Raw genomic sequence first — 123,769 nt, 5'->3', positions numbered from 1 at the left:
ACAACTTTCCATGAATGAAAATGTTCATATTTTTATAGGCGAACAGAAATATAAAATGAACATATTTTTTTAGGACGGGTGAAGTATTGAAAAGCATTCATTGTCACATAGTAAAGTTAAAAAATATCCAATTAAATTAAGAAAAATTAAAAATCTAAATTTTGTGTAGAGGCATGTTCACGTGCGCACAAGGGTAAAAACACTAACGGTCATAAACCACAACAAATTAATTCGCACATTTGTTATTCATGGTTTCATCTCTTACTTCGTGACTAGAAGTGTGTCGACTTTGAAAATATCGAAATCGAGATAGTGAATGTTGAGGTGGGTTGTCGCTAGTCGTTGTTGGGCATATACAGCTTATTATCGTTGAAATTAGTAGTCTCTTCTTAATTATCATTGAATTTTTTTATTAAGTTATATTTTAATTAACTACAACTGAATGATGTAACTACAAGAGCATTAGCAATAGGGCCCTAGCCACCACCTAGCGGGACGGTGGTTGGCTAGGGCCCTATTGCAACAGCTGAGCCGTGGCGGAAGGGGAGGGGCGCCTGAGAGCACATGGTAGACCAAGCCGTAATTTTTTTTTTCTATTCTATATATACAACTCATTGCACTTCATTTTTTTAATACTTAACAAAAACTAACAATTAAAATAAATTAAATTGGAGGGCTTTCGGGAAGGCTGTTGGAAGGCTATGGGAAGGGCATAGAGAATGACCGGACTCTGAGAAGGAATTTGTGGCTGGACTATGGGAAGAGCATTGCTATTGCTAATGCTCTAATACTATATCCATGACAAGTATAGGTCTCCAAACCGAACCGGCCTGGAACCGTCACCGGCGGTTCCGAACCGGAACCGCCGGTTCGGCGGTTCCCGACACCTCCCGACACCTTTTCAGGCCTACTTCCTAGCCTTTTCAGAAACCGCTCCCCCGGCCCCCGGTTTGGTCAGAAACCGTTGACAGAAACCGTCGGTTTCGGCCAAAAAACCGCCGGTTCCGGTGGAAAACCGGCGGTTCCAACGGTAATTTCAAAATTTTGAATTTTTAAAATCGACGAAAACCGCCGGTTCCGGCGGAAAACCGGCGGTTCGGCCGTTTTTTCAATTTTTTTTTAATCACAATTTTCCCCTATAAATACCCCCCTCCTCTTCATTTCTACTCACCCCATTCTTGTGTCAATAAGAATTTCTCTCTCAATCTCAATTTTTCTATTCTCCATCCTCATTCTCTCAAGTTGTTTACGTTATTTGCGCTCATACTTTACTCTCACGTTGTTCACGTTATCATCTTCACGACTTTAAATTTCCATAAATATTTATATTATGTCTTCATCTCGTCGTGGTGGTGATCGGGGCAAGGGAATTGCCCAGGATCAAAGTCAAAGTGATACTCGTCGTCGACGTGCCCCTTCTAGAGCACAAGTTGCGGAGGAGGTGGGAAGGCTAGCCGCTCTTCGAGCTCAAGTAAGTTATAAGATGTTTTAATTTTTTGTTAATTCATTTTTATTAAATTCATAATTTCATTTTTTATGTGTTTTATTTTTGTGTTAGTATTTTTACTTAGTTGTATAACATGGAAGCCACCATGTTACTTGATGATTGGTGCTCCGCCGAAATTAGAGACCAAGAACCGGATTGGGACAATCAAGTAGTACAACCTGACCAAGACTACTTCCCCGACGAAGAAGAGTAGGCGCCAATTCTTCCGATCAAGCCAAATAGGTAAGCAAGGTAAGAGAACTACGTGGACTTTGATTCCAAAATGCAATTGAGCATTGAGGATACGTAGGCATCTCAACTTAAATTTTAAATTTAAGTTGAGCTCAAGTCCTTTTCCTTTATTTCTTTTTTCTCCCCTTTGTTTCGAATATGTAATTTTGTAAATTGTAATCAAAACTTTAAGTCTTTTGTAATTTATAATTTTGAAGTTGTAATTTCTAATTTTTACGTTGTAATTTGTAAATTTTAAGTTGTAATTTGTAATTTTAAAGTTGTAATTTGTAATTTTGAAGTTGTAATTTGTATCAATAAAATTGCATTTGTACATCGCTTTATTCTAATTTTATTTATGCAAATATATTTACATTTTTTACTTGAATTACAAATTAAAAAAAAAATTAAACGAACCGCCGAACCGGCCGAATCGGCCCGGAACCGGATTTGCACCGACGGTTCCGCGGTTCACGCGAACCGGCGGTTCACGGTTCACGAACCGGAACCGCCGAACCTTGGCCGGGCCAGTTCAGGTTCCATCATTTCTCGAACCGGAACCGGCGGTTCCGAACCGTGGTGACGTCTAATGACAAGCGAAATATTTTATTACCAGGGATAACTATCTAAGAGCATCTCCAATGGCGGATGTCCGGTCGGACTTCCGCGACGGGCGATCGGGACGTCTGCCATTGTAACACATACAGTCGGATACGGACGTCCCGTATGGACGTCGGATGTCCTCGGATATCCGCGTGACGGGCGGGTGGACGTCCGTCGCGGACGTCTGAGTTATAATTTTTTTTTATAAAAAAACTCTATATATACGCGGAGGGGTTGACGTTGATGCGGTTAAATTTTTTTTTTCAAATCATGTATGTTTTTTAATGAAGTTGTTAATTTTTTCCGTTCGTACTCGTGTTGAAATTTTATTTCCGTAAACATAAATTGCTTTATTTGTGAATTTGTGATTTTTTTTATTGCGGGAAGTCCTAGTGGGAAGGGCGATGTGAAGGACGGATTGTGCAGGGGAAGTCCTAGTGACGTGTCAGTGGGATGGGAAGTCCTAGTGAAGTGGGAAGAGGTGTTTTTGGGAAGTCCTAGTAGGACATCCGTGCACTGGAGATACTCTAAACTTAATTTTGTAATTTCAATTGTTTATACTCTTTAAACTAATGAATTATGAGGGTGATTATTATGTAATAGAACTAAGACCAAATACTAAAGCAATAAATACATAGGAATATAACACTTAAATAAAAGAATAGTAGGCGTTTGTTCCTTCAATTCTTTAGCACGTTCAATCATCAATTTAATACGTCTAGAAATATCGAATATTTATTGTGAAAATACTATAATATTAAATCTAAAGTTTTCTAATATTGGATAAACGAATGAATAGTATTGGAAAAAACCACATTGATGACATAATGAAATTGGAATTGTATTACGAGTAAAATTTGATAGATTTTGTTTCACAGATAGATATGCTGCCAAACTGATTTTGGGATTTACCCTTTTCCCTGGATTTACTGGCGCACCAAAGGTCAGATTTTTACCGAGGCAAAATCGCGGTCGATGCCACGTTGGCATTTTCACCAGCACTCTCGTGTATTTAAATGCGTCCCAGAGAGGAAAATGGGTGAAAGCGCCCTGTTTATTTCCCTCTCCGGTGAATGATTCCGGCGGCCTAAGAAGGCGGAGCTCGTAGCTGCGTCTGTGTTACTCAAATCAAGAATCACATTTGCGGGAGAAAGAGTTTTTGCTTGCGATGTTTTGGAAGTGCAGCTGCAGATTTTAGGTGACGCCTTCTTAATTCAAATGTGCCATCTAATGTTTCCCCTTTTAGTTTGCTCAATTCATATATAGATTGATTCTTGCAGCATTCTTGTTATTCTCTGTTTTCTTTCAAGAAAAAGGGGGAACTATGTGATTTGTTTATTGCTTTGCAACGATGATTTGCTGTTTCATTATCTGAAATGTGAAGTTGTGGATTTCCATAGCACAAGCAAGAACAAATTCATGAAATCCCTCTTACTTGGATTCACATTTACCTGAGATTTGCATGTCTTCTTGTATTGTATTGCTTCTTCCCCAATTGAGGGATAAAATCTTGGCTAACATTTAGTTCTTTCAGGGGGAGTGAAGCAACAGAAATGGCATCTGAAGGACACACCGTAAGTCGGATATATTCTCTGATAGAATCTGGTTCATTGTTATGCTATCTTCATAAGTTTGTTGCATAATAAGTGTTAAAGAAATAGGAGGATTAGGCAACTCTAGAGTCCAGATCAGTGTAGGAATTTTCCATTTAGAAGTGTGAAATGCTCCAAGAAACTGGCCCATCTGTGTTACCATGAAGATAAAAAAATCCATCTGATGCTTAGATGCCCTGTACTTGAAAAGGGAGTTACGCAATATTCATGATTCGGACTTGAGATAGATATAGTGATTTTGCATTTTTTATCTTTATCATAATTTATTGGTTTTCTCTATATGAAGCAATGCAGATTAGTACCCAAGCTTGAAGCACTACATGTTAATAAACAAGCTTTGCATAATATGTCAACCTAAATATATATGACGATGCAGTGCAATATTATGAATCTATGATAGATTAGAAATTCAGTCACTGAGTAGCGATTTGACCTAATTAAACAGTAATGCAATAGTTGATCTAGTTATTCTGCTCTCTTGCATGATACAGCAGGGCTGATTACCTTCTGTTTAAAGGAATGCTTCTATGTATCTCTACTGGATCAATTCACCTTGAGGCTCCAGCTTTTTCGGAAATTTCAATAAGTTTGAAATTCATGAATTATTTATTTATGTTTTCTGGACTCTTTTTCTCCTTTTAGGATCCCGGTTTGGATAGTGCCGACTTAGCTCATACCACTCAAATTGCAAAGAAGGCTAAAAATGTTGATGCTGCTGATGTGACGCGAGTGGATATTGGGTATGGTTCACTGGCATCATCTTCAGAAGACCCCATCAAAGAGCTTGTGATCCAGGCTTCGGCAACAGAAGAAGAAAGGGTTGGAGAGTATGGCAGCAATGTGAGTAACAGAATTAATTTGCTCACTTCTCATCAAGTTTCAATGATCCATCTTACGTTATAGCTAGAAGCCTCTTTCAATGCATCACTGAACCTAAAGTTTTACTGAATATTGTTAACACTGCATGTGGCATATGTGTTATAAATTTATTTATGAGTAATCACTATAGTCTGTAGGCGATCAATAAGCCTATGCATAAACACAAACTATCTAGAATCTCGAATATCCATCATTAATAGTTCACTTTCAGTTATGCTATCTCAGTTAATGATCATAGGATACTATCTTGAATATTCTCCTGCTGGCTATAAGAATTGCATTTTAATTTAAATTACGACTCTTCAAAGCTTGACCATTGTTTTTCATGTTGATAGACACTTTATTTGAATTCACACATGGCAGATTAATAATGACTATGATATCAATTCAGAAAGAGCAAGTGATGATGCAAAGGCGAGCTTACTGGTGGATGACTATGATATCAATCCACAGGCTAGAAGGCAAAATCTGATACTAAAAAAGCTTCTTGTAAGTAGCTGGGATATCTAGAATGCATTTGTGAAGGCATGATAGCTTATAAAACCTGAGTAACTCAAATGACTTTATTGATCCAGCGAGCTCCCAGGTATTTCGACTGCCCAGAATCTACTAGGCTAGCTAACGAACTCAGTGAAGATGATGACAATGGCACAGCGAACAAAGGGCACAAATCATGCTATATTTGTGGTGACATCGACCATTCAGGAAATAACTGCAAAAAGGTCATTTTTCTCTAAAACATGCTCTAGGAGTTCTTACTTTACAGTGATTGGTTTTACCTTTGTAGACCTGTTTCCATTACCGAATTCTTAAATGTTTCAGCAAAAATTACTTGTTCAAATATGTCAAGAAATATATTGCTTTACTTCTACATCCTTAGCTAGCTTGAGATCGATTTTATTATTTGAAAAACCATCTCTAGGCACTGAAAATATCAATAACTATACATGATTTACAGCCGTGCGCCTCAACACTCAACATACATGCTCGTCTAGATGTCCATAACAATGCTAAAAGTTGTTTGCTGGAAGACAGTTCCATGATTCATTTTCCGCCTTCTTGGATTGGCAGGCCAATGTGTGCATCGTTTGCTCTGGAAAGGGCCATCTGATGAAAGATTGCCCAAATAAAAACAGTGAACTGGATAGCACCCCAACTCCATGTTTAAGATGTGGAAATACAGGCCACGACATGTTTTCGTGTACCCAAAACTATGACCCTGAAGATCTCAAGGTAGGTAACACTGTATTTTCTTATACTTATACAGTGTTATTATTACTAAAATTATATAACCACAGATGTTCCCTCATTCTCTGTTTCTGTTAGGAATTCTTGTTAAAGTAACAAAATAATATAGCTTCTGCCTGTTATTTTCTGAATATTCAGTCAACTTTTGCCTTCATTCTTTTAAGAGCGGATGTTGAAAAAAAATGCATTTCTTGCAAGGTCGCAACTGTGTGATTATCCTAATGCTAGCAAGCTTCAAATTACTTTTTAAGGTTTAATTGTAATAGTTAATCTTCAACAGGCTATCGAGTGTTATATTTGCAAGCAGCCTGGTCATCTCTACTGTGTTGATAACAAAGAGGAGTGGCCAAATAAAGCTTCATGCTACCGTTGTGGGCAGCCTGGCCATTTTGGTCCGGTATGCCTTATCAACTTGTAAACATATCAATCCTTGCTAATTACTTCTGACTGCCCAACTATATGCTTTTGTTTTTGCAGGAATGCACGAAATCGAATATACTTCCCTTTGATTTCCAGCTATTTTGCCACAAATGCAAAGAGAGGGGTCATTCCTCAACGCAGTGCCCCCCAAAACAGCGCCTCGGGAGAAAGGTTTGTTATAAAAGCATTGAGAAGTTATTCTCCCTCTCTCTTCTTAATATGTGTCTGTATATGTATATATGTGTGTTTGTGGGCATTTGAGAATACTGTGTAATTTTTGTTGGTGTGCTATTAAGCCTCTGACATTGCTTCATGACACACTAAATGTGAGTAATCAGCTAACACAGCATGGACTCTTTTCCACAGGCAAGGTCCGCAAAGAAAATTGAAAGGACGAGGTTATTTTTTGCTCGCAAAAACAAAAGAAAAAAATCCGAGCAAGCACCAGCTCCATTGCCGGCAGGTGCAGCCCCGTATTCTGGCAGTACAGCACATGTCCAGCCATAACAATGCCGCAATCCAAATCACCGGGCTGAACCTGTTAGATTCCCAGCAGGTACGAGCTCATGTTGCCCATACTCTAGATTTCACAACTCTTGGAAGCCAAACTTCAGAAACTCTTGTATCAACCTCAGCATCCAACTTTCGACTTGGACCACATACTAATAGTCAGATTCGAAATTCCCCTTCCTTAGGTAGAATGTCCGAGCTCATCGGTGTTGTTGGCCTTGTCTCATTTCAAACATCTGCCAATGCGACCGACCACTGGAGAACTGAATTTGTTGTTCAAATATTTTCCCTTCTTTCCCTAGATTTCGAGTTCTTTTTGTACGGAAAATAGAAAATTCAAACACATCTCCTAACAGAGAGAGAAAGACTACATGTACCATTTTTCAGTAAAGAAACTATCATTGTAAGCTTTTCACATTGGTGTATAACAGAATACAGAGTTTTATAAGCTTGCCACTAATATAAATGTATTTTACAGTTTATGGTAAGAGATCTGAATTGACATCGACTCGAAGTCAGCCTAAATATAATCATTATCCACACACTCACGGTCCCAAATAACTTATCCAAAGAAACCTGCAAAATTTTGGACTGAAGAAAAGATATCAAGAAAAATTCTCTCCTAATAATAAATTAAAACTTTAGTCTTACAACAACAGTATCAACTACGACATCACAAGCGAGGAGAGGCACAAAGGTCCTATATATCGTGTTGCCATCCACCGAGCCTTACTCCGGGATCATAGCTGGTGAAAAGCCTAAACTCATTACCAAGTTTGCTGGAGTGCTCAGGTTGAAAACCACATGGACGCAATCCTAAGAGCTCGGCAGCCAACATTGTTTGCACCTCACCTATACAAAAGAGTTTAGTAACATCAAACTCTATCCTCCCACAGTCCCACTTTCATAATTTTAAGATGGCCATTCAATGGCAGAAAATAAAATTTTCCATTCATATGTAAAGAACATCACAGATGGGATTCAACATTGTTTACAAGGACAAGACAAAATCGAAAATCCAAAAGCTTAGGACTTGAATTGCGTTTGTGAGGAATGTAATAATGGAGTGCTCATTTCAGTTGGAAGAAGAAGAGAAGAAGAAGGAAGCTCGGCTTTGAGCTCGGCTTTGAGTTCGGCTTTGAGCCGAGAAGACAGTTGGTCTTGAGCCGAGAAGCAAAGGAGTTCGGTTTGTGTACCGAGAAAGGAGTTCGGTTTGTGAACCGAGAAGGGAGCTCGGTTGTGAGCCGAAGAGAGTGCTCGGTTGTGAGCCGAAAAGAAAGTTCGGTCTTGAGTCAAGAATAGAGTTCGTCTTGAGCCGAGAAAGAAGAAGCAACAGTTCGGTCTTGAACCGAGAAGGAAGTTCGGCCTAGAGAAACTAGCCGTTGGAGCAGCAGTTAGTTAGCCGAGATGTAGCAGTTATTCTTCTTGCTTTCTTGATTCTTCTTGTAGTTAGTTAGTAGCAGTTGCTACTTGATTGTAGAGCTTTAAATAGCTCAAAACCATGTACGTAGTGAGAAGTGAAAATCAATAAAGAGTTTTCAAGTTTTCTCTCCAAGATTACCATCTTCGATACTCTAAGTGTGAGTGTGTGTTCTTCTGCATTGTGAGTTATCATACAACTGTGAGTGTGTGTGTGATTCACCTGAGTGTGTGAAAGTCTTGTGCGTATTGAATCCCAACAAGGAACATATCCAACTTCCACATCTGAAAATTTTCAACGAAATAAAATGAGAGTCGAAAGATTACCTGTAAGTAATAGTAGGTAACTTTCTCCTGGTTTAGATAGAAACTTAACAGTTTCCGCAATTTTCTCCAAGCACTCCTTGCTCTGTTAATAGAATCATTAGTTCTTGAATTACATCAAAAATTAAGTTTGCTCCAAACGTCATGGCCAAACTAGTTAGAAGCCAAATTCAAGTTTGATACTACTAACTGAATAAGAAAGTTAAACAATGAAAACACATCTCAACAATAGGAAATAAGAAAGTTAAACACTCAAACTGAGAACAAAACTGCAGAAGACAAGTTTTATCCATCTCCATAATGATTAATAAAGAATCGGTAAAGAGACAAAACATAACATCAGCTAGAGAAAAATATCATTCACATTACGGCTGGTTTGAAAGATTTGATTCAAAATCGAACATCCATATGGAATGCTTCATTTCAAACCTATTGTTAAAGTGACTAGATGGTTTTGGAAATAACTCCAATTTGATTAGTTTTAAAATCCTTTCAAACTATATCCCACATTCCAAACTGACAGATTCCTCAAACCAAACACATTTCAACAATTAGACCCAAGAAAGTTGTTTACCCTGGTTAGTTATTACTACAACTCCATATAGTCTTATTTCAGATGACGCTTCACATGAATCCTACCAAAAGTGAGGATAGCGTCTACAACACAATTAATCATACAAAAACATGTCCAAAGATCTTCCAATTCGTAAGTGACATTCTCCTAATAATTCAGCCTCAATGCATAAAAGAATTCACGAGGAAAATGACATATACCAGGTAAGGAGGATCTGCTACTACAATTGGAAACGAGTGCTTCAACGACGACGGAAGATCCTCCGGTTGGTTATAGTCATAGAAAGTGAAGTCATCCCCGTATTGCTCGAACCTTTTGTCGAACTCAAGAAGCTGCGCTGGTATTCCCGGAACAATTTTCTGAAAATCCCGAATGTCGTCCGGTTAAATTGCAGGTAATTGAAAACTGAATAGAAACTCTTGAAATATCTATAATAACGCACACTAATCGAACTTTCTCAATACTTTCAAATCATGATATATCATTTACGATAGCTACACGAGAAAGGCGTGAACCTAACTACCAAGTGAGACCATCAACAGGAAAGCATATGCAAAACGAGCTCTTATTTTGCTCTGTTCTTAGGAATTAGTACATCATAAACCCTAGCCATTCCTTCCTTGTGAGAATTCAGAATAGTCATTCCATTCTATAATGATCTCTATTACTTTCAAATGAAGAAGGTGAAAGTATGCACAAAACAAAAAACATTTCGATTCCAAGTGAGACAATCAACATGGAAGCATTTCCGACGAGCTCGTATTGTACGCTGTGCTATGGAATTAGTAAATCATAAACCCTATCCATTCCTTCCTTGTGTTAATAGTCATTCCATTCGATAAGGATCTCTATTGATTTCAAATGAAGAAGGTGAATATATGCACAGAACAAAAAACATTTCGATTCTAACACACACGGATCAAGCGATGACGGAGACGCTACCTTGAGATAGGCGTAAAGAGTAGGACAAGCAATGCAGACGACGCGAGGGGAAATGAGCGTTTCAGAGAGAGCGGCGACCTCGGCGGCGATGGTTTCGGCAGTTTGGCGGTTGTACCAGAACTGACTGAGATTCCAATTCTCCGTTACCAGCGACACCTCCTCCCCGTCTGCGTCTACAGCTTCTTCGGCGGCGGCGGCAGCCTGGTTCTGTTCTGCAAGGAACTCCTTGAGCGCTTCCAGAGTGAGAGAGCTCAACATCGGAATATCGTCTTCTTCATCTGCGCTAACGCTATTAACAACTACGGTGTCGTTTAAGGAAGCTTTGGGTTCTTTAACGAGGTTTCCGTCGGTAGACGTCATTTTCCGGGGAAGAGAGACGGTGAGAAGAGTGGAGGCTTTATTGGGACTGCGATCTGTAGGTTTTTCAATTTATTTTTAGCATTCTATATACGAGCCTCCACAATCGCAAGGACTTTCCCACGGACTAGCACTAAAACTTCCCAAAAACACCTCATACCACGTCATAAGGACTTCTCATCTCACTGCCACGTCATAAAGACTTCTCACTTCACAATAGTGGACTAGCACTAGGACAAGTACTAGGACATCCCAACAACACAATTTCATATTTTATATACGAAATTTAAATACAGAATTAAAATTTCGACACGAATACGGAGAAAATGCAAACATTTTATATAATTAAAAAAAATACATAGTGAAATAAAAAATACATAGTTCAAAGAGAAAATAAAAAAAACCATCCCCAAGCTTTGACACACGCGGCCCCCCTCTCACTCCTCCTCATCCCCTAGGCCAGTCGCAGCGGCGTCAGAGTGCCCAGATGCTCCCCCACCACTGATGGGTGAGCCCAGCATCACGCCTCATCAAGTCGATGACTCCCTGCAGCATCTCCTTGTGTATGAGGTCATCGGTCGCTCTCCACTCCTTGATGGTTTCTATCATGTTCGTATGATGTTGGATATGGGCAATACGGGAGAACTCGGGGGTCGGCTGGAATGCTGCAGGGGCTGCGATTGGACCTCCTGGACCCACGGCTGGCGGCTCCCCTAGACGCCCGCATCGCCGTCTTTTGCCCAATCGGGTGGCGACGGCGGCGGCGGCGGTTAAACGAGGGATGACTCGGGATATCTTCGGTGGAGCCGGCGCTACTGCTGTAGTCGCCCCTGGAGTTGATCTTCTGCCGCTTCGGCCAACCAGGGGTGACACCCCCCGAAACTTTGTCGACTCCATCAACACCACATAGGAGTCCCAGTGGTTAAACGTGTCGTGCTTGCCACGCTCGGGGAACTCCGTCATCGCCATCTGCTGGTAAGCATGCGCCCGTTGTTCTCGTATATGCAGGCAAATCGGGAGACAACGGTCTTCAGTCGGTCCCATGTCTTCCGGCACTCTTCAGCCGTGTGATACCTTCCATCCGCCGGTTTAAACGAACAATAGGCTTGGGAGATGCGTTTCTACATGTTGTCGATGCTTTTGACAAAGCCACACACTCCTCCTCACTCCACACGGTCCGCCTTGTCTCCTCGTAGTCGTCATCCACCTCAGCCCTCGACTGCGAGGACTCACCCGCCACCCACTTGCCCTTGCCGCGGCCCCTGCCTCTACCCTTGCCCTTCTTCGAACCACCCCGATGGCCTGCAGCCGGTGGACTCTCAGTGGGAGGCACCCTTACCGGAGATAGACCTAACTCTTCCAGTGAGAAAGTCTCAGCAGAAGTATACTGAGACTCCAGTCGAGTACAGGTCTGGGACGCCCGTGTAAAGAAATTAGTAGTGGGGCGATAGACATTGTCCTCGGGCGACCCACCAGTGGCCGGCTGCCCCTGCATCATCCCGCTCATCTGGGTCATCATCCCCCGGCATCATCCCGCTCATCTGGTCGTGCCGGCACTCATGCCCGCCATTTGGGGCATCATCCCTGGCATCTGGGGCCAAGCGTATATGTTATAGTATTGTGGCATCATCCCCAACATCTGGGGCATCATCCCCGGCATCTGGACGCCCGTTCCACTTCCAACCGGGAACGAGGGTGTTTGTGTTTCGCTAGTGGCTGGGGAGTCGCTGTCTTGGTGCTCCATTTATCTTGAATAGAAATGAGAGTAGAGAGATAGAAACTCGTTAATACAAGTGGTGCAAATGAAAATGAACCGAAACGAGCCGTATATATAGAGTTTTTTTTAAATAAAAAATTGCTCTCGACCGTGAGGTCGTCCGTCGGGCGCCCACAATAGCGGACGAGACGACGGACACCGCGACGGACGAGCGCAAAAACCGACGGATGAGGGGTCGTCCGTCTAGCTCGTCCGTGAGTGGGACGCCGGTCTCAATAGTGGACGAGCGCGACAGACGAGCGGCTCGCCGGTCGCTTGTCCGCCGGCTCGTCCACTATTGTGGATGCTCTAAATTTAATATTCAAGGGCGTAATTAAATTTAGTTATTAACAAATAAAACTAGTAGTTAGATACTTTAATGTAAAGTTAAATTAATAACAATTTTTAACCATTTTAGAAGTTATTTTGTTATAGTTATTTGAGGAGTGACATATAATACCGGTGTGATCCGTTGCTAACTTTTCTTAAATTATTAACTAATTTTTTCTTAAATTGTTAATTTGCTAACTCATCAATGCTATGTTTTAAAAATGTCAACACGGTAATACTGAAATGTCAACATAAACTTAAGTTGATATTTTAATATATTATGTTGACATTTATATTTAAATGTCAACACAAATATGTGTTGACATTGTAATGTAATTGTGGTGACATTTTTAATAAACTACATTGATGAGTCAACAATTTAAGAAAAATTAGCATTTTAACGCAGCCATACTACCATATAGCTAATGTGAACATCTTGTTTACACGTTTAGTATCGTTTATTTTGCTTTTTACATTAAATTAGATTTGAATACATTAAAATTATGATTGACATTCATAGATTTACAATTTTTTATAAAAATCAAAGTTCTATTTATTGATTTTCTCTATAATTTCAATCAAGCTTTACTTTTTATAAAAATTGTAAAATAGAAAACCTAGAATAAAAGTGATACAATTACAAAACAAATTCTCCCAAAATGGAATTGATAAGATTATTAAATATCGAGATAGCTTCGATCATCACCTCAAGAAAACAATCGATAAAAAACTAGAGAAAAATGAGTATGGTTTGTATATAAGATAATAAATACAAACAACAAACTACACGATGGCTAAATAGTAAATACACAGAAGCTCAAGTCCTCATCAATTCATAAGTAAAAAAAGAATAAGCACCATTGTTTGTAGAAAATAAATCAATTCTCAATAGTCAATACTCACTTTTTTTAGGTTTTTCTGGTATTTATACAATACACTTCGACATGGAGAGGGAGAGAGCTAAGCACCGTTCTTGTTCTGCCATGGCTTAAGCACACCTACTACGACGATCACTACGATAATGAGAAGGATCATGATTGCAATACACATCCATTTCCTTGAGTTCTTCTGCAAACTCTTCGCTCTCTGCAGGGCAGTATTACCCGACTGCACGTGGTCTACTGCTGATGAAACCTGGGAGATAGGGTGGAGAAGGATCCATTACGTTGAACTACAGTTTCAAGAATATTAGTTAAGGCACTAGGGTTAAGGGTACCTGTGACTCTATGTTATCGAGCATGTCGCCTTGAGCATCCACCAGAACCGCCATGTCCAGGAATATCTGCACAATGAGAGTATAATGCAACAATATTAACTCTTATACGAATAAGCAGAAAATATGTATGAACTAGATAAAGCTCAACAAGGATCGACTTAAAATGATATCGGGAACCACCCAAAATGCAAAACCTGACAATGAAGTGTATATGTTGTATGTACAGAAACAATAATCACAATAACCACTTTACCTGTTGCAAATCTAGAAGCTTCTTCTCTAAGTCTCTAACGGCATCATGGCGCTCTTGAATTTCAGCAAGTGTATCCATTATCTGCAGGTATGATAATGTTGGCATGAATAAGCATAACTGGATGCAGCCATTAGAGTTTGACATGATGGTTATTAATTGTGTGTGTGTGTGTTATGTTTTACTCAAAAAAGTTAAGCTACACATTAACTCAAGTAATCAGAATGATCCCCATCAACCTCTTTTTTTCTACATGCTGAATAGTTATGGAATGATTGCAAGTATTGATAAATGTATCAATAAAAACAATGAGATAACAATATGAAACAACAAAAAGATAATAAATCAAATAAGTAGAAAATCGAGCAGAAGAAAACAGAGGACAAAATTTCGAATTAGGAACATACCTGGCCTCGGCCTTGTTCTCGGATTGCATGCTGAAAAATCTGCTCGCTGTCTCCGGTCTCTATCAATTGATCAATTGTCTGCGATAGATGGTTTAAATAAATGAATAGCATATTAATACATGATTCTATGGAAATTATGAAACAACTGGCTTCACCTCTTCATCAGCCCGGGTGCCAGTAACTGGAAGGAACACGACAACCATCAAACTAGTTATTACTACAATTTAAGAGAGGTGGCATATTAATGCAAAATATTTGTTTGTAAGCAAGCATTGAAACCTGTGAATACACGCCGCTCAACTACTTCACGGTACTCTTGATGTATATTCTCTCTTAAGGTCTGCAGAGTACTTAAAGCAAAAAATTAGATTTAGGAAAATTAGAAATTTTTGCAATATGGAGACATAATAGTGTGTCTAATGTACCTGAAACTCAGACATTTTATCTTTAAACCTCTTCTTCATAGCTCTGCATTCAACCATTAACCAATGAGAAATAAAATTTCACCTTTTCAATTATTATTGGATATAATTTATACTAATAATAGACGGATTAGAAAAAAACTATCACATGCAGAATGTTACAGAGTACTTGTGTACTAGACAATAATTGAATCCAAGAAAATCCGGCATTTTTCTGTATTAGGTAAATATCAAGCATTAATGATTTACATACTCGAGTAGTTAACCTAAAGAATGATAATTTTATTATATCGATTGAGATTCAAGCTTACTAAAGAATAGTTACTCTTGGTTCAAAATGAAAGGGTGAGGTACTCAAATATAGAATGGCATGTCAGCTACTTATGATTCAATAATAGCCAGGATAGAGAAAAGGAGTGTGCAAATTACACTGTTGTAGCTGTTCTTGATCTGTCTACGCCTGATCCTTTTCCGCATCCAGGCTTTTGTCTATTGGCTAAATTCTATAAAACACATGAAAATAACAATCACTCAGAACTAGAAAAACTCAGTAAGTAAACCAAAATGAGACCTGCAGCACATTTCTTTACCTCTTTGTCAAGTTCCTCAATTCTTAATTTAATTGTGCGGGCAATTTTTCCTACATCATCAACATCCTTCTCCATTCGCTTCTTGATTGCTACAGGGTTATGAAATTTTAGTGATAAAAGGCACAGGAGCACAAGAAAAAACAAACAAACAAGGAAAAAGATGAGCTAAAAAGCTGATGCAACCTATAAGCTGATAAAAAGCCCAACAAATTAGAAAGGTTCATAAAATTAATTAGAGAATTGAGTTGCTCATGTAGATAGATATGTTAAAGTCCTGGTATGTAAATTTAGAAAACATAATGCTTCAGAAACAACGGAAAATTAATCAAGTACACCTGCAATATGTTCTAGTAAAAAATAGGGTACCTTTCATTGCAGCAGCCTTGGTAATAGCCTTTGATTCCTCATGAGCATCCTGCAGTTGAACGATGATGAATATTATTAGAGTTTAAATGGTAATATCACGAGAATTTCTATGCTCAGACACCTTTACTACCATTTAGCATGTCCCATAGGAAGATACAGCAGAATAAAGTCGCATACACATTCAACGAATCTATAACAGTCAACACATATCAATAGATCTGTGAAAATTCCACATGCATGTATCCACTCCTATGCAAATGATGCAGGATTTTGGAGTTCAGAATTTAGTCTCAATGACTTCCACCCCATCCCGAAGAGATGAAAGTCACTTGTGATGACGGAGATTTAGACAACATAAGCAATATATGAGAGTTATAAGAACATTATGGCTGATATCTGTTGGCATCAAAACATTACTTTAAGTGCTAGAGTAACTAAGTAAGGAGATGCTGTTTCAGGAAATACACTTGAATGGAACAATTTCTACAGAACAACTAGAGTGGCAAAACGGATAGATGAGTAGAACTTACACCAATGATAGTCTCTGGGGAAAACATCTAAGCAATCACTACTCAGTCAAACTAGTTACTAGTCACACCATAATAATAGCATATGTGATATAGCTACACTGACCTAGTAAAACAGGAAAAGCAAAGAGAATCCTATGCAATCAGATAAATGACTTCATCTGAGGATGGAATCTTTGAAGTTGGATAAACCCATGTCACAGCCACACTTCACGAGAAGGATAGTTTAAATATTCTAGGCTGGAAATTGTATAGCTCTCTACAAGCATTTTATCACTTGTTCCATTTATTAGCTGTTCTAAAAGAACAAAAGGACATGAGAAGTTCATCTTATTCTTAACCATGTGATTTCAATTAAGAAACAAGAAAAGGTAAATAGCAGTACAAACCTGAAGCTTTCTCAGTAGGGCATTGAGCTTTTCATATTGTTTCTCAATCTCCTGAACCTGTCAATCCAACATAAGATACAAATAAGTCTCATACTAAAATAAGTACCAACTCATTGATCATAGTATAAGGTACTTCGGCATTTAGTAAGCATGTAAATAGTAATGAAAAAACTCCTTCTAGTGATCATCTCAAGCATTATTGTGATTGGTGGCAGTCACCTGCTTAAAGAAATCATCCAAGCCCTGGTCGTTCGTTTGTCTCTCCATTCCCATTTCTATATCACCATTTCTATTTCCTTGGTCCCGTGACGCAAATGAATCCTGCAAAGGTTGCACAAGAAGAACAAACAAATAATTTCAGGATTACATTTTTCACAAACAAATGTAACATAGGCCACATTACGAGTACTAAAGCAACAATATTTAACAATTAGGGCTGGACACTGTAAAAACAAGCAATCATGAAAAAGAGACAGGTTTTACAATTTTACTATAGTTTCAAGAGCAGTGGTGTAGTTCCTGATCAAATTAATGATACGTGTAAGAGCTGTTATAAGGAATGATTTCACATGGATCAAATACTTTGAATATGATTAGATAAGCAATTCTATCAAAATATTTTCTCAAAGTCATCTACCCAATTCCCAAATTCTAGTCCAATAGTTTGGCCACAATGGATCTTCTATTCTTCTCCCACAAGAAGTGATCAAGTTCTGAACTTTCATAGTAATTCAAGTTTCCACCAATGTATGCTAAACAATCGAACAAAGATGGAGCTAAAGTTGCACACATATGAAAGGAAATCAAATTCAATTTACAGCTCTGATTCCAGTCATAAGCAATCCCAACTTTTTCTGCCTTCAATTTTCAACTAAAATCTTCAGCAATTTTAAAATTCAGCTGCTAAAAGCTAGTGCATTGACATTGAAGATTTCCAAAACCAGCAATTTCTTCAATTTCACCAATTGATAACAGATCAATTAGCAATCAGGCATTCAAAAAGGGGCAAAAACACTCACCGACGACAAAAGATCATTCATTGTGGAGGCCGCAGGATTCTGGATTCGAGAGAAAATAGATTTAACGAAAGATTTCCTTCCTCTCCGACTCTGGCTCCCTTATCTCACTTTCTCTCTCTACTTCGTCCTTGATTTTTGTGCTTTTCTATTTGCAACTTTTTTCCCACGCGGGTTGGAGGAGAGAGAGAGGGACAGCACTGTGTGAAAGGTGTGAAGGTTTTGTTTAATTTCAATTTCAATTTCAATCCTTTTTTAAGCTAATTTAATTAGGTGGCATTTGGTGTGTAATAAATTGTTTTTGACTTTCTATTCTCGTAATTAATTTGATTTTAATGCATCATAAAAAGTAAAAATAATTCCTAAAATAAAAGAGCAAAACAGTTTGAATATGCTAATAAAGTTCTACTCCTATAAAACTAAAACTCTCTTTCCATTTTTAATTGTACCATAAAAATAGTTATTTTTATTTTTGACATTTTTTCTTTCTAATAAAATAAATTTCATTCTTTATTAATAATATTAGTTACTTTTTTTTCTTATGCTTTAGCAATTCCATATCAAAATCTATGTCATCTTAAAGGTGTTTAATTTTATGGAACTGACACGTACTAATATTTTTGCTCCATTAAAGTAATAAACTCGTAATATTGCATCATGTTTCTATGTACGCTTGATTGTAATTTTAAATCGTAAAGGGAATCAAATTTAGTCGTAAAATTAACTTTTATTGTCGTTTTTAATAATATTATAACTATGATGAGAAAGAAAGCAATAAATGGTTGAAGGTGGAGCCCAAGACAACTAATATTTCAGATCGATCTCCACCGGTAGGGGATATATGTTGATCGGTTTGGCAATTCAATACTTTATTGTAAAATTATTATTTTATTTACTAATTCAATCAGTGACCAATTGCCAACCCACAAGAGACAAATGTTGGCTGTATATATTGCATCATCGAGTAAAATAATCTCAATAAATCTTAGCAGGACGGCGGGATTGATTGATTTCTTACTTCATAAGGTTAGACAAAAACATTGAAACAATTTGCAATGGTAATCAAGATCATTAGTTTTATGATACTTAGACCATGTTTATCGGCATTTGAGGTCGACTGCCACGTAGGAAATTTAATTAAAAAAAAATATAAATGCAATATATGATCTCTCTTCGACCCAAGTCTCCCTTTCTCTTCAAACAGACCCTGCGGTCTCTCCTCCTCTTTCACCACTCAGCCAATGAGATTGTGCCAAATGACACAATTTCATTGGTTGATATTATTATTTTTAATAATTAATATATCTTTAATATATTATATTAAAAAATTATAAAAATTATACCAAAATTCATAATTTTTCTTCCTCTATAAATAGAGACCACATTTGCTATAGTTTTGCACACGCAAAAATATCATCTTTTCTCCTCCTATAATCCTTATTGTTTAATAGAATTTCATATTTTTAGTTTCCTTTGTTGCTAGCTATGGAGGATGATGAGAATAATATATTCTCCGATTCCCAAAACTTCAACCCTTTTCAAAACTTCAACCCTTCCCAAAATGTTAACCCTTCTCAAGATTATTTCCCTAGCTTTGATGATGGAGATGCGAATAATGATTTCATATATTCCACGAATAGGATTGCGAGTCTAGCTTCTTACATGAAAAATAAAGCCCAGCTTCAAAACAGAGAAGCTCACAAAACTCTGCTAAACGATTTGGTAGAGCATATATGGGCAAAATTCGGCAATTGCAATTGAATGTTTAGTTTTCATCTTATGTATGGGCACCAATTATGTATTTTCAATTTCGTATTTGATTTATTGTAATTTATGTATTTTATTTGTTTGTTTTTATAATTTTTAGTTTGTCATTTATTACGTTTTTCGATAAATTTACAATAATAAATATTTCATGTAATAATAATAGTATTAAAAAATATATAAAAAATATATATAATAGTGTGGTTAGGTGGTCATTGATAAACTATGAAAATATGTGTGGTTGGGTTGGATGAATATTAAAGATGTGGAAGATGATGTGGAGGAGATAGAAATAAATTAAATATTGAAAAAGTTGATGGTTGGGTTGGGTTGCGGGTTGCTGATAAACATGATCTTATGTATAGACATTAATTTCGAGTATTACAAATTCACATGTAATTCTAACTTTGATAAGTACGAGTAACATGGAAAATTGAGCTGCACAAAAATTTATTATGATTATAATAATTTGCAATTAGAAGATCGTATTTTAGTTTATAGCCGTTAAAATATTTCGAAATATTTGGATTTGGTATACAACTTTAGAGTTAATAGTTTTTTATCAAATCAATTTCGAGCATATTCCAAAAAAGGTTCCTGACCTTTTGTATTTTCATTAAATGTCTCAAACTTCTTGCATTTTCTATAAGATGTCCGGCTATACAAAATCTTATGATGAAAATATAATTATCTTGCCACAGTTTGAGAGAAATTTTCCTCCTCATCGTAAAATGATGTCGTTTTAGAAAAAAGGTAATAAAGGTTAATAGCACATTTTTAAAAATAACTCAAACTTTTAGCTTACTCTAGAAGTCCCCAACTTTTAGAAAAACGATGCTGGAGACGCAAAACACTTAATATTATTTTTATCAAAATAATGTCATTGTGTGTGTTGAAGTTAAATTTTTATACTGTATTTATTGAGTAAAGTTGATAATATTTTATGAAAAAGGAAAATTAAAGATATTTTCACACGTTGAAAATTGGGTACAATATTATGACATTTCACCATTTTCATTCTTGACACAACTTTCATCAATGTCTTAAGATGACTATTATTGCAATAACAGGATCAATCGTAAATTACTACGTTCTCCCCTCTTCAATTCATGGCAATTGAAACCTTTAAATAAGGAGATTTACAAAAACAATTTCATAACAAAGAAAGAAACAAGCTCAATTACAGTATGGTCTCAACTTCATAGTCTCGGTCCGGATATTTGGTTTTCGGGTTATGCGGTGAGCCCATACCCGAAGGGAAACAGCGGGTCATAATGCTCATCCCCAACATTCATGGGCAGCTGGTCCACGGTCTTGAACCAAGTGCGGGGCAGCCTGCCCGTAAACCCGAAATCCCCAAACAAAACATCGGCCACGCCCTGCCCCTCCGTCCCGGGCAGCCACGCCGCCACCAGGGCGTCAATCTGCCCGAGATACGGCTCGATCACCACGGGCCGCCCCGTGATCAGGACCACCACGCACCTGACCGACCCGCACACGTTCGATATAATACCCGGCCCGGGCTCGGGCAGGGTCAGATTCAGGCTGTCCCCGTTCGTCTCCGCGTACGGCACCTCCCCCACCACCACCACCGCGTACGAGAACCCGTTCTCCTTCACGTAGCTAGATTCCGGGTTCTCACTGAACACCACCTCAGTTTTCGGGTCGACCGTTTTCTTTATGCCCGTTAGTATCGTTGTACCTGATCATTCAGACAAGGGGCGAAGCCAGGAATTCAATTTAGAATATGCAAAAATATATGTATAAAGAAATTTTAAGATTTTGAGATGAGACATTTATGAAAGAAATTGGAAAATTTGAAGAACAAAATGGTTATAAATAAAATATGTTGAGGTGGGCTGATGGGCCAAAGTCCCAATTTACCGGAGGTGATGTTGCCGCTCTGGCCTTGCCATTGGATGGTCCAGCCTCCGCACTGGTTGCCGATGTCGTTGGCGTGTGTGCCAGCGACTAGGATCTTCGGCGCGTGCTTGTCGAGAGGGAGCAATGGTTTGTGACCGGAATCGCCGTTTTTGAGTAGCACCAGTGACTTTCTCACTGCTTCCCTCGCCAGCTCCCGATGTTCCTGTTTTTTTTTAATGTTTAGGAAAAAGGGAAACTGTCGAGGAAGTAAAAAGCTCCTTGATACGAGTATAAACTGACCTGACTGCCAAGGTACTTGGTCATGCTGTAGTCGGCCAGCGGGTGCTCGAATAGGCCCATTATGAATTTGACCCTTAGGATTCTCTTGACGGCATCGTCGATTCGACTCATGGAGACGAAGTTGTTTTCGACTAGAAATTTTAGGCCATCGAGGAATTCAGTGTAGTTGTACGGAACCATAATCATGTCGATTCCGGCGTTAACTCCGGCGAGGATTGAGTAAGTATAGTTAGCATGAGGTGGAGAGGTAATCCTGTCAATTCCTTGCCAATCTGATATCACAAACCCCTAAATCATATTTTCAAAAAATTTAAGTTAGTAAATGTTGGTGGGAATTTGGCATTGAAATGTGTATACAAGATTGAGCCTTAGTGTTACTCTGAATCGTAGGTTTTTCTTCAAGAATCCGGTGACGAAGTCGCGGTTGGCGTGCATCTTGACGCCGTTCAAGCTGGAGTAGGAGACCATGACGGTCGAGACGCCCTTGATGATGGAGTTGAAGTAGGCGGGCATGTGGATGCTCATCACTTGGTGCCATGTTGCTATCGTGTTGTTCTCGTTTATGCCGGTTGTTGTTCCGCCATCGCCAACGTAGTGTTTCGCGCAAGCTATCACCTTGTCTCTGAAACACAAATATATTGGCAAATTAAACAAACAAATATGCATTAAAACTTTAACTGGCCCATCAATATATTTGCACTTTGGTTTAATCAGACCAAAACATGAAATCAGATACATGGATGGATAACAACATTGTAAAGATGTTCGAAAAATGCCAAAACAGATATTCTTTCTATCCAACTACATGCAGACACATTTCTGTCAACAGTTTTCCTTAATTCCTACATATTGCAGCCAAACAAATGAGAAAACAAGGTGTGCTACAAGAAAGAAAAAAAAACACACAAGAAAACTCTAAATATAAAGTACAAGTTTTTTCTTACAAAAATTGTCGGGGGTGCAACACCCCCTGTATCTGCCCACGAGAGTACTCTCGTCGTGGCATCTACTTTGAGTTACAATACATAGGATTGAGTATTTGAAGGATTGAAAACTTACTGTCCACCTAGATATGGCACGCCCTTTGGAGAATTAGGCGGTATGTCTCCTTGTAAACCGGGTATGAGTTCTGTCATTGCTCTAACTATGCTTGGATCTTCACTGTAGCTCTCGTAGCAACGACCCCATCTCGGATCTCTACACACCTATATATATTATATATTTCTCAAAAATCAAATATTTATTTTCCTATCTAAATTAATTTGAATTCAAGATTAATTGTGATTAATTACCGCAATAGTAGGTGCAAAAGTATAAGGAATTCCTGTAGCTCTGATTTCAAGAGCAGTTGCTGCTCCGATCCTCTTCACTAGTTGTGGATCTCTGAAATTCAATAATTTCAATAAAATGAGATATTTTATAATGGACGAAAAGAGTATTAATTATTCAATGGCGAAAAAGTGACTTTTTACCTAGTAGCACCTAGACCAACGTTGTGAGGGAAAATGGTGGCATTGTACACATTATTATGCCCATGTACTCCATCAATCCCATAAATCATGGGAATTCCGAGGCGGGTCGACAGAGAACCCTTCTGGAGCTCGTTGACCATGTCCACCCACACCTCGGGGGTCGCCTGTGGGGTTGGGACACTGCCTCCCCCGCTCAGCACGCTCCCTGAGGTGAATATTTATTAGAGAGGCACGGCATAAAATAACAATTGCATAAGTAGATAAATTAACAAAGTTGTGCCTATGAAATATTTGCTCATGACTTGTGGCGATGCGACAGATCTCTCAATCTGCACCATTTGGCCGAGCTTCTCCTCTAATGTCATCTTCTTCATTAGATCATTTATTCTTCGATTTAACGGCTTTTTCGGATCCTTGTATAGGGCGTAATCTGCTTTCGATGCCTCGTTGCAGCAACATATCACTAGAATTCCGAGCAAGATCGATGCAGTAGCTTTTTTCATGTTTTCCTGTGAGAGAAAAATGATGTACAAATTTAGTAGTATAGATTTATATATAGTAATATGATGATCAATGAATAGTTAGGTATACATGTGAAGAGAAGAAGTGTGCCATGTGAATTTGTGTGGGAATTTATGACATAAAGGCAGAAGTTTTTTGGGAGTACATAGAAAAACGAACAAATTAAGCATAATGCTACAAATTTTGATCATTACAGATTAAGCATATAATGCTAAACTTACAGAGTTGAAAAGATGAAATGTGTGTGTAGAGAGAGAGAGAGAGAGAGAGAGAGAGTTGTGTTGGGATGAAATGGTTGGCAAATAGGTCGGATTTATAGCAATGTTAGGTGGAATTTTGATTTGGAATTTGATGAATTTTAAGATGTCTTATTTGAATTTGAAATGGGAAAGAGTAAATAATGGACAAGTGCGTAGACCGTTTTGGAAGATATATTAGTAATTTGGTTTGATTGAGCAATAAATATAGAGGGTAATCCATTTTTTCTATATATATATATATAAATGCTCAAAGTCGAAAATATATCCAATTATCCAAAACAATATATAGAGTCCTCTTGTTGTGACTTATTTATCAACAATTTTAGTACATAGTATGCGATGAGTATTGCTTACATTTATTGATAAACATATAAGTTATGATACACTAAATATGAATAAAAATGTTACTCCATTTGGAAGGGCTGTGGATCATATCTATTAATCGGTATCTGTTTGTAAATATCAGTACCTAATTGCGATTTGGAAATATTTATATATGAAAATCTTTTTAAAAATCATATATACAAATCTTTTTCCTTAATAATTGGAATATTTGTCATTATCGCGCGACATGATTCATGAAAATTGAGCTTAATATATATATGAGGATTTTGTTAAACTAGTAGTATGCGAACGGGTTCCATTTAAACTGTGGGACGTGTGATAAAAATAATTAAGTAAATATCGATCTTTTGTTTAGATTTAATTGAGGTTAATATTAAATTAAACTGAAAATTGATATAAATTACTCCCCCGGTCCCCGATTAATTGTCACTCTTTGATCGGGCACATGTTTTAAGAAATTTAAAGAAAAGTTGGTTGAAAAATTAGCGGAATGTGAGACCTACTTTTTTATATTGGTTTTATAATAAAATGTGAGTGAAGTGAGTTAGTGGAATGTGAAACTTATTTACCATTTATGGTAAAAATAAAGTGTAACAATTATTGAGGGACAGACCGAAATAGAAAAGAGTGACAATTAATCGGGTATGGAGGGAGTATTAAACATGAGGATCCTACGAAATTCACCACTCCAAGTCTCCAATCATACAATTTCACCCAAAAATATTGGATTAGAATGCATCCTTATGTTATCGAATTAAATACAAGGAGTTTAGATACAATAATTTCTTCAACAATTAAACTCTAATTGTGCATTGATTAAATTTTAAAATTACACACACAAAAAAGGGAACAGTTTGTCTAGAGTCTTTGCCCTAGCGGCAAGGAGCTTAGACATTATTGTATGAGGTGCCGAGAAAAAAAATTGTTTCTACCCGATACACCAAAAATTGAATTTAGAATGGTAACTACTCATTTCTACGTTGACCACATAAATTTGATTAATAGAGTTTTAGGTTTTAAAATGTCATACTTTTTTCGAGATTAGGTTTAAAATATATGTACATAATTAGCTCCGTAAATAATTGAAACTTCGTTTGGACAAATATAGGGTTTATGTTTAAATACAGTTTAATTATACCCAACAAAGTATACTCCATCCTTCCATGAAAAAAATATCTTATTTGACTATTTTGGGATGTCCATAAAAAATAGTCTCATTTCTAAATATAGAAAGTTTATGTCTCATACTTTACCTACTTTTTCTCCACTCTCATATTTTACCAATTTCTCATTAAAACTTTTGTCGTCCACAAATGAGATTATTTTTTATGGACGGATGGAGTACTATTTAATGCTTTAAAAAGGAAATATTTTCAAAAATAAAATATTAAAATAAATGGATTTTTTGTAGATTTATATAGATTTTGTATCTTACGGCATGATATCATGTCGTAAACTAAAAATCACGTTTCCAACACTCCGAACCTTTAATAGATAAATCGAAAGAAGCCAACTTAAAATTCTTAAAAGTAGATGAAGAAAACATGAAATGAAGATGGAGAAGACCAATTAAATGGATCTTTGGCTATATGAAGCTTCTATTGCTTGATTATTATCAAGATCTTACAAGATTTATATCTTAATTATAAAATATTTCAATAGCTTGCATATAAATAATGGGAGAAAATCATGAATCGTGCAAATTAACTTTTTTCTTTTATTATGTGGGGAAAACTATTATTAGACTGAGTTTGTTGATTAGGGTTTGGAGTTTTGAATTAAGGGGGAAATCATGAATCATGTAAATTAGCTTTTATCTTTTATTTTGAGGGGAAAACGATATTAATTGGTTTTGGTGCAACAGACCATTGCATAAGTACAATAATTATACACTATACTTTTAACTGGATACGATAAACACAATTTAATAAGTAGTATAACAAAATTTATAACCAAAACACAAGAATTTGATATTAAAGAAAAAATGATAAAATATATTTAAAAAACGAAAGTTAATGGTAAAACATGTTAGATATGATCTGGCTACGTGTGTTTAGATTAAAGAGGGTTTATTATTTAGGATAAAGCTAGATAGATAAAAATAGCATAATATTTTGCTTACTAATAAAATTTAGGCCTCGCAAATCATGGTTGTTATCATGTATTTATCACGTACACATGATAGTGACATAATCCGATAAGCTCAGATCCAAACATGATCTGTTAAGGAAATTTACGACACTAACACGACCTGCACACTAAGGACACAATAATAATTTGATCATAACAATACAACAATAAAAAATCAATTTCACAGGACAAGATAGTCATACAAAATCTAAAATTTCCAAGTTTAAACACTAATACTTAAATGAATCATAACTAATAAACTAAGAATTAAATTAATTAATTAAGAAAAGTATTTATTCTGTGTGTTCGTTTCATGTCCAAAAATGACAATCGCCTTAAAATAGGTTTAAAATGATGTATCCTATATAAAATCATGGGTAGTTTTACAATTTGAGACCACTTGTTTCCTTCATATCCGGTCGACAAGAAAATTGTAGAACTTTTTGTGATAAAGATAAAAATATTCAATCATATAATTCTCAATCCTAAATATATAGTACTACTAATTAATAAAGCTTCAATTAACTAATTAATCTAATTATATTAACTTGGAAAGTTGATTGGACAAAGAAAAATCATAGTTGAAGGTTGCAACTTTCAAGACACCAGAAACACCAGAAACGTGTTAGAAGGAAGCAAGAAACTGAAAATCAAATTGTAGATTTTATTAATACATATGTAAACATTATAATAACTTGACCCTAATTACATTAAAAAAAATTTATAGTTGATGGAGATGAATTCAAAAATGTGTTCCATCCTAGCAAATTCACACATGCGGAGCACACTGCCCATGTCATAGAGTATAATCTTCAATATCAAATCAAAACACATGTAATATAAAACATCATAGATGCTAGCTAGCTAGATTTTTACCAGATCTAGAGAAGTTGCAGATGCAAAAATAATTAATGCATATATGTATATAGTTGCCAATCAGAAATAAAGGCGTGAGGAATGAAGCCTGGTCCGAGATCGATCATACATGCATGGAATCGAACAAGAGGATCGATCGATCTTGGCACAGCCTCCATTTCTAACGCCAACTTTCTCTCTTCTTCATCTCCTCTCTCTTTCTCTAGATGGAGCAATCAAAGGCTACTTAAAGGGAGAGATTGATTTATGATTTAGGAAAAGTAAAGTGGGAGTAATTGATTAGTATGGAAAACAAGCTAAAGGCCACATGATAGACAGGCCATATTTGGGACTAAACTAATCTAAAGCAAGTTTTCTAGTCTTCGTCTTGTCTTACTCTCTCTTTTTAACTTAGTGTTGTGGAAAGTTTGGTGTGTGCACTGAAAATAACGAAACCAAGAAAGGAATCTCCATCTTTCTTGTGATCAAATTTTGATTATTTATTTTTTTGACCATCAAAAGGACATGCACACTCCCATCCTCCTCTGTCGGGAATTAATGTTTTATTTGTGTATTAATCATTATTAAAAATATATGAAGTGATTACTTAATTATGAGGCATGATATTTGCAAGATGGGCTACGATTTAAAGAATATTGCTTTGTGCTAAAAGACAAGTACATATGTTGAGGCACACGTTGATGCACACATCCATTAAGCTAATCAAATTATAACTAGGATTGATAAATTTTAAATGGGGGATTAGTAGTAAATTCTAATTTGATAATGGTGAATTATATATAATTGGAGTGACCGTCATACATTTAGATGTTACTCCGTACTAAGTAATTTCGAAAAAGACATACTCTCTAGCTAGTACTATTTATTTGAATTTATTTTTATGGTTGTAAAGTAGAATCCATTGAAATAAAAAATAGAATCTATCAATTTAATAAACGTTTATTATTTTATTATTATTACATTGTTTAGTTAATACTAATTGGCCTGCTTCATTAGGGTATATAATTTTATCAAGCTTAATTCAATTTGTAATAATAGGAACTTGCAAGAAGAGATGAGGAAAAGAACTAACAATAAGGGATAAACCAAGAAACCCATGTCAATAACTAAATAAGGGCTAAATCAGCAACACAACAAGTAATAAAGAAACTTCCAAGAAGAGATGAGGCAAATATATGCATTCCACATAATATATCCTGGTAGAAATGAAGAGTTCATACAATAGACGAACCTCTCATTCGGGTATCAAGGTGTCAAAACAGTTATTTCATCTCAAACTCAAAGTGTACACTAAATCCCTTAACTTACTAGTATCATATATATATTCGATGAAATGATCACTATATTCTAACAAATCAAACCACCTATGTACAGTGGTTAATGTGGTCATTGATTAATCAAATGACATAAACATCAATCGACACATCAAACAACTTTAAAGTCCCTACCTCCCACTTTAAACTTAATTTAGTTTTCATCTTCCTCATCACATGGTCCTACAACATTTCTAATCTCCTTTTTTTTTTCTTCTTGTTTTGCTTGTTGTGGAAAACACACACACACAAACACGATTTGATTAATTGGAAAGAGGAAAAGAAAAGGTAATGGGATCTTTAGTAAAATGTTTTGACCAATCATATCCCCTATTTTTGGCATAGGACTCCAACATCTCATGTCATCATATATCATATACCCAATAATTTGTCTACACAACTTCCATTTTTCAATGTATATAGTTTATTTTTTAATTATAGTTTGTAAATAATAAAGAAACTACTATAATAATGACGAACCGTTGCAACTTTAAGAGAGCCTAAATTTTCTTTAAGGTCGACCTGAAACGCTATGACCACTTTCATATGAAGATTTTTTTTAAAAGAATAAGATGTAAACGACGTCGTTCTTCGGTTTTTCGAAACTATTACTATGAAATTATAACTTTATCCCTTCTTAAAGTCAAAAAATATCTCCATTTGCCTTTGTTCGTTTACATTTCACCTACGAGCCATTTTCTAACTAATGGATCGGTCATCTAAATAAATTATGTTATGGACATGCTATGTGGCAAAGAATATTAGTTGGAAATCAAATTGATGCGAGCTTAACTTCTTTTAATTATTAAGATAATATAAAGTGAATTTGTATTCCCAAATAAGATGGGTTCTATCATTTTTAATGGTTTTAAAATATTTCAAAAATAATACCAATAAATTGCAGAATTAATGCAGTACTTATTGGGCCTCCACTGACCACTACCGACCATCCTCTTGCATTATGAACTTTTTTAGGCGTTTTATAACTTTATACTATACGACACCTGTCCAAATTGTAGTCGTTTTTAATTATTAAATGAACAGAAATTTAAAAGTTTGAATCCATGAATTTTGATTTCGACTATTAGCTATTTTATGTTTAAGCCAACGCGTACATTAGAAGTTTTTTCTATTTTTTATCATCTTCATGTCACCTAAATTGTGACGTGGATCAATAGATATTTGAGGTTATCAGAGTGGTTTTTTAAGCAATTTACAGTTATAATAATTTATTTTATTATTTTTTTAGTTCTATAGTTCTTTCATTTACATCTAATTTATAACTAAATTAATGTATAATTAATTAAAAAAGATTATTTGTATTAAAATAAATGTTGCATAGTTAAAAGTGGAAACTGGATAACTAAAATCCTAACTTTAATTAAATAAAATGAAAAAGAGCAAAATTCAAATACTAAATTTATATAGTTAAAATGATCACACAATTAAAATTCGAAAATCCAGGAATTGATGTCCTTTCTTTGATTCCTCCTAATTGCATTGGTATATCCTAAAAATTTCATTTCAATTGAAAATTATATAATAGAAATAATAAAAAAGTATAATTGAAAATACTCCTTGTGAGCTCGCCGACTAGGACTTTTGGATGAGTGCACTATGTTGAGAACTCTAACAATTATACAGAAAATTTTTACAGAAGTTCAACAAGTCATAATAGGAGATTCTCATTATATATATAATTAATTAATTAATTATTCCATGAATCTTAAAGAATCCAACATAATTCAAGTATATATACTAAATTCCTTTTTCAAGTCCTACCATCCTTGTCCACTCTGATTCCAATTGTTATGGGGTCTATTACTCGTGTCGGTATTTTCTGGGTTTATGTAAATAGCCAAATAAAACACTTTTACTCGCCTCACCTAAGTCACATTGGTCGAACTATTTTTTCTTGATAATATTCGCCGATGTAAAGTAGACGTGTGGTAGAACATCACTCATTTCTCGCCCAATTCACCTTGCACCGTTCCACCTATAATGCGTTCTGTTCCACCGAAACGTGATTGCTAAGTAACGGTTGCGGATGCCCTAAGCATATCGTATCATTTTTTATGTACATTTCCAATCAACTTTTTTTGCCCCAAAATAGAGCAATGTGACAGTGGAAGTTAAAAACGGTTCGCCCCAAAATCAACCACTTGAAGACTATCTCGAATTGCTCAATCTACAGATTCTACACTTCCCTTTCACTACATCCAATCTATACATACACACAGGCTGTATCTATCACCTCCAACACTAATCTATCCCTCCCAATTTATATCGAATAATTAATGCTTAGCTGGTCGATTGAAGAGGGTTTAGGGTTTTTGTGAATTGTCCGGCAATGGTGGAGAGAAGGAAGAGGAAGCCCCTTGTGCTCTCTTCAACTAAAGCCCTCGTCGATTCTTTGCTCAATTCTCACAGAACAGCAGAAGATGGCGCCGGAATTGACGAGACTGACCCTTCCCGCACGCTGCAGCTCACGGCTGGGATTCTCAGAGTTTCCGATGACTCAGCTCTTAATTCAGTTGATGCCTCTGTTTCGATTGGGTTGTCCACTGCTGTTCTCAAACAATTGTCAATTACGTCAGGATCGCTGGTATTTTTTCTTCCAATCAATGTTCATTGATTTTGGTTTTGTGCTTTCTATGATTTAAGTTCGAAATTACATTGAAATGTTCTTTCTCTCTGCACTATTGGTTCATTTGAGGGGTGCACTCACTTGTAGAATGCAGAGACTTTTAAGCTAGGGCTACGGCTAAAAATCGGCACTTCTCTATTGTAGAAGGAAATTTTGATTGGTAAGTGGATATATGAAATGCCAGTTGCCTTGTTTTCATTGTAGGTACTCATCAACAACGTCGATGCTAATGTAAGTAGAATTGGACAAGCAGTGGTCCTAGACCCACCAAATCCAGATGATGGTTCCTCAGAACACGGATCAGTTATCTCGCATGCTCCTAGGACGATGCTGATATTTCCTTCATACGCTTATCCTCAAACTCAGTCCGAGAGTTTGGATCATCAAGTGGCTTATGTGTCACCCATTCTTGCATTTAACCTCAATTTGCATCAGTCTTGCTTGAAAAATATTGTGCAGCAAGGGGGAGAGAAGCTGTCATCGTTGTTTGTAGTGAAACCAAATGATGAAATAAATGAGAAAGAAAATGAGCCAAATTCTGTCCGTATAGGGCTAGAATCTTGGGCTAAGATGCCTATATATGCCTCACATTTGAGGGCGTCCTTTGTGAAGATACCAGAATGCGGAACCCTTGAACGTCTTAAAACTTGGTCATCTGAAGAAGCAAAAGATCGCCAAAGCTTGATAGATTTGGCATTGAATGATTACTTTTCTGTTGATAGATATCTTGCCCGGGGTGATCTTTTCAGTGTATGCATAGATTGGAACTGCAAATCTGAGTTGTGTATCCCTTGCAACCAAAAGATGCCGAATCCTGGTGAACATACAATATACTTCAAGGTCAAAACTTTAATTCTGTGTATGTCTATTTGTCTCGTGAGTGCTTGAGGAATTGTAGCACAGCCACCTGCTTGCTTTCAGGTCGCAGCTATGGAACCATCAGAGGAACCTGTTTTAAGGGTCAATCGCCATCAAACTGCTCTTGTTCTTGGAGGAGGGGTTCCGTCTGCCATCCCTCCAGATTCTTTGATTCCACAGCCGAAACGTGTCTATCACTTGCAAGACGATGCAGTGCTGTCTCTAGCCTCCATACTTGCACCAACCTTATTCCCATCAGATTTGTCATCAAAATTCAGGGTCTCCATCCTTTTACATGGTGTTGCAGGTCTGTTATAAACTCCTAGATTGGGTTCCTTGAAAAATGTCAAGTTACTTATTAAGTGTCCAAGACTCTATGATAGTTGTGCAGCTCTCTAATTACGTAGTGTATTTGTGATGATAAATTTTATCCCATCTTTTATGGAAATTAATAATAGGCAATGACATTCTTTCTTTAGGAGAAATTTTCTGAATTTACTGATTCCAAATTGAATTTTTAGGTTCTGGAAAGAGGACTGTGATAAGATATGTTGCTCATCGATTGGGTTTGCATGTAGTGGAATATAGTTGTCATGATTTCATGCCATCTTCAGAAAAGAAAGCATCCATTGCTCTAGCTGAAGCTTTCAGTGCCGCTCGAAGGTACCTGATACAACTATGATAACGTTGAGCAGTGAGAATCATTGATTCAGCTCTAAAAGATCGCAAGACATAAAATTCCACTTAGTTATTTTTGTCATTGTCATTTTATTTTTGATTCATAAACAGGTCTCTTATATTTAATATGCTTGCACTGCTCTAGATATAGTCCAGCAATCCTTCTGCTCCGTCATTTTGAGATTTTCCGCAATTTAGCTGCTCAAGAGGGGTCGTCCCATGAGCATGTTGGAGTTAACTCAGAAGTTGCATCTACCATTAAGCAATTCACTGAGCCAATTACTGAAGATAAAAATGGTTATTTTGACAACAACACAGATGCCGATTCTGTAAGTTTACGAGAGTTGATATAGATACTTGATTATTATCTCTGCTGCTACAGTATTCTCAGTCAGTATTCCAGGATAGTTTCTATAAGTTTCTTTCATTTCCGTTCTTCCTTTCTAGTCCCTGTAAATAGGGTATGGCGAAATATAGAGCAAAATAATCTTTCATTTCATGGGATACACTATTGAGAGTCAAGGTTGCAATAGGAAGTCACAAGGTTACTGCATGTTTAAGTAATGATATGTTATCATTTCCTTTCACTTTGTAGCCGTTAAAAGTTACTCCTACAATAAACCAGCACCCTGTACTACTAGTTGCAACTGTCGACAACTCTGAAGGTCTTCCTCCAATTATCCGGCGCTGTTTTAGTCATGAAATAAAAATGGGTAGCCTCAGTGAAGAACAAAGATCGCAATTGCTGTCCCAGTCATTTCAGCACATCTCTGACCTGCTTCCCGATGTATGTTATCACTTTCATCCCTTCTTTATTTTGCATCTACATCCTGTAAAAGTTGGGCGTTGTCCAATTTGATGGTTAGTGATGCTGCACTAAATCATTTCAAAATAAAGGATATCTCTGAAAAGCAGGCTCAGAAGTAAAAATAGTGTATTCTCTAGCATTTATCTAGATAAGATTTTGGCATTCACAGAAAGTAAAAAAAAACAGCATTGCTGATTTATTTGATTAATTGTGACAACCTTTTCCATGAGTATTGAACTGATAATCTCTCATTTCAGACTTCTGTACAAGATCTTGTAAAGGATCTAGTTGGACAAACATCAGGTTTCATGCCCCGAGATTTGCGTGCTTTAATTGCTGATGCTGGAGCAAATATAATATCCAAGAAGCTGGAGCCTGAAAACTCAGTGCCTGGTTCATCGGAGTCCCCATCGGTTGAAGATAGTAAAAAAATTAGTAATGCACCCCAGGATCTTAGCAAAGAAAATATATTCAAAGCATTGGAACGATCAAAGAAAAGAAATGCATCAGCTCTTGGTACTCCAAAGGTAAAATATGTGAATTTGTGCTGTTTCTCTGCGAAATTAAGATTAGACATCTCAATGAATTTGTTCTCATTCCATGCTGTAGTGCTGTACACTTTGCACATAGAGCCTAAACAGATCTGTTACTGTATTAGAAAATTAACGTAATTAAAAGATAAACATTAGTGATCCAGTAGAAGCATTGTTTCCTTCTGCTATATTTGGAAATCCTACTTATGCATAATGCCGCTCGTACTCTAGGTACCTAGATAAGTATTAGTACTCTTACTCTATCAGAGGCATTGGTTCCTTTATATGCGCACCATCTTTCTACTGTAGGTACCTAACGTCAAATGGGAAGATGTCGGTGGCCTTGAGGATGTCAAAAAGTCAATCCTGGACACTGTCCAGGTAAACCTTCTTATAAGTTGATGAAAAGGTCTACATAATAATGCTAGATTCCCGAACCTGTTGGCTTCTTATAATTTTCATTGATAACTTCACTATACTTGATCTTCTATAAATTGATATTATTCTTCTGTATGTGATCTGCAGCTTCCTCTATTGCATAAGGATTTATTTTCATCTGGATTGCGTAAACGATCAGGAGTTCTTCTTTATGGTCCGCCAGGGACTGGAAAAGTAAGTTCGTAGTGCTGAATATTATTCCAAACTTTTGTCCAGTGCAACTGACTTTAGCCAACCACTTAAAACCTCAGACATTATTGGCAAAAGCTGTCGCTACAGAATGCTCCTTGAACTTTCTGAGCGTAAAAGGGCCTGAACTTATCAACATGTACATCGGAGAGTCAGAGAAAAACGTGAGGGACATTTTTCAGAAGGTAAAAGGCTTTATTGCTTTCTTTGGTGACAATTTAAAAGAAACTACTACAAAATATTGGGCAACATTTGATCTATTCTGAGTGGCATCGTTTCAGGCCAGAGCGGCACGCCCATGTGTTATATTTTTTGATGAGCTTGATTCACTTGCCCCAGCTCGAGGTGCTTCTGGAGATTCTGGTGGTGTGATGGACAGAGTGGTTTCTCAGGTAAAGTGTTGGTGTCTGTTTCTACTATATTCGGAGTTTTTGCAACTCAGTTGAGTTTCTTCGCCCTCACAACTGCCCACCCATACGACTGATGTTTTCATATATGCATCCCAGGATGTTCACGATAATGGTAAATGCCCATGTCTAATGTGATTTTTTTTTCTAGATGCTTGCAGAAATTGATGGACTGAATGATTCTACACAGGTAGAATTCTTGGCCATATAATTCTAAGCTTCTTAACTGTTTCGCCCTCATCTTTTCTCACTTAACTCATGTGCTGTGTAATAGGACTTGTTTATAATCGGGGCTAGTAATAGACCTGATCTTATCGATGCAGCGCTTCTGAGGCCAGGGAGATTTGACAAGCTCCTCTATGTTGGTGTTAATTCTGAAGCATCTTATAGGGAGAGGTTCTGTTTTCTAACTCTTCATTTCACATTCCAAAAATATATGTAAACTATACTCCTTCCGTCCTACAAAAGTATGCTCAATTTTCCATTTTTGGTTTCTCTATTCACAGGGTACTTAAAGCACTTACTCGAAAGGTTAAACTGCACGAAGACGTATCACTATATGAGATAGCGCTGAAATGCCCTCCGAATTTCACTGGGGCTGATATGTATGCCCTCTGCGCAGATGCTTGGTTTCATGCTGCAAAACGGAAGGTAGTCGGACTGTTTGTACCCGGTGTTCTCGGTTACTTTTGCTTCACTGGATGACTTCTTTAACGTCATGTTTTTACTTTTCTGCCTTTCATTATTGTGCTATAGGTATCAGTTGAAGATTCGGACTCGTCCCCACCTGATCAACCTGAGGCTGTTGTCGTGGAATATGAAGATTTTATTGAGGTATATGATTCTTTTACATGTGAATAGGAATAAGCAGAGCTTCAAAGTAACACCAGTACTAATTAAAAATCAGTTGGATTTGTTGTAAATCTTGATGTATTGCAACCCCTTTTTTTGTGAAGGTGTTGAGAGAGTTATCGCCTTCACTATCAATGGCTGAGCTGAAGAAATACGAGATGCTCCGTGATCAGTTTCAAGGCCCATCCAAATAAATCATAAAACCGTGTCACATTGTATAATAGACACAATTTTCTAATCAATATATACAAGCTTGTGATTTAATTAGCATTATCTTTTTCTAAGTTGGGTATTTAATTTGAAGAATATGATCTTAAATCAATTCGCAAATCTTCCATTCAAAAAGTCACAACACATTTTCAACATGAAACAACCCACATGTGAACATCTCTAACCTCAAATTTGCAAGTAACACAATCATGAAATACGAGTTTCACTAAATCCAATATAGATTCACATACTGGAAAGTTACAGACGCAAACCACACAAAAGTTACAGACGCAAACCACTGCAATTAGGAGGAATCAAAGAAAGGACATCGTAATTGTTTTGGACTTTCCATTGCAGCAAAAATACAAGGAGTTTAGATACAATAATTTGACGGGGAGGCCTTGGCGACCCCCACACTACCCGACATCATGTGAGGGGGTTCAATCATGGTACGCAGTAGCCCGTTAAGGGGGAGGCCTTAACCCACTGACTGCCAGAAGCTCATCTCCCAAGGCCTCACACTTGTGCCTGAGAGATGGAAGCAACTACACGACAGCAGTGAGATTCGAACCCAAGCTCATTGCAGCAAGATTTGCCCCTCCGTTGCCAACTGCGCTACGCCCATGCGGGCATGTTTTGGACTTTCCATGTATATACACTAGGGGGTGCGTTATAATGCTAACTCACCCTTAAATTGCTAAGTACTGATAGATATATTACATATTTAAATCAAGATTATTCAGCCTCGAGTTTAAATACAATGAAAAAAAATGTCAATTAGAGTATTAATCTCATTTAACAACAAATTAGTTATAACTCACTTTTATAAAATATCTCAAAACTTTAAATTCATATAACTATCTCAGTTTAAATTATTTTTTCACACAACATATATATATCAAATTAAAGGTGACTTCATAACGAGATCTTAATTGCATATGTTCTGATGTCAAATTTTGAATATTTTTTTATATTAATTTTGGTGTTTTCGACAAGCATTAATATCAATATAATTGTCATAATATGTTAACATAGTATGTGTATAATGTCAATATCAAATTGTATTGACATATTCAAGGTAATGTGTTTATATGTTTAACATAAAGTGTTTGCAAATGCTTAGAAAGATAAGAAACTTTATTTTCTAAGGAATATTCAAGCACAAAGCAACAAGCGTAGCTAACCCTATCAAACCAAAAAAGAATGGGATTCGATTCTCTTTCTTTTGGATACCAATCCAAAAGTAACTAATAACTTGCGTCTCCAACCATATTTCACATGCATAATAAAAGTGGGGTAGAAAAAGTTAGTGAAATGTAGCTCCTACTTTTATATGGAGTATTAGTTTTATAATAAAACGTGAGTGATAATAAGTTAGTAGAGTGTATGATCAAAAATAGTAAAAATAAAATGAGATATTTATTGAGAAAGTCTAAATAAGAAAATACGATACATTTTGTAGGAGCTGGATGAACTATCTATCACATCAAACTATACCTAATTATATTCTGTCACAACCTTAAATAAAATTGATATTTTATAAATCAATGAACTTATATAGCATTGTGCTTGTTTTCTTAGTTAGAGAATCATAATACTGTCAGATCGGGAGGTGGAGACCCTTAGGATTGGAGTTTCAAACTTTATGTAAGAGAGAATAACAATACCAGGAGCCCACGGTGTATAAACACAAATATGTTTTTTTACTCTTCCCATGAAAAAACATTTGAATTTGGGAGTGGACGACGTGTGGATATAATCAATAATTCAAAGTTTTAATAAAATGAAATATAAAACAATTAAAACGACTATATAAATATGGATAGTCTCAAAACGCTAAACTTTATTTATGCACTTTACTTCTCTAAAATCGAATCCCGATTACAACAAAACAACTAACGATTAAAAGGCTGAGCCACCGCTCAACGCCACCCTCCGCCACCGTGAACCGCCGCTTCACGCCCCAATTTAATCTGATTATCGCAATCAATCCAACTCCACGGCCATTCGCACTTGCTCACAATCCTCCGCGAACGCGTCTAACACCATTCACACCCCTCAGACTCAATCCCTAATTTATTCTACACTTCCCTCCCCACCAAAATTGGTGTCTATGGAGCCTGGTATTGGCAGAGCTGACGGCGCCAGTTATGAGGAATCCGGAAATCGTTTTGATCTCGACAACTCCAGTATTCAGCATTGTGAGACCGGGAAAATCGGCGCAGAAGCTGTTGATGTTGCTGGGGGTGGAGACGGAAGCAGGAACGGCGTCGATTCATCTTGTGCTGGAGGAGAAAAGCCAAAGCTGGGGAACGAGAGCGCGGTAGGTGTAGTGGCGGGAAATAGGAATGTTAAGAAGAAGATAGTGAAAAAGACTGTGATAGTTAAAAGGGTGATAATGAAGAGGGTGCCAAAGAGGGTTTTGATTAATCGTACGGAAGAGGGCAGCAATTTGAGTGAGGTAAGAAGCAATGTTGCGGGTCTTGCTAGTGACGTGATTGAAAATTCTAACGTTGTTGATGGGTCTAAAAGCTTGAACCCTGTGAATTGTGTAGATACAGATGATATAAAAGGTAATGAAGCTGTAGGTGAAGCAGAGAGAAACAATTTGACAATGTCTTCTTGTGATTTAGAAACTGATAAGGCCAAATTTAGCCTTGGGACAATTAGTGAGAGAAAGGATACTATGACAGAGAATGAATTGAGAGCATGTATTGTGGAGAATCAGAGTACTGGTATTAAAACAACGGATATGGAGCTTCCCACGGGTCAAAGTGAACGTCCTATAGGAGAAGAATGTGGGATTTTGGATGCGAAGGAAAATGGAAGACGGAATATTGAAGCTGAAAGTTGCAGTGGTGAAGTGGAGAGTGATGAGGACTTGGAAGCTGCGGAGCGGAGGAAGAAGCGGAAAACAGAGATTTTCCTTGGTGGTCTGAGCAAGGCTACGAAGGAGGAAGACATTAGGGAAGTGTTTGAAGCTGTTGGATCAGTTGTGGAAGTAAGGATAGTGGTGAACCCTACATCAGGGAAGAATAGAGGCTTTGCCTTTGTGCAGTTTGCTACAGCTGCTGATGCTAAAAAGGCATTAGCAAAATACGCTGAAGTTGAGGTAACTTGTATTCTGGTTCTGGTTACATATTGCATTGTATGTAGCCTAGAATGTTGGCGTATATACAGTACAGATGTCCATTTTATAATGGTGACTTGCTAGTTGTTGGGTTAAATTTGCTTTACGTGTATAGAAGCTAATGAGGCAAGACTTATGTTGTCATCTAAAGAGCCTTGAACTACAAAGCATGGCTCATTCTTTTGGTATTGGTTTAAGTTTTCTTTACGTGTATAGAAGCTAATGAGGCAAGACTTATGATGTCCTCTAAAGAACCTTGAACTACAAAGCATGGCTCATTCTTTTAGTATGACAGTGGTATTTTTATAATCATATATCTCTGTCTGTATATTGTACTTATACCCTTATCTGCCTATAAATGGTCATATATTCCTTCTTTTAATGTAATTATATGATCATCTGCACATGTTGCTACTTTGTCCTTGCAGCTATTCCTTTGTCATGCTTTATTTTCTGCCTCCTACGAAATTATTCCTTTTTGCCCTGATATGAGCTATTGCTGTTCTAATTTCTTGTATTTTTGTTACTCAACTTTAGATATGTGGGAAGCTCTGCAATACAGCTCCAGTCCAGGGAAGTGATACAATATTTATTGGTAATATAGACAGAAATTGGAAGAGTGGAGATGTGAGCTTTTTTATGCTTTGTCTTGTTCAACATCATTAATATCTATGATGTAACTAAAGGGTACTCTTTCTGCAGTTGGTTGAGTTGCTAGAGAAAGCTGGCGTTGAGAAAATAGATACAGTCACTATTAAGGCTCATCCAACTAACAAAGAGAGAAATCGTGGTTTTGCCTATGTTGAGCTTCAAACAAGTAAATATGCTCAAATTGCTTTTAAGAAACTGCAAGAGAAAGATGCTTTTGGGAAAAACCAGAATGTAAATGTTTCATGGGCACAACCCATAAATGATCCACCCGAAGAAAAAAATTCACAGGTCAGTGTTGCCCTTGCAAAAGAACTTCCTTCATTTTTGAAGAAAAGATATTTCTTTCATTAAATATACAACCTGTGATGATGCTCTGACATGCATAGAGGCTGTCATTAGAGAGAAGATTAGGAGATGACTGCTCCAAGGTTCCCTATTCTCTGGATGGTCCTGTCGTAGTCTAGACTCGAAGGGTGCATTTTTTTTTAGTATAAGGAAAATTAGGGATATGAAAATTCTCTCCCTTTTAAAACTCTCATTTATTTTCCATCCTTATCTATAAGAAAGAATTTCACCCTTTCTTATTCATCATTATCACAACAATCTTATGATAATATTATCCCTTGCCGGGGTGAAAAGGAGGAATAAGAAATGGCTAAATCCTTTTTTATGGATAAAGATGGAAAAGAAAGGAGGGATTTAAACGGAGAGAATTTTCTTATCCCTAATTTTCCTTGTGCCTCAAAGCAAACACACCCAAAACGTAGACTACTTATTTTTGGGAATTTATTTCAAATATTTATTATGATAGGTTAAGATGACTGCATCCCTTGCAAAAACAATTCCAAAGTGGAAGCAAATGTCACAAACCTCCAATCTGACTAGCGTGCAACACCTTGAAGCAAAAGAGAATGCATCACGGAGTAAGTACTAGAATCCTTTTTATTCTTGATGGATTGTATTAATTGCTGAAAACTAATTGACTCTAAAAGTTTAAGAATTTAGATGCTACCTGGTTAAGATTGATGTGTATAAAAAAATCGCAGGGAGGAAATTCGGTTGCTTTCATGAGTGCCTTTGATGGCAGCATCTTAGAATTTTGGATTTCACTTTCGCGTTGTATATTCTTGACCGCAGTACGGGCTTATAAGTTAAGCATATATTTATAAATAATCCACTTACAAAGAAATTAGAGTTCGGCTACGCTAAGTAATGGTTGAACATTCTACCAAAACAATTTAGACTTTATCAGAAGATGTGTTTAGATCTTTTAGGTTATTTGGATTGAAAATTTGATGATGGATTTAATCCATTCATTTTAGGGAATACAGTAGTAGTTGTTTGGATTGGAAAATCCATTTATTGATGGATTTTATCCATATAAGCAAATACATTAGTGATTGTTTGGATTAGAATGCACTTGAAATCATCACTCTCATCGATGTGTAAAGGTTCAAAGTTGTAACTGTTTGTTGCTTTGTAAGATAAACAGAAAATATTACTTTGTGTAATAGATACTTCTGATGTGTATTTCTTAAATCTGCTTTTGTGAATTTCGGTTTCCAGCATCCAAAAAGCCGCATACACTTAGAAACAAGGGCAAAGCTGCCAGCAGTGGTTATGATCATGTAAAGGTTGTTAACAGAACTTCTACTACTGAAGAACTTGTACAATTATTGAGGCAGCAAGCATCAACTCAGAATAATCCTCCCCATTCAGGTTCAGGTACACAAGTTTTGCATGTTTTTTCCCCATTGATCATTTGTAGGGAATTAGGATTCTTGTGTTGTGAGATCAATTGTCTTGAAAGTTCTATTTCTTTGTTTCTCTTTGAAGTCAATATTTTACATCCTTTTTGTTTTTTTCCACCAAAGTTACTTTGATTGATACTCTCCGTGAATCTACATTTATTTTTTACCTAACCACTAGGGTCTGACATGAATAGGATGGTCCTCAAGTAAGTTGTTCAAGTAGGTTCAGGACATACATATCATCTGAATCATGTTGACTGTACTTCGCTAGCAGAATTTACATGTTAAAATTTTGTAAAATCCTTGCCTGGAGAAACAATTCTGTTGCATTCAATACGTCTATGATATTTCTGTACAGGTGCAGTTATGTCAGACCATTGTTTCCTCTTACCTGGGAGCAAGCGGCCATTTTCACAAATGGTAAGTTATTATAAGTCTTCAGTATACACTCTCCTATTTGTCCATATGTTCTTTTTTCTTTTCCATTTGATAGACTTATTGCTGTTCATCCAGACAGCAAAGCTTACTGTTCAGTTATTGTATTCAGGGCCATGATCCTCTCTCTGTGGAGCACCAAGGATTGTCACAAGTGCATGCAGAAAGCTTGTATCGAATTTCTGGCCCAAGGTCTTCTAGATGCTGAGGCAGAAGTCCTCCATGCTACATATCAAATGTTGGATGTTTTTCTTTTTGAGATAATTGTTTGTTAGTCCATTGATACCTACTCTTATTCTCTGATTCCAGCTCATTATCTCATGGCGTTGGTCTATTACGGTCCCCTTATCATCATCAGTCAGGACCAGGGTTCCCATCTGGTCAGTGAATCTTTGATTTGTATTCTTATGTCTTAACTTGTACGTACTCCCCTTAAATTAACAGTATTTGTTATCTTGTCTCTCAGAATCAATCAATGGGAGAGGTTATCCTAGATATTTTCAGGTACTCTAGCCATTCTCTTATCCCACTTTGTTACAGTTTTCCCATATCGAGTCTCTCGTGCTTGGTGGTGCTAAGGGACACAAACTGATACCAAGAGAGGCTTTCCAAGCCCGATTTCTTTCCTTTTTCTTCTGTTTAGTAATATAGTAGTAACATTATTAATGAATATAGAGTAATATCTTTAAAAAACAAAAATAAATGATACTGTTTGAAGTAAGATGATTGTTAAAAAAGTTTTACTTTCAAAATATCCTTAACGAGAACAAGGAAGTATCGTATTTGTTATAAGTTACTTCAAAATTTGACGGAAAAAATAGAAGTGATAGCATCAGAGGTATTGCGATAAATTATGGATTAATGGGAACCAAGGATTTCAATATTAGTCCTTGTGTCAATTTCTGATGATATTAGTTATTGTGTGTTGTGTGGATTTCCATTTTCTAAATTTATGTTGTATGTGGTGTGCCGTACCCAATTCCATTTCAATATTAGTTTGTTAATTATTGTTCAATTTTTAGCACAATTTATTTATTTATTTTTTGTAGTAGCATACTAAAAAATTATGAATTCCTATTAATAAAATTCAAGCTTATTGAAGTTAAATATTACAAATAGTAAATGTATAGAAAAATAGACAGTGGGTTTTATGATTAGGTTTAGGAAGTATTGTTGGGTTGCAACAGTCATTGATGATAAAAACATATTCTCCACAATGCTTTTATTGAGCCGAAGCTGATATTCCCTGAGAAAAGTACTTGACCGGGGGAGCTTGGCGAGGTTCATTCAAAATGATTAGTTTTTTGAAAAAAAGGAGGAATTTTGCGTCGTCTGTTTTGGATATTTACAGATTGCTGGCATGGCTTTAGCATTATCTGAACCTCATTATTGGCAGTGAACTGATGCGTTGAGATGTTGGGATACATCCTGATTTCTTCTCTTTTTGCAGGCCAGAGATCGAGCTTCTTACTACGAACATACTAATCCTTATCGCAGATGTGAGTCGATGTTTATGTTGGCTCCACCTCTTGCATATTATCAGTGTTTTCCTTTTGATCAATGCAAATTAGCTCATGACATTTGTTCCCATTATCATGTAGCCTATTATTTTCATTCATGTATACTTGAATTTAATACAGTAATCTTGATTTTTTGGCTTTCATTTTCTTATCTGGTTTGATCTATTTGGTGATTTGAGATTAGCTGCTGCTCATTTTTGCTCATAAAGTGTATTTTTCTTTGTTCAGGTTGAGAATTCATCACTGGAGCTGGGCTTGATTGGGGAACTGATGTATATTCAAATGTAAAATTTTATGACTGATGATAGCTGCTCCAGTTTGATGTTAAGTATATTTGTTTTTGCTGTTTTGAAATTAAATTGAGTATGATATTCAATTTGAAATTCATAACAGAAAGTTCCCTCCAATTTTCTTAGGCCGTTAAGTTTTATTAGTATGGACATTTAATTTAAAAAAAGACAGATTGATACAAAAAAGTATTATTTGAGTCAAAAGATGATTAAACAAGTTAGCACTATCAAAATAAATGTTTATTTTCACAAAATCAAGGAAAATCTACTGAAACTATATTTTTAGTTAACAAATAGAAAATTTGATTGGTTTCCATGAAACTTCTTAGGGTTGACAATTTTTGATATGATACGAAAGTTCAATACTAACACGTATAAAATTAATGAATTTTGGTTAAGCCTTACTGAATTATATCTTATTGAATTTACCTGTTAGGAACTTGATAATTTTAGGTTAAGCTTCAGTTGGGTAGATTCAAGTAACCCATAAAAATAATATTATTATTTCAATTATTTTTTAAAAAGTTACTATAATTTTGTTTTAGTCTCTAGATTTCGTATAAATTGGGTTTTTATCATGCAAATTGGGCTTTTTCGTGTTAATTCATCTAAGAATGCAGCGAACCGATTTGTTCCGACGCAAAATTATGGCAAATAGATATAAATCATTTTTGTAAAAGTTGAATGTGAGATACAGTTATAAATTGATGACAAATTTTTAAAATTGATAATACTCAAATAGATCGAATTTTTAAATAAAGAAGGCGGGAAAGCCTAACTAACTCTCCAACTGCTGAAATAAGAGACGATTGTCATCTCTCTCTCTCTCACACACATTTCTAAGAGCAGCTGAATTCACATATCAATTTCTCTCTCTCTAAAACCACGTAGATGCAGGCCTATCACCACCACCCACCCTCACTCCGCCGCCACAATTCACATGTCAATTGCGCTGCCGCCGGCGATAAAGCAAGTGGTGTCGGAATCATGGGCGAATTTAACCCGACGGATGCGGAGATAATCCGTGAGTATCTGATGAAGAAGATCAACAATGAGGCGTTTCATACCGACATGATCAGTCCAGTTCACTTCTATGCTTTCACTCCAGATTATCTTTCTGGTAAATTTCTATTTTCTTCTTTTTATATGTATTATTTCTCGCTCATTTCGCCTCTTTCTTCAGACTGAGTGATTGTTGCTTTTCATGATTCGATTTTCAACAATTTGTTCGTATCGAAATCTTGTATATTTGAGTAATTTCAGATCTAAATTATCTTGAAATTATTATTACTACTATCATCAAAGTATATCTTGAACAAAAGTAGAAATGTATATATGAATATGATTATGCGATAGTTTTTAAACAAATTAGCAATGACTGTTTTACTTAACTTTAAATTGTAATCAACGAAGATTATGTGCTTGTTGTGAATCTGTTTCTAGGGATCTCTGTTTCCGAAACTGCACTAATTAGTTAGTACTAGTTTTTTTTATTTGTTCAATTTCTGCTCCTAAAGATATCATGCATAGTAGAAAAGTTATTGGGTCGTGCAGGCAGTTCGTCTACTTCACAGGGAAACGTCGAGATTCTGTCAGGACTGATTGGATGATGCGAGAATTCACAGCACCAGAGAATCGCGCGAGGGTCAGTATTTTCTTTTGTGGTTATAGATTTTTGCTTGAGGCGGTCGTTGTTTGTCGTGTTCATATCAAATGGAGATTGTCGTTGTTGTTGGGAAGACACGAACGATCCATTGTTAAGATGTTAAAATCTGATGTAGACATGTATTGATCCACATTGTTGTGTTGTGCAAGCAGATGAAAGATTGGGTTGTGTGTAAGATGTATAGGAACGAAATCCGGATATCAAGAAAAAGAAACCATGATGGAGAGGCGAACAACAACCCGGCCTACACTGAGGCGATACGACCAGTCGACGATAGCTCAACACCCAAATTTTGAATGTTTTAAGCTATGGAAGAATTTCAAAGTTGATTGTGTTTGTTTATCAAAATAACTCAATGAGATGGGAACTTATTCAGATAAGTTTTAGGTAAAACAGTCACATTGTCTTTATTTCCTAGTATCATATACACTAAGCTGTACAGTTGTTTGATAAGGGATTTGAGGTTGGATCAGTTTATTTTTAATACTATGATTCAATTTTGGTGGATTGTATAGTACAACTTTTATGCAAAATTTTGAGTCTTAAAAGATTTGTTTTGTTGTTTTAGTGAGACTCAGGTGTAACTCTTTTGGTGGGATTAGTTAAACTAAATTGAATAAATTTTACTAATAGAAAAGGCGGGAAAGGCCAAACTAACTCAAACTGTAGAAAGTGTGTTTATTTGAGCAGAGCTCTCTCTCTCTGAAAAATCACCCCCAAAACCCAGCCTCACTGCGCCACCACTTTCACATGCCAATTGCGGCGGCGACGGCGATAAAGCTAGTGGTGTTGGATCCATGGGCGACTTAGCTCCGGTTCGCGAATTTAAACCGGCGGATGAAGAGATAATTCTTGAGTATCTGATGAGGAAAATCAACAATGAGGCGTTTCACACCGACATGATCAATACAGTTCAATTCTATGCTTCCACTCCAGATAATATTTCTCGTAAATTTCTATTTTTATTTTTATTTCTTGCTCATTTCGTCTCTTTCTTCAGATTGGTTGATTATTGCTTTTCGTGATTCAATTTTCTGTTTTTTGTTCTAATCGAAATCGAGTAATTTCATGAAATTAGAACTTGTTTAACGGACTTTCATGTATTCATTATACTATTATCAATGTATATTTTGAAAAAAAGTAGATATGGATATGATCATGCGACAGTTTTTAAACAATACGGAGTATTTCATTAATTTTATGCAGCAATGACTGTTTTATTTAACTTTTCCTAGTTGTATTGATTGTAATCAACCAAGATTATGCGTTTCTTGTGAATCAGTGTAGTTGTTTGTTTGTTCTTTTATAGCTGAGTTTGGTAAAAGATCTCAACTACAAAGAATTTATAGCTGAAATATGGCATTGATGCAAAGTGGTAATGAAACCAATCCTCTAATAATTTTTCAGTAGAGTTTATAGTCGTTTCTTAGGTTTAGTAAGTATAGTTTTGTGTTGCTATGTTTGGTGCAGAAATGCATAGAGCAAGTGGAGACAGAGTGTGGTATTACTTCACACAGAGAAGGAGAAAGCATAGACGCGGCCATCAGGTGGACAGGACAGCAGGGGATGGATATTGGAAGGTTATTGGTGCTCTCAAACGTATCACGCATAACGGAGAGAGAATTGGGCTGCGCAGGCTGTTCGTCTACTCCACAGGGACATATCGAGATTCTGTTCAGACTGATTGGTTGATGCAAGAATTCACAGTGCCAGAAAACCGCGCAAGGGTAAGAATTTATCTTTTGTGGTTATCGTCTTGAGGCAGTTGTTCATTCAAATGGGGATTGTCAGAGTTGTTGTGAAGGCTAGAATTGTGAAGATGTTAAAATCTGATGTACTAACATCTATTGATCCACATTGTTGTGTTGTGTTGTGCAAGCAGATGGGTGATTGGGTTGGGTGTAAGATGTATAAGACAACCAGGCAAGGCGGCAGCTCTAGTTTGATTCGTGATGCAGTGAACGAAAGCAGGAGTTCAAGAAAAAGAAACCATGATGGAGAGGCGAACAACAACCCGACCTACGCTGAGGTTGAGCTAATGAAGAAGTACAAAATTGATGAAACATGAAGGGTTAATGTTTCTTTATCAGAACAGTCATTGAGATGGAAACTCATCACAATCTCTTATTATTAGTCTCTACTTGAATCTTGAATGTGCATGTTTTGGTTGTGATTGCAGGTGAAGGACAAGCAGTGAATCAGTTGTGTAGTGAAAGGCTTTCAATTGTTGTAGTGCTAATTCTTGCTCATAATGACATACTATTTGCTTTTCATTTTTTGTTTGTAAAGATTGATTGAGGTGTTTCACAGAACCCTTAAAACTCACATTAAAATTAGGATCATAATTCTAATAATCAGAGATTAGTGCTGTGTGGACAAAAACTCCAGTCACAATAGTATAATGTACTTGTATACTACTACTACTACCACTTTCTACCAATAGTTTTTAATTTCCATTTTTGTTTTCTAAAATTTTATTACAGTGGTAGTATAATGTATTGAATTGTATGCAACTTCCTCCTGCAAATAGTTTTATTTTCATTGATATCTTATATGTTATGGATCTAAATTGATATCTTGAAAAAGTTTAAGAACAAAAAAATGTCTCCTATTAAAATTAGTCTCATACTATCAATTAATCATGGACAAAAGAGAACAATTTTAGGTAGATTATAGTTTAAGTAAAGTTGGTATTTTGTATTGATTCTCCTAAGAGCATTCACAATAACGTCCATGAATTCGCCCTATAAACTCGCTCATTTTATTTCCCTTGTCACGTCAGCACATTATCTTCCAGCCCAAGCAAATGCAATAGCGCCCATAAATTTTTCCATATAAATCCGTCCATCCTTATTTCACCACCATTTTCATTTTTATATTTTTGTGTTCTCAAATAAAATAAAATTGCAAAATAACATAAATTTAAGAACATCCTCCCATCCTTATTTCACCACCATTTTCAATTTTTTTTATGATATTGAAATATCGAAAAAATACAACGAAAAACAAACTAAAAAAAGTATAAATAAGTTTCAACGCATACGTGATCAAATTTAAAGAGTGAAAATGTTTGTATTTAGAGTGTAAAAAGTGAGGGGAAAAAAATACTACAAATCGTGGAGATCGACAGTTTCATCGGTGGTAAGGCTGCAATAGGGCCGATCAAACCGCGGATCGCGTAAGGCAGATTGATCGACCCAATTGTGAATGCTCTAAGAATCTGGCAAGCTGATTCATCGTTCGAATATCGAATTATGTGAAGCGGGTGCATAAAAATAAGGCAGAATTGAGTGAATTTTAATAGAAAAGGCGGGAAAAGCCTAACTAACTTCAAACTGTGCAGAGCTCTCTCTCTCTAAGAGGAGCTGAGTTGCAAAGTACTGTATTCAAGTTCGACAAATCACCCCCAAAACCGAGCCTCACTGCGCCGCCACTTTCGCATGTCAATTGCGCCGGCGACGGCGATAAAGCGAGTGGTGTTGTGATGGGGTACGGACTAAACAAGCCCAACAGCAGTGACGGCCCATCAGCCCAAAGCCCAAGGAAGAGTATGAGTTCGGCATTACCAAAGAGTTCGGAGGAGTTCGGCATTACCAAAGAGTTCGGCCTCAGCCTACAGCTCGGTAAAAGCCAACCAATCAAGCTCTGCTCTCAGGTCGGCATCAAGCTCTACTCTCAGATCGGCAACCAAAGCAGTTCGGTCTCAGTATTCGACCGAACAAGGAGTTAGTGGACCCATGCAGGATTTCCACAACTTCCAATACACCCACTACCACGTGGCGTCAACTCAGGCCACGATCTTAGGCCGTGACCTACACGACCTCCACGACCTAGAGTGATGATGTAAGCCACGATCTTAGTTCAATGTATAAATAGAACTTAGATCTGATAGAAAAGGGTTAGAATCTCTCTAGAGAAATAATCATATAGCAAGTCTGTGTTGTAAGCTGTAATTCGCAGATCAAGCAATACAAACCTGCCCCCGTTTCTCCCCGTGGACGTAGATTTACCTCAGTAAATCGAACCACGTAAAATTCTCTGTGTCGTAATTTATTTTTACGAGCATTCATCATCATCGAAAATTCGCCGATTCATCACTGGCGCCGTCTGTGGGAAGCAGAGAACCAAATTTGTGATAAAGCGAATTTTTGACCATTTTTTCAACCCAAAAAATGCATACCAGATCGCAGAGTACCCGTATTCCTGCCCGTGAGAACCAGGAGGAAGCCAATCCATCCCATAGGTCTGGAAAACAGCCTAGGGATAAATCCACCACCAGTTCTCATGGCGGAGGAACAAGCCGCTCCAAAAGCCGTCACACCGAGTCTTCCCAGCAGCCCGATTTGAACGAGGCTGTCAAGCTGTTTTTGGCTGAAAAGCAGGAGGAATTCTTAACCTTCCTGCAGAGAAGCCAAAAGCAGCCGGAAGCGAAAACGGCGGATTCTCCCTCTCCCTCCATACGAGACAGTCACTACCGCAGTAGTATCATGTCTTCCAGAAGAAAGAATCCTCGGTACCGGAATCACAGGAGAACTCCATCTCCTCCATACCGAAGAAATGTCGGGTTCGCCATGTACGGAGCATTGAGGACTCCGTTCTCGGACGATATTACCCGAACTTCCCTACCACAGAACTACCGAACTCCGTCGATAACCTATGACGGACTCGTGGATCCTCATGATTTCTTGGGACGCTATCAATATAACATGGCGAACCAGGGTCTCAACGAGGTCCACATGTGCAAGCTGTTTCCCGAGCTGCTTATCGGGAACGCAAGAAGGTGGTTCGATAGCCTCCCCCAAGGCAGCATTAGATCCTACCGAGATCTAATGGATGCTTTCCACAGGAGGTTCTTTCAGAAAGCGGAAGCCCGGATCACTTCGGCTCAGCTGCTTTCTATACGTCAAGGTCGCGACGAAAAGATCAGCGATTTTATGACGAGATTCCACAAGGAATGCCTACAAGTAGATAATCTCAATGATCTACTTGTCATTTCGGCATTCCAAAATGGAATCCTGCCCGGAGCTCTCTACAGAAAGCTCGTGGAGTGCGGTCCGCAAACAGCTCAAGAGATGTGGGACATTGCGGACAAGTTTTCTCGTGCCGATGAGGCAGACCGTCGAAAACGGTCTTTAGACAGCTCATCCAGAGAAGACAAAAAGAAGCCCGGTCATAGCGATCAGAGGCATCCTCGCCGAACACCTTCTCCACTAAAGGAGAGATAGCGGTCATCCGAGGTGATCGAAAAAGAGCAAGTGTGTTCGCAGATTGCGCTTAAAAGTGCCGAGCAATCAGTTCGGCACCATCCAGCATAGCAATCACAGCAGCCGGAATCAGAGGCCGGCGAAATGACCGAAGTCACACCGGAGCCGAACTCGATGGTGTACGGCACTGAAGCCGTGATTCGGTTGAGATCGGCATATCCAGTCCCCGAACTCAATTTCTCCTCAGAAATGAATGGTGATGGACTGAGAGCCGAACTAGATCTTGCCGAAGAAAGAAGAGAATTGGCCTGCCTAAAAGCAGCCAAGTACAAGGAGCAAGTAGCCCGGTATTACAACCAAAGGGTGAAGAAGCTGCAATTTCAAGTGGGAGATCTCGTCTTGAGAAACAACGAAGTAAGCCGAGCAGAAAAGCTGGGCGAACTCGAGCCCACATAGGAAGGTCCATATCGGGTGTCAGAAGTCCTCGGCAAAGGGTCTTACAAATTGACTCACGCGTCAGGAGCACAAGTACCCCGAACATGGTACGTTTCCAACCTCAAAAAGTTCCATTTGTAAGAGACAGTCCGGTCAGTCAGTCTTATGTGTTTTCTTTGTTTTTTACTTGTTCTTGTCTCTACGTGCGTTGTGTCTATGTGAGTGTCGTCTCTTACAAATAAAACTGAGGTATCTCGTTCTTCAAAGGCTGATCCCCTTTTTAGAACATACAAGCCAACGATTGTGCGTCAAAGCTTCTAAAGAGGATACAAGACCACAATTCAGCTTAAACAAGCAGTTCGTCTGAAACGAGCTGCAACAAGCCCACGATTGTGTGTCAAAGCTTCTAAAGAGGATACAAGACCACAATTCTGCTTAAGAATCAAGCACTTCGTCTGAAACGAACTGCAACAAAAGTCCGATTCTCGCGATAAAACTTGCCTGAATTAGGACAAGGGAAAGTCCAATCCACGCGATAAAACTCGCCGAATTAGGACGACCAAGTTCGGTCAAAGCAGTTTACCTCATAAGACCGAGGACGACCATGTCTAGTCAAAGAGGTTTACTGCATAAGACCACTTCGGTTAACTGGGAAAGTCCGATCCACGCGATAAAACTCGCCGAATTAGGACGACCAAGTTCGGTCAAAGAAGTTTACCTCATAAGACCGAGGACGACCATGTCTAGTCAAAGAGGTTTACTGCATAAGACCACTTCGGTTAACTGGGAAAGTCCGATCCACGCGATAAAACTCGCCGAATTAGGACAAGGGAAAGTTCGATCCCGGCGACAAAAATCGCCAAATTAGAACACAAGACGAGTCCGGTCAAAGATGTTTATTTCATCAGACCAAAGACGAGTCCGGTCAAAGATGTTTATTTCATCAGACCAAAGACGAGTCCGGTCAAAGATGTTTATTTCATCAGACCAAAGACGAGTCCGGTCAAAGATGTTTATTTCATCAGACCAAAGACGAGTCCGGTCAAAGATGTTTATTTCATCAGATCAAGGACCAAGTTCGGTCAAAGAAGTTTACCTCATAAGACCGAGGACGACCATGTCTAGTCAAAGAGGTTTACTGCATAAGACCACTTCGGTTAACTGGGAAAGTCCGATCCACGCGATAAAACTCGCCGAATTAGGACAAGGGAAAGTTCGATCCCGGCGACAAAAATCGCCAAATTAGAACACAAGACGAGTCCGGTCAAAGATGTTTATTTCATCAGACCAAAGACGAGTCCGGTCAAAGATGTTTATTTCATCAGACCAAAGACGAGTCCGGTCAAAGATGTTTATTTCATCAGACCAAAGACGAGTCCGGTCAAAGATGTTTATTTCATCAGACCAAAGACGAGTCCGGTCAAAGATGTTTATTTCATCAGATCAAGGACCAAGTCCGGTCCAAGAAGTTTACTTCATAAGACCGAGGACAAGTACGATGAAATTTTTTCGCTAAGCTGTAAATACAGTGTTAGAAGCGAAAACAAAATTTCATTTTCAAATCTTGTTCGGCACACAACTCCGCTACCCTACAAGATGGCGTTACGCTATTACAAAGGACTATTCTACTGTCCAGGGTTGCTAAAGTTGAGCCATCTATTCACAAAATCCTCGTGAAGCTGAGTTCGGGCGTTCCAGGCAGCTGCAGAATAAGCAGGTCGACGAGATGCTCTAATCGACCTGCCACCTCTTCTCTGAGCCCGGGAAGCCCTAGCACCTCGGCGGCGAAGAGTCTCTTCACGAAGCATTTGTTGATCTTGCTCACTCATAATCACAGCTCCTCTACGAACTTCAGCCTGTTCTCGTCTTGACGTTTCCGGCTGTTCCAGAGTTCGTTGCTGACTTGGAGTACGGTTTTGAGCAAGTGAATCAAAGGTTTGATCTGGAGTGCGAGCATCTGTTGGCACGATATGCCGAAGGAATCTTTCTATGGAGGGGCGCCGAGAAAGAACAATGTTGTACCGAGAAGCCCAGCGCCGCAATGATGTCACGACTTGTTGGCAAGCCGAGCTCTCCAGCGCATTGTTCCTCCGGAGTACATTATATTCCTCCCACAGTTCGTCAACTCGACTCTGAACATCTGATATGGTCATTCCCCCGCGCACACGGATGTAATCCTCGTACGCAGTCCTCTCAGCAATGGTCGTGTTCAGCTCGGCCTCCAGATCATTCTTATCGGACTCTAAGTCCTTATTATCGGCCTCCAGCTTCACTAAACGAGCCAGAAGCTCGTCATTCTTCGTCTGATCGGCTATAGCTCTTTTCTCAGCTTCGTCTAAAGCCGAAGAGTACAGCCGTTTCCAGTGAAGTATCTCCATCTCCTTGGGTACAAAGCAGCTACGTCAGTTCGGCATTTCAGCTTACCGAGCAGGTAGTAAACCACAACAGGAGTAAGAGAATACGAAAGGCTAAACGAAGACACAAGAGCAGAAAGAAGAATTTTTTCATTCTAAGAAAAAATTTTTTCTATACAAGGAGGGCTTCAAGGCCATTTTACATAAGGAAGAAACTAAACTAAGAGAAGGGAGACGAAATCATACTTCGCTAGCCTCGTCTCCGCCTTCTCGGTGAGGTTCAGCTTCCTTCTCCTTATCTGCTTCAGCTTCAGCCTCTGCCTCCTTGCTCTCCCCAGCCTGTTCGGCGCCACCGTAGCCGATCTGCTGCGCCTCCTGATCGGCCTGCTTATCGCCGGCCTCCAGCTCCAGCGGCTCGGCCTCACCCTCTCCGTTGTAAGTCGAAGCGGGTGAAACGGGTCCCACGGAGGCAAAGATAGCCTCCAGGTTCTCGTCCCGATCAGCTCGACAACTCCGGACTCGGTCTGCAGAAAGCAGGACCGAGGATGAAGCGAGCTCCTCAAGGAGCGGCAGATTCTGAAGCCGAGCTGCTATCTCTCGGCTGTACAGAGGCAGCACGACGTCGGCCCCCTGCTCGCCCTTATCGGCAATTAGCCTTACCAGACTACCGACAAAGGCCGAGAACTGGCTGCTCAAAAAGAGTTTCTCCGTGTAAACACGGAGACCCTCTCCTTGGGCAACCACGGCGGCCGCATCACTCCGTTTCGTCTGCTCTCGCTGGATGACGAGCTGGTTTTTGGCAAACTGAGCTTCATCCTGGGCCGAAATCCTAGCAGCTCGGGCTTTCTCAAAGTTTGCCTCAGCCTGCTCGGCCCGGTGACAAGCAGCCGCCAATTTCCTCTGCATCTCAGCATAGTCGTTGGACGCTTTGGAGAGTTCGACTGCGACGAGCTTGGAGAGCATATCGTTCCTCTGAAAATGGATAAGGAAAAAAGTCAACAGAGGGCACCAAAAATACAGGACAGAAGCCAAGCCAAAGAATCAAGAAGACAATTCACCTCGGCGAAGTCCGTGGGCCATAAAAATGGCTCACAGATATGCTCCGAAGGAGGCGCCAAGACCACGTCTTTCTCTGGCGCTCTCGGGGGCTTCTGGGTCTTCCCCTTCCTACTTGCCGAAGTCGACTCCGGCTTCTTTGGACCCGAAGAGGTCTTTTGCCTCTTCGGATTCTTCTCGGCATCAGGCGCCGAGCTGGTAGCCTTCTCTCTCTCCGGCTCCTTGGACTCCGAAAATTTTCGGGTAGCCTTGTTCAGCATGTACACTGCCAAAAAGCAAGAAAGCAAGGTTAGTTTTCTTCGTTAAAGCAGTAGAGCATAAAGATAAAGAGAAATCCTCACCCTCGGCCTCTTCGTCCGAAGACGAGATGTCGAACACGACGTCGCCCTTGACGAGCTCAGACTCCGTGTATTGTTTCCTAACTATGGGAATCTTGTTGAGCTCGCCATCGAGCTCGTCCAACGGTTCAGGCCGAGGATGACGGATAACGGACTTCGGCCCTCTCCAGGGAAAACTAGGAGCCGCAGTCCTATTATAAAAAAAGAAGCGATTTTGCCATTTCGGCCATTTGGTTTTACAAAAGGCCCTAAAAGGCTGTAAAGGGACCAAGTAAAACCAAGATCCCTTCCTTTTAAACTGGAAAAAATTAAGGATTGCCCTCAGAGACAGATCCTTATCTAGCCTACGCAGTTCGGCAGCAAAAGCCGATAAGTGCCTCCAAGAGTTCGGAGTCACCTGACCTAAAGGGAGTTGAAAAAAATCTAGCAACTCTACAAAGGCAAGGGGAAGGGGGAAACGAAGCTCGCATTCTAAGCTGGCTTCGTAGACGGTGGCGTAACCTTCCGGCGGCGAGTCCGCCCTATAAAGGTCGTCGGGAATCGCAACCTTCCCCCCAGGAAAAGAGTATTTTTCGTGAAGGGATATCACAGTATCCTTACTCAAGATACTGTGAAAATACTCTACGGTCTTCTCCCCGGATTCTTTCCGGCTAGAAGACCCCTTACCCCCTTCACCACCGCTACCAGACTCAGACGAAGAAGAAGCAGACATGGTCCTTACTCTTTGCAAAATCTGAGGAAATTTTTTGAAAGCGGAAGAAAATCTTTTTCGCAAAGGAGATAGAGTGCAGAAGAAGCAGTCGCAAAGGTGTTCAAACGATGAAGAAGGGAGGTATTTATCAGATTCGGCGAAGATTTCAAAATCGTCACACCGTTTCGAATCCCACCTTTTCAGGATTCAACGGCCGGATTTTACTGTCGCATTTAATGCAGTCACGTGCACGGCACGTCCCCTGACGTCAGCCTCCCCCGTACCTTTATCCAGAATGCCGAAGTGACTCGCTTCGCCGAAGTGATTCACTTCGTCTTTCGGGGGGGGTAGTGATGGGGTACGGACTAAACAAGCCCAACAGCAGTGACGGCCCATCAGCCCAAAGCCCAAGGAAGAGTATGAGTTCGGCATTACCAAAGAGTTCGGAGGAGTTCGGCATTACCAAAGAGTTCGGCCTCAGCCTACAGCTCGGTAAAAGCCAACCAATCAAGCTCTGCTCTCAGGTCGGCATCAAGCTCTACTCTCAGATCGGCAACCAAAGCAGTTCGGTCTCAGTATTCGACCGAACAAGGAGTTAGTGGACCCATGCAGGATTTCCACAACTTCCAATACACCCACTACCACGTGGCGTCAACTCAGGCCACGATCTTAGGCCGTGACCTACACGACCTCCACGACCTAGAGTGATGATGTAAGCCACGATCTTAGTTCAATGTATAAATAGAACTTAGATCTGATAGAAAAGGGTTAGAATCTCTCTAGAGAAATAATCATATAGCAAGTCTGTGTTGTAAGCTGTAATTCGCAGATCAAGCAATACAAACCTGCCCCCGTTTCTCCCCGTGGACGTAGATTTACCTCAGTAAATCGAACCACGTAAAATTCTCTGTGTCGTAATTTATTTTTACGAGCATTCATCATCATCGAAAATTCGCCGATTCATCATGTTGGATCCATGGGCGAGTTACCTCCGCGTCGCGGATTTAACCCGTCGGATGAGGAGATAATCCGTGAGTATCTGACGAGGAAAAACAGCGAGGAGGCGTTTCGCACCAACATGATCCATACGGTTGATTTTTATGATTTCGGTCCAGATTTTCTTTCTGGTAAATCTCTAGTTTCTTTTTTATCTGTATTATTTCCTGATTATTGCTTTTCATGATTCAATTTTCTGTTCTAATCGAAATCATGTACTACTCCGTTTGAGGAGTTTCAGATCTGAATTATCATCAAAGTAAATCTCATGACTGAACGTATATCTTGAATAAAAGTAGATAATGCGACAGTTTTTAAACAAATTGCATGTAATATTTCACTAATTTTATCCAGCAATGACTGTTTTATTTAAATTTTAATTTTAATCAACGAAGATTATGTGTTTCTTGTGAATCAGTGTAGTCTTTGTTTCTGAAACTGCACTGATTAGTTAGCACTATGTTTTATTTCTACTTTTTCTGCTATAAATTGATTATTTTTTCTAGTGTAAATACACTTGTTTCTTATTTATATCGCTATTTTTTACATTTGTATATTTCTATTCTTTAAGTAAATCATCTTGAGCCATATATGCGTTGCTTTGCACTAAGCGAAAAAGACTATTTCAATGATGTCCCTCCATAGATTCACCTATATAAGCCGCGGCTAAAGTTGCAAAAATAAGAGCTTGAATACCACTCGTAAATAATCCAAGGAACATGACATTGCAAAGTGGTATTGAAACCAATCCTCTAATAATTTGTACTCAGAGTTAGATAGTTTTTTTTTTTACTTTTATAGCTTAGACAAGTAGTAGTATCAGTTTTGTGTTGCTGTGTATGGTGCAGGAATACATGGAGCAAGTAGAGAGACGGAGTGTGGTATTACTTCGCAAAGAGAAAGAGAAGTAATAGACCCCTTCATGTGGTGAACAGGAGAGCAGGGGATGGAGATTAGAAGGTTGCTGGTGCTGTTAAATATATCATGCATGATGGACGAAGAATCGGGGTGTGCAGGTCGTTCGCCTACTTCACAGGGCCATATCGAAATACTGTTAGGACTGATTGGATGATGCAAGAATTCACAGCACCAGAAACCCAAGTGAGGGTAAGTTGTTATAGTATGCTTGAGGCGGTTGTTGTTTGCTGCGTTCATATCAAATGGAGATTGTCAGAGTTGTTGTGAGGATACGATGATGAACCGTTGTTTGGGGTGGATTTAGTAGTGAATCTACAATTTCAATCCATTGTTACTATGCTTTGGTTATAGTATGCTTCTTATTTTTCAAAATTGGAGGGAATATAAGATAATATAATCATACTCCTATTTCTTATTAGAACATCAGCACTATACAATAAGATGTATAGAAATTATATGTTCTCTGTCCCAATATAAATGTCATACTTTCTACTACTATTTTATTTATCCCAAAAAAAAAGTCAGGTTTCTTTTTAAAAAATTCCCTCACATTAATATATAGAACTATATTTTGGTAGTATAAAGTTTAATCTTGGTAGAATGTATTGAACTATATACAACAAAAATTAATCTAATCCCATTCACTGATCAACTTTCGAAATGCAGTAATATATTTCATCATTATATGGTGTCAATCAAACTACGAGTCATTCCACTATAATTTAGAGAAAGTTTACAAAATTGCTGGAAAAGCAAATTACAGAAATACAATAAGGAACCTAAACAAGAGACAAAGATCAAAATTTTGGATCGATAAATGCCCAAAATTGGGCGTTTTAGCACTTTTCATAACTCGTATAATCAAAAATTCAATCAAACAAAAAAAGAAGAGTAATCAATCAAAACCTTTCAGCAAGGCGAGCCGTGACTGCTCTCAGCTTCGAATAAACCTTCGCAGCAGGGGATCCCAAAATCAAGCTACAAAGCGAATCCCTCGCGACCTTGATGTTCGCAAACGATCCAAGCATATGAATCTTCGAATCCGCAATCACAATCCTTGTCCTTGTCGAATTCTCAATCGCGAATTTCGTTTTCCCCCCTTTTCCGCTCAATCGCCCGATCGCGCGAGACAAGTGCTCGCCTTTCAGTGTCTTCACGTCCTTGATCTCGAACGATTCGACGTAGAGCTCGTCCATTCGGAGCAGCGCCACGGCGTCGATAACGTCGAATCCGAGCATGAAGGCGTGCACGAAGTCGGCGCACTTCTGGAGGTTGCTGACGTCGGGGGTGTCGGTGCGGGTCTTGAGCTCGACTCTGCGCGCCTTGAGATTCATCCGGATGTCGATCTTCATCTCGTCGTATATCGGGGTGTAGATCTCAAGCCAGGCTTTTTTGAGAGGAGTGTAGCGGTGCGGCGGGACGGAGATTTTGCGGAACTGGATTTGGCCGTCGGAGATTTCGTGCGCCTTGAGCGGCCGGAAGTTCGGTTTCTGTGCGAATAGGACCTGCGGCTTCCGTGGAGGAGCGGCTGCGGCTTCGACGTCCATGGCGGAGGGAGAAATAGAGGCGGCAGTGGCGATTTCGGCCGGATTTTCCATTTTGTGAGAGAGGGAATGTGAAGAACGAAGACGGCTAGGGTTTTTGTTTCAAGGGGTTTTTGCTTTGGTTATGATTGGCATATAAATATAGGAGCAATTGTCTTTGTCATATGTCCTTTTATTTTATTTTTAATATTCAATCTAAATACGTTTTTTCTATTTTCCTTTTTTTTTGTGGAGTATGTTTCTTTTGTTTCATTTGTACATACAATGTTATGGATATGAATTGGAGTAAGTTAATGATTCCCATCATTCGTTTTAAATCATATTTCATCGTTAAATAACATCAAGTAAATTTGGTGTAAAATATGTTATCAAGTCACATTAATTTGCAAAGGTTAATAGTCTCCTAAAATTTTGTCCACGCCCATTCTTTTTTATTTTTTCATATTCTACTAATTCCATAAATTCTAGTACATATTTTTATGACACATACACTTTACCATTTTGTTTTCAATAACTTTTAGAAGCACAAACAAATTTGAAATGCAAATTAAAAATGAAATATTTTGATTGATGATTTTGCATAATCACACGTAACAAAACAAAAACAAAAAAAAGTTATGCCGAGATCGAAAAAAAACACAAATTTCGTTCAATTTCCCACACTCAAAACTAAAATATAGTACTTGAAAAATAAAAAGAATCAAAAGCAAAGAATGATCTCTCATGACATGGGACCAATGTTATTTCATGCCAACACTTACATTTCACAACAAACCTCTCAACCCCTTCATTATGCACTGCCAAGCTTGGTTCGGAGAATCTTGCAAGCAGACACCATGTTCTCGAGGGCCGGCTTCACCTCTCCGTATTTCCGAGTCTTGAGACCGCAGTCGGGGTTCACCCACAAGATGTTTTTCTCAAGCACAGCAAGCATCTTGTTGATCCGGTCCGCAATCTCATCTGTGGATGGGATTCTCGGGGAGTGGATGTCGTACACACCTGGCCCGATCCCAGCTCCGTACTTAACTCCCTCGCGGAACACTGACAACAGCTTCTCGTCCGAACGTGAGTTCTCAATAGTGATCACATCGGCGTCCATGTTGATGATGGACTGGATGATGTCGTTGAAGTTGGAGTAGCACATGTGGGTGTGGATCTGTCAATCAAAAACATTAGTGTAACGTGGAAGGAAATGTCGTGCATAGGACAATAGAGTCGAGACGAGACGACACAAACCTGGGTGGTATCTTGGACACCAACATTGGTGATTCTGAAGGAGTGTACAGCCCAATCCAAGTAGAAGGCATGCTCGGATTTGCGGAGAGGCAACCCTTCTCTCAATGCAGCTTCATCTATTTGGATCACAGTGATACCGGCCTTCTCAAGATCCTCGACTTCATCCTTAATGGCTAAAGCAATCTGATAACATGTCTCGGATCTGTGAACAAAACTAAAATGTTAGCAGGAAAAGTAAAAACACTTTCCCTCCTAAGATACGCTATGTGGTAGTGAGAAACATTACCTGGGTTGGTCGTTTCTCACGAAAGACCAATTGAGAATGGTAACAGGGCCGGTAAGCATTCCCTTCATTGGGCGCTTGGTCATGCTCTGGGCAGCCGAGGACCAGTAGACAGTCATCGGGTTAGGGCGACTGACATCACCATATATGATCGGTGGCTTCACACACCGAGATCCATATGATTGCACCCAGCCATTTGCTGTGAAGGCAAAACCAGATAGTTGCTCTCCGAAGTACTCAACCATATCGTTTCTCTAGTATTTAGACAATCAAAGGACACAAGATAATGTTATTAGAAACACTTTATTAAGCAGTATCTAACTAATATACTCATAAGTAGAATGTTAAGAACGATTCTTTCTCACTAAATGGCTTTGGAATTTTGGCTCACCTCTGGCTCTCCGTGAACAAGAACATCAATGTCAAGCTCTTCTTGAAGCTTGACAACCTTGTTGATCTCCTCCTTGATGGCCTTATCATAGTCCTCCTCGGAGATCCTACAAACAAAATTTGAACCTTTTACATAAGGATTTGAATGCATTTTGAGATTTGAAAGGAAAATCTAAGCAAACAAGACTTACTTCTTGGCCTTGTATTCACGACGCACTCTTCTGAGCTCCACTGTCTGTGGGAAGGAACCTATAGTGGTGGTTGGGAGGATTGGAAGGTTGAGCTTCTTCTGTTGAGCATCAAGTCTGGAGGTAACATCTGTAGCACGGCGATGATCAGAACCCTTCAGTGCAGCAGCCTAGTTGAACAATAGAAGAAGAATGGCAAGAGCAAAACAGTTTAGCAGCAGGATGCCTAAAAATCAAAGTGAAAATAATGAATATTCACTTACAGCCTTTTGGACAGCTTCATTGTTCACCCTAGGTGAGGATTTCCTAGATACCTGAGCCGTAGCATTGGCTGAAAAGTATGCCTGCATGATCCAAATGAGCATAAGTACTACTAATATAAACTAATATCAAGATAAATGTGTATAATCCGAAAAGATTTATGATCTAGTATTTACAAAAATAGTATATGAAACTGTAGTATGCCTCTCCATTAAATTTTAGAGGTTTAGGAATCACATACCTCATCCTTCTGGCCAGTCAACGCCTTTGCCAAAGCATTCACTTCAACAACCTTTTGAGCTGCAAATGCGAGCCATGATTTAATTTCTTGGTCCAACTTAGTCTCATTTACCAGATCTACCGCAGTATGGAGAAGCGAGCATGAGGTAGACACAACAAGTTTATCTGCATGAGTAGTAAAACAATCAAATTAGAGATAACCACCTTAAAGAAAAGTTAAAATGTTCACTAACGTACCCTTTCCCACTATGCTTTCAAGAGACTGTAGGGTGGAGAGGGATGCATCCAGATCATTAGCCCAGATGTTCCTTCCGTCAACAACTCCAGCAAAGAGATATTTTCCAGATGGAAAACCACCCTTGATTAAATCGATGGTCTGGGTTCCACGAACCAAATCAAAGCCAAAACCAGAAACTCCACTCAATGAGGTAAGGGTTTTAAATGCAGCCCCGGGAATGTCAGCAAAATAAGTCTCAACTAGAACATCGACGCCGGACAAAGCTGATTGTAGGTCAGCATATGCCTTTGTGAATGCTTCCAACTGGTGAGACTCGAGATCCATTACTAAGGTGGGCTCATCAAACTGAATCCAAGATGCACCGGCTGCCTTCAGCTCAGCAATAACTTCCCTGCCAGGATTTTGCACATCAACTCCAAAATTCGTAAATGACCTAACAGGTGAGAGGATCTTGATATGAGAATCATTGGGTTGTCATTTTCTTACTTGTAGATTGGAAGAATTTTGTCAAGAAGAGAAAGAAGAGGGAATGTTTTCTCGACATCCTTGGCAGGTTTGGAAAGCAACAAGTATGAAACAGGACCAACAAGAACTGGAACAGTATCAACACCTTGCTGCATGATAGGATAGAAAACGCATCATCAGATGGCAACAAACCCCATCATGAACTTAAACTTAATATCAATATTCATTATTGACGGCTTTGTGGGAACTGATAGAGATCATACCGCCTTAGCTTCTTTGTATTCATTAACAGCTTTGTGGGAAGCATAAGAAAAATTCACATCAGGTCCCAATTCTGGGACAATGAAGTGGCTGTGCACAAAAAAAGAAACAAAATTAGCATATAAACATCAGAAGTGCAAGGCAACTTCAGTTTTCCTGAGAAGATTATCCATCACTTCACTTACTAGTTGGTATCAAACCACTTGGTCATCTCCATAGCAGGAACAGAGGCATTTCCTCTGGCCATGGAGAAGAAAGTGGAGAAACCAATCTCACCACCAGTCCAGTTGTATCTCGGGGGAACAGCACCAAGCATCGCAGTTGTGTCAAGCACCTGGTCATAGTATGAGAATGTGTTGCTGGGGATGTACTTGATCCCAACATCAGACATCTGCTTCCAAATAGATGATCGGAGACCAGCTGCCACTTTTTCCAAATCCTCGGCGCTGCTCTTGCCATCCCAGAACGATTCTAGAGCGAACTTCAGCTCTCTCTTGGGGCCCATACGAGGGTAACCAACAATATGGGATGCCATTTTTTCTGGAATACCAAACTCAATCAGTCGAATCACATAAACGCACAAGAGAGAACACGACCTCTCTAAATAACATCCAGTAAGGTTTAAATTGTTCAGTATCTTCATTCATATAAGGTAAAATGAGATAGAAGTTATAAATGAAGTAGTATTGAACCTTCATTTGCCACATTACTCACATGCAACTGATCTGTATTTTAATGATCGCAATCAAAGAATATGAATTCGTGATCATGCATGATAATTTCCGTGATTGCCATATTAAAACTCAGCAGATCAAAAGAGGAATATGCATGTTTCACAACAATAACATCACAAGATATGATTAGATTAAAAGCATCACAGATAGAAGAGCTTCAGCATAAATAATTCCAGATCCAAAACCAAATCGTGAAACGACAAAACAGGATTCAAAAACTCTGCAGAAAAATTTATTTCACATCCAGATCCAAATGGAAAATACTTCACTTCTAAATTAAGATCACAACTGATTCACCTCTCTCCCACCCAACCTCAGCTCGTTTTCAAAATGATACGCCATCACATTCGCAACAAATCGAAATACATAAAACGACAAAGAGCATGCAGCGGTGATGCTCATCACTAAAAAAACAGAGCAAAATAAATATCACAATCAAACACGAAAAAATCTCACCGGATCAAGGAACCACGTCGGAAATCAGACGATCACGAATAGATCGAATCGAAACAAACAGAAAATCCAAATTAAATTGTAATAGATAAAAATGAATGGATGTAAAAGAAGTATTTTAAACAAAAACGAGAATTTATGTAATGATCAGCGTAAAATGAACGGCACACACAGAATTGAAGCGTGGAAAGCTTACCGAAGAGAGAGGCGGAACGTAGATATCTGTTTCTGGTAGAGAGAGAGAGAGAAGCGAGGCACGAGCTAAGGAGAAGGATGAACGAGCTTATTTATGGTAGTAGGAGATGGTGGCTTAAACTGAAGAGAGTTGGTGTTGCTGTGATTTACCCACTCCCGATAATGATGCGGAGGCCGACTTTTTTTATAATTCTTCTTTGAAGTTTTCACTTTACTTTCTACTAATTTCTATAGATTTATTTTTTTGTATCTTTTGTTTATTGCATGGATGACCCCAAGAAATTTTATACAATTTTATTTTATATATTAAGTGGAAAAGGTAAAGTTAAAGAAAAAATAAAATAGAAATAAAGGTATTTTCATTTTCTATTTTAGTTAGTACAAACTAAAAAAATAGTGGACAATTTTCAATGTGTTGGAGGAAGTACTATTTTTTTTCTCCGTATTGTTTGATCAAATTTCATCGTTGACTTACATTTTGTTGTCAATTTATGTATCCACTATAACTTTTATGTCTTTATTCATTTGCTTTGAAAGTTTAAATATTTTAAGTTTCAATCATTTAGATTAAAAAAACGATAAATTTGACTAGAGTGATTAAAATTTTATTAAAATTAATAAAACCAAAATTTTCCTGAAAGTAAATACCACAAATACTAGAGTCGAGCGGGCGTGATTAAAAAATATTTGAGGGATAACCAAAGGAAAAAGTATTCATAAAGAAAAAGACAGAAATAAAAGCACAAGCTAATAAACAGGAATTTCAGAGAAAACAGCAAAGGTAGCATGTTTGGTGGGTGAAAGGTGAAAGCCAAGCGAGGGAAAATGATATTTTAGGTATACCAAATTTTAAAATAGAAGTATTCTTTTACATGGAGTACTACGTATTTTAGTTGATCATCAGTAATAATCACCTCTTATTGTACTTAGAGCTATTTATTTTGTTTTATCATCTATTTTAATTTTTATACATTTAAAATTTTTTATACATTTGAATAAATAAATGATGGTAAACATGCATTCGTGCTCATATAAAATACCATAGCATATCATTTCCCACTTTTATTATGATAGATACATTCTCACTTTGACTAGGATAAAGTACTCCTTATTAGATTAGTCAATAGAATACTAGTAATGTATTAATATTATTATTATACATTAACAAATTCCTATCACCTCGTCCATTTACAGTCTCACGTGACATTATAAAAATCTAATACTCCGTACTAAATTTTATGCCTGTTTAGTCCAAATTTGTAATTCATGGCAATAATTCATTTAAGATACAAATTCATCATGTATTTTCAATTGAAAACTGTCACATACTCAAACCTGGGTCTACATTCATAAAATCTGTTTCATTATTATAGAACTTGTACTAATAATTTATTTATAGTTATTATGTTGATCTACTAAACTTTATGGAATATAGTAGTAACAGATAATTAAAACTGTAATTTAGGCATAGTGGAGTACTGGCCTTTTTTGAACCAGAAGGATATCGATTGAATGAAAAGTTTGGACTGTATAAGTGTAAAAACTGAGATACTACATCATTTAAAATCCATTATTCCATGAATAAAATTTTTTAAAAAAAATCATGGCATCTAATCATACCATAATATGCATTGAAAATATTGTGTATGCAAAAAGTGAAACGACACAAAATCTGGAAACAATAATTCCCTAGAATTTCCAAAGAACAACCTGATAGAAATACATTTATTTGGAAGCTGCTGTCACAAGGCGATCGCAATCTTCCAAATAAAAGACAGTAATATTTGAAACATCCATTAAAGAAATAGTAAAAGCAAACCCAAAACAAAACGCCCCGCGGGCACCCTACATCTTTCTTGAACCACAGTTATAAAATTGAATAGAAAATAATTTTCATAAACTCATGAGGCGGGAATCGGAGAGAGCTTATTTGGCACTGGCAAGGTTCTTTCGGAGGAGCTTGGCAGCCGCAACCATATGCTCGAGGGCGGGCTTGACCTCTCCGTACTTGCGGGTCTTGAGACCACAGTCGGGGTTCACCCACAGGATGTTGGTCTCGAGGACGGCAAGCATCTTGTTGATTCTGTCAGCAATCTCCTCTGTCGATGGGATACGTGGAGAGTGGATGTCATACACACCCGGCCCAATTCCAGCTCCATACTTCACTCCCTCACGGAATACAGAGAGCAGCTTCTCATCTGAGCGCGAGTTCTCGATTGTGATGACATCGGCATCCATGTTGATGATGGAGTGAATGATGTCATTGAAGTTCGAGTAGCACATGTGGGTATGGATCTGTCAAATGATATAGCAAACAGATTAGTGAATCGTTGGAAGAAATGTTGTGTGTAGAGGGTCGAGTGACGAGACAGACCTGGGTGGTATCTTGAACACCGACATTGGTGATTCTGAAGGAGTGGACAGCCCAGTCCAAGTAGAAACCGTGCTCGGATTTGCGGAGAGGCAGCCCTTCCCTCAATGCAGCCTCGTCGATCTGGATCACGGTGATACCGGCCTTCTCAAGGTCCTCCACTTCTTCCTTGATTGCCAGAGCAATTTGGTAACAGGTTTCGAATCTGAGAACCAAGACAAAAGGTGTGTTTAGTAGTAGTATATAACAGAGAGAACCAAAAGAGAGAACATAAATCCTTTATGCATTAAAAACATTACCTAGGCTGGTCGTTTCTCACGAAAGACCAATTGAGGATGGTGACTGGCCCGGTGAGCATACCCTTCATCGGGCGCTTGGTCATGCTCTGGGCAGCAGTGGACCAAAAGACGGTCATGGGGTTGGGGCGGCTGACATCACCGTAGATAATTGGTGGCTTGACACATCTAGATCCGTATGACTGGACCCAGCCATTCGCCGTGAAGGCAAAACCCGAAAGTTGCTCCCCAAAGTACTCCACCATGTCGTTCCTCTGGTAATTAGACAACCAAAAGGTACAAGATAATGTTAGAACCAAACAACTCAGTAGCAATACGTCTTAACTCTATACTCACTAATGTAACTCTTAAGAAAATGGCTTTTAAATTATCACCTCTGGCTCTCCGTGAACAAGAACGTCGATGTCAAGCTCCTCCTGAAGCTTGACAACCTTGCTGATCTCCTCCTTGATGGCCTTCACATATTCCTCCTCGGAGATCCTAAAACAAAAAAAAATGAAGATTTTTAGAAATGGAGTTCAACAAATTAATAGATTGTAAAAGCAATTTAAGCAAACGACACTCACTTCTTGGCCTTGTATTCACGGCGCACTCTTCTTAGCTCCACTGTCTGTGGGAAGGAACCAATAGTGGTGGTTGGGAGGATCGGAAGGTTGAGCTTCTTCTGCTGAGCGTCAAGTCTGGCACTAACGTTTGTAGCGCGGCGATGGTCAGAACCTCTTAGTGCAGCAGCCTAGATGAATAAATCAGAGAGAAAACAGTCAGCTCACATTAGTTAAGCAGCAAGACACAAAAAAAAAGTCAAATTCACAAAACAAAAATTCACATACAGCCTTTTGCACTGCTTCATTGTTCACCCTCGGGGAGGATTTCCTAGAGGCATGGGCAGCAGCGTTGGCAGAAAAGACGGCCTGGAAATATCAAAATAAACAAATGAGCAACAATACTAGAACAACTGTTATAATAAAAGTGCAATATATATACTATACAAGTCCTAACAATAACAAGCACAGTTTGATATAAACTGCAAGTCTGTCTTCTCAATGCAAATTCAAATGATGTTTAGGAAAGAAATATACCTCATCCTTCTCGCCGGACAATGCCTTTGCAAGTGCATTCACTTCCACGATCTTCTGAGCAGCAAATGCAAGCCAAGACTTGATTTCCTGGTCCAGCTTAGTCTCATTGGACAAATCCACAGCAGTGTGGAGAAGCGAGCAGGATGTGGACACAACAAGCTTGTCTGCAGGTAGAAAAAAGAAAATACAATGGGACATCATAAAAGTATTACGTGAATCTTGCAATAAACAGGTCTCGATAAAATACCCTTTCCAACGATTCCTTCAAGAGAACTCAGCTCAGTGAGAGATGCGGCTAGATCATTAGCCCAGATGTTCCTTCCATCTACAACACCGGCGAATAGGTATTTTCCAGCTGGAAAACCACCCTTGATCAATTCGAGTGTTTGGGCTCCACGGACCAAATCAAATCCAAAGCCAGATACGCAGCTCAAGGAGGTGAGGGTCTTGTATGCAGCAGCAGGGACATCAGCGAAATAGGTTTCGACGATGGTGTTGACGCCAGACAAGGTTGATTCAAGCTCGGCATAAGCCTTGGTGAAGGCTTCCAGCTGGTGTGACTCGAGATCCTTAACCAATGTAGGCTCATCGAATTGGATCCATGAAGCACCCGCTGCCTTCAAATCAGCAATAACTTCCCTGCCAGCATTTCATAAGATTAAATAGCGGAAGGTAATCATAATACAAATGGCAAATGGTAATAGTACTGGTTGTTATTTATTCTCATTTCTTACTTGTAGATTGGAAGAATCTTGTCAAGAAGAGAAAGAAGTGGGAAAGTTTTCTCAACTCCCTTAGCAGGTTTGGAGAGCAAAAGGTATGATACTGGTCCAACAAGAACAGGGACGGTATCAACACCGAGCTGCATGAGAGAGCAGAAAACTCACCAGGTATAAAATACTATTACAAACTTATAGGCAGCGAAAGAGACATTTAAGATTGGATCTTTAAATAAAATACAACATATAGTCGCATGAGAGAGCAGGAAAAAAAATTACTTACAAACTTATTGGCAGCAAAAGAGACATTGGATCTTTAAATAAAGTACAACATATAGTTGCATGAGAGAGCAGGAAACTCATCATCAGGTAAAAAAACTAACTTAAGATTGGATCTTTAAATAAAATACAACATTTAGACTACAGTAGAGGCATTTGAGTTACACATCAGATTGTATAGTACTAATTCTTCTATTCACATATTCAATTCAAAACAGAGCATACCAGATAACTACATGCAATAAAAGGTTCGAATGTATTTTACTATGGAACAATATTAGGACTCATAATTAGTAGACTAACACACTATCAAATAGATATAATCAATCCTCTGTACTACATTATATGGAAATACAAGAGATAAATGGAGCTCTTACAGCTTTGGCCTCTTTGTACTCATTCACAGCTTTGTGGGAACCATAGCTAAATTTCACATCAGGTCCCAACTCAGGGACAATGAAATGGCTGCACAGACAGAAACAAACATCCCATTAGATAAATAAACATCAAATGTGCAAGAAAGTTACGTTCAAAAAAATCAATCCATCACTTACTAGTTGGTGTCGAACCACTTGGTCATCTCCATAGCAGGAAGAGAAGCATTGCCTCTGGCCATGGAGAAGTATGTGGAGAAACCGATCTCGCCACCGGTCCAGTTGTATCTCGGGGGAACGGCGCCGAGCATGGCAGTGGTGTCGAGCACCTGATCGTAGTACGAGAACGTGTTGCTGGGAATGTACTTGATGCCAGCATCAGACATCTGCTTCCAGATGGAAGCTCTGAGATCAGCCGCCACCTTCTCCAAATCCTCGGCGCTGCTCTTGCCATCCCAGAACGATTCGAGAGCGAACTTCAGCTCTCTCTTGGGGCCCATGCGGGGATATCCAACGATGTGGGAAGCCATTTTTCTGTCGATTTAAAAAATTCAATTCATTAATCCACATAAAGCAATAAAACAAATAATCACCGTGCACAAATAGGAATCGGGCAATTTAATTCGAAAATCGACATCGACTTCATACACATGAGATAAATACATCAAGCATCATCAGATCAAGTTGACATAGACGCAGATCCATAGCTTCGAAACACAAATAATCACAGATCTAACGATAGTAACACAATACATGTGCATAAAACGGAAGTGAGACACGATGTGGACAGATTTAACTGCAGTGAAGATACTAAACAGCGCCTTCATCGCAGATCTAATCAGAGAAGATTTCCGAAATTCAGATCTAGCATTTTCGCCGTATTATTTATCCAAATTGATAACAACCACACATTAATTCACGATTTCAGGAGAGTAACATCTCCAGATTCAGAGTTTTACTAACAGATCTAGTTGAACTAGTCTCGAAGTTAATTAAGTTCACTTCCAAAACCTTAATTCTTAGTTTGATTAATTAATAAGTAGATTTGATTAAGTAGCAACACATAGATCTTATTCAACCGAGATTTATGCAAATTGAGAGCATAAATCAACGGCGGGACAGCAGGACTGACGGAAGAACGTACCCTTAAAGGGAAAGGAGACCGGATTCCGGTAGAGAGAGAAGTAGGTATAGATAGAGAGAGAAGGGCAAGACGCGAGCTGAGACGAATGATGAGTGGGCTTATTTATAGGGGGAATGATGTGGCGGGGTAGGTGGGGTGGTGGTGGCGGGGGGTAGATCTCCGAAAGTGAAAATCTGTCGACGGGTTAATGCCGATACAGTTACCATAGCCCATAGGTTGATTTCAGTGACAATTTGACGATACGCGCGGTTTGGAGAGCGTGTGCACACGCGGCGGTTGGTGCGCTCACCAACTCCCGTAGACTAATTTGCAGATATTTGTTTCTAACGCAATATTTTAATCCTTATAATTTGACTAAAACTAACGTGTGGTATCTAGATTAAATGAAACTCATACATTAATAACTGAAAATCAAATTAAAATTAATTTCTCAGTATACAATCTACGCCATATTTGTTTATAATTAAATGAAACACTATTTTATGGCATCTAGATTGCATACCTATTTTTACTTCCTTCCTTCGTCCAGTAATAATTTATCATCATTTGATCCGACATGAATTTTAAGAAAATTAATAAAAAATGTTAAAATTTAATAGTACGTAGATCTTACTTTTATATATTAATTTTATAATAAAAATGAGTAGAAATTAATTAGTGGAATGTGTGTCTATTACAAAAAAAATGATAACAGTGAAATGTGACAAAATTTTAGGGACGAACAAAAATAAAAACAAATGATAAATTTTTAGGGACAGAGGAGGTACCAAATACCGAGATACACTACCAATTTACCAATCTTCTCTTACCTACAATACACATTGCGTATAATAGTTATAAAGCCTCAAAATGTAAAAGAATTGTAAAAATATAAATTAAAAATCATACTCTACATTATTTTAAAATTTCAAAATGCAAGGTGTAAAATATTTTGAATGACTATTAGTTACAATAGTACTAATATCACACACCATTGAAACATATTTGGCAAAAAATGGCATGCTGTTTAAATCAAATGCCAGATGGGTAGAAGCGTTTTAGGAATTCTTACGAACTGATATCAATTGCATTAATTGTAGTATATAGTATTTTTCACTTTTGTAGTACACAGATGCATGAGAATCGAGATTACTTGTTTTGTTTTTAAGTTGTTTAAAATAAATTGAAATCAAAATAGTTGATTCATTTTTATTTTAAATAATTAATATCTCCTAAATAAAAATCAAATAAAAAATATTAATAGGTTTTTATCACGGTTCATTCATACTAACTGAAATTAATTGATATTTTATCATTAAGTTCTTGTTCTAATTTGTGGGTTGTTTATTTTAGGGTGGTTTATTTTATTCTAGTATATAATTGTGTTTATTCAGAAGCAAAATCTACTATATCCAGTAAATCTCTATTTTAGCTATCTATTTTCCATTTTTGAGATAGTTTGATTCAAATATTTTTCCTCTATGAAGAAATTAAAGAAATCTACAAAGCTTAAAGGGTGTTTAAGTGTGCAACAGATTACATTTTGCAGTACATGTGATCATTAATTTTCGAGCATTAATTTAAAAAATTAAGCTCACTTATATTATTAGGTTTTGAAGTTTTTTTGCTTGATTATTGCTTTCATTGTTGGTGATATTCTATTCATAAGGATGTTTTTTATCTGTTTCTGTAATATTAAATGAAGTTGGTTAGTATAGAATAAAAATTCTCTAACTGTGTTTGAAACACATTCTAAATACTCAAATTTGCACAGTTTATGTCAAGAATAATACATCCAAATACATTTAGAAAAGTGTTTATAAGCAATATCTCTATAAACCGTAAGGCTTTTTACAGTAAGTTTGTGAAGACATTTTACCTTTTAGGTCTGTAGATCCATTGAATTTTCTGCGAATTTGGAGCGAATTAAAATTTCCAATCTTCGACCAGAACATTTCGCCCTAATTTTTGTAGGTTTTCGACCTCCTTTGTGATATGTTGTTGGATCTGTTGTAGGCTCACAGCCAAATTTTGAGAAGCTGTTTGTTTATCCTCTTTACCTTGAATCGTCGATAGCAATCCATTTTTGCTCCGTACATGTAAATTAATTAGTGAAATAATTAAAAACATGATAAATATTGACAATTTGTGATATTTTTTCAAATTTATGAAATGTTTCAATTTGACCTAAAATTGCTTCATTCTTTGGTTGGCTGAAAATATGATTTCACCATCGTGTGAAACGCTTCCGTTGTCGCTGGAGTGTGTGAGTTTTGTGCGTTGGCCCTGATTTTGCCATGGCAGAACCGATTAGAAGATAACGCGTCGCCGATTTTGGTGGGTGTGGTCGTAGTCGCAGTCTATGGCTACTTTTTCTCCGGTTTGGTGTGGAATCGGCGACCAGTGGAGCAGATCTAGGGTTTTCGTCACTTAAGCGGCGTGTGAAAATGCAGAAGAAAGTATATATATATATATATATATATATATATATATATATATATATATATATATATATATATATATATATATATATATATACATATATATATATATATAGGTCCATGATCAATTGAGATTTTTTAGGCTAATTGAGAAATGAGATGCAATCTCAGCCACTCATTTTATAAAAATGAGTGGTCCAGATTTTGCCACATAAAAAATATTTTTAGATTAATTAATTATAAAAGGGCATAGTGGTAATTTTGTACTCTAATTAGGAGGGTTCTTCCAATTTGGCGTCGCTAAATCCACCGCCCTTCACCACCTCTCCCACCGTCTTCTCCGCCGCGGCCTCGCCGCTCGCCGTCTCCTCCGCCGCCCTCCGCCACGATACCACCGTCTGGATCGTCGCCCTCCTCGACCAGGCGGAGGAGGAATTCGGCTTCCAAACCACCGGCGGCCTTGTTCTCCTCTGCGAACCCGCTTTCTTCTACCAAATCCTCCGCCTCCTCGACGACGACGAGGAGCGCTTCCGCGGCCTCAGCCTCGATGATTTCATCAACATTGTCGCCGAGGTCAGCTCCGACAACTTGTCCTGCAAAGAATCGTCGTCCTCCTACGGCTTCGCGCCGCTGCTGCACAAAACTAGGGTTTGAACAATCCCCAAATTGATCTTCGATTTTTATTTTTGCTATGGTGGAATAGTTTTAAATTTCATTTCCCATGTTTTAAGGATCTGGCGAAACGTAGTTGCATTGAATCCTTTTTTTAATAGCCTGATTAATACATCCTTGAGGTCAGACTTTTAATGGCGGATTGCTGGTAACTCAATGAGATGTCTGATTTTCTACTTCTTTTTTCTTCTCAGTTTAGAGGAATGCAGATTATTTTCTGTAAGATTGTAATTGCAGTATGATGAAAATGTAGTTTATGGGAATGGAAAAATCTGATCTTGATTATTATAATGTTATTAATGGAAAAATAATACAGTAAAATTTTGTAAACTTCACATCATTCTAATAAGTATATTCTAATAAGTAACATTTGATATTCTCGAGATTCAAATGTGAATTGTAAGTGTTATTTTTTAGTTGTTGACATTTTAATACGAGTTGTTGACATTTGATATTCTCGGTATTCAAATGTGAATTGTAAGTGTTGTTTTTTAGTTGTTGACATTTTAATACGAGTTGTTGACATTTGATATTCTCGGTATTGATACGTGAATTGTAAGTGTTATTTTTTAGTTGTTGACATTTTAATACGAGTTGTTGACATTTGATATTCTCGAGATTCAAATGTGAATTATAAGTGTTATTTTTTAGTTGTTGACATTTTAATACGAGTTGTTGACATTTGATATTCTCGGTATTCAAATGTGAATTGTAAGTGTTATTTTTTAGTTGTTGACATTTTAATACGAGCTGTTGACATTTGATATTCTGGCTATTGAAATGAAATGACACTTATACCCCCGTGTTGACATAATGTGATAGTTGTTGACATTTAGTTAATCTTGTGAATTAGTGGCTGATATTGCATCTCATTTCTCAATTTAGCTAAATAATCTCAACCTAACAGGACCCTATATATACATATATATTCTTAAAATATGTTATTAGATCATAAAGTTGTTTAATTAATCTGATAATTTGTAATTAGTTAATGTTAAGTGCACTATTTTGGATAAAATCGGTTTTTTTTTTTTAAATAACTCATATATAAGGGAGGAAATTTCAAATAAACTCCTATACTATAGATAGGAGAAATTACAACTGATGTCAAGAGGGCTCAAACTCGGCACCTCATGCAATAATGTCTAAGCTCCTTGCCGCTAGGACAAAGGCTCTAGACGATAAAATCGGTTAGTTTTGTAATATGTTTGATGTTGGGCTTTTCAAATGTGAGAGACAATTTTGATCGGGCCATTTCAGAGAATATAAGATATTGGACTTTCTTATTATTTTTTGTGTGAGTTTCTTTTAGTAATTTAATTGAACTCTGTGGGATATTGTGGAACTATTATTGGATCAACATTGTATGTAAATTTCAGATAATATTTTTGAACTCATTTGGGTTCTATTTTTAAGAATTGTTAACTATATTGAGATAATTGTAAACTATGATCATCCTATTTTAGGGATCTATTTTTAAGAATTATTGGGCCATGTATGTTAACTATATTGGGCTATTTTATCTTTTGTCATGTTATTTTTTATAGTTATATTTAAGTATGTTTGTTCCTCTTTATTTATAAACAATTATACATTATAAATTTTTCAAATTTTATGAATTGCTGAGTTGTTGTTGTTTTTGTAAGTTTTTTTTGTTTGCAGTTATGAATAACTATGTTTTGTTAATTAAACGAAATCATGAACTCTTTTATCGTTCAAATTATTTGCTTTTTTCTTCTTTTGGATTCTGTTTTATATTTTACTTTATTTGTACATCTTATTATATTTCATCCAATCATCTCCTATTTTGTTGTTTCTTTTATTTAATATTGCTACACTCATACTATTCATTCAAATTGTATAAAATTGTATGCCGAATATGAGATGGTTCATTTACCATATCTTGAGGAAAGTACATTTTTTTTTGTTCTTAATAATGATATGGATATTTTTTATATACATTGATAATCTCATCCGTAAAAATATTTATATATTATTTTCTCTATATTTTTTATTTTAATATATGTAGTTATTAATACATCGTCAGTATTTGAAAATCTTTTGTCTCGTGCATAGCACGGGTGGTAACAGTACCAGTTAGAAGGAGTACGTTTTCCTTTTTTTATTCCTTGTAATATTATTAATTGTTATAATGCTATTTATACATATTTTATTATCACAATTTTTATCATAAACACCAATGTTATTCTCTTTTTTTAATTTATTCCTTCTTATTCAAGATCATTATTCGAAAATCGTTTGGCCCGTGCATAGCACTGGTGTTAAGACTAGTATGCTAATAATAATACAGTAGTACTAGAATAAAATCATACCGTCTAATACTAAAAGGAGAAATAGAAATAGCAACACACAAATTGCAATAAAATAAAAATAAAATAAGAACACAGATCTTGTCGGTAGTCGGTGGCACTGTAGTTACGGTGGACCCTCGTTTAAATGATGCCACATGATCAGCGTAGACAGAACGTGATCGCCGCTATGCCAATCGCTATCATGCAAATCTCACCAATGTTTAATTAGCTAAACACATTACTAGTTAATTTTAAATGAAATGTATGTACACCAATGAAATATATGTACACATGTATCCCTCTAAATTCTAGTCAAAATCTCCATAAATTTTGAATGACATTCATAACCCAATTCTCAATTAGTTTTTTTATTAGTGTGTTAATTAGTCAACCCATTTTATCATACATTTTAGGCAAGGTGCGTTGGTTCCAAGTATTTCAGAGGTAAAACGGAGGGTTCTCCGTGTATCGGCGAGATTTTTTAAGTTTTGACCACACAACGATTTATAATACTCAAACACATTATTGTTACAATGAAAATCGATCAAGAAATTTATTTGCATCTATAATACTATTTGCTTCCATTTCCATCATTTGAGGAAACGTCTTAAAAAATGTGACAAAATTGAATAATCCAATAGTAATATTGCAGATTACACATTAGATGCCTATTTTTCATTAATATTGATCCTTGAAAAAAAATTCCGCGTGACATTTTATTCTCAAAAATATATAGTATACTACAATGACTATTTAAGAGGTTTGCTTAAACGGGGTGACATTTAAAAAAACGATTTAACGACGGGCAAAACCAACGAATTACTTATTATTTACAAGCTGAAATTGTTAAATTTAAATGCTTGTAATAAATTTAAATGCTCTTGTTGCTAGAGACTTTATCCGGATCTAGTGCACGTGACCCTCACATGGCACAACTTAAGGATCCCATGGAGTATATTTTAAGATTTATTTAATGATGATTATATTGGTGTTTTGGTCGGTTAGTGGGACATTTCATTGATTTTAATCCTATTCAGGAATCTTTATTTTACTAATTTGTAACAAAGGTATTGGGCAGATCATGACTTCAGGAGTGTAAAATCAATACAAAAATTTTAACTAGGAATAGTATTATAGACGTATTGTCTTTTTATACTTTTGGGGTGTTCGGTTTGTAAGATTGTATATCGGATTAAATATGTAGTGTGTTTGGTTCATGAGATAACTCAATCCTAGATGGATAATCATGGGATAATTAGTCGTAGCTTACCACTTATGACTAAAATAATCTCGCAACTCAATTCTAGATTATATCTTGGTATTATTTTATTTAGGAAACCGAACACCACCTTTGAATATTATATAGTACAGAATGATGCTACTACTAAACAACAGATTGCTATATATTAATATAATCACCCAAACTTGTCTAGATTTATAAGATGGATATATGCATGCTCTTTCTAACCCAAATTGCTTTAATCTTAAATTTATTGATTTAATCTATTTCATTTCATATCCACCATTTACATATACATCTGCATTATTGTTTATTTATTTAATTAGTCTTACAATGTTTTATCATTTAAGTTGCATTTTATGCTTTAGTGTTCTCTTTTGACATTTGAAAATAAAGTATAAAATGCAACTTAAATACTCCACATTGTTCAATGTAAATACTCGATAAACATCATACATTTACGAAAAGAATGGAATATAGTTATATAGAGAAACAATGCGATTGGTGTATTATTATTTGTAAGTGAAGATATAGTTTTATTTGAAGTGCTAATTAGTGATAATTAATAAATGTCTACTACTATTATAAATGGAAAAAGTAATTAAAATCATTTGCCATAATTATCCGTTGCACTTGGACGGAATCCTAGTCAAGAGGGGTGGGGAGCGTCGTGGACACGCGCCGGACAGATCCACTGGGGGTATAGTAGTAAATTAGTTGTATCTTGTAGGGGTAATTTCGACAGAGTAAAATTATCTGGTGAAAGTTGGTGGTTATTTGCCATTGCCTACGCGGACCACTTAGGCATGCACAAACCGACCCGGCCCGGCGGTTAACCGCCGGTTCGGGCCCGCCGGTTCATGAACCGGAACCGGCGGGTTGAACCGGCAGAAGGGTTGAAGGGTCGGAAGGGCCGGTTCAGGTTCGGCAATATATTGAACCTGAACCGGCGGTTCGGCGGTTCGAACCGCCGGTTCAAAGGGTTAAATAATGTTTCGTAGGTTAGGGGTTCGTAGGGTTCGCGTAGGGGTTTAGTATAGCCGTTGGAACCGGCGGTTCGCGGGGTAAACCGCCGGTTTGAGGGGTAAACCGCCGGTTTGTCGGGGTAAACCGCCGGTTCGGGAGCCGGTTTCTGACGGTTCCGGCAACTTTTCAGAGGCTAGGCCGTAGGGTCAGTGTGTAGGCCTGCAAAACCGGTTTTAAACCGCCGGTTTTCGGTCAAAAACCGGCGGTTTTCTGACGGAAACCATGGACAACCCGCCGGTTTAGGGTTGAACCGCCATATGTTTTTGTATATGCAAAAACAATTACATAATTGTATTTGTATATACTCTAGTCGATGAAGTATATTTCTCTATACGGCTAAATGAGGGAAACTTTTGACAATTCTACTATATTTGTTGATTGTTAGACGAAACTCAACATTTAAAGTTGAATTGCTAAAGGTGTCCTTAATTTAGTTATGTAGAAAGATCTTCTTCGCCGGTTAAGAGTATATATATAATACACTTATACGTTTAAGAACTTCAACATCGTTTCTTGTCATTTGTAATTAGTTCTTCACTAGTAGTCTCATTTGTATTTAAATTTTGTTTAAGACTTCAAGACCGCCATATGTTTTCAATTTGTAATTGTTGTAACTTGTAACGTGTAATTTGTAAACATGCAATTTCAATAAAATTGCAACTTTATCCGTATTTTTTTCAATTTTATTTACTCACATTTCATAAAAAAACAAACTTGAAAAGTGTAATGTAAGTTGATTAAAATTGAAAAGTTGAAAAATGCAAAAAAAAAAAAAAAAAAAAATTCGTCGAACCGTCGAACCGGCCCGGAACCGGCGGTTCAAGCCGAAATCCGGCGGTTTTGAACCGCCCCGTAATCCGCCGGTTTTTTGAACCGGAACCGGAACCGCCGGGAGCTAGACGGGCCGGTTCAGGTTCATACATTCCCCGACCCTTGAACCACCGGTTCATGACCCTGAACCGGCGGTTTTCGACCCTTGTGCATGCCTAGGACCACTAGTATATTTACCCCAATATTATTTCAACTACCGAAGTTGCCCCTATCTTAATGGGACCACTTCCTTACGCAGCAAATTTTATTGGTATTTTTTCACACGATTTTCCATACATATATTTTTGCTTTGATAATAACCATTAGTTTGTTTCATTTTCTAATTTGGTTAAATAAAATCTTTTAAATTCAAAATATAGTTATTAAATCTACATCATATCTTAACTTTATAAATCAAAAGGATTATTTATATGATACACTAGAGTTAAAACTCATTCTGAATATAAATAAATTATTGAAGTATCTTTTATAATGGGAAAGTTTAATACTCCACTAATAACATATTATGAAAGAAAATTATTACTTCAGATAATAGGGAAAAATCCGACCTACCAAATATCGAATGACTACAGTGAAAACGTGACATGTAAAATTTGCAACAATAAGAAATTGACATCCCAAATTTTTTTTATTTTTTTTATATGAAATGTTGAAATGTTGCTTTACGTGGGACTTGGTGAACAACTTTATTCAATTTTTTCTTCATTTTGTGTAAGAGAATGTGCTTAAATTTTACTCTTAAAATATTGTCGTGTGACAACACGACGTAACAATCGGACTGCCAGTTGACATTGTGCTATATATGGAATATACATACAACATAGATTTATTGAAATTTTATAGGTCGAAGCCTCAAACTATGAAAGATGTTTCTTAATTATTCTTATATTTAATCGACCTAATTGGACAGGGGATCCCATGTGTTGAAAATGAGTGTAATTTTACTAAACATAAAATGTGATGATGGTTTGGGAGTGGAGAAGTCGTGCCCCACTAGTTTACGTATGCTTTAATATTTAATATAGATTCGAACTAATTCTTGAACTCCGAAATTAGACCATATTTATCTAGCTAGTAGGATATGTCGAATGATCGTTAAAGTTTGTAGACCATATACCTAGCCAAGTTACTACTATCGTCTAGACAATGAAACACAACTCAATTGGTAAGTTACGACTCGACACATAACAAATTAAGGAGATCAAAAGTGACAAAAAACAAATAAAGACGAAATACCTTATTTTTTAACTAATTGTAAATGTTGGATGTAAAAATCCAAAATGGGTCAGGTTGTGTCCTTCAAGTCCCACGTTGCTTTTAGTCTCAACCATATAGTATTTTCTAACTAAGCTATACCATAATATTGGAATATGATTTCAAGCCAACAACCTTTTGTTTTTAATTTTTATTTTGTTGTTGAAATATCAACGACCACAAAACCAAGTACACATACTTGTTGAGTTGTTGTCATGAGAAGCTTACCAACCCATCATCTTACCACTAACTCAATAGTCAATAGTGGTTATTAAATATATTAATTATTGTTAGGCACGTATCAACTTCAACTATCTAAACTCGAAATTGGGACTAATTATATAAAGCTTAGCACGTCATTTTATGATAGATTGAGACATTGAGTGTAGGGACGGCAAATATCTATTCATCACGCATTTTCCAAATTGGAATCCATTAAAATTTTGTTTACTCTACCTCTGTTACTCATACTCAATTCAATCAACAAATAACTTTATCAATTTCAAATTAATTTAGTAAATGGTAATACCCACGATTATCCATCCAAGTCCATTCAAATTTGTACAAATTTAAATACGCAAATATGCGGTATTATAATAATTAAATACAAAAGTTACAATAAAAATCCGAAATACTACTAGTAAATAATAATATACTAGTAAATAACAAAAATAATTAAAAATAAGTATATCAAGTAAAAGTTACACTCAAAATAATCAAATTAATGCATGTACCGCAAAAACTAGACCTCTCGACATTTGACATCTCGAATTGAGCGTTTTTTTTGTCACACACAAATAATTAAATAATAATACTACATTGAGTCTCAATCGTTTGGGAACTTTTAAAGAATTCTATCTGTATATATGATTATTTATAAATGTAAAAATAAATAATAAAAAATGACTAAATGAGTACGTATTTTATTGTGTCCAAATTTGGTACCTAATGTCTCTTTTAAGTTTTAAATTTTAATAAAATCATTTTTCACATACCACTATAAAATTCACATTTATACCAATTTCAAGATTAACGTTAGTTTTTTCAGAACCGTACGTGAGAAAAGAATAAACGCATCAAAAACAAAAGAGAGACTCTAAACATGACACATTACTTCCCTACAAATGAAGGGCTAATATTCATAATATAATTGACAAGAAATCCTAATAATACGTAAAATTTCACCTATATTTAGGACTTTTTTTCACTACCATTCCCTATAAAAACTAAAATGCATGTATCCATTTTGGGTGAAGATTAGTAATTAAAAGATAGAAAGCTAGAAAAATGTCACATGAAAAAGAAGAGAAGAAGCACAAGGGTGAGTTCCATGGAGGTGAGGATGTGAAGGACAAGAATATGATTGCAGAAATGGAGAAGAAAAAGAAAAAGAAGAAGAAAAAGAAAAGGAAGAAGAAACTTTGCGCCGCGGCCGGCGTCTTTGGCGTGTTTCTTGAAATGGCTATTGCTTTAATACTCGGAGGCGAGGGCGGAGGAGGAGATGAGGAAGAAGAAGGAAGTAGTAGCAGCGATAGTGATTAAATTTAATTGTGTTTTTTTCATTGAATTCTTATAGAATTTTATTAGGTTTTCTTTTGTTTTTGGTTCTATTTTTGGTAGATATGTTGTCCATAATTTGCATTATTTACATTCAACATGAGGCAAGTTACATACCTTTTGTATTTATTCATCAAAGATCTATAAAATTAGATTCTTGTATAATTAGTTATGCATTTGTGGAAGGTTCAAATAGTTTGATTTTGAAAAGTACTACCACACAAGAGAAAACAAAAATTGCAGAAGCCAGGCCCATAAAATTCACACATCTCTTAAAATTTAAGGTCCAATGATTTGATTTTTTTTTTTATTTTAAATGCTCAAATCAAATATAGATATCAAATATTCGTAGCAAAACAACGTACGACAATAAAAAAATGACGTAATGACATCGAACAATTAGAGGCAAAAAACGGAGAGATTATGAGCACGAAAGCAGCAAAGATAACACAAGACAAAAATAAAACACGAACGATTAATAAATAATCAAACTTAATCAAATACTTTATTTTACATGACTAAGCCCAGTGGTGGCAAATCCAGGATTCTAAAATGGAAGGGACAAAATAAAACTTTATTGAAAGCTATTGGAGGGGGGAGGGGCGACATCGGAAGCTATCAAAGGGGGCGACAATGGAAAAATCACGTCCGGGTCCATGATAGAGGATCAGCAGGGAGGGGCGGTCACCCCCTCCTGCACCCCTCCTGCACCCCCTGAGTCCGCCACTGATTAAGCCTGTGATTCTCATAAATAAATCGATTTACACCGTGATCATCCATTTGAGTGATCTAATGATCTTTGTATCATTGATATGATAATCTAATCACCCCACAATTCTTAGAGCATCAGCAATGGCGGACGTCCACGCGGAATTCCCACCGGCGTGCGGGAATTCCGTGGCGGACGTCCGTCATTGCGCGTTCCAGGCACAGATACAGAATTCCGTGAAGGAATTAGCAGTTCCGCAACGTTCCGCGGAATTCCGCGGAGAATTTCGTGCTGACATCCGCCATTGCGTTGACGCCCGCGGAATTCCGCTTTTTTCATTAATTTTTTTTCCGGTTCCTATATATACATCCCGTTGAACTTCATTTCATTTGCACCACTTGTATTAACATGTTTCTCTCTCTCTCTAAAAATACCTTTCTTTCGAATCAACAACGGAGCACCACGACAGCGATTCCCCCGCCTCGAGCGAGTCACCGGCGCCCCATTTTCCCATCGGCGGGAGTACGCCGATGTCCGCTGCGATGCCTCAAATGCCGGGGATGATGCCCCAGTCTCAAATGCCACCGGGAATGATGCCCGGGTACTACAACATGTACCCGCAGTGGTATGAGATGATGCCCCAGATGCCGGGGATGATGCCCCAGATGCATGGGTCGCCTGTCGCTGCGGGGGAGAGTAGACAGGGGGTCTCCCAATCACCGGTGGACAACGTCTATCGGCCCTGTATGGATTTACTGTCGACGGACAACCCGACGAGCTCTCCTCTCGAGACTCAGTTCGCTGGCGTCGACACGTTCTCGTTTGAGGAGTTGGGGCTTTCTCCGGTCCGGGATACTCCCGTCAGCGCACCACCGGCGACGGGGAGGGCAGTGAGGACCTGGCGAATGAGGGGTAGGGGAAGGGGCGTCCCGGTGTACGGAGGCGAGGTGGGGGAGGGATCCAGCGGGAACAAGAGGACCGTCTGGAACATGGACGAGTGCGTCGCGCTGGCGAAGACGTGGATCAGTGTAGTGGAGGATCTATACGTCAGGGCGAACCAGCACATCGACCGGATGTGGTGACGCATTAGCCAAAGCTACCTCCAATTCAAACCGCAAGGGGGGAAGGCGCACAACGCGGAGCAATGCCAGAAATAGTGGGAACGGTTGAAGAGGCAGCTCAGCCGATTTGCCGTCATTTACACAAACAACCTCCGCTCGGCAACCAGCGACATGTCTGCCGAGGATGTGAAGCTGCTAGCTCATCAGCAGTTCCCCGACGCTGAGAAGGGCTTTGGGGAATTCAAGTATTGGCCGGTGTTTCTTGTGGTGCAGTCTTCGTCCAAGTTCACTGCGGGTGTTGAATTTGGCTGGCCGAAGCGGACGAAGATCATCGCCTCCGGAGAGTACAGTAGCAGTGCTGGTTCCGCGGAACTCCCCCCGCTGAGGCAGAGTTCCCCACACCCACATCGTTGGCCTGCCGCCGTCGCCCGGTTGGGCAAAAGTCCACGGCGCGAATGTCGAGGGGAAGCACTAGCGGATCCGCCGAGGCTCAATCGGCAGCACCCCCCCCAAAACGATCCCGAGAACCCCTCATTCGCCCGCATCGCCGCACATGAAACCTTGTTATGTGCGATGGTTGAATGGTGCCAAGTGATCGACCCCCATTACAAGCGGAAGCTTAAGCTCCTCCTCGACAGTATGCACCGCGATTTGGGGTTCGACGGGATGTCGGACGATGACGACGAGGTGGGCGGCGGCACAAGAGGACTGGCGACGAGGAATTCGAGGAGTGAGAAGCCGATTTTTATTTTTATAATAATGTATTTTTTTTTAGTAATTATGTATTTTTTTTAATGAAGTATGATTTTTTTAAAATAAAGTGGTTGCATTTTCTCCGTATTGGCGTCGAAATTTTATAATAATTGTTTACTTTACTCATTTTTCTTTTCCTCTCTCTTACTTTACCAATTTTTCTCACTTACTTTACCGATTGTGCATTAAAACTCGTGCCATTTCAAATGTTTATATTTAAAAAAATGGAGGGAGTACGTTTCTTAATATAGAAATAACTTTATCATTACTTTTCTCTCTCTTACTTTAATCTCTTTTCTTTAACTAATAAAACAACACTATATAAAATCTCGTGCCAAAAAACAAATGTCCATATTTATTGGAACAGAGATAATAATATACTATTACGGAGTTAATTTTAGGGCAAATAGTAAAACAACAACAATAAAATTTGGTAAATTTCTGATTTGTCCCGTAATTTAAAAATAATTAATTAAATCATATTTGTAACTATTTTTTGAATTGTCTCATTACAGCGTCAGCAAAATATATTGGATATTCAGTCAAATTTCAATCAATTCCATTTTATTAATACCGGCATTAGTAAAAAAATATAAAAATATAAAAATATAAAAATCAATATCTAACTTCATTTCCAACTATTTTTAGAGGCAAAATACACGCTTACTTGAAGGAATTGAATTCCGATTCGAAGAAGGCAGAAACGTATCTGAGAAGGCGGCGACGGCAATGGAAGGCGGCGGCGGAAATCTATCGGAGCTCTACTCTAGCTCCAAGCGGCTCTCATTGAAGATCAGAGATGCTTTGGAGAGGCTCGAGCGTCTCGATTTTACCTCAACATCCTCCTCTTCGCTTTCATCGTCGAGCGCCGTCGTCGCAGGGTCTTCCGATGATCAATCTACTCTGATTCGAAGAGATATTAACCAGATCCAGTCGCTCTGCGCTGAAATGGATCGCCTCTGGCGCTCCATACCCTCCAAGCCTCAGCGAGATATCTGGAAAAGGTCTTTCCCTATCTCTGCAAATCTAATTCCCGAAATATGTATTCGTGTACGCCAATTCAGGCCTGGATTTGCTTAATTATCTTAATTACGTTGTTTGAATGGTTTTGTATTTGAAATATGCATTCCTATACGCCAATTCAGGCCTGGATTTGCTTAATCTCTTAATATGTTGTTTGAATGGGTTTCTCAATGAAATATGCATTCGCGTACGCGAAATCAGCCCTGAATTTGATTAATTATCTTAAATGTGTTGTTTGAAATGGTTTTGTAATCCCGATGATGATCAGAGTGCTTAAGGAGTTTAGAAGTCGCTGATCTGCAATAATGCTGGTTGAATTGATTTTATCATCCTCCTTATAATTTTGTGAAATAATAGAGATTGAGATTTACAATGACTATTGATCTGATCTGAGTTTGTGTAAATCAGTTGTGTTAACAAAAACACGCGTATCTGAGTGTTCATTATAGGAATGTTGTTCATGCAGATAAATTTATGCTGTAAATCTTATTGAATTACTTTAACAAAGTAGCCACTTAGAAGATGTTAATCTTTGGCAAATGCAATGCTAAAGAAACGGGCATTTCTATCCCATTCTCTGTGCTGAGGCATCTGCCTGTGTTGTCTCATTTCTGACCACTTAGTTCTTATTTTATGACAAAAAGTTTATTAAACACATGTGGGGAGGCGGTTTTAGGCCAGAATATTAGTTAAATGTAAAGAAGATGATAGCTAAAGAATTGATAGAAAGAATATGTAGCACAAATTGTTTAGGTGATGATTTGAGTTGTGTTTCATTTAATTACTGCACATGTTGGTCAGAAACATAGAAAAAGGAAAGAATAGAAAACGTTTTAACAATTATATACCCTACCTTAGTGACAATATTCATGGATTAATATAATATTGGCCAAATGATGCTGGTTCTGCCTAATAAGATCATCCAAGCACTTTGTAATGGCAAGATGAAACTAGGAAAGGATCTAACCCAACACATTGTGAATTGTAAAGTGCTGGAGAAACTTTTCTAGTTATGAATCAGTTATAGAACCAATGTGTAATAATGTCGTACTGGAACTTTTCTTGCTAATGATGGTACGTACCTCTCAAATGGGAGCAAGAATATAGAGAAGAAGCTGATAGTAACACTTATCTGTCTGATTCAATGACCATCGTCTTTGTTTTTGGGTTTTCTGGAATCAGGAATTACGCAAAGAGTGTGGTGCAGAGGAGACGACTCATGTTTTAAGAAAGATATTGGGAGATGTAATTTATGTGGAGATAGGTCCTACTAGGGGTATTAAGTGTTTGATAAATATTGGTTTAGAGTTTTGGGTTCCTCTAAAGACTAAGTAAGTGGTGAGTTTTTTTTAAAATATTGCATGTGAATGATGGAAAAGATATAAAGGGTTATGTCCTATACTGTAAACGCCACTGTCTTGGTGGACTGGCGAAAATGGCAATAAGACCACACTCCTTGGGACATAGGGAGTGGGAGTATTCTTTGAACTTGGCTACCAGATGTATGATTTGTATTTTTTGTGAGATCTTGTTCTTGGTATGAAGAAATTAGTTTACTTTGATTTGTAATGCAGAAAGGTAGAACAAGTCAGCGAGGAGGCTGAGTCATTCAGAGCTAGTCTGGATAGGTACACATCGAGGCATCAGAAACGAGTACAAGAAGCCCAAGAGAGAGCTGAATTATTTAGAAGACCTGTATTGCCTCTATCTCAGTTTAAAGAATTCTTATTTTTTTTATGTTTGTTTGAGTTATGGAAAGTTATATGTTTGAATGCTCCACTTGTTTCAGAGTGGAGATGCACATGTTCTGAGAATCTTTGATGAGGAGTCGCAAGCAGCGGAGTCAGTCCGTAGATCTTCTAGATTACTAGAGGACAGCTTTGCAACAGGTGTTGCTATACTTTCCAAGTATAGCGAACAAAGGGACCACTTAAAGGTAACCATGCAAAAGTATAATCTGTCTTGTAAGTTTTGTGGTGCTATAATAAAACACTCTGTATGGCTAAAGAACTTGCATAAAGTTACCCAATTTTGGAAAATCTAAAGTAAGTGCATTTCAATGATACAGTATGTGAAGATGCCGACTACCTGCACATACAAGTTAATCCTTATCCTACTGGAAATAGAATGAAAAAAGTTAAAAGGATTAGTGTGGAAGTTACATAATCCTATTGTGATCTACCTCAATAGTAGTTAGTTGCTGAAAATCCCGACTTTATGTGGTCAAGCTGTTGCATTTATAGCAGCTCTTAGTGACAGATTGGGCTTTAACCTTATCAGAATATTGCATTCTTGTATAATGACTTGTAACTGATTATTATATGTAGGGTGTACTGAATTGAGTCAAGTTGAGCGCTAAAAACTAAAGATTGTTTGTTTACTATTATACTGAGCTTGAGCAAAAAAGCTCAAGATTGGTTTGGGATCCTGAACAAGCTTAATCCAACCAAAAAAACTTAAACTCAATAGTATATATTGGATCTGAATATAAACATTATAACTTTGATTGCATAAATAGGATGAATTTGATCTTTCTTTCGCATTATTTAGTAAGGAGTAGCATAATCGTTTAGATATGGCTCTCGAGTTTATAACAGCTGCCTCACAATCTCTCAAACCAAGTACTACCTTGAGTAATCAAGTCGCAGAAGGCGAAGTCATTAGAACTGTTTATTTATCTTCTTCTACTGAATCCAAGCTAACATTTTATGGCTTTTCCATCGATGCAGAGGGCTCAAAGGAAAGCACTGGATGTTCTCAACACTTTGGGGCTATCAAACTCCCTACTGAGGCTCATTGAGAGGCGGAGCCGTTTTGACAAATGGATTAAGTATGCTGGCATGACTGTAACTATCATCATCGTTGTCATGTTCTGGAGGTGGACGAGATGACTGAAATACTCTCATTCTGGCTCAACAAGTTAGTACCGGCATGTATACAGCCTTCTCGTACATATTTTTGGATGCTCTTCTTACTATGAATTGAAAATTATAACTGAAAGCATTATTAGGCACGACGGTTTAATACAGACGAGAATTAAGATTTGTAATTAGTGTAAGAATCCAATCATTCGCATGTAAAAGAAGATAGTTTGACATTTCCGTAGCGAAATCTCATGAAATTTGTTCTGTTTCTGGGAAATTAATATAGTCAAAGCACTTTTGCTATTAAGTTTAGATTCAGCGGAAAAGTTTTTTTCAAGAAACCAAGATATGAAATAGCAGTCTGATTATTTTGGAACTTGTTCATAGTATTAATTTAGATATAAATTAACTTCATACGGATGTGTCTATTCTTGCAACATTGTTCCGCGTTAATAGAGTTACATTTCTTTTTGGAATATTCCAATATAATAGTACTAAAAATATTTCTATTTTTGACAAAAAGTGGAGCACAAATTTTCTCTTGTACTTTAATATCTCTTACTTATTTCTCTCTCTGACTTTATTTTATCCACTTGACATATTACACCTCTGCTACTGTTTATTAATTTTCATTTACTCCCATCTTTTTACCTACTCACTTATCAATAGAAAGTAGTATCTCTGTGTTATTATCATGGTTGCTGAATAAATTAATATTATTCATGTAATAATTATTGACAAAGCGTAAAATACATTTGGTCTTATTTTTAGGCATACCATATTGTCAGTATATCTCTTTTTCTAATTAGTTAATTAAAGACTAGTCTCAAATTGATTTCGTACATTTACATGAAAAAAAATATAATCTTACATATTAAGTATCTTAGTCTTGAACAATATATTGTACGAAAAAATTTATTTGGTCCTACATATTAATTGTGTTAGCATTTAGTCTTAGAGAATATATTTTGACCTACATTTAACTCATTAGTAAAATGAAAACATTGTTGATTGTCATTTTTTTTAACAAAATCATTAAATATGAATCAAAACACATTATCTATGATGAGAAGCCAACACACTTTAACATTTACAATCAAAAGTTTTTTGCACAAATATTTGGAACCAAATTTGGACTTTAGAAAACACAGCACCTTCAAATCCATAAACCTACTTCAGTAATGTTCAACAATTTCATTTTCCAAATCAAAAAGTGATCTGAAAGATAATAAACATATGTTTTTCTAGATAATAAAACCCAATTGCCAAAAACACAATGTGATAGAGAAATCAAATAGCTAATTTACAATAATATCCGGAAATAAGACTTTAGAAAGTGTCGAGGCATTAAAAGAATAACTCCAGTTGATGTGGAAACAGAAACCATAACATGAAACCAACCTCCTCTACCTTGCCTCTATATTCTTGTTAGTATTTCTCTTTTCTATGCAAATGTTAGCCTATACTGCCATAAACCCGAAACCAAATCTTAACCTGCAAAAACAATAAACGACGAAGATTAACCAACAACCATCATCAATACCTGGGACGAAAGCAATTTCTGTAAGTAAAATTACCATCATCAGAGTTTCTCTCTCTACGGATTTTCTTCGTAAAGAATTCAGCAATGGGCTTCTCGGGGACAGGAATTAGTTTTCCGATAGCAGCAAGAGGCCAGCTGGTGATTTCCCACAAACAAACCATATAAATATGACTGATTCTGCACTGTCGACTGATAGAAAAGAGAGAATCTGATAACTACGAACCTGATAATACCGAGAGCAATTGACACAAGCCACAGTTTCCAGCTCAGCCGAACAGTGGTGGCAAACTTCCCCAGGAAAAAGATTATGATAACCTAGAAACGAAATGTGGAAATATAAGGAGTTGCAAATGAATAAACTAGACAATACATATTAGCCATGGTGTAGTATAATAAATGAGTACCTGAAGCACTACTTCAAGGCCGATTATTCCCATGAACAGACGGTTTTTAGTGACACCTTTAAACACATTCACCTCATCTGGCTTTCGAGCGTTAAATTCATTGAATACCTATAGAGAAAGATGTAAAGAGATCACAGGCAAACATCAAAAAAGCTATGCATCCTCACATCACTCATGCAGCATGATCAAGAGATATATAATCATTAATGTAGCTCTTACCTGACAGAAGACAAATGCGTTGAATATTAGTGTATTATTCACTCGGAAAGCGTGATCTTTGTCATCGTTCTGCAGATTCAGGATATCCCTTCCCCGGAAATTGAGGATTAAGAGCACAGTGACTTGATATGAAGCCTACAATTAGTGGGAAATAAAATGAGACTATTCAGTTTCAGCTGTGAAAAGCAATTTCACAAGGTTATCATAATACAAGACATACCTGTATTAACAAATTCCTCCACATGATATTCGTTATAAGGGGTTCCCTAGAATACCAACAATTTCATTGTCAAAATATAATCAATCAGTAATAGGAGCAGAAATTGATATCAAAGAAAATAATGAGGCCAAATCATTTAACATAAGGAGAAAAATAGTAGCAATTATGGAAAACGAGAGCATCAAATCTGTGAATGACTTGCAGAAATCTGACCTTCTACCAACAGGTGCTCTACGCATGAGATGATCAGTAGGAGGCTCAGTGGCTAGCGCAAGTGCTCCTAATGTGTCCATGATAAGGTTCACCCAGAGAAGCTGAATACCCGAAAAAATGAACCAATCTTTATACAAGAATTATAGCAACTTGAGCATATCCCACACAGGAAAGAGAGGCTACACACCTGCACAGCATTCAGTGGAACATTGCCAACAGAAACTGCAGCAACAACATTGATAATCAAAGCAGCAACATTAACCGTAAGTTGAAACTGTATGAATTTCTGAATATTGGCGTAAACAGATCTTCCCCATCGGACAACCTACAGTGACAAAAGTGTAAGCTCTCGAGTAGTACAAAATTTCATGACTCGTGGCTATTTAGACTGTCAGAAGAAACTTGCTACAGGCTCATTCATTTTTCATGATTTATATTCATATTATGTTAAGAAAAAATTCTAGATAATGCTGATTTGAAATGAATCATACGATTTCAATTAAATTTGAAGACAACCAAAACATCAAAACAGAAGACACTGGCACCACCGAAAACATCTGAGATTCAGAATTACAGCCAAAATTTCATGGAAAACTGAAAATCACATGGCAAAGACCATAACCACATTATTAGAAGGTGAGCTCTCCAATAGAAGTACAAAAATTCACACACGTCTCCATAGAGTTCAGTGCATGAGACCAGCATGGCGAAACTATTAAGTAACAAAAATTAGATAACTAACCTTCACAACAGAAGAAAAATTGTCATCCAATATAATGATATCTGAACTCTCTTTTGCAACTTCTGTGCCTTGGATACCCATTGCAAGACCAATATCAGCCTACACCATTAAAAAATTGCAAATTTAATCATATTAGCTGTAGAAGCTCAACGACCGTAACACCACATCCCCAACTGTTTACTTCTAGGAAAGTGGAAAAAAGCAAGTTCAGTTCAGATAACACTACTCTTCCACAATCTTTATAACACATTGCGCCAACTAATTCACAATTGATACAATTCTAGAGATAGAAAAACCTACTTATTGTATCATAAGAGATTTTGGTATCTGGGAGAATATGGATGAAAACATGCAGGCATAAGTCATTGCCCTCTGCACCAACTATACATGATATAGCCACATATTCTAAACAAGTGAAGTACCAGACCTCATGTAGTGCAGGAGCATCGTTCGTACCATCTCCAGTAACAGCAACTACATGTCCCCTCTTTCTTAATGCTTGAACAAGCAGGAGTTTGTCATTTGGTGACGACCTTCCCATCACCTATGTGCAAAACGGTAATGCAAAGTCATTATTACCCATCAACAACTAGCTGAGTTACACACAAACTAAGATATCAAGAGTCTGTCAATCATCATTCCATACCGAAATCTTATCAGCGATATCTAATCTCTGTGATTCCGTAAGGGTGCGGAATGTCTTTCCTTCAATAATGTTAGGCTCAGTTGCATCTGTACCAGAGCTTAATATACCACACTCTAAGGCAATTGCTTTAGCTGTTTGAAGATTGTCACCAGTGACCATGCGCACCTAGAAAATCGATAGACCAAGAAACAAAATTACTGCATGATTAAGAAAAACAAAATGTCTGGTGCCGAATAAAGAAAAAAAAAGTATATACACCCATTGCCTTGGAACCTACTTTTCAATAAAATATATATTCAAATTTCATAATGGTTTTCATTAATCAGTCAAGAACATCATCAGAGGTGTTAACAGAAACAAATTGAGATTTTCAGACTTGGGAGGATGATTGGGTGGGTAATAATTTTTTAAGAATGATATATTTGAAATTTTGAACAATACAAAGTGTTGAGAATCAAGATTTGATTCTTTCACATAATTGTAATATCACATTATCTTAAATTAACACTTGTGAAATAATTGCTTAGGTTTGGAAGTGAAGGAATTTTATTTGTGGATTTAGGAATATCATTTAGTATCTTCATATAATTTTTTTACTAGAATTTTACTACATCTTTTCACAAACATTATCAATTTAGATTAACATAGCATAGACCACAAAACCCATATTTCCTAGTGGGCCAGAGGAAGTGAGGTAATAAATGCACATACCTTAACACCTGCATTAGTGCACAACTGGACAGCATCTTTTACACCTGGTCGGCAAGGATCCTATATCAAAAGTATTATTACGCTTATTACCAATCATCAATCATTTGGGATCCACAATACATGAAACTGAGAAATCTGGCATATGTGATCCTAATAATTGTCAGGACACTCAACATTGATGTCAACCAGAATAAATTGTTGTAAAGAAACCTATAATGTTAATATAGAAAGATAGCACATTTTTGTCTAGACTGCTAATTGCAAAAAATTGAGACAATGTTTATGACTGATAGAAAGCTTTTCATTCGTGATGCAAATGGGCATGTAATTTCCAAAATTACAAAAAAGTGGAAGACAAATTAGTTTCATAAAAGAAGATACAAATATAACATACAGAGAAACTTGTGAAAAATTAACATGCAGCAGTTAAGGAAGAAGTAGAAACAAGCACCTTGATACCGACAATGGCCAGCAAAATAAGGTCCGACTCAGGTAATTGCCAATTTTCGAGTTCTGCGGCAACGGATGGAACACTCTTTGCATCATATGGCCTGTAGGCAATGGCCACACAACGCAAGCTCTCTACAGCCATATCTTCAATCGCTTTCTTATAAGATGATAACTACAGTTAAAACAAAAATGTCATTTCACAGCTAAAACCAAACTTAGAATATCCTAATACTTAAAAATATGTCTATTATTGAATTATACTCTTAAAAAAATTCACAAATTCTTCATAAACAGCATAAAATTAATAATTTAGCAGTACCAGAAAGAGAAGCTAGAAAAATTATTTCCCATACACACCTTTTCTTCGTCAAGCGGCACCACATGGTCATCCGTATCTATGTAACTTGTGCAGCACGCAAGTACTATTTCTGCAGCCCCTTTCCAGTGCACGTGAACTTCAGAATCAGACTGCCAAGGCACCCATATTAATTCACAAAAAAGAAAACTGAAGAAAGTCCATCCAGAATTATTTGCAAGAAGGCAAGAGGGTAACACAACCTAAAATACATCACCAAAGCAAACTTTTGAATTACCACTTTTAGTGCGACACCACCTCGCTTCTTCTCTGAGTTAAATGGAAAGGCATGAATAATAACTGAATCTAAACGAACAGAAAGAAAATCCATTCCAAGCTGCAGAAAAACAAGAGAAATTAAATTGGCATATAGAACAAGACACTGCTATAAAGCCAAAAAAAGTTTTTGTTGCACTACATTTACTCCCCACTGCAGAATTGCCTTTTCAGTTGGTGATCCCGAAAGTTCCGGAGCTCCACCACCCTAACAAAAACCAGCTAAATCAGATTCTCCTAATATATCAATGAGAAAAGAAAAGGATAAAAAAGTAGAACTATCACAACATATACTTATAAGAGCCTATAAAGATGTAAGCAACTTCCTCAAATGCTTATTTACTTTGTACTCCAGCTTCAAGTTTTCTAGAATAGTTCATCAATCAGAAGACTGATCTTAGATTGTCTACCCAAAATTCAATTACAAAGTAATAAAAATGAAATATACCATGAAACACAGTAATTTCATATGTTGAGGCTTTATATATGCATGACAAACAAATATTTTGATAACAACAGTTTACACTTTACACAACACTGGAATTCATGAGTTCTGAACCAAAACTTGATAAGTAGAAAACCAACGAAATAAATGGTCAGAAAGTGAAAAAAACAGATTTTCTTTATGTCATCAGAATCAAACATGCAATTCTATGATGAGTTTTCCACCTAAGTAACATCTTTATTCCTATTCAGAAATTCAACGTAAATAAATAGAAGCAATCAGAGGAACACCCCCTAAAACATACTTCAGGCACAAATACGCTTCCAGTTGTGTTTTGTGCAATGCCCTCAATCAGTAGAGAGAAAACTTTAGAAGGGAGAAGTGATTTATTGTCAGGTGGATCAATTTTCTTTCCACATGCAGATACCTCCACCACAGTCATCTGTACAAGGATGATAAAAGATTATTGGTTGCAAATTGAAATCAAATACCCAAGATTTCTACATTATCTGAATGCCAAAGCAACCAACAAATGCAGAACCAAAAGAAAACTAGGAGCACAAAAAAAAGAAAAATGATAAGCACCTCATTCAGACAACACAACCATCTATCCTAAATCAAACACCATCCTCTATGCCATTAAAAGTAAAACGTTTTTGTTTTCAGTTTGTCACGGTAAAAATAATACTCCCTCTATTTTTTAAAAATAATAACTATTTCCATTTTGGATCGTTCTTTAAAATAGAAACTTTAGAATCTTTCTATTTTACGACATGGATCCCACAATCCACTAATTTTACTTTCACTACTTTTTCTCTTCCTCTTTCTTACTTTACTCATTTTTCTTTTCATCTCTCTTACTTTACCAATTCTTCTCACTTACTTTACCGATTGTGCATTAAAACTCGTGTCATTTCAAATGTTTATATTTTAAAAAACGGAGGGAGTACGTTTCTTAATATAGAAATAACTTTATCATTACTTTTCCCTCTCTTACTTTAATCTCTTTTCTTTAACTCATAAAACAACACTATATAAAATCTCGTGCCGAAAAACAAATGTCCATATTTATTGGAACAGAGATAATAATATACTATTACGGAGTTAATTTTAGGGCAAATAGTAAAACAACAACAATAAAATTTGGTAAAATTCTGATTTGTCCCGTAATTTTAAAAATAATTAATTAAATCATATTTGTAACTATTTTTTGAATTGTCTCATTACAGCGTCAGCAAAATATATTGGATATTCAGTCAAATTTCAGTCAATTCCATTTTATTAATACCGGCATTAGTAAAAAAAAAATCAATATCTAACTTCATTTCCAACTATTTTTAGAGGCAAAATACACGCTTACTTGAAGGAATTGAATTCCGATTCGAAGAAGGCAGAAACGTATCTGAGAAGGCGGCGACGGCAACGGCAATGGCAATGGAAGGCGGCGGCGGAAATCTATCGGAGCTCTACTCTAGCTCCAAGCGGCTCTCATTGAAGATCAGAGATGCTTTGGAGAGGCTCGAGCGTCTCGATTTTACCTCAACATCCTCCTCTTCGCTTTCATCGTCGAGCGCCGTCGTCGCAGGGTCTTCCGATGATCAATCTACTCTGATTCGAAGAGATATTAACCAGATCCAGTCGCTCTGCGCTGAAATGGATCGCCTCTGGCGCTCCATACCCTCCAAGCCTCAGCGAGATATCTGGAAAAGGTCTTTCCCTATCTCTGCAAATCTAATTCCCGAAATATGTATTCGTGTACGCCAATTCAGGCCTGGATTTGCTTAATTATCTTAATTACGTTGTTTGAATGGTTTTGTATTTGAAATATGCATTCCTATACGCCAATTCAAGCCTGGATTTGCTTAATCTCTTAATATGTTGTTTGAATGGGTTTCTCAATGAAATATGCATTCGCGTACGCGAAATCAGCCCTGAATTTGATTAATTATCTTAAATGTGTTGTTTGAAATGGTTTTGTAATCCCGATGATGATCAGAGTGCTTAAGGTCGCTGATCTGCAATAATGCTGGTTGAATTGATTTTATCATCCTCCTTATAATTTTGTGAAATAATAGAGATTGAGATTTACAATGACTATTGATCTGATCTGAGTTTGTGTAAATCAGTTGTGTTAACAAAAACACGCGTATCTGAGTGTTCATTATAGGAATGTTGTTCATGCAGATAAATTTATGCTGTAAATCTTATTGAATTACTTTAACAAAGTAGCCACTTAGAAGATGTTAATCTTTGGCAAATGCAATGCTAAAGAAACGGGCATTTCTATCCCATTCTCTGTGCTGAGGCATCTGCCTGCGTTGTCTCATTTCTGACCACTTAGTTCTTATTTTATGACAAAAAGTTTATTAAACACATGTGGGGAGGCGGTTTTAGGCCAGAATATTAGTTAAATGTAAAGAAGATGATAGCTAAAGAATTGATAGAAAGAATATGTAGCACAAATTGTTTAGGTGATGATTTGAGTTGTGTTTCATTTAATTACTGCACATGTTGGTCAGAAACATAGAAAAAGGAAAGAATAGAAAACGTTTTAACAATTATATACCCTACCTTAGTGACAATATTCATGGATTAATATAATATTGGCCAAATGATGCTGGTTCTGCCTAATAAGATCATCCAAGCACTTTGTAATGGCAAGATGAAACTAGGAAAGGATCTAACCCAACACATTGTGAATTGTAAAGTGCTGGAGAAACTTTTCTAGTTATGAATCAGTTATAGAACCAATGTGTAATAATGTCGTACTGGAACTTTTCTTGCTAATGATGGTACGTACCTCTCAAATGGGAGCAAGAATATAGAGAAGAAGCTGATAGTAACACTTATCTGTCTGATTCAATGACCATCGTCTTTGTTTTTGGGTTTTCTGGAATCAGGAATTACGCAAAGAGTGTGGTGCAGAGGAGACGACTCATGTTTTAAGAAAGATATTGGGAGATGTAATTTATGTGGAGATAGGTCCTACTAGGGGTATTAAGTGTTTGATAAATATTGGTTTAGAGTTTTGGGTTCCTCTAAAGACTAAGTAAGTGGTGAGTTTTTTGTAAATATTGCATGTGAATGATGGAAAAGATATAAAGGGTTATGTCCTATACTGTAAAAGCCACTGTCTTGGTGGACTGGCGAAAATGGCAATAAGACCACACTCCTTGGGACATAGGGAGTGGGAGTATTCTTTGAACTTGGCTACCAGATGTATGATTTGTATTTTTTGTGAGATCTTGTTCTTGGTATGAAGAAATTAGTTTACTTTGATTTGTAATGCAGAAAGGTAGAACAAGTCAGCGAGGAGGCTGAGTCATTCAGAGCTAGTCTGGATAGGCACACATCGAGGCATCAGAAACGAGTACAAGAAGCCCAAGAGAGAGCTGAATTATTTAGAAGACCTGTATTGCCTCTATCTCAGTTTAAAGAATTCTTATTTTTTTTTTGAGTTATGGAAAGTTATATGTTTGAATGCTCCACTTGTTTCAGAGTGGAGATGCACATGTTCTGAGAATCTTTGATGAGGAGTCGCAAGCAGCGGAGTCAGTCCATAGATCTTCTAGATTACTAGAGGACAGCTTTGCAACAGGTGTTGCTATACTTTCCAAGTATAGCGAACAAAGGGACCACTTAAAGGTAACCATGCAAAAGTATAATCTGTCTTGTAAGTTTTGTGGTGCTATAATAAAACACTCTGTATGGCTAAAGAACTTGCATAAAGTTACCCAATTTTGGAAAATCTAAAGTAAGTGCATTTCAATGATACAGTATGTGAAGATGCCGACTACCTGCACATACAAGTTAATCCTTATCCTACTGGAAATAGAATGAAAAAAGTTAAAAGGATTAGTGTGGAAGTTACATAATCCTATTGTGATCTACCTCAATAGTAGTTAGTTGCTGAAAATCCCGACTTTATGTGGTCAAGCTGTTGCATTTATAGCAGCTCTTAGTGACAGATTGGGCTTTAACCTTATCAGAATATTGCATTCTTGTATAATGACTTGTAACTGAGTATTATATGTAGGGTGTACTGAATTGAGTCAAGTTGAGCGCTAAAAACTAAAGATTGTTTGTTTACTATTATACTGAGCTTGAGCAAAAAAGCTCAAGATTGGTTTGGGATCCTGAACAAGCTTAATCCAACCAAAAAAACTTAAACTCAATAGTATATATTGGATCTGAATATAAACATTATAACTTTGATTGCATAAATAGGATGAATTTGATCTTTCTTTCGCATTATTTAGTAAGGAGTAGCATAATCGTTTAGATATGGCTCTCGAGTTTATAACAGCTGCCTCACAATCTCTCAAACCAAGTACTACCTTGAGTAATCAAGTCACAGAAGACGAAGTCATTAGAACTGTTTATTTATCTTCTTCTACTGAATCCAAGCTAACATTTTATGGCTTTTCCATCGATGCAGAGGGCTCAAAGGAAAGCACTGGATGTTCTCAACACTTTGGGGCTATCAAACTCCCTACTGAGGCTCATTGAGAGGCGGAGCCGTTTTGACAAATGGATTAAGTATGCTGGCATGACTGTAACTATCATCATCGTTGTCATGTTCTGGAGGTGGACGAGATGACTGAAATACTCTCATTCTGGCTCAACAAGTTAGTACCGGCATGTATACAGCCTTCTCGTACATATTTTTGGATGCTCTTCTTACTATGAATTGAAAATTATAACTGAAAGCATTATTAGGAACGACGGTTTAATACAGACGAGAATTAAGATTTGTAATTAGTGTAAGAATCCAATCATTCGCATGTAAAAGAAGATAGTTTGACATTTCCGTAGCGAAATCTCATGAAATTTGTTCTGTTTCTGGGAAATTAATATAGTCAAAGCACTTTTGCTATTAAGTTTAGATTCAGCGGAAAAGTTTTTTTCAAGAAACCAAGATATGAAATAGCAGTCTGATTATTTTGGAACTTGTTCATAGTATTAATTTAGATATAAATTAACTTCATACGGATGTGTCTATTCTTGCAACATTGTTCCGCGTTAATAGAGTTACATTTCTTTTTGGAATATTCCAATATAATAGTACTAAAAATATTTCTATTTTTGTCAAAAAGTGGAGCACAAATTTTCTCTTGTACTTTAATATCTCTTACTTATTTCTCTCTCTGACTTTATTTTATCCACTTGACATATTACACCTCTGCTACTGTTTATTAATTTTCATTTACTCCCATCTTTTTACCTACTCACTTATCAATAGAAAGTAGTATCTATGTGTTATTATCATGGTTACTGAATAAATTAATATTATTCATGTAATAATTATTGACAAAGCGTAAAATACATTTGGTCTTATTTTTAGGCATACCATATTGTCAGTATATCTCTTTTTCTAATTAGTTAATTAAAGACTAGTCTCAAATTGATTTCGTACATTTACATGAAAAAAAATATAATCTTACATATTAAGTATCTTAGTCTTGAACAATATATTGTACGAAAAAATTTATTTGGTCCTACATATTAATTGTGTTAGCATTTAGTCTTAGAGAATATATTTTGACCTACATTTAACTCATTAGTAAAATGAAAACATTGTTGATTGTCATTTTTTTTAACAAAATCATTAAATATGAATCAAAACACATTATCTATGATGAGAAGCCAACACACTTTAACATTTACAATCAAAAGTTTTTTGCACAAATATTTGGAACCAAATTTGGACTTTAGAAAACACAGCACCTTCAAATCCATAAACCTACTTCAGTAATGTTCAACAATTTCATTTTCCAAATCAAAAAGTGATCTGAAAGATAATAAACATATGTTTTTCTAGATAATAAAACCCAATTGCCAAAAACACAATGTGATAGAGAAATCAAATAGCTAATTTACAATAATATCCGGAAATAAGACTTTAGAAAGTGTCGAGGCATTAAAAGAATAACTCCAGTTGATGTGGAAACAGAAACCATAACATGAAACCAACCTCCTCTACCTTGCCTCTATATTCTTGTTAGTATTTCTCTTTTCTATGCAAATGTTAGCCTATACTGCCATAAACCCGAAACCAAATCTTAACCTGCAAAAACAATAAACGACGAAGATTAACCAACAACCATCATCAATACCTGGGACGAAAGCAATTTCTGTAAGTAAAATTACCATCATCAGAGTTTCTCTCTCTACGGATTTTCTTCGTAAAGAATTCAGCAATGGGCTTCTCGGGGACAGGAATTAGTTTTCCGATAGCAGCAAGAGGCCAGCTGGTGATTTCCCACAAACAAACCATATAAATATGACTGATTCTGCACTGTCGACTGATAGAAAAGAGAGAATCTGATAACTACGAACCTGATAATACCGAGAGCAATTGACACAAGCCACAGTTTCCAGCTCAGCCGAACAGTGGTGGCAAACTTCCCCAGGAAAAAGATTATGATAACCTAGAAACGAAATGTGGAAATATAAGGAGTTGCAAATGAATAAACTAGACAATACATATTAGCCATGGTGTAGTATAATAAATGAGTACCTGAAGCACTACTTCAAGGCCGATTATTCCCATGAACAGACGGTTTTTAGTGACACCTTTAAACACATTCACCTCATCTGGCTTTCGAGCGTTAAATTCATTGAATACCTATAGAGAAAGATGTAAAGAGATCACAGGCAAACATCAAAAAAGCTATGCATCCTCACATCACTCATGCAGCATGATCAAGAGATATATAATCATTAATGTAGCTCTTACCTGACAGAAGACAAATGCGTTGAATATTAGTGTATTATTCACTCGGAAAGCGTGATCTTTGTCATCGTTCTGCAGATTCAGGATATCCCTTCCCCGGAAATTGAGGATTAAGAGCACAGTGACTTGATATGAAGCCTACAATTAGTGGGAAATAAAATGAGACTATTCAGTTTCAGCTGTGAAAAGCAATTTCACAAGGTTATCATAATACAAGACATACCTGTATTAACAAATTCCTCCACATGATATTCGTTATAAGGGGTTCCCTAGAATACCAACAATTTCATTGTCAAAATATAATCAATCAGTAATAGGAGCAGAAATTGATATCAAAGAAAATAATGAGGCCAAATCATTTAACATAAGGAGAAAAATAGTAGCAATTATGGAAAACGAGAGCATCAAATCTGTGAATGACTTGCAGAAATCTGACCTTCTACCAACAGGTGCTCTACGCATGAGATGATCAGTAGGAGGCTCAGTGGCTAGCGCAAGTGCTCCTAATGTGTCCATGATAAGGTTCACCCAGAGAAGCTGAATACCCGAAAAAATGAACCAATCTTTATACAAGAATTATAGCAACTTGAGCATATCCCACACAGGAAAGAGAGGCTACACACCTGCACAGCATTCAGTGGAACATTGCCAACAGAAACTGCAGCAACAACATTGATAATCAAAGCAGCAACATTAACCGTAAGTTGAAACTGTATGAATTTCTGAATATTGGCGTAAACAGATCTTCCCCATCGGACAACCTACAGTGACAAAAGTGTAAGCTCTCGAGTAGTACAAAATTTCATGACTCGTGGCTATTTAGACTGTCAGAAGAAACTTGCTACAGGCTCATTCATTTTTCATGATTTATATTCATATTATGTTAAGAAAAAATTCTAGATAATGCTGATTTGAAATGAATCATACGATTTCAATGAAATTTGAAGACAACCAAAACATCAAAACAGAAGACACTGGCACCACCGAAAACATCTGAGATTCAGAATTACAGCCAAAATTTCATGGAAAACTGAAAATCACATGGCAAAGACCATAGCCACATTATTAGAAGGTGAGCTCTCCAATAGAAGTACAAAAATTCACACACGTCTCCATAGAGTTAACAGTGCATGAGACCAGCATGGCGAAACTATTAAGTAACAAAAATTAGATAACTAACCTTCACAACAGAAGAAAAATTGTCATCCAATATAATGATATCTGAACTCTCTTTTGCAACTTCTGTGCCTTGGATACCCATTGCAAGACCAATATCAGCCTACACCATTAAAAAATTGCAAATTTAATCATATTAGCTGTAGAAGCTCAATGACTGTAACACCACATCCCCAACTGTTTACTTCTAGGAAAGTGGAAAAATGCAAGTTCAGTTCAGATAACACTACTCTTCCACAATCTTTATAACACATTGCGCCAACTAATTCACAATTGATACAATTCTAGAGATAGAAAAACCTACTTATTGTATCATAAGAGATTTTGGTATCTGGGAGAATATGGATGAAAACATGCAGGCATAAGTCATTGCCCTCTGCATCAACTATACATGATAAAGCCACATATTCTAAACAAGTGAAGTACCAGACCTCATGTAGTGCAGGAGCATCGTTCGTACCATCTCCAGTAACAGCAACTACATGTCCCCTCTTTCTTAATGCTTGAACAAGCAGGAGTTTGTCATTTGGTGACGACCTTCCCATCACCTATGTGCAAAACGGTAATGCAAAGTCATTATCACCCATCAACAACTAGCTGAGTTACACACACTAAGATATCAAGAGTCTGTCAATCATCATTCCATACCGAAATCTTATCAGCGATATCTAATCTCTGTGATTCCGTAAGGGTGCGGAATATCTTTCCTTCAATAATGTTAGGCTCAGTTGCATCTGTACCAGAGCTTAATATACCACACTCTAAGGCAATTGCTTTAGCTGTTTGAAGATTGTCACCAGTGACCATGCGCACCTAGAAAATCGATAGACCAAGAAACAAAATTACTGCATGATTAAGAAAAACAAAATGTCTGGTGCCGAATAAAGAAAAAAAAAGTATATACACCCATTGCCTTGGAACCTACTTTTCAATAAAATATATATTCAAATTTCATAATGGTTTTCATTAATCAGTCAAGAACATCATCAGAGGTGTTAACAGAAACAAATTGAGATTTTCAGACTTGGGAGGATGATTGGGTGGGTAATAATTTTTTAAGAATGATATATTTGAAATTTTGAACAATACAAAGTGTTGAGAATCAAGATTTGATTCTTTCACATAATTGTAATATCACATTATCTTAAATTAACACTTGTGAAATAATTGCTTAGGTTTGGAAGTGAAGGAATTTTATTTGTGGATTTAGGAATATCATTTAGTATCTTCATATAATTTTTTTACTAGAATTTTACTACATCTTTTCACAAACATTATCAATTTAGATTAACATAGCATAGACCACAAAACCCATATTTCCTAGTGGGCCAGAGGAAGTGAGGTAATAAATGCACATACCTTAACACCTGCATTAGTGCACAACTGGACAGCATCTTTTACACCTGGTCGGCAAGGATCCTATATCAAAAGTATTATTACGCTTATTACCAATCATCAATCATTTGGGATCCACAATACATGAAACTGAGAAATCTGGCATATGTGATCCTAATAATTGTCAGGACACTCAACATTGATGTCAACCAGAATAAATTGTTGTAAAGAAACCTATAATGTTAATATAGAAAGATAGCACATTTTTGTCTAGACTGCTAATTGCAAAAAATTGAGACAATGTTTATGACTGATAGAAAGCTTTTCATTCGTGATGCAAATGGGCATGTAATTTCCAAAATTACAAAAAAGTGGAAGACAAATTAGTTTCATAAAAGAAGATACAAATATAACATACAGAGAAACTTGTGAAAAATTAACATGCAGCAGTTAAGGAAGAAGTAGAAACAAGCACCTTGATACCGACAATGGCCAGCAAAATAAGGTCCGACTCAGGTAATTGCCAATTTTCGAGTTCTGCGGCAACGGATGGAACACTCTTTGCATCATATGGCCTGTAGGCAATGGCCACACAACGCAAGCTCTCTACAGCCATATCTTCAATCGCTTTCTTATAAGATGATAACTACAGTTAAAACAAAAATGTCATTTCACAGCTAAAACCAAACTTAGAATATCCTAATACTTAAAAATATGTCTATTATTGAATTATACTCTTAAAAAAATTCACAAATTCTTCATAAACAGCATAAAATTAATAATTTAGCAGTACCAGAAAGAGAAGCTAGAAAAATTATTTCCCATACACACCTTTTCTTCGTCAAGCGGCACCACATGGTCATCCGTATCTATGTAACTTGTGCAGCACGCAAGTACTATTTCTGCAGCCCCTTTCCAGTGCACGTGAACTTCAGAATCAGACTGCCAAGGCACCCATATTAATTCACAAAAAAGAAAACTGAAGAAAGTCCATCCAGAATTATTTGCAAGAAGGCAAGAGGGTAACACAACCTAAAATACATCACCAAAGCAAACTTTTGAATTACCACTTTTAGTGCGACACCACCTCGCTTCTTCTCTGAGTTAAATGGAAAGGCATGAATAATAACTGAATCTAAACGAACAGAAAGAAAATCCATTCCAAGCTGCAGAAAAACAAGAGAAATTAAATTGGCATATAGAACAAGACACTGCTATAAAGCCAAAAAAAGTTTTTGTTGCACTACATTTACTCCCCACTGCAGAATTGCCTTTTCAGTTGGTGATCCCGAAAGTTCCGGAGCTCCACCACCCTAACAAAAACCAGCTAAATCAGATTCTCCTAATATATCAATGAGAAAAGAAAAGGATAAAAAAGTAGAACTATCACAACATATACTTATAAGAGCCTATAAAGATGTAAGCAACTTCCTCAAATGCTTATTTACTTTGTACTCCAGCTTCAAGTTTTCTAGAATAGTTCATCAATCAGAAGACTGATCTTAGATTGTCTACCCAAAATTCAATTACAAAGTAATAAAAATGAAATATACCATGAAACACAGTAATTTCATATGTTGAGGCTTTATATATGCATGACAAACAAATATTTTGATAACAACAGTTTACACTTTACACAACACTGGAATTCATGAGTTCTGAACCAAAACTTGATAAGTAGAAAACCAACGAAATAAATGGTCAGAAAGTGAAAAAAACAGATTTTCTTTATGTCATCAGAATCAAACATGCAATTCTATGATGAGTTTTCCACCTAAGTAACATCTTTATTCCTATTCAGAAATTCAACGTAAATAAATAGAAGCAATCAGAGGAACACCCCCTAAAACATACTTCAGGCACAAATACGCTTCCAGTTGTGTTTTGTGCAATGCCCTCAATCAGTAGAGAGAAAACTTTAGAAGGGAGAAGTGATTTATTGTCAGGTGGATCAATTTTCTTTCCACATGCAGATACCTCCACCACAGTCATCTGTACAAGGATGATAAAAGATTATTGGTTGCAAATTGAAATCAAATACCCAAGATTTCTACATTATCTGAATGCCAAAGCAACCAACAAATGCAGAACCAAAAGAAAACTAGGAGCACAAAAAAAAGAAAAATGATAAGCACCTCATTCAGCGTGAGGGTTCCAGTTTTATCACTGCAAATAGTAGTAGCAGAGCCCATTGTTTCACAGGCTGAAAGCCTCCTCACCTACAGTTTAATTTTTAATAAACTAACAGAAGATATTGCAAAATATCTTAGAGAAGTGAACGCTTCTAGCACAAATGCATACCAATGCTTTATCAGCCATCATTTTCCTCATTGAATACGCAAGCCTGAAATGCATTTTCATATTAAAGAAGGCTATTCAAAGAAAACAAATGTGTGGTCTTACACCAATTGCAGTGTAAATAGTATCAATAAATTCATAAGAAGTTTACGTCCAGAAATAGAAGAGATATAAAGGATATGTCACATTCAGCAAAGTTCACTTTCAAACAAACAAGCACATAATGGGCAGAGATCAATGCAATAATTTTCATAATGACAAGCGCAGGTGCTAATGAAGCGTAACAAATATGCTTACGTGAGAGTGACAGCTAATGGAAGACCTTCTGGTACTGCAACAACTACAATAGTCACCTGGAGTTTAATCGATTAATCAGCAATACAAAACGAGCAGACACTAAATTATTATCAAATATTTGAAATGAATACATACTGCAACAGTGAATATCTTTACAAATCCATCAATTGCATCACCAACTTTTGTCTTCCCAGCTGTAAATTGGACTGTGCCATCAGGATCTTTCGTATGCCCAGTAAAAAATCTGCTCAATAACAAAGTAATATATAATAATGATTTAACTTCCCAAACTAAAAATAAAAGAATCAGATACTGTATCAATAAGCAAATTACCTGGCCACAAGGACAATAAGAACAACAAGTGCTACTCCCAGACCAACCATGCCAATAAAAGTAGCAACCCCATTTAATCGTACCTAAACTCATCATCACGTTAAAATGTCAGAATCAGACAGGCACTTAAGAATCAGAAAAATGTTACCAAGGCTCCATTAAGAAGTAACCTGTAATGGTGTTTCCTCGCCATTATCTTCTGATATGCTCGCCATAAGTAATCCCCATTCAGTATTTATTCCCACACTAGTTACCTGTGACAGCCCAATCAAAATTCAGTTGGCAGTTCATAGTACATCCTCAGGATGGATATGATAGAAGAACAAGTGCCACTTTCATTACAAGCAAACATGTTTCATGTAATAAACACTTGCATGTCAACTAGTCATAGACTAAGTACAGTCTAAACCTGATGTAAATCACCAACTACACCTAGGGTTGTAAATGAACAGAGCTACTCGTGAGCTATTCGAGGGCTTGGGTCTAAGGCTGATTATGCTCAGTTCATTGGGCTTGCAAACATGTTTGAATCCGTTTGTTCACGAATATGTTTGCAAGCTAATTAATCGAGCCAGCTCAGGAGCCTTTAGTCAAACCTCAATCAAGCTCAAGTAACATGCTGATCAAGAGCACAGTAGGAATATTTTTCAAGCCTTTCGCGATCTTGACTCAAACACCGATTATACAAATATCTAACGAGCTAAGATCAAGCTGAGTTCGGTGTTTAGGTGGCGACCCGAGCTCGAATACCTGAATACTTTGACGAGCCGTGCAGCCCTAACTACACCATCACTGTTAGCTACTACAAGTTAAGCAACAAAGCATTTCAGTTTATTCATATACATGAAAAATATTATCCTCCTGTGCCTTATCCAAAATTCCTATCCAAACCACATAGCACATTCCGTAACTAGATTGATTATACGTTCTTGAGCAATCATAGCCATGGAAATTCTAAATATTCTAAAAATTGCTAAAGAGCTAAGAGGATAGTGAGAAATTACCAGCATTGTCCCATACCCATCAGCAATCTTGCATCCAGACATAAGAAAGGGTGATCGTACAGGATCTTTGTGGACCTAAGACAGACCATATTGAAGATTAAACGAGAGTATCACACTGACTAACACAACATAGAGCAACAGGTTTCTTTAGGCATACAATTTTACTTTCTCCTGTCATACTGGATTCATCAACTGAGAGGGAGTGGCCGGATATTACAAGCCCATCAGCTGGCACCTATATGCATATGGAGGGGATGATTGAATTAAATGCAAGCATCAACTCCCATACCACCACCCAAAATATATTAAGAGAGTAAGTCTTCCTCAAACACTTGCAACACATGAAGACTATACTAAACATCAATTTCCACAGCAGAGAGTAAGGTACTCTCAATTACCTGATCACCAATTTTAAGAGGCAAGACATCACCAACAACTATTTCAAATATTGAAATCTTAGTCCTCCGCCCACCCCTTATCACCTGTAGAATATTTCAAAGTAAACATAAGAAAAAGAAATAAAATACGGGGGGCAGTACATGCAGAATATTTTTTTCACATTATCCTACCTCCATTTGTATATTTTCCTTCTCTTCATTCAAATTCTGGAATTGAAGGGATTGTTTGTAATCACTTACAGCTGCAATTTTGTTTTAAAAATGCATTTCTTATTTCCAGTTGACATGAACACAAGAAAATTCTTATGGAAGACATATGCTGCTGCTGCTGACACTCGAGAATCATATTAACATTTACATGTTGTGTCAGGTTATTTGTGCAAACAAAATGCGTGTTTGGATCCAGTACTTGACCTGAGTAATAAACAGGCTGTGCTCAGGTCCATATAAGAACACTTAAATTGTATTGCCTAGTCTCAACCCAAAGCATAAACTGATTGCCACGCCTGGTTGGTTTTTTCTGAAAATACCTAAACATTAACTTCTACTCTTTCTGAACTTATGTATGAATTTTGGGCTACTTGATTATCCATACTTGCATGAAATTTTTTATTTCAGCACCCTCCCAACTAGTCTAAACTTTCCAACGACCCACAAAAACCCATGGATGAAAAATTATCTTTTGTTTCTCACTGAAGGCTGGTTTCTCTTCGAAATCATATCATTGGTATTCCACTGAAGATATATCACCGGATAAGACATTTTTACAGAACCCAACCAGGATCATCTCATAACTATGTGATCCATCAGTTATAGAAATCAAGCAAGCTGCAAAGAGGTCGCAACTGCAACTAAAACCAGCAGTTAAACCACATAAATCACATATTAATATTACCTGTAAAAACAATGACTATAATAACTGCCAAGGCAATGCTTCCTCCATCATACCAGCCTTCTTTGATACCCTAAAAAAACAAACTATTACAGGGGCCAAGCACTGATACATTATTCTATATTCCTCACCAGAGTGACAAAATCTTCAATAGAGAACCATAGGCATGAGGGCACGTTGCTATAAGCATTTTTTTTTAGTTCCAAACCCAGTTGCTTAAACAACTTAATCGATTCAAAGAGCAAACCAAAGAAATGACTGAGATATATCTTACTTGAGAAAATTTATGAATTTACAAATTTTTTAATTAAGAAATACGACAAATTTTGACAAAGCAATACTAATAAGATATGGTGAAAATAGATGTTATTCCTCAATTTACTTGCAAGAAAATCCAATACCAACATATACATGATCTCGAGGAACACCTCGATCAACATGAAAGAAAAAATAATGTACATAGCTCTAGCAAATAGAGAAAGACAGCAAACCGGCTCAACACAAGGTCAGAAAGTCACAATCAAGAAATGGGCAGCCAAGATAGGGTGCACTATCTTTAGTTATCTCATGATCATTCCCAGGAACTGACATATAAGAGTGTACTGAACCTTACCTCGGTCTTTATACCCAATACCAAGGAAGCAGTTGCAGCAACCATCAAAATTATAAGAGTAGTATCTCGACAAGCATCCCACACAAAGCTCTACAGGAAAATATAATTATCACAAATAAAACAATTTTTTAACACTTCTTCAACAGGAAAGGTATGATGATTGTCAAAAACAAAACTAGTCAGCGTAGTCACTGACCCAAAAACTCCTTCCCTTCTTTCGAGGATATGTATTCGACCCAAAAGCTTTCTTCCTGTTTATGATGTCAGTCTCATCCCCTGATATACCATTCTCCTGATTGGATTTTACCTTTTCAGCTAATCCTTTAACCTGGCCACACAAAGTAACGAATAAGGATGATATGGGAATACAAATAAAAACAATATGTTGACTAAAAAATATGTGAGTAGAAAGATTGCAATGAACTTACCCCCCCATTTTGCTGCAAAACAGAAAGATCATGCTCCTTGGATATTGCAACTAGCTCTTCTGAGCTGATGCCAAAATCAGAATTTTGAGCAGGAGTCAATGGTAAAGTTGAAGTTACTGCACCTAACATGTCAGACAAAACAACAAATGAGCATAAAATGACTCATGGCCAAATAAAAGATTTCCACTGTGATAATGGTCAGCAAGATAAATAAATTAAAACAGATTATCAACTTTAATCATTTTAAATTCCCTGATAAGCCAATGTCAACAAAATGATGACAGTAGTATGATCATAAAGACTTATAGTTTCCTAGATTAACAAAACGACAACTAGAACAAAGTTAATAAGTAAAAGATGACATTGCAATTTCAACAAGATAATACAATAACTTGTACCAGCTCTAAAATGATAAACTACGGTTCCCACAGAAGTTTAATCAATAAAAGATTTACTCTGTACAAAAGAACAGAAATATAATTACCAGGTAGTCCTTTGACCGCCTCTTGGAACAAGACAGCAGCCTGTTCAAGTGATCACAGTTTAGCAATCAAATGAGTGATCATTAGGTACCTAATTCATATAAGAAAAATAATTTACCCTAATGACTTGAGCATGTGTTCTAATCTTAGCAATTAACTGCCTTCTCTCTTGTTCTTTCTTCAAGTCCAATGTATAACGAAATCGCCTTGAAGCATTTAGGACAAGTGCGGCTTGCTGAAGCAACCACAGATTAAGAAAACTATTAAAATTGACTGGTAATAACACACTTTAGTGTAGGACAAACGAATGGCAAAAAAGAAAATCAAGGTCCACCTAAATCCATATAAGTAAGAAAATTATAGAGAGCAACTAAAGAAGTTATAATGCAGTTGTCTACTGATCATTCTCTCCGAATATAAATCTTCTACAATCAACAAGATATCCCAATGGTATTTGACCACTGTTATTGTTGTTGTTGTGTTCTTCTTCTTCTTTTCATACAAGGGACATACGTGATAACAGTATCTACTATCTACAATGGAGGTTACATGCCAAGTGATAATGTACCTCCTCTTCTTAGGTGTTTTATATACTGGAATTTTGATTGAATAGTTTACATACATAAATTGTATCTACTCAAATATGGACTTGTAAAATTGCAATAGATCACTTCAACTAGGCTACGAGCCATAATTAGGCAAGAAAAAATTTCAAAAAACAAACACAGGTAAATAAGAACAGGAGAGAGAGAGGGGGGGGGGAGGTACAAAAATATGGATTGTTACACACCCTGATCATCCAGACTCGACCACAGTGGCCATGAGAGAAGGAAATACATGTGAGATTACTATCATTGCTCACTTAAGGCAGCGGGAAAATTGAAAACAATTAACTACCACAGGAGTAATAACTGCTTAAGCTAATGTCAGCCTATATACAATACTGATGCAGTACAAATGGCGTTACTTAAATCGGAGGAAAAGAAGGCTACATTTGAGAATCTGTCTTATTGAATAAATCACATAATGCTCCATTCTTCCACTGATTCAGGAAAAATGGTGTTTACGATGGTTAATGGTATTATGATATATTGATATGCACAATGCTCATTGGAAAACCAAAGCATTACGCAGTAAACACAATCTCAATTTCAGCAGGCGAACAAGAGCAATAAAAGGTACTATAAGAAGAATCAAGAATGCTGTGTTCACTGATTAAGGAATTCTTATATCATGAGAGCAAACAAGAACTAACTAGATTGCAAACAAGAACTAACTAAATTGCTATTCAGTTCTCAACACACATTTCAAAAACCTTCATAGATAGGCATGAAATATACCACCCGCATCGTACCAAAGCACTCAATTTAAGAAACTAGGATGACTAATGAAGATACAAAACCGCCTCCTCGTTATGACTCATGGACTTCGGAATACAAAACAAATCAACTGAAGCAATGATAAAAGGCGAGGAAATGACAAAAAAACTTAATAACAGAGCGATCGCCAACAAATGAAATAGTAACAAAAAAACATAAAATAAGATTCAGAAATGAACCAATGCAGTCGACTCACCCTCCATCTCCGCAGCCGGTGCACCGGAGCACTCTTCGTCCGAAAAATGTCGAACGGTCCATCGCCGTCGTCATCATCCTCGGGATAATCGCGCCGGCTACTCCCCGCTTCGAGGTCGAACCCGTCCTTCTTGTACCTGATTTCTTCAGTCATGCTCAATTCTCTCGATTCCGTTCCTTAGTCGCAGGAGAGATGACGCCTCTGCCGGAGAACTGAGATTCAGCCAATGCCGGCAAAAGCAAACGGTGATAAGACAAATTCCTACAACTGATCACAGAAAGTAAGTGTTTAGTCGCGCAGGTGGTAACGATTCATGCGTGAATAGAGCAGGAAACGGCGGAACTACCGCGGTGGATGCCGGAAAATTCGAAACCGACCGTCGCCGGAAAATGAGAGTGGTGAAGTCACACGGACAGCGTGTGCCGTGTGGAAAGGAGCGAGAAATTGCCTCGAAATTTCTAAAAAATTGCCAACTTCCCACGCTCCCACGTCGCTATGTCAAATTTCTTTTATAATATAGTACTACAGAATAAATAAAGTTATATATTCATGATTTAGGAAAATATATAAATAATCAAAAATAAAGTAATTTCAGAATAAAGAAGTCAAGTTAATTAAGTTTGTAGTATTATATTTTGGGATGTTAAAATGAGTTATTCCTTATTTTGATAAAAAAAATACTCTGTTAATTAATTTATTTTATCTTTTGTTTTATTTTATGTTTTATTCACTTATTTATGTTATTGTGAAACATTTATATAACTAAACTAATAAAAAATCTACAAGTAATAAATGTTGGCGTGATAGCTCATCACACCATCGTTCCGATACTTTGTGATGGATTTTTTGTCTTATGTTGATGCGTTGCGGGTATTCTTAGTATTTTAGATCTTGTGATCCTACGAAATTCGCGGAAGAGGTAGATTTTCTTTGCAAATCAAATATTCGATTAGGAAAAGATTAAAAATTTAAAGCTCATGTGACAAGGATTAAATCGGGAATAACTTTAATTTGCTTTCTTGTAGAAAAGGAAATATTTCTTTTTATTGATAATCAAAAGAGATCTGGTGTAAATGTTATTTTGATCCTAAGAGCGTCGGCATTAAATCATGAAATATATTTTGCAACGTTTAAAACCCACTTGTTTAATTGACAAAATAAATCATTTGAACAAAATAATGAATTACAAAGATCCCTAAAAAATCACCACAACTCTCTTGAATGATAAATAATAAGATTGGAGATTATAATAAAATTTGGATTTTGAACAAATATATTTCATTTATTCGATGATAAATTTTTATAATTATGGATATTATTCCAGTATTATATCATTTAAATATGAATGGCTCTTTCAAATTAAATCTAAGTAAATTTTAATGATATTCTTTTGAATTTTTTATATGTATAAATTTTATTGAAATATAAACCATGTTGTATTAATTTTATAAAAATATTTCAAAAATAAAATATCATTCGAATTCGTGTGATATAATATTTAATAATCCATGATTCTAAATAATTAATTATACAATAATAAATTTATTTCTTGATAATTGAAGACCACATCTTATTATAATCTCAGTTTCAAATAATTTAGAACTAAAAAAATACATCATTGCCGTGTTCAGGGGCCAAATCAATAAGAATGTGACATTTTTCATTTTTCAGATACATATGATGATATTTTTCGTTTTTCAAGATCTAAAAGATATACTTCTCATTTTCTATAGAATAAATTTGAAGCTCACGCTATACAAAAACTATGTGTGTAAATCTAGTGAAAATCAATTTTTTAATATTGTAGTTCTAAATGTTTGTTTAATGTTTTATACTTTTATGGTCTTAGTCTCTTATATGTCTAAGTTCATCTGATTTTCAACTACTCCACCTCACCAAATTTTCTTTCAAATTATTTCCAAATAAATGAATGCTGCTAAATAATTTTTTCAATTTGAATTTTGAATTACAAATGCACATTTAATATGGAAATGAGTAGGCGTCTAGTTGTAATTTGGAAAAAATCCATAAACACTTAAATCTCGTTTGTTTCTTTTTTATTATTAGGAATTTGAATTGAATGTAGATAATTTTATTTTGTGAATTGGTAAAAGCTCTATCTTATCTATATTCCTTTCATTATCTGCTATGATATAATTTTAACCTTTTATTCAGGAAAAACTTAAAGTTTGAAAATTGAGTAAACCAAACTTCTAAACAAGGATGATTATAGTATACATAAATTATCAAACTTTCAAACTAGTTTACAGGCAAAATATATGCTACATGTTTTATTAGCATTTATATTATTTCAGGCTCATTTAGCGTTGTTTATTGTTTGATTTTTTTGTTAATTTTTTTCGTTTTATCTGTAACTACAAATAAATAAATGAAATAAAAAATTGGATTTGATTTTATAAATTATGTAAAACTAAAAATGTTAATAACATGTTTAAATGTATTAGAATCAAACTAAATATATAAAATAAAACAAGTAGGAGTAACATTAAACTATCATGAAACGAGAGTGATGCTCGTATAAGGCATTAACATATAATTTCCCTTAGTTTATGATATAAATCAGTGCAATTTTCTTTATTCTTTTAAGTCTTTCATACGTTATATATCAATTCACAAGTCCACGATTTGTGCTCTATACCCTTCACATATGATGTTTGATATATATTTGAAAAAGGAGCTTTAATTTCAACTGTGTTGCATTCCATTGTTTCATAGGGAGTACTATTAATCTATCACAATATAACATTTACATGTAGCTAGTATGATAATGCACCTGCACCATTTATTATTTTTCTTCAATATTTTTATTTGGTTTGGCTTCAATCACTGAAGTGTGTATCATAACAATATTAGTAATTATAACATAAACAAAAAATAAAAGGGCAAAGTATATCCGAAAAAATAATATGCATGCTATATCAGTATAATCCCAAAGTTGCTTTATCGAATGAGGGATTCAATTTTCAGCAAAAAGGAAATTTCGTAATTAGTTGAAATTCTTGCTTTTATGTTTGAGTTGGAAATTTCATAATTTAATATGCTTTGAAGGAAGAAAAAAAATGAGTATCAAGTAACAAGCATACTATTACTAAATAATGAATATTATTAACATGAATTATGGATTTTTTGAGATGCCATCGAACCCACCGGTGCGTTAGCACGACCGATTACCTTTCTGGCAGCCAGTGGGTTAAGGCCTCCCCTTAACGGGATTGAACCCCCTCACATGATGTCAGGCCGGAGTGTGTGAGCCGCCAAGGCGACGGAATCGCCTTTTGCTGCAACGACCGATTACCTTAGCTGTCGGCAAATGACTTTCCTGCCACGTGGCAATACATAGATTTTGTCTCATCAAAATGCAAAACGGTCAAGCTATTCTACAAAGCTACCGTTTGAAAAGTATTTATTGGTCGATGGATTTTACCTTTTTTCTTTTTGCTTTTTTCACATTTTCTCCATTTTGTCAAATGTTTGTTTTACAAGTAAGGAACAAAGCAGCGAGGCGACAGGTCAGAGATTCTATAAATTACTTATCTTCACTTAATATTATTTACTTTGATAAGAATAAGCAAAGTTCCGATAACATTATTCCAAACAAGTCATATCACCTTTATTTGACCAATAAAAATAAGTGACTATTGGTAATAAATTTTTTATTTGTACGAATACACTGATTTTTTATTGCTGTATATTGAACTAATTTTATATAATTAATACTATATTCTTGTTCGTCAAATTTTTGCTTGAAAAAGACCTACTATTATGACTTGCATATAAAGTCTTGAAAAAGACCTAATATTAGAGGCCAAACAAAAAGTGAAACTTCCTGGTACCTTCCTCCTTCATGTTTCACGTTTAGGGTTTGTTCGGTTACACACAATCGGTGTGGCCGGTTTCTGCGCATTTATGTTGTTCGGCGTGTCTTAATTATCAGAACAAATGGCAAAGCCCGCACTGTTGCAATCATAAATGCCAATTTTTAATTACCTGGGAACCACATATTTTTTAAGTCGGCATCCGGGACGTCATCAACGGATGAGGTGTGTCTTTCCCAAATTATCCTTCTCATTTTTTAACACACCCCCCTTCCTTCAGCAATCATTTTCCCACACAACAATTGAAGCTCCAGAAACCCTAGGCAGCGAGGAAGATGGCACACACATAGCTCTCAGTTCGCATCATCCAAAATCCAGACTTTGCCGGCGGATTGGCGTCTTCTACTCCAAACTCTCGAAGCTTGCTCCAAGCCGGAGCTCCACTTGGCCATGAGCTCTTCCCCGCCCCTTCCCTCCCCCGCCGCTGCAGATCCCCATTTCAATGATCCCCTTTATGGAACCAGCAACGGCCATAACCACCACAATCTTCAAATGCATTCCTCACTAATTTCATCCCCAAATCCAACTCCAATCGGTGGAGAAATTCACATAAATTCCAACAAAAGCATACACACTTTTGCTAGAGCTGAATTCCTACCTTCAATCCTCGTCAAATTCAAGGTTCGCAGAAATTGTCACAAAAATGTTGTTTCTTGTAAAAGAAACAGATTTTGTGTAAGAAATTCCTCCAATCAAGATGCAAAAGCCCAAATTTCTCAAAGGAGCTCGCGATAATGACGGCGGTGGCCCCTCAACTAGCTTCTTGTCTTTTCTTTGTCCCTTGCTTAAGCTCTTCTCTGTAAGTAACTATGATCCAATTGATCAATTCATGGAAAAAGGGGAAAAGGGAGAAGAAGATGAAACTGTATTTGTTCAGATAATTTGGCTGAATTGATCAATTCATGAAAAAAGGGAGAAGAAGATGAAATTGTATTTGGATTTTGCTAAACCATGGGGGTAGGGGGTGGAATTTTGAAAATAAAGTGAGGGCAATTTTGTCACCTACACGGATTTCTCGTGTCAAGGGAAACCATTTCGGTATCACCAAACATCAGCATTTGTATATGGCTAGGTGGGACCACCCACATTTATTTCTATCCGGTTTCATTTCACACAAAACCAATTGTGTGTAACCGAAAAAACCCTAAACGTGAAACATGAAGGAGGAAGGTAGCAGGAAGTTTCACTTTTTGTTTGGCCTCTAATATTTCTCTAAAGCAAAATATATACCAGCACATAATTAATAATTCAGTATTATTGGTTGAAAATTAGTACTATTTCAGTAGGCTCACTGGCTACTTTGCACAATATTAATTATGAAACGATAAAAAATTATATAGTTAAACCAAAGAAGTGAGTTAATCTGATATGCATGTGTCGATTTAGTGATAAAGTTAAAAAACGAAAAAAATACTCAAGGCATTCGAGAAGGTGAACAATAGATCATGTACAATACTCAAATAATAGGAACAAGTCCAATCTAAACTAACAACAAGAACAATGTAAGACCATAAACAACGACGCCAGAGTTCTAAGTATCCAAAACAAACACCGGTCTAGAGCTAAGGTCTATCTGCAACCGCAATCACACGATTATCACGATATATCTTTATCGCGTGTTTCATTTCTTCAAAGTTATCCATCAAAAGACCTGATTTGTAAGGGAAATCTGGACACCATCTTTTAATCTATATTTCCAGTAGTATAGTATTTCGGATTTAAATTACTATGACGCAACCTTTAATTTCATGGAATATTTATCCATCCATAAAAAACATATGGGTTAATCCATTGATGACAACGAAAAGAAGGATTTGTTATTTGAATTCAACATTGACAAATTATCTTTTATAGGTGAACATATATAAATATCTTTCTTGATACACTTTACATAAAATAAATGAGTTTGGCCTGCAAAGTAAATCGTAGTGAGTTAGCGACTAGTAAAATAAAAGCATCATAAATTAAGAAAACTTAAATTGCAGGCCAATATACGGCGTATAAACTGTCGCCGAATCAGATAATACTATTTAAATAAATTAGAAATTAATAGTATCGTTATTAATATTAAAACTGCATAGTGGTTTGCATGAACATTAATTGATGGACACCCAACTACATGTTTCACTCAATTTTCTTTCTCTATGCCCTTTTTCCTAATTATGTCGGTATGTTAATATCATAATTTTTAATTATATTTTTGGTAGAGGAAATTTAATTTTTCGCATGTGTAATGTGTTTAAACCTAACTAATGAATAATGAATTTGATATGACGTGGAGAAAGAAAATAAAATGGAAGACATCATGTGAAAGGGATAACTAAACATATGGGGCATTTCATGATTTGGGGAAAATGTGATTACTCCTATTGATTTGAGGAAAATAATGATAGGAATGCTTACATATTAATCAAACTAAAACAAGATTAGTGTAAAAACTAAAAACTTTAGTACTTATTTTCATTTGATAATTGTAGACACTTCACCAATTAGAGCACTTCACAAATTTTTGTTTTCTATTGTGACATGTGTCATTCTGAAAATGGTTGCGACTTGCGACCTTCTCATGTGGCCAACTCTTCATAATCCTTTATTTTATATCCTCATGCTTTAACATTTCATCTTTCTTTCTAATTTCGCCTATGTTACTTAAGTTTGTTATCATTTATAATTTGCTACCACAAGTTATTTTTCTATTACACAAGTCACATGTACCTACTTATCTACATGATAAAATGCACAATTCAATTAGTAACACGCTTATCTTTCAATTCATATGTCAAGGGTTCAAGTTATCATATGAGTAGACGAGGAACCATTTGTTATCATTTTTCAAAAAATGTATTGACGTTTAATATCTCAAAACTTTCCAAAATTTGTTTATTCACACGAACTTTAAGCTTGACATATAATATCACGAACTTATATATTTGTTAAATTTTTATCACCAGCAGCAAAAAAACAAATTTTTGGAAAGTTTCGTGATATTAGGCACCAATACCTCCCAAAAAATACGTGCAGACTTAGGGACGGATCAGGCTGCCTCGGACCCAACCCGGGGCTGGACAGTCGCTAGTCCAAACTCGGTTCAAATATACCCAAACTCATTACATGACCAAAATCATGAGCTATATTTATAAAAACATTTATTACGAATAAAAATATTATTTGTAATAAATACAAGAAAGTGTTTATATGTGACTATTGTTATTAATAATCACAATGAAAATATTGTTATTATAAGTAAAAAGTTATTATTACTAATAAAAGTAAATGGTTGTTATTTTGGTAAAACAATTCGCCTGCTTTAGTTTAAGAAAATACTAATAAAGTCAATAAGTATTGGTATTTGAGTATTTGGAAATATGAAACCAGTGATATGTTATTTTTAGCTTTCAAATTCGAAAATTGTGATAAACAAATATCCGAATTATCTGAACTACTAACTTTTCAACAGAATATCCATGATATTGTCATAACAATTCAAAACTTGAACTTAAACAAAACTAACAAAATATCCACACTTTCAAAATTAAGCGTTTAGTCAAAGAAAGATTAAGGTTTAAGTAATCCATTACAATATATAAATTGAAACATTTTTTTAAAGAAGTCTAATATATATCTTGGCTATCAAACAAAATTTTCCGGATTGACAGGCGATATATACTGAACTCATTCCACATAGCTTATCTCTTGGCACATGCTTGGTCTATATTACTATATTAGCATTATTATTATTTTCAATAAAAAAATTATAGTAGTACAATTTTATAAGTTTAATACTTTAGAAATTGTTACGTGCAATTGTTAATTTTACAAATTACACAAAGGCCAAATAGTTCATTTCTCCTTAATATAAATGAATAAAAGGAACTAATCAAGCTTTGCAAACTACTCTCCCTTAATTGCCAGAGTTTTTTTGGCCCAAAAAAGATGTGGTTGGTGAAAATCAACATCATTTTTGTGTCCTTGAACACCCAAAAATACCCATATTTTTTTTTTGCTGGAAAAATAGAGAAAAAAATGAATTGAAAAACAGTACTAATGACCTACTTAGATTTGGCCAGATTCCATAATCTCTAAAGGAACCAACTTTAAACACTAGTAATAGTCTACCAGAATTTATAACTTAAGTAATCTGTGTTGACCATAGAAGATTAAAAAACATGAAGAGAGCAAGTGGAGAATAAAATCATAACAAAATATCAGTGTCATTATACATTGATAATATAGGACACCACCAAAACTGACTTCCCAATTGTGGGAAAAAAAATGGACTACTGAGTTCATAACCTCACATGCAGGTTTCATTCTTCATCAGAATAATTGAACTTCACCGAGTGCGACTGCAGGTCGATTTGTCCTCCCCTGTAGCTACCACGCTTCTTCTTGGTTTTCTCGTGACGGAAGCCCCTACATACGACAGAGCAAGAGGGCCAGGATAAAGTACACAATACATGAACCTTATGCATATTACAGTGTGACAGAAACAAATCAAAAACAAGATTTTCAGAGCTCAACAAAAGCAAAGAAAAGTGTACTGACAAGGAGAATGATATAGCAATACCACGGTGTCGTAAGGATAATTTCAGATAACCAAACAAATGGAAATTGATGGGTGAGCATCACGGTTTAAAAAAATACTTGTACTAAATTAGATTTAGAGAACTCATATGGAATTCATTCACAGAATGTTTTTAGGTTTGCTTTGAAATTTAGTTATTTTTCTTAAATTCAATAAATGCTCCATTATTACTCTACCCAGCAACCCGCCCCCATAAAAAAAGAAGGAAAGGAAAAATAAAATCCCAAGATACAAGCATAATTTATTTTTTTAATTGGGGGAAACTCTAGGTGGTAAATGTTAAATAGAAACACACCTTCCTTTGACTTGTCCCAAGACTTCTTGTGCTTTAGCACCATAACCAGTTTCGGCACCATCCTGCAATGAATTACATAAGAAATTAATACCACAAGACAAAAGATATCACATTCTTTCCACAAGAGTCAACAAAAGGCAATTTTATGCCACTTTCTTCCACAATCACCCTACCTATTTGAACTTTAAAACCAATAGGTGAGTGAACCTAGAGCGTCAACTCAAGGCTTGTGCGTATTGAAAAAGGCAACAGAAGTCAATAAGTGCGCCATTAACTCCATAGACAAATGGATCGAGCAAGAAAATTACTATCCGGACAAACCATGTGATTTTAATAAGTGCGCAATTAACTCCATAGACAAATGTATTTTGTTGATATCCATCCATATATAAATTTTTTCTGCCCATAAGGTAGCTATTAGTGTAATATCAGCTGGAATGATTCCACATTCAATATTTCACTTGCATAATACTATAGGCCTAATTGTTAAGTCTAAAGAACTAATTAATGGAGAATTGAAGAAGGTGCTCGGTTCAAATTCCTCAATGGTAATGATTTGCTGTTATTGAGGACAACAGAAAATGAGTGTCAATCTGATTAACGGAGGTGATAGTTATTGGAAATGGGGCAGTCACTGAGGATACCTTAACACAACATCATAAGTAGTAACAAATCCCTTCTGATGCTATTCAGCAATCCTATAAGTTCAATCAATTACACCTTTTAAGAGATTTCTTATTGGATAACATGAAAATTAAGTTAATCGGGTTGCAAGATATTACACAAGAAGATTTTAATCACTTTAGCAGATACAAACACAAATAGACATGCACATTCACTGACAAATATACTCCATATAATCAGCCAACAAGACAAGGAACCACAAACCTTTGCCCAATAAGAATTATCTTGAAGTCTGTCATCAACAAATTCCACCTCATCAATCTTCACTCTTTGGAATGCTTTCACTGATGTTGGCTGCACAAAAATCAAACTTATTTCCAACATGGACAAAAAGGCAAAACATGAAATATGTAAGAATAAACACATTTTGAGATGCTCAATACACTACAAGATTCCAAGAACATACAAATGAGAGCAAAAAGATAGTTTCTTACTCACATTCCGAATATGCACAAGCCACCAAACTTTACATGCATGAAATGGACATATATACTACCTTGCATGCATGGAATTCTAGAACAAGCAACAGCCCCATCCGCTTAATTACTTTCATTTGAATTGTGATTATGAAATGGTATTAAAGTGTGCATCTATAACATTATAGAGGAGATACCAGATCTTTATATTGATACTACTCTCAGTACAAGAGATGCACCTTCAGGATTCAAAATATAATCTTTGCTTACATACATACTAGCTAATATGAGGCATCCATATTAACAATTTACAACACAATGTATCTCCTTAAAATTATTTATTATATTACTTTTAAAACAGAGCCATGCACATACCTCAGAACTTTTGGGTTGTTTGCTTGCAGATATTTTCTGACTTGATTTGCCCATTTCATTGTTGTTAGCAGAGAATTTGCGCAAATCCTCTTCAGTAGCTTCACTTTTTGCTTGATCATCTTTGCCTTCTTCAAGACCTTTGGATTTTTTAGACTTTGACTCTTCAATTGCTACTTCCTCATCATATTTATTTTCAGTTTCGCCCAGACCCATTCTTTTTCTTTTCTTGGATGCCTTCTTAGATTCATCAATCACATCTTCTGCAGCCGCAGCCTTTTCAGATGATAAAACTTCTTGCTTCTGTTCTGGTACATCAGCATTCGGCGTTGATGCCAACTTGCTTTTCTTCTTCTTCTTTTCTTTCGGTTTCTTAGTCAACTGGTCCTCCTCTAATTCGGGCACTTTGTCACCATTTGATGCATTTGATGTCTTGCCACTTTCTTCCTCACTGCCATTCTCATGTGATTCATTTATCTTTTCTGTCATGACTGTATCTTCAAGTGTTTTTTCACCTCCATTGACTGAAGTGCCATCCTTGCTCTTTTTCTTCTTCTTCTTGCCTTTAACTTCCTCAGCAGCTGTACCATTTGCAGTCTTTTCTTCGGCATCAACTACCTGCTCTTCTGTACAGAAGGATAGAATAGCTTTTATTATCCATGTCATTCAAAATCCAATCATCCAATAATCAGGATGAAAATAAGTGGAACTCGAACATGAAGTCATCCAATAAACAATACCTTGCTTTGCCTCAAACTTAAAGACATTGCAGGCATTATTGCTGCAGAGAAAGACAATGATAGCAGCATGAATACAAAGGAATAAACATAACAAGCATAGGAGAGCTGAAAATAACCATTCGACCCTGAATGTAAAGACTATTGAATTTGCCTACCTAATCTCCAGATATTTGGAGAAAACATCATTCAAATTAAGCGCCTTCCCCTTCCAATCTTCGCCCTTCCCCAAAATATGACAATGTCAGCAACAGAGTTATATGCAGAAACAAATTTGTAGAGCAAACATTCGATTCCAAGCAAATGAATCTATCTATCATTAATCGAAAACACAACACACGCAATACCTCAATCTCAGCTTCGGCGCAGAATCGTTTGAAGACTTTGGAAAATCCCTTGTTCTGGAGCCAGAGCGCGACGGAGAAGATCAAAACAGACTCGTCTTCGGGCTTCAACTGGGCCATTGGTGTCGAAGCCGAACGGTTCAGCTGCTGGAGAAGAATTTGGCGCGGCTTGAATGCAATGAGGGAAGACCCGGCGTCAGAGCTTCCAAGCATACGATTCGCGTGTGTGTAGAAGCTTCTTAGCGGCGCGGCAGTGCTCTTCCCAGTCGATGGAGAAGGGTTTTTCTTTTAGGGTTTGGCGCGGTACATAATATCTTAAAAAATAAAGAAAATTAAGATACCAAATTCAATGTCCCACCTATTTTATAAACAATAATAAATTAACTGGGCCGAGCTAACTTA

At 36.8% G+C, this 123,769-nt stretch overlaps 16 protein-coding genes across 25 annotated transcripts; 7 read left to right on the top strand and 9 right to left on the bottom strand.

Moving 5' to 3' along the window:
* Positions 1-3,239: 3,239 nt before the first annotated feature.
* Positions 3,240-7,405, top strand: LOC121786334. Of its 2 annotated transcripts, XM_042184951.1 has the most exons (10): positions 3,240-3,518; positions 3,855-3,894; positions 4,576-4,773; positions 5,176-5,301; positions 5,388-5,534; positions 5,884-6,045; positions 6,341-6,457; positions 6,538-6,651; positions 6,847-7,036; positions 7,176-7,405. In XM_042184951.1, exons 2-9 carry the CDS (start codon positions 3,874-3,876, stop codon positions 6,985-6,987), a joined length of 1,026 nt encoding a protein of 341 aa, XP_042040885.1. In that variant the 5' UTR covers positions 3,240-3,518; positions 3,855-3,873; the 3' UTR covers positions 6,988-7,036; positions 7,176-7,405. The 2 variants fall into 2 exon arrangements, with proteins under 2 accessions (XP_042040885.1, XP_042040884.1); XM_042184950.1 differs by having other exon boundaries at positions 6,847-7,405.
* Positions 7,406-7,415: 10 nt separating this feature from the next.
* On the bottom strand, positions 7,416-10,650 carry LOC121786335 (EEF1A lysine methyltransferase 1-like). The gene is made up of 4 exons (XM_042184952.1): positions 10,250-10,650; positions 9,508-9,666; positions 8,737-8,818; positions 7,416-7,842 (listed from the first exon to the last, which is right to left on the bottom strand). Exons 1-4 carry the CDS (start codon positions 10,607-10,609, stop codon positions 7,691-7,693), a joined length of 753 nt encoding a protein of 250 aa, XP_042040886.1. The 5' UTR covers positions 10,610-10,650; the 3' UTR covers positions 7,416-7,690.
* A 2,773-nt stretch (positions 10,651-13,423) lies between these two features.
* On the bottom strand, positions 13,424-18,094 carry LOC121785909 (syntaxin-132-like). The gene is made up of 13 exons (XM_042184391.1): positions 17,879-18,094; positions 17,079-17,180; positions 16,860-16,916; positions 15,944-15,992; positions 15,578-15,666; positions 15,417-15,490; positions 14,991-15,033; positions 14,845-14,905; positions 14,721-14,746; positions 14,566-14,643; positions 14,162-14,242; positions 13,909-13,974; positions 13,424-13,826 (listed from the first exon to the last, which is right to left on the bottom strand). The coding sequence occupies exons 1-13, from the start codon at positions 17,897-17,899 to the stop codon at positions 13,653-13,655; spliced, it is 921 nt and encodes a 306-aa protein (XP_042040325.1). The 5' UTR covers positions 17,900-18,094; the 3' UTR covers positions 13,424-13,652.
* A 2,575-nt stretch (positions 18,095-20,669) lies between these two features.
* On the bottom strand, positions 20,670-23,904 carry LOC121785908 (beta-glucosidase BoGH3B-like). Its single transcript, XM_042184390.1, has 9 exons — positions 23,866-23,904; positions 23,555-23,783; positions 23,275-23,479; positions 23,095-23,185; positions 22,862-23,007; positions 22,181-22,424; positions 21,803-22,090; positions 21,524-21,725; positions 20,670-21,341 (listed from the first exon to the last, which is right to left on the bottom strand). Exons 1-9 carry the CDS (start codon positions 23,887-23,889, stop codon positions 20,872-20,874), a joined length of 1,899 nt encoding a protein of 632 aa, XP_042040324.1. The 5' UTR covers positions 23,890-23,904; the 3' UTR covers positions 20,670-20,871.
* Positions 23,905-30,840: 6,936 nt separating this feature from the next.
* On the top strand, positions 30,841-36,397 carry LOC121785904 (peroxisome biogenesis protein 6-like). Of its 5 annotated transcripts, none has more exons than XM_042184382.1 (16): positions 30,842-31,325; positions 31,572-32,207; positions 32,289-32,532; positions 32,747-32,888; positions 33,049-33,232; positions 33,499-33,690; positions 33,969-34,238; positions 34,554-34,625; positions 34,770-34,856; positions 34,934-35,056; positions 35,153-35,263; positions 35,430-35,468; positions 35,553-35,674; positions 35,785-35,929; positions 36,035-36,112; positions 36,235-36,397. In XM_042184382.1, the coding sequence occupies exons 1-16, from the start codon at positions 31,071-31,073 to the stop codon at positions 36,322-36,324; spliced, it is 2,790 nt and encodes a 929-aa protein (XP_042040316.1). In that variant the 5' UTR covers positions 30,842-31,070; the 3' UTR covers positions 36,325-36,397. The 5 variants fall into 5 exon arrangements, 4 of the variants coding, with proteins under 4 accessions (XP_042040317.1, XP_042040319.1, XP_042040316.1 ...); XM_042184384.1 differs by having other exon boundaries at positions 31,184-31,325; positions 31,552-32,207; XM_042184383.1 differs by lacking the exon at positions 34,554-34,625 and having other exon boundaries at positions 30,841-31,325.
* Positions 36,398-38,192: 1,795 nt separating this feature from the next.
* LOC121785907 (heterogeneous nuclear ribonucleoprotein Q-like) lies at positions 38,193-44,223 on the top strand. 3 transcript variants are annotated; one of them, XM_042184389.1, is made up of 12 exons: positions 38,669-38,801; positions 38,896-39,452; positions 40,008-40,097; positions 40,173-40,409; positions 40,933-41,044; positions 41,688-41,846; positions 42,231-42,292; positions 42,420-42,499; positions 42,617-42,687; positions 42,774-42,811; positions 43,758-43,806; positions 44,056-44,223. In XM_042184389.1, exons 2-12 carry the CDS (start codon positions 38,955-38,957, stop codon positions 44,058-44,060), a joined length of 1,401 nt encoding a protein of 466 aa, XP_042040323.1. In that variant the 5' UTR covers positions 38,669-38,801; positions 38,896-38,954; the 3' UTR covers positions 44,061-44,223. The 3 variants fall into 3 exon arrangements, 2 of the variants coding, with proteins under 2 accessions (XP_042040321.1, XP_042040323.1); XM_042184387.1 differs by having other exon boundaries at positions 38,193-39,452; XR_006047086.1 differs by lacking the exon at positions 44,056-44,223 and having other exon boundaries at positions 38,193-39,452; positions 42,420-42,545; positions 43,758-43,774.
* A 746-nt stretch (positions 44,224-44,969) lies between these two features.
* On the top strand, positions 44,970-48,056 carry LOC121785911 (NAC domain-containing protein 72-like). Its single transcript, XM_042184393.1, has 6 exons — positions 44,970-45,237; positions 45,672-45,762; positions 45,936-46,731; positions 47,254-47,510; positions 47,666-47,854; positions 47,963-48,056. The coding sequence occupies exons 3-5, from the start codon at positions 46,581-46,583 to the stop codon at positions 47,849-47,851; spliced, it is 594 nt and encodes a 197-aa protein (XP_042040327.1). The 5' UTR covers positions 44,970-45,237; positions 45,672-45,762; positions 45,936-46,580; the 3' UTR covers positions 47,852-47,854; positions 47,963-48,056.
* On the top strand, positions 45,009-46,079 carry LOC121786937 (NAC domain-containing protein 2-like). Its single transcript, XM_042185530.1, has 3 exons — positions 45,009-45,237; positions 45,635-45,762; positions 45,936-46,079. Exons 1-3 carry the CDS (start codon positions 45,009-45,011, stop codon positions 46,077-46,079), a joined length of 501 nt encoding a protein of 166 aa, XP_042041464.1.
* Positions 48,057-58,428: 10,372 nt separating the features above from the next.
* On the bottom strand, positions 58,429-59,452 carry LOC121785910 (RNA-binding protein PNO1-like). The gene has a single exon (XM_042184392.1). It carries the CDS (start codon positions 59,371-59,373, stop codon positions 58,675-58,677), a length of 699 nt encoding a protein of 232 aa, XP_042040326.1. The 5' UTR covers positions 59,374-59,452; the 3' UTR covers positions 58,429-58,674.
* Positions 59,453-59,866: 414 nt separating this feature from the next.
* On the bottom strand, positions 59,867-64,423 carry LOC121785906 (5-methyltetrahydropteroyltriglutamate--homocysteine methyltransferase-like). Its single transcript, XM_042184386.1, has 12 exons — positions 64,265-64,423; positions 63,067-63,421; positions 62,884-62,971; positions 62,642-62,769; positions 62,155-62,546; positions 61,919-62,082; positions 61,680-61,760; positions 61,420-61,586; positions 61,230-61,335; positions 60,842-61,092; positions 60,556-60,757; positions 59,867-60,475 (listed from the first exon to the last, which is right to left on the bottom strand). Exons 2-12 carry the CDS (start codon positions 63,414-63,416, stop codon positions 60,110-60,112), a joined length of 2,295 nt encoding a protein of 764 aa, XP_042040320.1. The 5' UTR covers positions 63,417-63,421; positions 64,265-64,423; the 3' UTR covers positions 59,867-60,109.
* Positions 64,424-65,936: 1,513 nt separating this feature from the next.
* On the bottom strand, positions 65,937-70,678 carry LOC121787142 (5-methyltetrahydropteroyltriglutamate--homocysteine methyltransferase-like). Its single transcript, XM_042185790.1, has 12 exons — positions 70,526-70,678; positions 69,562-69,915; positions 69,385-69,472; positions 68,744-68,871; positions 68,257-68,648; positions 68,010-68,173; positions 67,761-67,841; positions 67,497-67,663; positions 67,305-67,410; positions 66,934-67,184; positions 66,638-66,839; positions 65,937-66,558 (listed from the first exon to the last, which is right to left on the bottom strand). The coding sequence occupies exons 2-12, from the start codon at positions 69,909-69,911 to the stop codon at positions 66,190-66,192; spliced, it is 2,298 nt and encodes a 765-aa protein (XP_042041724.1). The 5' UTR covers positions 69,912-69,915; positions 70,526-70,678; the 3' UTR covers positions 65,937-66,189.
* A 14,316-nt stretch (positions 70,679-84,994) lies between these two features.
* LOC121786329 (membrin-11-like) lies at positions 84,995-88,554 on the top strand. Its single transcript, XM_042184943.1, has 4 exons — positions 84,995-85,364; positions 86,958-87,078; positions 87,173-87,319; positions 88,113-88,554. Exons 1-4 carry the CDS (start codon positions 85,090-85,092, stop codon positions 88,272-88,274), a joined length of 705 nt encoding a protein of 234 aa, XP_042040877.1. The 5' UTR covers positions 84,995-85,089; the 3' UTR covers positions 88,275-88,554.
* Positions 88,555-89,473: 919 nt separating this feature from the next.
* On the bottom strand, positions 89,474-94,913 carry LOC121786327 (calcium-transporting ATPase 8, plasma membrane-type-like). The gene is made up of 17 exons (XM_042184941.1): positions 94,776-94,913; positions 94,169-94,234; positions 93,989-94,087; positions 93,753-93,863; positions 93,397-93,567; positions 92,946-93,005; positions 92,235-92,399; positions 92,016-92,132; positions 91,589-91,687; positions 91,034-91,171; positions 90,847-90,947; positions 90,634-90,679; positions 90,414-90,548; positions 90,195-90,302; positions 90,014-90,105; positions 89,825-89,925; positions 89,474-89,741 (listed from the first exon to the last, which is right to left on the bottom strand). The coding sequence occupies exons 1-17, from the start codon at positions 94,911-94,913 to the stop codon at positions 89,737-89,739; spliced, it is 1,752 nt and encodes a 583-aa protein (XP_042040875.1). The 3' UTR covers positions 89,474-89,736.
* A 940-nt stretch (positions 94,914-95,853) lies between these two features.
* Positions 95,854-99,351, top strand: LOC121786328 (membrin-11-like). Its single transcript, XM_042184942.1, has 4 exons — positions 95,854-96,180; positions 97,763-97,883; positions 97,970-98,116; positions 98,910-99,351. Exons 1-4 carry the CDS (start codon positions 95,900-95,902, stop codon positions 99,069-99,071), a joined length of 711 nt encoding a protein of 236 aa, XP_042040876.1. The 5' UTR covers positions 95,854-95,899; the 3' UTR covers positions 99,072-99,351.
* A 919-nt stretch (positions 99,352-100,270) lies between these two features.
* Positions 100,271-112,525, bottom strand: LOC121787104 (calcium-transporting ATPase 10, plasma membrane-type-like). 2 transcript variants are annotated; one of them, XM_042185721.1, is made up of 35 exons: positions 112,385-112,525; positions 112,039-112,305; positions 110,582-110,698; positions 110,466-110,505; positions 109,982-110,103; positions 109,750-109,881; positions 109,554-109,643; positions 108,944-109,013; positions 108,220-108,290; positions 108,049-108,132; positions 107,808-107,885; positions 107,651-107,725; positions 106,817-106,900; positions 106,647-106,729; positions 106,449-106,557; positions 106,314-106,369; positions 106,020-106,062; positions 105,854-105,937; positions 105,573-105,710; positions 104,966-105,031; positions 104,786-104,884; positions 104,550-104,660; positions 104,194-104,364; positions 103,743-103,802; positions 103,032-103,196; positions 102,815-102,931; positions 102,388-102,486; positions 101,831-101,968; positions 101,644-101,744; positions 101,431-101,476; positions 101,211-101,345; positions 100,992-101,099; positions 100,811-100,902; positions 100,622-100,722; positions 100,271-100,538 (listed from the first exon to the last, which is right to left on the bottom strand). In XM_042185721.1, the coding sequence occupies exons 2-35, from the start codon at positions 112,189-112,191 to the stop codon at positions 100,534-100,536; spliced, it is 3,243 nt and encodes a 1,080-aa protein (XP_042041655.1). In that variant the 5' UTR covers positions 112,192-112,305; positions 112,385-112,525; the 3' UTR covers positions 100,271-100,533. The 2 variants fall into 2 exon arrangements, with proteins under 2 accessions (XP_042041655.1, XP_042041656.1); XM_042185722.1 differs by having other exon boundaries at positions 109,982-110,097.
* Positions 112,526-120,042: 7,517 nt separating this feature from the next.
* Positions 120,043-123,673, bottom strand: LOC121786332 (nucleolar and coiled-body phosphoprotein 1-like). 2 transcript variants are annotated; one of them, XM_042184948.1, is made up of 7 exons: positions 123,371-123,673; positions 123,182-123,246; positions 123,027-123,067; positions 122,290-122,912; positions 121,703-121,792; positions 120,815-120,876; positions 120,043-120,347 (listed from the first exon to the last, which is right to left on the bottom strand). In XM_042184948.1, exons 1-7 carry the CDS (start codon positions 123,578-123,580, stop codon positions 120,242-120,244), a joined length of 1,197 nt encoding a protein of 398 aa, XP_042040882.1. In that variant the 5' UTR covers positions 123,581-123,673; the 3' UTR covers positions 120,043-120,241. The 2 variants fall into 2 exon arrangements, with proteins under 2 accessions (XP_042040882.1, XP_042040883.1); XM_042184949.1 differs by having other exon boundaries at positions 122,290-122,909.
* Between the last annotated feature and the right edge of the window lie 96 nt (positions 123,674-123,769).

Source organism: Salvia splendens, chromosome 22 (genome assembly GCF_004379255.2).
Source record: "Salvia splendens isolate huo1 chromosome 22, SspV2, whole genome shotgun sequence".
In the NCBI taxonomy this organism is placed as follows: domain Eukaryota; kingdom Viridiplantae; phylum Streptophyta; class Magnoliopsida; order Lamiales; family Lamiaceae; genus Salvia; species Salvia splendens.
The sequence above is the reverse complement of the archived record's forward strand: the minus strand, read 5'-3'. Positions and strand labels throughout refer to the sequence as shown.

Bases quoted from the DNA above. Each gene is read 5' to 3' on its own strand.
- LOC121786334 (XM_042184951.1), top strand. From the start codon at position 3,874: ATGGCATCTGAAGGACACACC. The intron at 3,895-4,575 runs GTAAGTCGGATA...TTCTCCTTTTAG, and splicing joins TGGCATCTGAAGGACACACC to GATCCCGGTTTGGATAGTGC. The intron at 4,774-5,175 runs GTGAGTAACAGA...CACACATGGCAG, and splicing joins TTGGAGAGTATGGCAGCAAT to ATTAATAATGACTATGATAT.
- LOC121786335 (XM_042184952.1), bottom strand. From the start codon at position 10,609: ATGACGTCTACCGACGGAAACCTCGTTAAAGAACCCAAAGCTTCCTTA. The intron at 9,667-10,249 runs GTAGCGTCTCCG...CGGGATTTTCAG, and splicing joins CTCTTTACGCCTATCTCAAG to AAAATTGTTCCGGGAATACC. The intron at 7,843-8,736 runs GTAATCTTTCGA...TCTTTTGTATAG, and splicing joins TTACCTACTATTACTTACAG to GTGAGGTGCAAACAATGTTG.
- LOC121785909 (XM_042184391.1), bottom strand. From the start codon at position 17,899: ATGAATGATCTTTTGTCGTCG. The intron at 15,993-16,859 runs GTTTGTACTGCT...GTTCAACTGCAG, and splicing joins CCCTACTGAGAAAGCTTCAG to GATGCTCATGAGGAATCAAA. The intron at 14,906-14,990 runs GTACATTAGACA...AGTACTCTGCAG, and splicing joins ATAAAATGTCTGAGTTTCAG to ACCTTAAGAGAGAATATACA.
- LOC121785908 (XM_042184390.1), bottom strand. From the start codon at position 23,889: ATGGCACACTTCTTCTCTTCACAT. The intron at 23,186-23,274 runs GTAAAAAGTCAC...ATTGAATTTCAG, and splicing joins GTTGGTCTAGGTGCTACTAG to AGATCCACAACTAGTGAAGA. The intron at 21,726-21,802 runs GTCAGTTTATAC...AAAAAAAAACAG, and splicing joins CCAAGTACCTTGGCAGTCAG to GAACATCGGGAGCTGGCGAG.
- LOC121785904 (XM_042184382.1), top strand. From the start codon at position 31,071: ATGGTGGAGAGAAGGAAGAGGAAGCCCCTTGTGCTCTCTTCAACTAAA. The intron at 31,326-31,571 runs GTATTTTTTCTT...TTTTCATTGTAG, and splicing joins CAATTACGTCAGGATCGCTG to GTACTCATCAACAACGTCGA. The intron at 35,930-36,034 runs GTAGTCGGACTG...ATTGTGCTATAG, and splicing joins TTCATGCTGCAAAACGGAAG to GTATCAGTTGAAGATTCGGA.
- LOC121785907 (XM_042184387.1), top strand. From the start codon at position 38,454: ATGGAGCCTGGTATTGGCAGAGCTGACGGCGCCAGTTATGAGGAATCC. The intron at 40,410-40,932 runs GTCAGTGTTGCC...TTATTATGATAG, and splicing joins CCGAAGAAAAAAATTCACAG to GTTAAGATGACTGCATCCCT. The intron at 42,688-42,773 runs GTCAGTGAATCT...CTTGTCTCTCAG, and splicing joins AGGACCAGGGTTCCCATCTG to AATCAATCAATGGGAGAGGT.
- LOC121786937 (XM_042185530.1), top strand. From the start codon at position 45,009: ATGCAGGCCTATCACCACCACCCACCCTCACTCCGCCGCCACAATTCA. The intron at 45,238-45,634 runs GTAAATTTCTAT...CTGCTCCTAAAG, and splicing joins CACTCCAGATTATCTTTCTG to ATATCATGCATAGTAGAAAA. The intron at 45,763-45,935 runs GTCAGTATTTTC...TTGTGCAAGCAG, and splicing joins CACCAGAGAATCGCGCGAGG to ATGAAAGATTGGGTTGTGTG.
- LOC121785911 (XM_042184393.1), top strand. From the start codon at position 46,581: ATGGGCGACTTAGCTCCGGTTCGCGAATTTAAACCGGCGGATGAAGAG. The intron at 46,732-47,253 runs GTAAATTTCTAT...TGTTTGGTGCAG, and splicing joins CACTCCAGATAATATTTCTC to AAATGCATAGAGCAAGTGGA. The intron at 47,511-47,665 runs GTAAGAATTTAT...TTGTGCAAGCAG, and splicing joins TGCCAGAAAACCGCGCAAGG to ATGGGTGATTGGGTTGGGTG.
- LOC121785910 (XM_042184392.1), bottom strand. From the start codon at position 59,373: ATGGAAAATCCGGCCGAAATCGCCACTGCCGCCTCTATTTCTCCCTCC.
- LOC121785906 (XM_042184386.1), bottom strand. From the start codon at position 63,416: ATGGCATCCCATATTGTTGGTTACCCTCGTATGGGCCCCAAGAGAGAG. The intron at 62,770-62,883 runs GTATGATCTCTA...CCTATCATGCAG, and splicing joins AATACAAAGAAGCTAAGGCG to CAAGGTGTTGATACTGTTCC. The intron at 61,587-61,679 runs GTAAGTGAATAT...TTGTTCAACTAG, and splicing joins ATGAAGCTGTCCAAAAGGCT to GCTGCTGCACTGAAGGGTTC.
- LOC121787142 (XM_042185790.1), bottom strand. From the start codon at position 69,911: ATGGCTTCCCACATCGTTGGATATCCCCGCATGGGCCCCAAGAGAGAG. The intron at 67,664-67,760 runs GTATGTGAATTT...TTATTCATCTAG, and splicing joins ATGAAGCAGTGCAAAAGGCT to GCTGCTGCACTAAGAGGTTC. The intron at 66,559-66,637 runs GTCTGTCTCGTC...ATCATTTGACAG, and splicing joins GTGTTCAAGATACCACCCAG to ATCCATACCCACATGTGCTA.
- LOC121786329 (XM_042184943.1), top strand. From the start codon at position 85,090: ATGGAAGGCGGCGGCGGAAATCTATCGGAGCTCTACTCTAGCTCCAAG. The intron at 87,079-87,172 runs GTATTGCCTCTA...CACTTGTTTCAG, and splicing joins CTGAATTATTTAGAAGACCT to AGTGGAGATGCACATGTTCT. The intron at 87,320-88,112 runs GTAACCATGCAA...CCATCGATGCAG, and splicing joins AACAAAGGGACCACTTAAAG to AGGGCTCAAAGGAAAGCACT.
- LOC121786327 (XM_042184941.1), bottom strand. From the start codon at position 94,913: ATGACTGTGGTGGAGGTATCTGCATGTGGAAAGAAAATTGATCCACCT. The intron at 92,133-92,234 runs GTATGGAATGAT...TTTTGCACATAG, and splicing joins ATATCGCTGATAAGATTTCG to GTGATGGGAAGGTCGTCACC. The intron at 91,172-91,588 runs GTTAGTTATCTA...TTGTCACTGTAG, and splicing joins ATTTTTCTTCTGTTGTGAAG to GTTGTCCGATGGGGAAGATC.
- LOC121786328 (XM_042184942.1), top strand. From the start codon at position 95,900: ATGGCAATGGAAGGCGGCGGCGGAAATCTATCGGAGCTCTACTCTAGC. The intron at 97,884-97,969 runs GTATTGCCTCTA...CACTTGTTTCAG, and splicing joins CTGAATTATTTAGAAGACCT to AGTGGAGATGCACATGTTCT. The intron at 98,117-98,909 runs GTAACCATGCAA...CCATCGATGCAG, and splicing joins AACAAAGGGACCACTTAAAG to AGGGCTCAAAGGAAAGCACT.
- LOC121787104 (XM_042185721.1), bottom strand. From the start codon at position 112,191: ATGACTGAAGAAATCAGGTACAAGAAGGACGGGTTCGACCTCGAAGCG. The intron at 105,938-106,019 runs GTATGCATTTGT...ATTAAACTGTAG, and splicing joins TGATGGCTGATAAAGCATTG to GTGAGGAGGCTTTCAGCCTG. The intron at 104,885-104,965 runs GTAGTGCAACAA...GTTTTTCTGCAG, and splicing joins TTCTGCAGTGGGGAGTAAAT to CTTGGAATGGATTTTCTTTC.
- LOC121786332 (XM_042184948.1), bottom strand. From the start codon at position 123,580: ATGCTTGGAAGCTCTGACGCCGGGTCTTCCCTCATTGCATTCAAGCCG. The intron at 123,247-123,370 runs GTATTGCGTGTG...ATTTTGGGGAAG, and splicing joins GCGCCGAAGCTGAGATTGAG to GGCGAAGATTGGAAGGGGAA. The intron at 123,068-123,181 runs GTAGGCAAATTC...CTTTCTCTGCAG, and splicing joins TCCAAATATCTGGAGATTAG to CAATAATGCCTGCAATGTCT.